Consider the following 144,179-nt stretch of genomic DNA (forward strand, 5'->3'; position numbering starts at 1 on the left):
ACAAAAATTTCAATTTTATGCCATTTATTACAGATTAAACAAGTTTACAATAAATCAATTTGATATTTAACGGAATTCTAATTCAATGTGCAGTATGGTTGTCACTCTTTAAATAGATTAGATATAGGTTGACGGGGCAAAGGAGTGTGCGTGCTGTTCGCTATTGCTCACACCAAACGGCAACCTAGTAAATGTTTTGTATGAACACCGGTCTCCATCACGACACAAAATTAGGATTGTAGAATTTATTGTATAACTATTAGTGCAGTGGAGGTAGCGGTGTGGTGCATTAATAGAGTGACAGCCTACTGATTTAGAGTTTTTTTTAAGTGAGCATAATGGGTGTATTTTTGGATCTAATGGCAATACTTGTCACATTGACATCTGGGAACAAGTTTCTTGCCTTCTCTTCGTGCTCAGGCTTGACTATCACCCATGTCTTGGAAGATTTAGGGTTGTAACCAAAAAGTGGTCCAGAGGTTATCCCACCATTTCCTCATTTCTTCCAGTTTTCCCCCAGCAGCAGAGTCATCAGCATACCAGATCTGAGTCACTTTTCTCTCAATGTTTCCTGCATCAATCAATGGTATTGTACCACATGCATAAAATCCCATAGCAGGTGGATCACCTTGTGTTGTCCCTTCTTCACTAAAAAGATGTTCATCTTCTCCTGCAATAAACAGTCTAGCAGGCATTCTGTAGGTGTTCATAATGTAGGTAGCAACTTCTGGACATACAATATACATGTTGTTAAGAGCTGCCTCTCGGTTCAGCAAGTTGAATGCATTCTCTGCATCCACTAAGATGATGGCTTCAGTTTCAGGATCTTCAAAGCAGTCCCTCGCAGCATGAACAGCTGCTTCCACTCCTCCCTGAAGACCAGCACACACTTGAATAGGAGCAGTGGCACCAACCAGATCCTTCTGTAGGAGGGTCATCACTGTCTTCCCTATTATCCTTCGTAAGACTTCACCAATGCCAACAGGCCTGACGCCAGGCTTTTTATCCAGAGGAACAAGTCGACATGCTGTCAATGAGGTCAACATCGTTGGATCCAGATTCCTGACACATAGTTTCCTTGCTATCCCTGCTATAGCATTGCATAGATCCTCACACTTCTTACCAAACTGTTTAGAACACAGTAGTCTCTTCCACGCATCCGCATCCATTCCTGAAGGCCCTGCAGCACCCTGTACTCTCTTTGCTGCTTGTCTTATCGATTCCCCGTCAATACTGTCAAAGATAACCGGCTCTACTCTCCTCACTGGTCCACTCAGACAGCTTCCCTTTGATGCAGGTGATGCCTTGGGATGCTTCTCTTTCAGTACTTTTATCACATCTGGAGTGGGTTCAAGAATCCCAGTGGCATTTTCGCCAATCCACCTCATTGCTGCACTGACTTTACCTTTCATCATAAGTCGAGTGAAGACTCTCTCAACATGGCCATGTTCATGTTTCCCCTTTCCCATTCTTCTCTGAATCTCCTGTCCTTCTCGCAGCAACTCTTCTAACTTACCTGCCTGCCACAAAACAAGCCTTCTCTTCAACACTTCAGTGTGTTCCTTTGCTTTGGATCTCTTTGAGGGTTTCTGCAACAGTAGTGATGGCATTATCATCAAAAGGGTCATGGTCACTGATTCCATAGTACTGCCTGCTGAAAAATTGTTGGCCACTTTAGTCATTTCCTAGATGAATGCTTTTCCTGCAGCCCGTGAGGGAAGCAGAAATATGTTTCTTCTCCATTTGACTACAACACCATATATTCCCTCACATTGTGTTAGAACTTCCCAACTATTCCATGATCCTAATTTCAATTGAGATGGATCCCTTACATTTTCATAACCTGGGAAACAGCACTCCTTTCCCTCTTCTTCCACAATATGAGGGTCCTTTGATATTGGAGTAGATGGTTGTACACTTTCTTCGACCTGTCTCCTCAACTTTCGGATAGCTTCAGTTATGGGGTTTTCGTCTTCGTTGCTCTTCTCCTCCTTGCCACATCTTTGACATGACCACTCAGAATCCTCATTTTCTGCTAGGTCTTTAAACTGCAACTCCGACAGTCCACTACATGCCGCATGGAACCATCGTCCACATTTTCCTTCACATTGAATACAATCACATATTACCTCCTTTGAACAAAATCCACAGATATCAGCTTTCTTTCCAGTTTGCTTTCCTACTTTGGACCTAGTGTCCATTTTTCTTGTGTCAGGCATTCCAACCCAAAAATGGGAACCACTACTGTTGCCGAGTCGGTTACCAGCAGACACTGAAGCTTACCGCTGTCAGCCCCTACTGGATACGAGTCTCCTTAACAGTAGTGGACCCAAATTTGGGATCTGATGGAGTAGTCTTAACACCAGAGGATTTTACAGCTCAAGCAAAAAAAAAACATGTATTATTTTACCAATGTTGTTTTTATTCACGGTTAATATTTGATAAATTATTACTTTTAAATTTGATTGTTGATAGAGAAAAAGTTAGTTTTCCATGTAGTGCGATGATCAATGGGTAAATTTCATGGGTAAATTTTGGAAACTACGAAAAAAAACACCCTAAGTCTTTTAACAGGGCCTCTCCTCATATCATGTAACCCTAAATCAAAGATTTTCCGATCATTCAGCTGAGTCAGCTGGGGGGGGGGGTTGTATGGAAGTCGTTAGCACATCCTCAGGTATTGATGGTACAAGTGGGTCTCGAATCAGTTAACTTCCGGTTACGAGTTCACTGCAATACCGAGGCCCCTCTGTCACCTAGTATATGGTAGGTGCATCTTATCTTGTACACATCTCAACACTCTCGAATCCTACTGCCTTGAGTGGGGCTTGTCAGTTAACATATCTAAAACAGCTATCATGGTTTTCAACCGTGCTGGGAGGATACTAAAAGAAAGCAAAAACTTCACTTACGGCCAAATATCCATCTCCTCTGTCCGAGAATATACCTACCTCAGCATAACATTTACTCTTACTGGAAGTCTGAAGCTAGCACAAGTGAAATTGAAGCAGAAAGCTATCAGAAGCTACTTCTCACTCAAAAGTATGATTGACCTACAGTCAATTGCAATGTTGAGAACAACTCTTATTGCTCTACGAGGGTACCGAGGAAAGAAGGTGGACACCAAACGTGAGATTCAGCTATCAGAAGTTTCATACAACCTCATCCCTGCCCCTATAATGGAGTAGATCAAGTGTTTTGTTAAAATGTTTTTTTAAAAAAATTATTGGTAGCAATGAATTGTGCTCTGCCAATTGCAACACTTAAAATTTGATTGTGCTCTGCCAATTGCATCACTTGATTTAATTGAATGTATATATACTGTTTGACACACTTTTACCTACAGTCAATTAAGAAAACTGTGATATTTAAGCTTTTCGACGCCTTAGTTCTCCCTATCGCCTCTTACGGTTGTCAGATATGGTTACCCCAGACCAAATTCACGACGGCATTCTCTTCCCGGAACAAGTTCCCTCAACTCAAGGAAATTGCCGAAGATCAGATCGAGAAAGTTCACCTCTCCTTCCTAAAGTGGACTATAAGCGTCGGCAAAAGAACCTCCAATGCAGGAGTGTGGGGCGATACGGGTCGATACCCTCTTGCTATTGAGGCCAGTCCCCAAGTATTTAACTATGTTCGAAGACTAGAAAGCATGGAAACTTCCGGATCGGACGCCCTTGTTCGACATGCTTTCACAGAACAAAAGAAAACTGGGCCTATCATGGTACTCCGGCATTACGTCGATGAATCAATTTCTGGCAGAAACGAACGAAAGGCAACTATCACCCATTCAGAAACGAGATGTTCTCCGTTCTTGCTTTAGAACGCAATGGGATGAAGAGAGACAGCTCAACAGAAAACTTGGATTTTACAATTCGATTAAATCAAGTTTTGGTTGTGAAAAATACCTCTCTCTCATCTTCCATAGGATACAAGGATACAAGGATACAAGGATACAAGGATACAAAAGTGATAATTATTTTATTGAATTCACAATAGTTATAATTCTGAAATAATTTAAGGTTACACAATTCTAGTTATTTACAAATGTGTAGGGACAAAATAGAAATGTTTTATAATACTATTTTTGAGGTCCTATAGCATTATGCATTGGCCAGTATTTGAGTGGAAATCTGGGCTCTTATAGTAGGCTGTAAAATTTTCGTTCACAGAGAGAATTGAATGTATTGCTCTTGCTGTGGCAGTAAATTTTGTAGGGTCTAGTGTTTTATCGGATAGCAAACCGGCTAGGTCAGTAATATTTTTGGGATGGAAGTTAAATTTTTCTCTAACTGAGGAGTAGAGTAAACAGTCAGTTAGAACATGAATTTCGTCCTCAATAGGCTTAAGCCCCTTGCTGAAAAAGCAAAAGGTGCACCATCGATGTTCTCTTGGTACTAGGGGGGTTTCGTAACGGCCCCTCTCAATGTAAGGATTGTGGCAGCTAATACGAAACCTTGTTAAGCTTTTCCGAGCATCGGGGATCTTAACCACTCCTAAGTATGTTTCTGGTTCAAAATCATGTTTAATTTGATTGTAGAATTCTAATTTAGGTGAGGATGCCTTGGCAGATTTCCAGGTATCCACAAATTCTTCCCTCATGTTGTGACTGATTTGGGTAGAGAGCTTGGATTTTGAAGAGGATGAGTGGGGGAAGTTATATTTGGTGAGAAGATTAGAGATGTTGGTGTACCAAGGAAGGCCCAGCATAATCTGCTCGTGAAATGCAGCGGAGAGAAGTTCATTTTCAGTGCTTTCAAGACGACTATAGAGATCTATTGCAAGTTTGCAGGCTTCAAAGAAGAGGGGGTGGCGCCCACTTTCACCCCAGCAGCCTATATTTGATGCTTTTGAATGGACAGACAAGGACCACTTGATAAACTTAAGGTGGAATCTTTCATAGTGGTCTTGTGAGATGTACCTGAGAGTATGCTGGGGGTTGGCTTTGCTATCTATAACCAGTCAAAAAGACTAGCCCAAATAAGGACTAGCTCTCACCGCCTAAATATTGAAACGGGACGCCATGGACAAGTCAGAAGAAACAACATCCTAAATCGTATCTGTCCTACATGTTCCACTAAGGACAAGAACACTCTGGAGTACATGGCAGAGTTACCCTTCTTTGATCCCATAATTGAAGATGAGGCTCATGTGCTTAGAACCTGCCCCCTCTACCAAGACAACAGGGACCGCCTTAGCCCTGAAGCTAAAACCAACCTCTTCGAGGGAATGGATCTCATATTCACTCAACCAAAGCTTTTAAAAGAGATTGCTAAATTCTTAGTTAACATTAACGGGTGATACTCGTAAAATATCTGTTCCATATATTGGAACAGGACCGTCGACGAGTCCAACTCGGCGCGCGTCCTGGTAGGTTGTAAACCTACAAAGTTAACATAGATGCACTTCGTTTCCCGAGAGACTTAGCTTAAATTATGATATTTGTTTCTTCACGGTTTTCGTATCTGATTTCTAGGTTATGATTTCATTCTTGTATTGTCAAGCCAGGAGTGTTAGGGCTTCTCTTGACCAATTAACGTTTAATCCGTTTAATCCGTTTAATCCATCTTGTACATTGAAGGTAAGACTTATAATCGTTGGAAATTGGATACAAGCGTATATGTATGTACGAAGATAAATCTAATAGCACCCCTTCGAACTAGTCTCCGCGTTAGCTGATCGAACAAATACAATATTAAGAAAAATAAAAATTACTCAAACAATATACACAAAGCGCCAAAAAAGCGCCATAAAGTGTCAGAAAAGCGTCAAAAAGCGCTAAAAAAGCGCCAAAAAGCGTCAAAAAAAGCTCAAAAAGCGCCCAAAAAGCGTCTTTAAAAGGTGAACGCTGAACGCGCGCGGCATCTTATCGGCAGCTGCCTAACTTCACATAGCCATGTGTATACGCGTACTGCGTGACGCACTTGTTTCACAAGTTGAATATATTTTTGCCGCCTACACTGCCGTTTTCTCAGAAAAGGCAGTAAGTCCAATTTTTCGAAATATGACAATATTGGTATCAAAATTTTCAGTAGAAAATTCTCTACAACATGAGCTATATATTAATGTATAGAAACATTGTTGTGTGCAATTTCTAAGGAAGTAAGTCCCAGTTGAGAAACATTATGTTCGGTTTTGGCCAATTATTTTCTGAGAGAAGGACGTAAGTCCGGACTTACTGCCTTTTCTGAGAAAATCTTGAAAATCTTCTGAGATAAGGAAGTAATTCCGTGGACTTACTGCCTTTTCTGAGATAAACTATCTGTGATAGGAAGAAGTAACTGGACTTACTTCCTATAAAAGCATGCTAAAAGCGGAATTTTAGAAAGCGATTTCCCAAAAAGAACATAACTTTACTGCCGATTGATATTTTCGCTTGAAATTTTCAGAATCGATGTATAATTACATTTCAACTTTACTTAAGTGATCAAAATTTTCATTTAGGCCTCAACAAAAATTTGGTGGCCGATTTTCAAAAACGCCAGATGTATTTTATTCGCAAAACATAAACATTGGAGCAGTTATTGAGCTGTTATAATCGCAGAGAATGTTTAGTTTAGGTATATCTTTTAGATCAAGTTCATTTTCATCAAAATATCGATAAGATATCATTGAATGCACTGAAATCTTTCAAAATTGGCGAGTTTGCCTAAATAAGGGCATACTATTATTCAAAAACATTTATTATATATGATATGGAGCAATTTAGATTTACCTAACTGTTTATATTTTAAAATATAATCCAAAATACATAGATCCAAACCTAAAAAATTTAGTAAAAAGCTTGGACTTACTTCCTTCTCAGAAAAATATTGAACAGAGATTTTTCTCAGAAAAGGAAGTAAGTCCAAGTTTTCTCAGAAAAGGCAGTAAGTCCATCCAGTATGAAAAATAAGCTCGATTATTTGGCATAAAAATGGTTATATCTAAGCTTATGGACGGCTCAAAGCTTTAATTTTTTTGACAAATTAAAATTTGACTAATTATTGATAACTCAACGTGTTTACTTTTGATCTTACGCAAAAAGTAAGCGGAGAAAAAACCATAAACGCAAAAGTCGCAATATCTCGAAATGGCAAATATGGACTTACTGCCTTTTCTGAGAAAACGGCAGTACGGTGGTCGCGCGCTACTGCAAGCGAGAGGGCTTTGGTTAGAGCAACTGCCTAACTTGTAGCCGCTATGCGCTGCGCTTACAACAAAGCTGCCGCGCGCGCCAAGTCCATTCTCATTGACAATTAAACGTGGTCAAAGATATTTATATATAATTCCTATATTAAATCAATGCAATAATTATGTAGATATGAGTATTCAACACTACTCGACAACGAATATTTGTAGAAGCTTGGGGTCCTATGTTACCTGGGGACCTCAGGCTATTATACCATGTTCATTAACGTGCCGAATAGAGATTAGGTTGTAGCGCGATGCACTACTGGATCGCGCCGCGCATCAAATAATTCTTCTCGCAAGATCGGCAAAATGCACCACTGTGCCTCACCGAGCTGCGAAGGATTGACATCGTGAATCAAAGATTAGGCGGAATGACAGGCTGAGCGCGGCCCAGTAAGGTCCCATGTAAATTTAAGCTCGGGGTCTTATGTAAATTTATGAATAGAGATAATATTTTAAAACAATATTAATCCGATGAGCGCCGCGCAATGACAATGACTTTTTATTGTACTTAAATAGAATCGAGCGCTATCAAATGTTTTCCTGCGATGCCGAAAGTATAAGTGTCTTACTATATGATGCCTTAAACCCTCTTGAGGTTGGACTAACCGTATACATTTGGGCTTTATTTTAAAGAATCTTTTTTATTTCGGTTAACAAAGTCTGATGAAATAAAAATGTAAAACCATTGTTTTACTACTAATTCATAATAACAGCCACATGTCCTTACATATTATAGTGGCAGTGAAACAAAACTAGTCGTGTATCATGTTTCGACCAATCTTTCAATTAATGAGCAAAAGGTAATGGATATAGTTTTGTCGTGTACTTACTATTTGTCTTATTTTTTTTTACTTTGACCATTTAAATTGAAAGATTCCGTAAAGTAATCGTTTAGGAAGCAAATTCTGCTGGTTGTTCTTACTGAAACCTTAGTAGATGCTTTGATGTGTCTATAATTACGTCCATTAGTTTGGTAAGCCTTCTCATTCGCAAATGATCACTGGTATCACTACTACATAATTATTCCTACTACATAATCAATAATACATAGTTGCTTTAATAGTGTGGGCAGAGTTTGATATTTTTCATGATTCATAATAAATTGAGTTTTTGCGATTCAGATCCATTACTACTTATGCTCTACTTATTTGGTGTTTGTTTGTGTTCTTCACACTACCCTATTGTATAGTTGAACTTAGAAAGATCATATTTATCCAATGGTCTCCTGCTTTCTAAACTAATTACAACACTACAAATCTATTACATTTATTGAGTTCAGGGATGAATGGTAATGACAGGCAAACGGGGCACATTGATAGTGTCCCAGCCAGTTCTGAAAATGATAAGACGAACGACATGAGCGCAGACAAGTGTCACGGATGTGGAGTTGAGGAGAGTGAGACGATGAGAGGAAAGGGAGTAGATGTGTGGATAGGCTGTTCATCATGTGAAATGTGGTGGCACGTGAGTTGCGCTGGGATGCAAGGACTAACAACAAAGACAGTCAAGGAACTGACCCAGTGGAATTGTCACTTTTGTTTCGAGGTGCCAGTGAGACTGAAGGAGACTCAAGTGTCTATGGAAGTTGGTCAAACAGTTGCACGAGAGATCCAGATGGGTCTAGCTTCTGTGACAGAGGCAGTGAGTAGTTGTGTCCAGAAGTCATTGCAGGACTCCCTTGTTGGTACGCTGGTTGGTGCAGCTAATGCAGAGATTACGAGGAGTTGGGCTAGAATAGCCAGTGGAGATCAAACCAAGTTGATAACTGAGGTAGTCCAGGTAGCATCAGGCCCTGCTTTGTCAACAATCACTCAACAGATTGATGCAAACATGCAGCAACGTTTGAAGAGAGTCAAACACATAGTTGTGTCTAATCTGCCGGATTCAGGAAAGGAAACAGAGAGCCAGGCTGAGCTGAAGGACATCATTTGCCAGCATGCAACTGACCTTACAACAAGTGATATTCAGTCGGCAAAAAGAGTTGGAGATTTTTCACGTATTAATCGTAACAAGTTCAGAGGCAGGATGGTTATAGCTGTTCTAAAGAGTGAAGAGAGAGCAAGCTATATGCACAATAATGGACGTGGCTTTGTATACAGAGGTAGCAAGCAAGGAGATGACGTGTGGATAAACCCTGACATGATCAAAGCAGACAGAGATGTTCAATGGAATACTCGAGAGAAGAGAAAGGCCGAGGCTGATCTCAAGAAGAAGGGAAAGCCAGTAGCTGCGCCTAAACCAGTGATAAAGAATGAACTCAAAACTGATGTGGCTCCTGTAACAAATGAAGAGCATGTGGATAATAAAGAAGATGTTGTCCAGAATGCTGTGAAGTCAAAAAAACGAGTAGCGAGTTGCGTGAAGGAATCACAGGGTATCAAGATGCTGTACACTAATGCTAATTCCCTGTACAATAAGATGACGGAACTCATGGTTTTGTCAGAGACTCACGATGTTCAGATCATTTGTGTGACAGAGTCCTGGCTAAATTCAGATATTGTTGACGCTGAAGTGTCTATTCCTAATTTCAACCTCTTTCGTGCAGACAGACCTAATGATACACGTTTTGGGGGATCTGCTATCTTTGTCCACAAAGCATTGAGGGTAGAACGATTGGATTGGTTTACTGGTCTTGAATCACTTGCAGTAAATATTGTTATCGACTCTGTTAGGTTCAATGTTGTTTGTCTGTATCGGTCTACTTCACTTGTTGATATGAAGGACAATGCTGGCCTGTTAGGTGCTCTTGAACGTTTACCAGTTAATGCGGATGAAGAGTTGGTGATAGTTGGTGATGTGAACCTACCTCATGTTAACTGGGACAAAAGTATAGTCGAGCGCCCACCAAACTCATGTGACAGAAGGTTGCTGATGGAATCAGAATTCTTGAATGTCTTTACCAGGAAAGGTTTGAAGTGGTATGTCACTGGGTCTTCAACACGCGTCAGGAAGGTTGGTGATACTACTCAATGCTCCTTGCTTGATCAGGTCTTCTGCAATAATGATTGTTTTGTAAACAATGTTGATATCCTTGCTCCTCTGGGTAAAAGCGATCATGTATCACTACTGGTTGAGCTGAAAGTTAAAAACAATGTCGAGTTCCTTACATCTAAGAAGAAAAGCTGGTATAAGGTGGATCAGGACTTCGTTAACACACAGTCATCAGACATCAGCTGGGGGTACTCAAGAGAAGATCTTCAGGTCGAAGAGATGTGGGAAGAATTACACCAAAAACTTAGTGTCATTTCAGATCGTGTCCCAACCACCCACCTTAAAACAACTAAAGGTGGGGAGATCTTACAGAGGTTACCCTGGGATTGCTCTAGTCTGGTTAGGAAAAGAAAGTGCAAGGACCTGGCATGGAAGGATTTTGACGAGAATCCTACGATGGTGATGTTTAACACAGCCGAGTACGAGCAGCGGATGTACCAGAACGCTGAGATTAAGGCAAAGATTAAATATGAGAATAAAGTGACTAAATTGTTTAAGTTAAATTGTAAACCTCTTTTTAATTACCTTAAATCTAAAAGTGTTTTAAGAAAATCTGTAGAAAGACTCAAAACAGATGATGGTTCTGAGACCAAGTCTCCCTCTGAGACTGCAGAAGTGTTAGCTGATTTTTTCCAGTCAGTTTTCAAACCTGAACCTTCTGGCCCTCTGCCTCAAGATTGTTACACAGAATGTAATAATGATTACTTCTGGAGTAAATTTATGGTGCACCCTGAAAGTGTTGCCAAGATTTTGGGATCACTAGATATTAGTAAAGCTATGGGTCCTGATGGTGTTCATCCTAGACTCCTGAGGTATTTAAGTGAGAACAGTTCCTTTGTGGATGCGGTTGTGTTGCTGTTTAGTGCCTGTGCTTCTGAGCAGTATATCCCTGAGGTATGGAAAACTGCCACTGTTGTGGCCTTGCACAAGAAGGGGTCAGTACATAGTCCTAATAATTACAGGCCTGTGTCACTGACTTGTATACTATGCAAAGCCTATGAGAAGCTTCTTAGGGAGTATATTCTCGACGGTGTTGAACAGGTGCTTAGTAGCACACAGCACGGCTTCATGAAGGGTCGGTCATGCTTATCTAACCTATTGGAGTCTATTGACGCTGTCAATGACTTGCTGGCTGAAGGTGGCTGTGCTGATATATTATACTTAAATGATTTCTCTAAGGCCTTTGATAGCGTACCACACCACCGTTTATTAGTTAAATTAAGAAATGTTGGTGTTCCTGAGGAGATTATTGGTATTTTAGAAAACTTTTTAGTAGGGAGGTCTATGAAAGTTAAAGTAGGAGATGCATTTTCTGAGATTAAATATATACTTTCAGGAGTGCCCCAAGGCAGTGTTTTGGGACCATTGCTCTTTCTTTTATTTGTAAATGATCTTCCAGAAGGGATCAAAGCTATCATCAAACTTTTTGCTGATGATGTTAAAATGATTGTTAATCCTTTTATTAATCTAACAGCTGATTTGAAGTTGCTAGAACTTTGGGAGTCTCGTTGGTGTTTAAATTTTAATGTAGATAAGTGTATGGTCATGCAAATTGGTTCTTGTAATCCTAAGAATCAGTACTTGTTTGGTGGTTTGCCTTTGAGATGTGTTGAAAGCGAGAAGGACCTTGGAGTGGTCTTTAACACCAGTTTCAACTTTGAGGATCATGTGAGAAAGTGCATTGCTAAAGCTAATGGTACCATTGCCTGGCTTACAAGAAATATTATATCGAGGGAAACAAGCGTTATGCTGGGCTTGTATAAGTCTTTAGTAAAGCCTCATATAGAGTATTGTTCACAGGCATGGGCTCCGATGGCTAGGCATGGAAACTGGTCACTGATTCTTGAATTGGAAGGTGTCCAGAGATCGTTCACCCGTATGATTGATGGATTGGGACTCATGACTTACAGAGAGAGACTGGATAAGCTGAACCTCACCACCCTGCTTGAACGCAGGGTTCGTGGAGATCTCATTGAGATGTTCAAGATCCAGGAAGGCTTTGTGGGTTATGGTTCCGATTTATTTGGTCGTTCTGGTAGGACTGTTGCTGCTAGATCAAAGACTCATAGATTCACCACAAATGAGACTGATTTCTTTGCCCAAAGGGTCTTGCGCTATTGGAACAGTCTACCACCACTTGTGAAAGCTAGTGAGTCGGTTACTGGTTTCAAGAGGGGATTAGATGCCTTTCGGCTTCATGGATATCGAGCTAATAAGCTTGGTCATCACTGGGAACTTTCATATGATATATTTGATAGAATTGATGTTACTGTAGCTCACAGGAGTAATTATGTAAATTATATGAAAGATAATCCAATAATAGCTAAGAGGAAGAAGGTCAATTTAAAAGGCCTTACTTAGGCACTTATCAGCCAAGTTTTCAGTTAACTTCTTTTAATTTTTATATTTTAATATAATAATTAAACGTAAATTGTACAGTTTTGAAGTAATTATATTTGTATATGAGATGCCCAGAGAGGCATAAATTTAAATCTTATCTTATCTTTCTTCAACAGATTAAAAACTATAGATGTGCTACTTAATCTAATCTTTATTATTTGAATGTCTCACTATCTATCATCTCTGCTTGGTACACAGGCCACTTATCCAATAACATGAAAACATCTGCAACACCCAAGTAAAATCGTCGTCAGTTTCTGTAATCGCCCCCACTTCCACTTTTCAGATATTTGTTCATTGTTCTTTCATTAAACATTTATTCGAATAGTTCTATAAAACATAATTATTTGATCTTTATTTATCTTAAGCTACAATTATGTAGGAGGGGTAATGCAATGACTAGATTTTGTGTTGTGAACTCATGTCTAATGCTTTAAAAGACTCTTTGTCAAGACAGAATGCAACTGACCGTAAAAACTTCCTCGCTGTTTGCAGGTAAAATTTCTCATTCCTTTTGCCATCTTAAAGATAATTCACACATTATGTAATCAATCTGACCATCTCATAACCCTTGAGCAGAATAAAAAGTTAGAGAGTAAGCATTTCCTAACCCCTCGGCCTCGGATATTATGAAATATGTGAACAATTCCTTGAAGTGATAAAATTTGAAATTGATAATCCTTCTATCAGAATCATTTCAAAATTATTGAACGCTTTCCTTTATAAATTGAGATCAAACAATTGTTTGATACACCAGTCCTATTGTTGTCAATAGCCCTTTTGTTCACTCTTACTCTGTTCCCAGACAACCACATTCCTCAGGTTGAGCATACAAACACTATGTGACGAGGCAGGCACAAGTGGGGTAATCGACGATAACAGCGATTATCTCCTTAATTTCTGTAACATAATAGAAAACTTGTTATGTCACCGTTATCATGGTAAGCAGTTTGTTTTGTTATTGAATTCAGCTGTTAAATCATGCTTGACTTGAAATTGCTAGATACAATAACTATAGTATAATTTAATTAGCTGTCTGATCGTAATTAAGCTATGCTTTCTTAATCAAATGCACTCCTTATCAGACAAAGCTATCGAAATTTTACTGTATGTAAAAAGCTTTTTTTTTTTTCAGTTCAAAACAAGAAACAGGTTGGAACTGCAGACGGCATTGTGTTTTGGGAGTTTCTCAAGCTTGCTTGCAAGTCGGTCCCTTACAACTGCATTCAGAAGATAAATCTGATGGATAATGTGAAAACCACACGAGGCAAGGTAATACACATTATATTATGTAGATATAATTGTTTACAGTAGAATTAATGTATCAATTATCACGTGAAATTGAAATACTCAAACCGTTGGTGGAGTAGTAAAACTAGTAAAATAAGATTACATACTACAAGCCTAATCTGTGATTATGATCTAAAACATCTTATCTAAAGTACACGTATAATCTCCAGGGAAGAGCCTGGATACGAATGGCACTGATGGAGAAGAGACTGTCAGAGTATTTCTCAGTTGCTCTTATGGAGGACACTGTTTTGAAGAGATTTTACGATCACGGGAGTTTTATGCTGAACGAGGAGGCCCACATAGTGGCTAACGTTATGACTGCTCTTAACTCTGTGGATTTCAGGTAAATCACATTTCTATTTGATCCTGTTTATATTTCAATGATGTTATTATGTTCCTTAATTTCATTTAGTAATTGCGTATTATCATTGCCTTGTTGTAACGATCAGATCTTATATCAGTCTGTTATGAAGCTATTATATCAGTCTGTAATGAAGCTATTAAATTTAAGCACTAGATATTAACCTTCTTACAGTTTGTGTTTGAGGAGCCACACCTTCGATCTTCCAGTTGTTTACTCAGTTGACTACACTCCCTTTCTCAAATACCCAATAAGGTATGTTATATATTTTGTGATACAGTGAAAATGTAAACCCATTTTATATTCTGTGTATATATCATGTTGATAAAGCTTTCGCTGACGTTAAGGAAAGTAGAGATTGTCCAGCAAGGGTGTTAATTAGCCGCAATCCTCCCAAGATAAAATACGTTAGGATCTTAAGATTTTTTAGATATCATTGAGCATAAGCAGTTTTAAGCATAGTTTTAAACTAATTACAACACTACAAATCTATTACATTTATTGAGATGAGTCATCGATCCTGTTGATGGCGGTAAGCCGAAACTAGTCGAGACTCTGCGGATCATCCCGAGATACGTTGTATCACTGCTTATGCTCAATGATATCTAAAAAATCGTATATATATCATATCACCCCTCAGTGCTTTTCATAAAAGATCGTTAGGGCCGATCATATCATGATAGAATGAAACAAATGTGCGACTAATCTATAATGTGTGTACTTGTATTTGGCTGTAATCGATTTGGCTGTCTTGGTTGTATCGGTGTTTTGGCTTGAACTCATGTGTGTAAACATGTCGTGTACAATTAATTTGATTAAAAAACATGCTGGACTGTGGACAATACATAAATACTTTATTGAGAACTGACAAGTAGATAACATGTTATATGGAGAGACAAATTTGGCTTAAAAGCCATCAGTATTAAAGTTCAAAGTTTTCGCAAATGAGGGAAAAGTTCACAATGTGTTCATAAAGAAATTCAGCACTTAGAAGATTGACCCTATTTCTAAGGAAAGATATATGGGGATATATGAAACGTTTATTCCAGAAATGGTGAGTATCGCTGAATCAATTAACAAGAATCTAGCTCAGATAATCTGGTTGCGTTATATTAAGTAACACAGCAGCACTGGTAGATACTATATATCACAGTCATCAAAGAAGTTGAGCAAGCACAAGTTGCATTTTTTTTTCAAGTAGAAAAATGTTGAAAGGTTTGAATTAACGAAACGAGAGTTGTATTTGCAATGAGGCAAGTTTCAGTTGAAATGACTGTATCTGCATGCTCCATAAATGCAGAATTTAGATTCAAAAATCGAATCCACATAGAAATACAATATACTAAATTATCATAATATAATGCAAATATAGTACAATCTTGACATGATGTCATTTCCTAATCTTCACTATACAACTGTACTTCTCTACCGCACTAAGTGCAATCTACTCTTAGGTTATCATTAAAACACTCAAACCATAAACTGAACAAGGAAGTGCTCTGCAGGTACATGACACAATACACAAGTACACATATTACACACGAATATTTGTAGCCGTATTAACTTACAAGTGCCACTGTACATTACACTCGACACGCCTGCCTAATGTGGCATTACAAAGCTGTCTAACAATGTGTTTAACTTTACTATTACTAACTTTCTGCTACTATTTATCTTCTCAGATGTTCCTAATCAAGACTTACAAGAACTTGGTAGTAACAAGAGTACGATTTGTAGCTCAGAGAAAATGTAACCAATTTAATTAATCAGTTCAGCAAATATTTCTGAACTCATACAAATGACAAATTCCAGAGTGTATTACACATGCATTCCAACATAGTTTGGACAGGTTAACTATCAATACGGCCAGCTCAATATCACGCACTAGCTTGTTAACAAAACGTCTGTACAAAACTAAAATATTCGCTACAATATAACACTGTAATAATCCTGTTAATTGTTAAAAGTTACCTACAGTTACTTAAATAAGTTACCTAAAGTTACATAAAGAAGTTACTTATGGTAACTTAAAATAAGTTACCTAAAGTTTATATTTCAGTGACAAGCAACTAGATTTGGAAGAAGCTCTAATAAGACTGGAGAGAAACAGAGTACAGAACGATGCTTCCTCCACCTGTAGTGGGCACACTAGGTAAGTTAACTAACTAACCAATTACTGATTGGTTTAAAGCCTGAGGTGGGCAATCTAATGTTGCTGTTTGTGGTCGAGAGTCCGACTATTATATATGAGGACTAATATCTAGACTAGATAAGGACTAATATCTAGACTAGATAAGGACTAATATCTAGACTAGATAAGGACTAATATCTAGACTAGATGAGGACTAATATCTAGACTAGATGAGGACTAATATCTTAATATCTAGACTAGATGAGGACTAATATCTAGACTAGATGAGGACTAATATCTAGACTAGATGAGGACTAATATCTTAATATCTAGACTAGATGAGGACTAATATCTAGACTAGATGAGGACTAATATCTAGACTAGATGAGGACTAATTATAATATCTAGACTAGATGAGGACTAATATCTAGACTAGATAAAGACTAATATCTAGACTAGATGAGGACTAATATCTAGACTAGATGAGGACTAATATCTAGACTAGATGAGGACTAATATCTAGACTAGATGAGGACTAATATCTAGACTAGATGAGGACTAATATCAAGACTAGATGAGGACTAATATGGACATCTTTAACAAGACGTTGTCTCACGTTTTGACTGCCACATGCTCGAATTTTGACTGCCAAACCATGTGATAGTTATTACTCGGCCAATTTTAAACCAATTACCACAAAAATTTGTAGTTTGGTCAACAAGGATACAATAATCACTCATTCATCAACATGAAACAGCTAAATTTGTTATTTGTACACTTTATGATAAGAATATCACAGGGAAACTTGTTTATGGCTGTGTAAAATCGAATTTACATGATTTCAGTGAGTTATCATGATAGATGTGACCATCAAACCTTTCTGAAGCATGTGGGTGTTATATGTACCGCGATTAATGATTAAATATACGAAATATGGTACGATTATCACACATCACTTAGGGTAGGCTATAATGACAACCAGTGAGGACTATTTTGATGTTTTGAATGCTATTCAAGGTGCTTTAGGCTGTAAAATTATGTTGTAATGATTGACAATCAATAAATGACCTGTAAAAGATACAAATATCACATTAAATTCAATATTTTTCACGAATCAATGTCAATAATGTGTGAATGTTGTTTTTGAAGATCAATTCATCCAATATTATTAAACATAGTCAATAAGTAATAGGCATTTCATTAAATAAGCACTTTTCAGATACAAATATCACTAGATTAAAAAAAATTTAAAAAAATTAAAAATTATTTAAATTGAAATTGTGATATTCGTATCCTATTTTGGTTCCTAGATGTGCTGTGTAAGATGTTCAGGGAGTAATAATGTTTATTGTACATGTATCAAAAAGAATCTCGTTCTATAGACCCATATTGATACATTTATCACGAATGTTACACTTGTAAAATTTGGTTCACAAAAAATGTGATATTTGTATCCTTCAAGTGGTTGGAACAATTTTTCATCCTTGTATCCATACGGAGTTACCATTTTTGTAGGTGTGAATGAAGTTTCATCTTTATTAATGAATTATGTACCCTTCAAACAGCCACCCAGAGAACTGGACCCGAAAAATAGCTATATTTCGTTGTTTTAAAATACAATGTGATAATTGTAGTACATCTAACGGGAGGTTGATTTTTGTATCATACTTTTCACTAATTCTGTTTGGAATTGCCTCTGGTACAGTTTGAGTTCAAAGAAACAGAAAAAAGAGGTCAAGGGGATTCAATAATCACATCATAAAACGGACAATTTTGAAACGAAAATGTGTGATATTTGTATCATAATGAGCCTAAATAACGATTTCCTTTTGTACACTGCTTCCTTAGGAGACAGGCATCATGTTACGAAATTTTCATAAAAAATTGATAACATTCAGTCTCTCCAGACCCATTTGTATCATTATCACATCTCAGAAAATGTGATATTTGTATCATTGGACTTTAACGTGGTCTAGCTCTGTCAATTTATGTGATAGCATGATTTTGATTTCATAGTCATAAAGCTATGAAGATTCTGCAACCAATCAATCGAGTCTATCATAGCCAATAGACTATATAAGACTCTAAAAATCAATTTAGAAAAAGTCAAAACGTGAGACAACGTCTTGTTGAAGGTGTCCATATCTAGACTAGATGAGGACTAATATCTAGACTAGATGAGGACTAATATCTAGACTAGATGAGGACTAATATCTAGACTAGATAAGGACTAATATCTAGACTAGATGAGGACTAATATCTAGTCTTCCAAACGGACAACTTATCTTGTGCCTCTATAATATTGGGACTACACTGTAGCTGATAACCAAACTGCCCTGATATCCAGATTACCCGTGCAGTGTGCACCTCCAGCTAAACCATATTGTTGGTACAGACAGCCAGACAGATCTATAAATAGATCTGATATATCAATTTCAGGAAAACAAATCCTGAGATTTGCAAAGTTAGGATTGAAGATATTTTACCGAGAAACTTACTTCGCGCTTACCTGAAAACGTAACACATAACGGCTGTTTAATGTTCAGGGTTTTAGGGAAATATTTCTTAACTCACATAAATTAGAAAAGTCACAGTCACAAGCAAATATTATTATTCTAAAGAATATATGTATTCTTTAGAATATATTTTCAGTCTAAAGAATACAATATGTTATATATTATAAAATACATACGCTGGCTGGGAAATCTATTGTTCATGGAATGATACTTACTGCTAAGTACATATACTTAATTAAGTATATTATATACTAAATAATACTAAGTAGATGTTTTAAATAAGTTGTTTGATGGTGATAATTTCTGCAGTCTCCGGGCGAGATCTGTGTGTACATTCTCGTAAGTTTGAGTTGGTTTTGAACTTGTACCTTTAAACCCCTCCTCTCGCGATAAAACACTTCTTGATTAGTTCTATATCCTATAAGACTTGTTCTAAAATTTGAGCAATTACCATTGACACTAAAATGCTAACCTTTTTAATTCTGATATCCTTTCTTCTAATTGAAATTAATAGCTATGAAGAAGGAAGAGAAATACAATTTTTCAGAACTCAACAGTCACCGTTCAATGATTTACAAATTGCATTATATCCATTCTTAAGAAGGTGCAAAGTTTTATTTATAGGTGTTCTTTCAGTACCATATCAGAACGAGAATTGTCAGCTGAAGAGGAACTGATAAAACTGAAGAGACAAATGAAAATAGTGGTCGACCAAAAGGTAGGATTTGTCAATTACTCAATTACTCAATTACTGTAATTGAGATCTTGTTAACTGTAGTCGTGATCATGTTGCTGAATATGTCAGCTTGGTATATGTTACGATATTTTAACCAATTACCCAATTAGTTCCAGGATGAAATCTAAAATATTAGATATTTAAGTTCTGTTTTTCCTTGCAAAATTATACGGCAATTTAACATGAAATAGGGACTCCTAACCCTACAGAAATTTAAAGTTGAACTTGACTAGATTCGTTACATGCGGCAATAAAACCATATAAGCTTATAACACCACGGTCGCTGAAATTCACTGTTTGTCAAAACTTTTACATAATTAACTGGAGCTTGATTGTGTAATAAAACTTTATTGACAGTCAACTGAACTGAGTAGCGAATCCCACACAATATATTTACATTAAAACTTAAGTTGCATCATGTGCTTGTTTCTCTTCAACCATTGAATAATGAATATTAATTGTGTTTCAAATTATATACTCCAGTACAGACTACAGCTCTTAATTCTTTTCAAATCACTTTTCTCTTCCTCCCTGTATATGTTTCGTCCTAAATGTCGAGGCCTTTAAAATTCTTTACATCACAAGTAAGATTTATTAAACAAAGTTTGTGTATTTTTCTGCCCACGGAGTTGCCATTACATAATGGTTTTGTCTGTAACTGAAGCATAACATTAAACTGTCTATAAGCTGTACCCTACACTGACTAATACTGGAATCTCCAGAGATAACAATTGTTTAAGTTTAAGTGAGATTAAGTTACCAGAATATACTGCCACAAAAAAGTGCAGTACAACATCTTCTATTTATTAGTGGTTAAACAGCTTTACAGTGAACAAGGTCTAGTACCTGTACAATGTACATTGTGCCTGCAATAGACACTAACTGTGTACAATGTCCACCTTGGACACTGTACACAGTACAGTGTACAATGTCGACACTGTAGAGAATATAGAGAGACAATAAGGTGTCTAGAGTTTAGTTTCAAGAGAACACTTTACGGTGTCTAAAGAGTCCAGAGTACAGTGTTGTGTGTTTCAGGCGTATCTGGAGGAGATCCTGCACCTAAGGGAAGTGAAATGCACAGAACTAACACAGCAGCTGTTACTAGGTGTTACTAGGTGTTACTAGGTGTTACTAGGTGTTACTAGGTGTGTGTTTCAGGCGTATCTGGAGGAGATCCTGCACCTAAGGGAAGTGAAATGCACAGAACTAACACAGCATCTGTTACTAAGTGTTACTAGGTGTTACTAGGTGTTACTAAGTGTTACTAGGTGTGTGTTTCAGGCGTATCTGGAGGAGATCCTGTACCTAAGGGAAGTGAAATGCACAGAACTAACACAGCAGCTGTTACTAGGTGTTACTAGGTGTTACTAGGTGTTACTAGGTGTTACTAGGTGTGTGTTTCAGGCGTATCTGGAGGAGATCCTGTACCTAAGGGAAGTGAAATGCACGGAACTAACACAGCATCTGTTACTAAGTGTTACTAGGTGTTACTAGGTGTTACTAAGTGTTACTAAGTGTTACTAGGTGTTACTAGGTGTGCGTTTCAGGCGTACCTGGAGGAGATCATGCACCTAAGGGAAGTGAAATGCACGGAACTAACACAGCAGCTGTTACTAAGTGTTACTAAGTGTTACTAGGTGTTACTAGGTGTGTGTTTCAGGCGTATCTGGAGGAGATCCTACACCTAAGGGAAGTGAAATGCACGGAACTAACACAGCAGCTGTTACAGTGGGACGAACAGGCGGAGAAGGAGAAAGCCCTGTCAGACAGCATCATAGTGGAGCTACAGGGCCAGCTAGCTGAGCAGCAGTTCAGAAACAGGATGTTACAGGAACAGATGGACAGGAGTACGAGTAATGGGTTCCAGGAGATGGAACCTGTTCTTGCTAGGTAGGGGCGTTTAGTGTTACTAGGTGTTACTAGGTGTTAGTAGGTGTTACTAGGTGTTACTAGGTGTTACTAGGTGTTACTAGGTGTTATTAGGAGATGGAACCTGTTCTTGCTAGGTAGGGGAGTTTAGTGTTACTAGGTGTTACTAGGTGTTACTAGGTGTTAGTAGGTGTAACTAGGTGTTACTAGGAGATGGAACCTGTTCTAGCTAGGTAGGGGAGTTTAGTGTTACTAGGTGTTAGTAGGTGTTACTAGGTGTTACTAGGAGATGGAACTTGTTCTTGCTAGGTAGGGGAGTTTAGTGTTACTAGGTGTTATCAGGTGTTACTAGGTGTTACTAGGAGATGGAACTTGTTCTTGCTAGGTAGGGGAGTTTAGTGTTACTAGGTGTTATTAGGTGTTACTAGGTGTTACTAGGAGATGGAACTTGTTCTTGCTAGGTAGGGGAGTTTAGTGTTACTAGGTGTTATCAGGTGTTACTAGGTGTTACTAGGAGATGGAACTTGTTCTTGCTAGGTAGGGGAGTTTAGTGTTACTAGGTGTTACTAGGTGCTATTAGGTGTTACTAGGTGTTACTAGGTGTTACTAGGTGTTACTAGGAGATGGAACTTGTTCTAGCTAGGTAGGGGAGTTTAGTGTTACTAGGTGTTACTAGGTGCTATTAGGTGTTACTAGGTGTTACTAGGTGTTACTAGGTGTTACTAGGTGTTACTAGGAGATGGAACCTGTTCTTGCTAGGTAGGGGAGTTTAGTGTTACTAAGTGTTACTAGGTGTTAGTAGGTGTTACTAGGTGTTACTAGGTGTTACTAGGTGTTACTAGGTGTTATTAGGAGATGGAACCTGTTCTTGCTAGGTAGGGGAGTTTAGTGTTACTAGGTGTTAGTAGGTGTTAGTAGGTGTTACTAGGTGTTAGTAGGTGTTACTAGGTGTCACTAGGTGTTACTAGGTGTTATTAGGTGTTAGTAGGTGGTACTAGGTGGTACTAGGTGTTACTAGGTGTTACTAGGTGTTACTAGGTGTTATTAGGAGATGGAACCTGGTCTTGCTAGGTAGGGGAGTTTAGTGTTACTATGTGTTACTAGGTGTTTAGGTGTTCAGGTGTCGCTGGGTTGCACAATTGAGTTTAGTGTTACCCTAGGTGTTACTAGGTGTTAGTAGGTATAACTAGGTGTCAGTAGGTGGTACTAGGTGTTATTAGGTGTTACTAGGTGTTACTAAATACTAGGTGTTACTAGTTGTTACTAGGTGGTACTAGGTGTTACTAGGAGATGGAACCTGGTCTTGCTAGGTAGGGGGAGTTTAGTGTTACTATGTGTTACTAGGTGTTACTAGGTCTTTAGGTGTTCAGGTGTCGCTGGGTTGCATAATTGTGATGAAAAATTAAGAATACATGCAATGATTGTCAGTTAGTCTTGCTTAAACTTGGATTTAAAGGATTCAATGATTATTGATTTATTCTATATATTTGATTCAATCTGGACTGATAACATTATCATGTAATCAATAAACTAATCAATTAACTAATTAATTAACTAATTAATTAACCAGGAACAGGAACAGTGTGTCCCTCCACAGATCAACAGAGGATCCCAATAAAGCTGTAGATGTTATAGCTCATATGGACCGTAACGGGTTCTGTTCCAGGAGGTTAGTGTATTACACTAATACACAGTGTATAATGTATAATGTATATTACACTGTGTATTACATGCTGTTACTTAGTCTGATTATTAACTATTGTAACTAAGTATTTTTAAGTCAAATTGTTACACTTATATGTATTATGTATTCGGATATTCGTGACCCCTATAATACTTACGGCTTGTCGTCACCTGTCATACACTGGTGAGTGCCGGTCAACTGCAAACTCTTGATACATTTTCGCAAATTGTTATATTCTAACCATGGTAACATTAGCCATACATGTAACCATGGTAACATTACATGTAACCATGGTAACATTACATGTAACCATGGTAACATTAGCATTCTTCTTCAGTTCCTCAGACCAGTCAGTGAAGCTGAGTGCGTCTGACCAGTCAGTGAGACGCAGCACAGAGACTGTCATTACCAGAACCAGCTCTACCTCCGGCTCTACCTCCAGACCTAGAGCTAAATCTGGGTACTCTAAACAGGTAGCTAGTCTCCTCCTTCTTTTCTAAACAGCTACTGAGTAGTGAGATTTAGGTTTTGTTACATTGGAAGTTATAGTAAAATCAACAAAATAGGAGAGTGAAATCAATACGGTGAGATACCCAACACCGTGGTGGGAGGTGAATTTCATTCTCCTTTTTATTTGACTTCACTATACCTACCGATATGTAAATTGTTCTATATTGGGTAAAATGGGGAGATGGATAAACTTGTAGAGTTTAGGTTTAAAGATTTGGTAATCTAAAGCTATACTATACTGAGGTCGTTGAGTAAATCAGCATTCACGGTGATAACAATACAATTTAATACATCAAAGAATACCCTGATCTTGATAAATGAATCATTGCTGTTTATTATTGCTTTAGAAAGGTCGACCACCCTCGATGAGAGAATGAAAGTTGGAATATTGCCAATGTTGGGTAAAATATACAATCTATTCAGTAGCTTGTAGTTTTAGTTTTCTTTCTTCTTCACTCATTCAAATGCATACCTTTTTTAAATTTTGCGATGTCTTTAGTTGCGTCCGCTTCCCGAATTCTGCTAAATCTTTGTGCCAATTTAGCAATTTTTCGTGCACTGCATGGGATTTATTGTGTGATTGTGAGAATGGCTGATAATTGGCCGTTTTAATTAATAAGTGAAGATTTATATCCTTTATGATAGGCTTCTTCGTTAATAATGCACTTAAAAATGAAATTTGATTCCTTGCACCAAGCTAATACTTAATCAGTTATCACATCACAGCATACACCGTTATCATAAAGTAACAAGCTTAATTAAATTAAATCACTTTTACAGAAAATAGCTGTAGCCGTGGAAGATATCCTGCCCTCTGAAAAAGAAAGGCTCATGTTCAACGTCCACAAGAAACTGCAAACTGAAACTTTTATCTCCTTCGGCGACCCAGACGGTTAATCTTCATTCTTTCTGCTTTCCAAATTGTTAAATGAAATTCTTGATTTTTGTATAAACTATGTTTTGTAAATTTTTGAACCATTTTATCGCTGCTGTTATTCAGATAAGCTGTGATTAACTTGAGAGAGATTTATTACGGTTTTATAACGAAAAATCAATGCAAGCGGACAGATTTTAAACTAGTATAGATTGTATCTCTAGGCTAGGGATAATATTTACGGGAATATTTTCTGATATGTGATCAGATGTATCAGAAATCTGTTTTGTAGGTATCCAGTAATATATAATATCATAAAGGGGAGTTTGAAATTGCCGAATATTTTCCGTTTTGGCATCAGATAACATAACTAGGCGGATAAGTCTAACATTTTATTGGTAGCTATCCTTATCGATAGTAATTAGATTTAATAAGTGTTACAGATTATATATTAGCTTGTCTCGTATTTGTTGTGTGTAATTAATACCTTCTTCTTCACACGACGCCGTTCCTATGTAATGATCTGATGTGTGTATGCCATGTGTGATCTGCCGTTTTCTGACAAAAGTGCTTAAGTAACATTTTGGAAATTTCGGGTTTTTTGGTCTAACTTTTGTTTTTGGGTCGAGAACTATCCCTGAGGACCATTGGATAGATTCGCCGACTTCCCGAAACCCCCTTTTTGGAACCCCCTAAAATGCAAAATATGGTCATTTTTCTGAGAAAAGTGCTTAAGTAACATTTTGGAAAACTGGTGCCGTTTATCTCAAAAACGGTGCCATTTCGGGAACTGAAAACGGTGGCATTGTTATTTACGCCCAAAACTGGCCTAGTGACGGTAATTTGGTGATCGTGGGTCTTTTGGCATGGGAGAAAACAATTTATGTCACTTAAGCACTTTTGTGAAAACGGGCTCGTTTTCTCACAAAAGTGCTTAAGTGCCATTATACGTTTAATTAAATGTTGATACTGCCAACTGAAACTATATAATCGGTACTAACAAATCTAAATTTTCACGGCGGATCGATTGGTGATGGTCATAAACTTCAGAAACGCTAGCTTCGCCGTCAAAATTGCCGATTTGTCAATGCAGAACGTTTCAAAATATACGTCATAATTTGCTCTAAAATTTTTTATTCTCTTATAAGTTGAGACTGGCGGGATTATCGACAGGCAAGGGAACATTACCAAAGAGATAGAAGCGATTTGCTTCACTGCTCCTTCTCTGTTGATATGGAGAAAGTTCTTTTACTACCACACATGCCGGAGTACAAGGAGGCGATTTTTACAAGACGCCTTGTCACATTTAACGAGACCTTCGCGAGGCTGGGGTCAGACGGAGCTCCTTTAGCGATTCTTTGGAATGAGTCAATCGCAGCCCGCAGGAAGGAAAGATGAGAATGTGTCCTCGACTTGGATAAGGGCAATAAAACATTTTGCCAGTTGGCAAGATTGGTGGTAGCAGGGAGATCATTTTTTGGGCAGACAATTGTTCTGCTCAAAACAAGTGTTGGACTTTATTTACTGCCCTATGTTCAATTATCAACAGCCCAGATGTTGACCTGGACAAGATAACGGTCAAGTATCTAGAGCCAGTGCACACCTTTATGAGTGCAGACTCATTCCACCATAAAGTGGAGTTGTCCATTAAACAATCCGGTCAACTTCATGATTATAAGGACTTTGTTCAGGCAGTTGAACAGGTGGGTACTGCATGAACTGCACAGACTTTGAAACGTGGCCAAGGTCCTACGGAACAAGCAACTAAAAAACTAAAGATGTTAAAGTTGTAAGTTTCCAGCGTGGGTCTGTAGGAATGGAATGGAAAACAAATCATGACGAGGTTTCCTTTCATTTCACTCCATTTCTCAGACAAAAAGACGAGAGACTCATTTCCATAGGTTGAAAAATAGCTTTCGCCCAGGAAGAGACCCGGGTGATAGCTACTCCCAAAAAACAAGACATTATTATATACGTAAACTGTGCAGGCTTATGGCCCCGAGTAGTAGGGTATTCTGGATGAACTTGCCTGATAGTACAGATATAACAGATCTTAATCGAGTGTTTGACTAAAAATCATCTATTTCTTGTATTATTCACCATTTATTTATGTACAACAATTATGTTACATTTGTATACGCTTGTTTTTCTTTGCCTCGCGTTACAATATCAATAATTCGCAAATCATTGGTCTTAATGAAGAAAGCCTCATCTGAGTGCTTAATTTAATTTCTAAAGAAAGAAAATTATTTATTATTATCCCGTACTTTCACCAATCAACTCTTCGTTGAAATGCTGGTAGAATTCCGACTATTTTTTAATCCGCTGGGGAGAAAGGAGTATTTTCGTGTTCTTAAACCACCACCAATCAATTTGTCGTAAAATTTTAGGTCAGAATGATCGCAGATAAAGTTCCCACTAATGTGGCTGTACTTAAGCACTTTTCTCAGAAAACGAAATTTTCAAATTTTCTATTTCAGCGTGTCCCCTATTTACAACCAATGTTTCATCACAACAGTTTTAGGCTAATTTTTCGTTTTACTTTCGATGACCAATGGTTTGAACGGGTCATTTTCATCAGAACATGTAGTATCTGCCGATGTGACTGTACTTACGCACTTTTCTCAGAAAACGAAATTTCAAATTTTCTATTTCAGTGTGTCCCCTATTTACAACCAATGTTTCATCACAACAGTTTTAGGCTAATTTTTCGTTTTACTTTCGATGACCAATGGTTTGAACGGGTCATTTTCATCAGAACATGTAGTATTTGCCGATGTGACTGTACTTAAGCACTTTTCTAAGAAATCCAAACTATAATTTGTGATTTTGAGGCACTTTCCGAGAAGTTAGGATGATGAAACCTTGTCAGAAGTCTCAAAAGTCGACAAAGTACCTTAGAAACATAGTGGGTGCAGTTTAAATTGTACAGTAGCTAGCCCAGAGCAATTACAGAATTGAAATCTTTAACCTCAATTTGCACAAAATGAACCTTGTGTTACTTAAGCACTTTTGTCAGAAAACGGCAGTGATCACTGTGCTAATTTATAAGCTACGGCTGAGTGTAAGATTGATGTAGATTGCTGCCATGTCGTTTGGAAATGTTATGTTTGTCTGGATTTCGTTTGTGATAAATTGAAATTTTATAGCAAAATGCACCTTTAAAGAGATTTTTGTTTTATTTGTCTCTTGTACAAGGGTGAGTCTAAAGGAATGGAAATTCTGCCACGCGGAAAATGATAACCCGATATGACCACAACCCGAGAAAAAGGCTACCGTTTGCATCGGAAACTCTACTTCGACAGAGACGCGCCCACCTCAACAACAACAAAGCTGGTAACAATTTCATACCCAAATTACGTGTTTGTAACGCGCTTAAACATTGAGCTATGAGAAATTTTCGCTAAAACTAATTTCTTAGATCACATGACGCGCGCGCGCATTCTGGTCTATGCGAATGAATAAAAAATTAATTCGTCGGATGAAAATACTTTACGATCCGTTTAGTTGATCGATTGTCTTCGACAGTACAATCGTCCCCGCACTAATCATGTCGAAAGAGTGAACGTATTCATCTGTGCGCGCTGTGTAGGCCACTACACAGATGAATACGTTCACTCTTTCGACACGTGCGCGCACTCCACGGATGAAAGGAGACATTGGACATACGTATTACGTTCCACTAAAAACGTTAAACTATAAACGCATTTTCCTCTTTATTTTGCCGGCTGGAATAAGAAAGGATATGCAAATTGCAACGTGTAGTATATCAACGACCATGTAGTCAACACTGTCTCACCGGGACCTAATTTTACTTTGAGCATGAGGCATGATCTGTCGCTGTACTTGATTTGGTTTGAATATTTTCCACTTTCACTGGTAACCGATTTTCTTTATATTTCGAATCTGATTTCAGGTCACTTACTGTATGTAGCAGGTAGAAAGAGGGCCTGGCATTGCTGCATAGCTGATATTTCCTGACACGCGAAAAGGGAATTATGCAAATTGCAACGTTTGACATGACCTAACCTGGCAGCATGGGGCGAACTTACAAACGCTCAGAGCCCCTCTCGTCTAGCCTGTACAAATTTAAAATTCTTGGAGAGTGTCGAGTGATTTAATTTAGTGGGACCGTACTATGAAATGTTAGGTCTCGTGATGCGAGACAAAATAAAAGCATATGCATCATTATATCAGCTGTGATCTATTTATCCGTCATTTTTAGTACTATTAGTATTTTACAATTGGGAATCTCATTTGCTAGGCACTGTCGATTTAGTTAACTGGAGAACAATGGAAAGGAATAAAACACGGTATATTTGACAAATTTACATTGCATTTTCCAAGTAACTCGAAGTACAGTGTATAATTGTAACCGAAAAACGTCAGAAAACAGCACTGCTAATAATATCACTATCAGTCGGAACTCTTATAATTTACAGTTTCACGCGCGACTTGGCACGTCACTTCTATTGTAACTTACATCTTGGAGTTTCATTTCATTAAAAATCTGAATCTTAAAACTTAAATGATAAATCATAATCATTAATCTTTAACTGGTCGTATCAAGCCACACTAATTCCTCCTCAAATTGTCAGCTGATCATCTTCAATCATGAGGATCAAACTTAAAATAAAGACGTCTTGTAAATAAGATAATTGATCACGTTGTAGTAAGCTGTATGTTTAACATGCATAATAACTTTAAATTGTTCTGAATAAACCCCATCACCAACCAACGTCCACCTTAAAACTAAAACCATTCAAAAAGAAAATTTTGATCTGATACATAAATTTGTAAGTAAGCAGGGGCTTTTTAAAATAGTCAAAATATTATAAAAATATTAAAACAGCTATTTGAAAGCAGTAATCTGAACCGAAAAAGGCTGTATAGCAATCTACATGACAAGAAATTCACATTCATTGCGCATAACAAAATGACTAGAACTAAATGTGGGAAAAAAGCGGTGCAACAAACGTAAACAGAGAATGATAACATATTATCCTGGAGATGTCCGAATGTCCGGAGTCCTATGCTGGGAGTCCTGGGTCCGGAGTCTAGTGTCCGGCAGCAGCTTGTTCTCTGAGACGTTTAGCATTAGCGCCGAATGACCGGGCGCCCTCCATAAGTGTGGTAGATTTGTTCTCCAGTGTTTCCAACTTCTCACCTCTCTCCTCAGTAGCCTAGCAGGGGGTTTGTTAGCAAATACTAGTGTGTTGTAACCCTGGATACTCAAGTAAAGGCACCAGTTTTTAATATGGGCCAGTGATTCAGCTAAATAAAAACTTAACGATATACATTTTATTTGAATTCAGTGTTTGAAGGTGTTATAACTAATAAACAAGGTTAAATAACAGGAGTGCATTTAAAAATTAAGTTAAGATGGAAGAGCACAATAACTGAGAGGATAGGTTGATACACAAAACATAATTAAAACTGGCTTGGTTGATGTTCCAAAGAGATGTTGGGGATCATCAATTGAGCATGCTCGAAAAGGTATATCGGAAAAGTACGATCCTTGCATAAACAAGACACACCAAGTGCACAAATTAGAGAGAAAAAACGCGAAATTGTTGTAAATTCGTGAAAATAATATTATATGAACCAGGGTAAATAAAGAAGAGCGAAAAAAGGATCAGAAATTTCATGAAACAAATTATATCATGCAGGATTTACAATCTAAATGATCACGATGGATATTTATTGGTATTGGTATTGGTAGAAGCAAAAGACATTACTACTATTATAATTTTGATGTAATGATTGGTTATTAAAAGAGTACATTTCCTTATCTCATAACCTAGATAAGACACCAAGTCTACAGATTTCTTGTTTCACATGCTTTATATATACAGATTACAGACACTGTTGATGCACTCTTTATTTACCCATATTGCAAGGTTTATACACCTTGGAAGGATAGGTTTTGGTGTCGGTTCTTGTTACCCCTATTGCTTGAATACGCAAATTGCTGGAAGATTTTCTGGTTTTAGGGATTTAATGATAATTATTAAATGGTATTATTGTTATTGCTCGATTTAACTCGAGGGCTCCTTAGACCAGCGAGTGTTCGAGTAATGAGATAAACTGCTTAAACAAACCCAATATCACTCAGAGTCAATACCTGTACAGCTAGAGTGAATCTTAACTCCGTAACTCAGCGCCAGTATACTTACTAGACACTATATTCAGAAACAATACCAACGCCCGGTAGAAAGGACACATTAAGTAACACACCAAGACTCAGAAAATACCGTTATTTAAAGTAAAACCAGCCCTAGTTATACTTAGAAGATACCAAACTAAAACCTGGTAAACTCCGGTTACATACAGACTAGATACTTGACAATGATATTGCGCACTACACCTATGTACAGTACATCTATTACTCGCGGCTTATACCCCGGCTTCTCCAACTTCTCCTACAAGTGGTTTAATAACCGTGTCGTTATAATCTCAGTTAGATTAGTTAAGTTTATAAGTTAACTAAATCTTATTTATCCTTAATCATTCATAATGAGCTTAATTTCGATCAGGATATTTTGAATGACCCCAAGGTCTCGTGGTCCCCAATGTTTCAGGTAGTAGAGATTAAATTACCTTGTTGGTGCGATCTAAACTGTTGACAGTAAGTTTAGGTTGGTTGTTGTGATTAGAGTTGCTGACTGGAGGTGGTTTGGGGGGCTGTTCAGCACTCTCCTCAGTCGCTGGTAGATCGTTTATACTGTTCTTACTTCCGGACTTAAAGAACCCTGTGGGAGGTAGGGACTGTGTTGGGGTACTCAGTTGGTTTGTTATTAGGGGTCGTTTATAAATTATGTAATCGCTGAGTGTTAGGGTATTCAGTTGGTTTGTTATTAGGGGTCGTTTATAAATTATGTAATCGCTGAGTGTTAGGGTATTCAGTTGGTTTGTTATTAGGGGTCGTTTATAAATTATGTTATCGCTGAGTGTTAGGGTATTCAGTTGGTTTGTTATTATGGGTCGTTTATAAATTATGTAATCGCTGAGTGTTGGGGTATTCAGTTGGTTTGTTATTAGGGGTCGTTTATAAATTATGTTATCGCTGAGTGTTAGGGTATTCAGTTGGTTTGTTATTAGGGGTCGTTTATAAATTATGTTATCGCTGAGTGTTAGGGTATTCAGTTGGTTTGTTATTATGGGTCGTTTATAAATTATGTTATCGCTGAGTGTTAGGGTATTCAGTTGGTTTGTTATTAGGGGTCGTTTATAAATTATGTTATCGCTGAGTGTTAGGGTATTCAGTTGGTTTGTTATTAGGGGTCGTTTATAAATTATGTTATCGCTGAGTGTTAGGGTATTCAGTTGGTTTGTTATTAGGGGTCATTTATAAATTATGTTATCGCTGAGTGTTAGGGTATTCAGTTGGTTTGTTATTAGGGGTCGTTTATAAATTATGTTATCGCTGAGTGTTAGGGTATTCAGTTGGTTTGTTATTAGGGGTCGTTTATAAATTATGTTATCGCTGAGTGTTGGGGTATTCAGTTGGTTTGTTATTAGGGGTCGTTTATAAATTATGTTATCGCTGAGTGTTAGGGTATTCAGTTGGTTTGTTATTATGGGTCGTTTATAAATTATGTTATCGCTGAGTGTTGGGGTATTCAGTTGGTTTGTTATTAGGGGTCGTTTATAAATTATGTTATCGCTGAGTGTTAGGGTATTCAGTTGGTTTGTTATTATGGGTCGTTTATAAATTATGTTATCGCTGAGTGTTGGGGTATTCAGTTGGTTTGTTATTAGGGGTCGTTCATAAATTATGTTATCGCTGAGTGTTAGGGTATTCAGTTGGTTTGTTATTATGGGTCGTTTATAAATTATGTTATCGCTGAGTGTTGGGGTATTCAGTTGGTTTGTTATTAGGGGTCGTTTATAAATTATGTTATCGCTGAGTGTTAGGGTATTCAGTTGGTTTGTTATTAGGGGTCGTTTATAAATTATGTAATCGCTGAGCGTTGGGGTATTCAGTTGGTTTGTTATTAGGGGTCGTTTATAAATCATGTAATCGCTGAGCGTTGGGGTATTCAGTTGGTTTGTTATTAGGGGTCGTTTATAAATTATGTTATCGCTGAGTGTTGGGGTATTCAGTTGGTTTGTTATTATGGGTCGTTTATAAATTATGTAATCGCTGAGTGTTGGGGTATTCAGTTGGTTTGTTATTAGGGGTCGTTTATAAATTATGTAATCGCTGAGTGTTGGGGTATTCAGTTGGTTTGTTATTAGGGGTCGTTTATAAATTATGTTATCGCTGAGTGTTAGGGTATTCAGTTGGTTTGTTATTATGGGTCGTTTATAAATTATGTTATCGCTGAGTGTTGGGGTATTCAGTTGGTTTGTTATTAGGGGTCGTTCATAAATTATGTTATCGCTGAGTGTTAGGGTATTCAGTTGGTTTGTTATTATGGGTCGTTTATAAATTATGTTATCGCTGAGTGTTGGGGTATTCAGTTGGTTTGTTATTAGGGGTCGTTTATAAATTATGTTATCGCTGAGTGTTAGGGTATTCAGTTGGTTTGTTATTATGGGTCGTTTATAAATTATGTTATCGCTGAGTGTTGGGGTATTCAGTTGGTTTGTTATTAGGGGTCGTTTATAAATTATGTTATCGCTGAGTGTTAGGGTATTCAGTTGGTTTGTTATTATGGGTCGTTTATAAATTATGTTATCGCTGAGTGTTGGGGTATTCAGTTGGTTTGTTATTAGGGGTCGTTCATAAATTATGTTATCGCTGAGTGTTAGGGTATTCAGTTGGTTTGTTATTATGGGTCGTTTATAAATTATGTTATCGCTGAGTGTTGGGGTATTCAGTTGGTTTGTTATTAGGGGTCGTTTATAAATTATGTTATCGCTGAGTGTTAGGGTATTCAGTTGGTTTGTTATTAGGGGTCGTTTATAAATTATGTAATCGCTGAGCGTTGGGGTATTCAGTTGGTTTGTTATTAGGGGTCGTTTATAAATCATGTAATCGCTGAGCGTTGGGGTATTCAGTTGGTTTGTTATTAGGGGTCGTTTATAAATTATGTTATCGCTGAGTGTTGAGGTATTCAGTTGGTTTGTTATTATGGGTCGTTTATAAATTATGTAATCGCTGAGTGTTGGGGTATTCAGTTGGTTTGTTATTAGGGGTCGTTTATAAATTATGTAATCGCTGAGTGTTGGGGTATTCAGTTGGTTTGTTATTAGGGGTCGTTTATAAATTATGTTATCGCTGAGTGTTGGGGTATTCAGTTGGTTTGTTATTATGGGTCGTTTATAAATTATGTAATCGCTGAGTGTTGGGGTATTCAGTTGGTTTGTTATTAGGGGTCGTTTATAAATTATGTAATCGCTGAGTGTTGGGGTATTCAGTTGGTTTGTTATTAGGGGTCGTTTATAAATCATGTAATCGCTGAGGGGGAGGAGGGGGTTTCTGAATATGATTACGCTAGTGTAATGTTTGCACAATATGTAAAACTGATTACGGAGGGGGGAGGATTGCAAATTGATCATCAACAAGTAATTGCGTAATATGTGAACGACCCTAATATAACAGCACAATAAAATTACTGAGTCAAGTAAAAATATGCTGTGATTAATTTTTGATTTATATGAAATTTAATCGTGATTTACAGAACCATTGAGAAATAACCAACCTAGGCCGGCGTTCTTGACACCCTCAAAAGCTTCAACTAGCGAACTGCGGCGTCGACCACTACGAGATCCTGACTCACTCTAAATATAATGTATCGTTAATATATTCAGTTATGCTACAAGTTAATAAAACCTGAGATTGAGTAGCATAAAAAGTTATATCTATATCGGAGTGACGTAGTTGAAAATTTTGAACAAACCAATATATGGATTTCTATTTTTAATCGCATAAAATTCTGATGAGAATAATTTCGAATCTACTGAAAGATTTTGCCGTTTGGTTAAAGCTCATGACATGGCAAGTCTGGCTCCAAAAGTTCAGGAAGCTGGTAAAACAAATTCCTGCCAGAACATACCAACATGCCAACATACCAACATGCCAACATACCAACATACCCACATACCAACATACTAACATACCAACATACCCACATACCAACATACCAACATACCAACATACCAACATGCCAACATACCAACATACCAACATACCAACATACCAACATACCAACATACCAACACACCAACATACCAACATACCAACATACCAACATACCAACATACCAACACACCAACATACCAACATACCAACATACCAACATACCAACATACCAATATACCAACATACCCACATACCAACATACCAACATACCAACACACCAACATACCAACATACCAACATACCAACATGCCAACATACCAACATACCAATTATCTAATAAACCTACCTGTTTGTCTAAGTCACTATCCATGCTGCCCTCAGGACTAAACAACTCTGGAGATGCGGGATAGTCTGCGTCTGATCTGTCAGCTAGAGCTGTAAAATTAGAGGTTACAAGGTTGCAGGTTTGTAAAATTATAGGTTACAAGGTTGCAGGTTTGTAAAATTAGAGGTTGCAAGGTTGCAGGTTTGTAAAATTACAGGTTACAAGGTTGCAGTTTTGTAAAGATATAGGTTACAAGGTTGCAGGTTTGTAAAATTACAGGTTACAAGGTTGCAGGTTTGTAAAATTACAGGTTACAAGGTTGCAGGTTTGTAAAATTATAGGTTACGAGGTTGCAGGTTTGTAATATTATAGGTTACAAGGTTGCAGGTTTGTAAAATTATAGGTTACAAAGTTGCAGGTTTGTTAAATTATAGGTTACAAGGTTGCAGGTTTGTAAAATTACAGGTTACAAGGTTGCAGGTTTGTAAAATTACAGGTTACAAGGTTGCAGGTTTGTAAAATTATAGGTTACGAGGTTGCAGGTTTGTAATATTATAGGTTACAAGGTTGCAGGTTTGTAAAATTATAGGTTACAAGGTTGCAGGTTTGTTAAATTATAGGTTACAAGGTTGCAGGTTTGTAAAATTACAGGTTACAAGGTTGCAGGTTTGTAAAATACAGGTCACAAGGTTGCAGGTTTGTAAAATTATAGGTTACGAGGTTGCAGGTTTGTAATATTATAGGTTACAAGGTTGCAGGTTTGTAAAATTATAGGTTACAAGGTTGCAGGTTTGTAAAATTACAGGTTATTAAGTTGCAGATTTGATTGTATCTTAGTTAGTTAGAAATAAGATATTCTTTGTAGAATAGCTCAAGGAAGTCTAAACGTGTGGTGAAACGTGATTGGAAAAAGAGGGGTTAAATATGGAATAAATAAATCTTTTCATAGACTCGACTACAACTGAGCCGAGGAAGCAAGCGACTTAGCTCGTATCAACGATAAGCCCCTGCTACGAACTAATTTAGGAACAGAACACAACCAGAATACAACCAGCTTGCAACTGAACTAAAGAATCCCATACGGTTTAAATAAGCTTGATATGTGGTAAAGTAGTATCAATTCCAAGTAGTTTCACTGCTCGGTATTTATTTCAGGCTGAGTAATGCAGTGAAATGTTAATCTAACTCAAAAATCAATTTAATGCCCTACCACTGTCGGTAGCTCAAATACTAGATCAGCTCCCAAAGAGAAATTTGACATTATTAAGAAAAATAAAACTTAATATTTCAGGAGCAGAACTCAATGTTGCAAATTGGGACAACTTTTAAAGTCCGAGGAGTGTTAAACGCGAGGGTATTAGACTAAACAAAAAAGAGTAATCAAAATACGCCGTTTAACAAACTCGTGAAAAATCAAATGTTACCCAGACCAGAAGTGACTGCAAATTGTAAAATAACAGACAATGCAAAAGATATATTTAGATATCATGTCCTGACTACACGGGAGTAGCACTGACTGGGAGCCGGTTCAAAACAATGTTTTGAGTAGAAGCTGTGACGTCACGATGCGCTTCCAATCATATTACGAGTATTAGCACGTGCTCCCAGCGCCGCTACCAAGAAACATGTTGAATTGGAGCACTTTAGCACGTGCTTCGTGTGGACAGAAAGGGAGGGAGCACGGATGACGGTCGAGACAACTCTCGTTACTACTTCAAACTTTATTAATGCTTATTATAAAACTAAGTATAGTTTTGAGCATTATATCTGACTGCCTCCATGACATCAGCTCTATAAACTTTAAAAGAACAAAACCAAAAAACATTTAGATGGTGCGTTCTGGCCATTTATCATCTAATAAAATATATAAACTAATGAAAGATATAACTCCGGCCAAGGGGTTCATGATTGGTTGACCATGATCACGTGACGATTTTCACTTCATTAAATGAATGGTGGAATGAAGCACCTCAGAGATTGCATCGAGACAGGTTCATTTCACATGAACGGTAGAGCTGGAGGGTTACTAATTGGAGGGAGGGGACACACCTGTTCTCATATTCAGAATATTACAGTTTGAGTTGTGCACAGGACAATAGGCTAATAGCTATGAGAAGACCTAAACTAAGGACTGACAAGACAAGGGACAATAGTGGGGTAACTGAGGGTACACTTCAAAATGAAACACAACTCGGTCCTCAATAATCAAGCTTACTGAGCTTGATTATTGAGGAGGAATAAAGCTCTGGCAGCTAAGTTTCCGGTAAGTTTGGTCGAGTGAAGGCACGCCCCAACCTGAAGTATCACACACACATGATAATGGTTTTAAGCTAATATGGGGCCTGAGCAGCAGCTGGCAGGGGTGCGACCTGTACAATTACTTGCTATATGTAGCACACTTTAGTAAAGCTTCACTACTCTTGGGGTATGATTAAAGAATCTTTTGTTAAAAATACAGTCGAAATATGCTGGATTCAGGTATAAGACTAAGGAGGTAAGTTCTTAAAATAGTGGTGTAACAAAACTACCCTGCCCCAAGGATCCGCCCGACACCGACATTTTCTCTCAAATGGTATACATAATGAGAGCAAAGACACTGTAATCTCAAGACAAACCAGCCGCCATCTGCACCTAATGATTCTGAAATTAAGTCACGTGGTCATGCCTCAACGAGATCATCACGTGACTTTTATTTTTGTGATAGGCAGCTAATGGTAATATGGTTCCCGTGATTGGCTGAAAATGCGCACGTGATTCTCTTAAAATTCGTTAATTGTTACAGGCAGGTAAACGTTCTTGAATCTCGAGTCGGTCAAACAAAATCGGTTTTTATCATGAAAGGGAATACCTTTTGGTGCCCATCCAGGGAAATGACCGAGCAACCTGTCACAATGGAAATACTTGGCACTCAGCCAGGAAATCATAATCAAGACTCACATAGTGGGGATCAAATAAGTTGTTATAACACACGCACAAAAAATGTTTTTACAGAAGTGGACCAGAGAAGAAGAAGAAGAAGAAGACGGCATATTTGCTACTTCTACCACCGCTACAGGCAAGCTGTCAAACAAGTACTGCGAGGTGAGCATGATCGGTGAAGTTTTGGCGCTGTCATTATAAAACTAATACGAACTCTAATAACAGTGTCTGGTGCATTAAATTTTAAATTGGACAGAAAAATAGGACAGGTAGTTTAATACTCCGAGGGATCATAATTGCGAATCATACAATATCGCACGAATAAAATCGTTAAAAATACCTGGATTTTATCATTGGTCTATTTTAATAGCTTTCAGTCGACGATCCTTTTAAGAAATTATCAAATCTGCTTTTAATGCACAACTGCTCAAAACGGCATGATATTATACAATTGATTCTAATATTGATATTCGATACCGAAAACAGATAAATATGATAATATTAGTATGCATTACATTTATCATATTATATATTTATCATATTATATTTATCTTAAACTGTTAAAGTCTTTAAGATTGTAACTTACCGAGGTTGGGCTCATTTGTATTCTGAAATAATAATTATCATTAGTATCCACAAAAATTTCAACAAAACCAGGAAACAATATAAAAACTATTTCTGTAAAGTAGCAAGTGTTTAGTGAGCTTAATGCCTGATGAAATGAGTAATTTCAAAAATTGTAGACTTTTCAATCATGAAGAGCTGTTGAAAGTATAAGGAATCCCAGAAGCAAAACATGGGAAACAGACAAGAAAATAAACACAAATTCCTATCTAGCGTATTTTAAGAAGTATGTAATTCTGTGGAAAGAACCCCGGCACCACAAATTGTAATTTGTATCGGTACTGACACTGGTAACCGTTGGTAACCGCTGGTAACAGACGCTGGTAACCGTTGGTAACCGCTGGTAACAGACGCTGGTAACAGACGCTGGTAACCGTTGGTAACCGCTGGTAACAGACGCTGGTAACAGACGCTGGTAACTGCTGGTAACAGACGCTGGTAACCGTTGGTAACCGTTGGTAACCGCTGGTAACAGACGCTGGTAACAGACGCTGGTAACTGCTGGTAACAGACGCTGGTAACCGTTGGTAACCGCTGGTAACAGACGCTGGTAACAGACGCTGGTAACAGACGCTGGTAACCGTTGGTAACCGCTGGTAACAGACGCTGGTAACAGACGCTGGCAACTGCTGGTAACCGTTGGTAACCGCTGGTAACAGACGCTGGTAACCGTTGGTAACAGACGCTGGTAACCGCTGGTAACAGACGCTGGTAACCGTTGGTAACAGACGCTGGTAACCGTTGGTAACCGCTGGTAACAGACGCTGGTAACCGCTGGTAACAGGCGCTGGTAACCGTTGGTAACCGACGCTGGTAACCGTTGGTAACAGCTGGTAACAGACGCTGGTAACCGTTGGTGACAGACGCTGGTGCCTGGTAACCGTTGGTAACAGACGCTGGTAACCGTTGGTAACAGCTGGTAACAGACGCTGGTAACCGTTGGTGACAGACGCTGGTGCCTGGTAACCGTTGGTAACAGACGCTGGTAACCGTTGGTAACAGCTGGTAACAGACGCTGGTAACCGCTGGTAACCGCTGGTAACCGCTGGTAACAGACGCTGGTAACCGTTGGCAACAGACGCTGGTAACCGTTTGTAACAGACGCTGGTAACCGCTGGTAACCGCTGGTAACATACGCTGGTAACCGTTGGTAACCGCTGGTAACAGATGCTGGTAACAGACGCTGGTAACTGCTGGTAACAGACGCTGGTAACCGTTGGTAACCGTTGGTAACCGCTGGTAACAGACGCTGGTAACAGACGCTGGTAACTGCTGGTAACAGACGCTGGTAACCGTTGGTAACCGCTGGTAACAGACGCTGGTAACAGACGCTGGTAACCGTTGGTAACCGCTGGTAACAGACGCTGGTAACAGACGCTGGCAACTGCTGGTAACCGTTGGTAACCGCTGGTAACAGACGCTGGTAACCGTTGGTAACAGACGCTGGTAACCGCTGGTAACAGACGCTGGTAACCGTTGGTAACAGACGCTGGTAACCGTTGGTAACCGCTGGTAACAGACGCTGGTAACCGCTGGTAACAGGCGCTGGTAACCGTTGGTAACCGACGCTGGTAACCGTTGGTAACAGCTGGTAACAGACGCTGGTAACCGTTGGTAACAGACGCTGGTAACCGTTGGTAACAGACGCTGGTAACCGTTGGTAACAGCTGGTAACAGACGCTGGTAACCGCTGGTAACCGCTGGTAACCGCTGGTAACAGACGCTGGTAACCGTTGGCAACAGACGCTGGTAACCGTTTGTAACAGACGCTGGTAACCGCTGGTAACCGCTGGTAACATACGCTGGTAACCGTTGGTAACAGGCGCTGGTAACCGCTGGTAACCGCTCAAAGTAAAATAAAACAAAGGAGGGGTGTGCCGTAATAGTAGAGAGTTTTGGAGGTTACAGTGCAATTAGATCTCATACTGTAGGAGCTGTATTTGTATATAATCAATATTAATCTAACATGTCGCCAATTAACTTGCAAGCAATATTACTTTGTTGACTGGAGCGGGGATTATTAGTTTATTAAAGCACCTCCAAGTAGTACAGCTGCACGTATTACTGTACGTGTTACTGTACTGTTACTGTACTGTTACTGTACGTGCCTTGGTGACACTACTTACTTACTTATGTTACTGACTACACAGTGCAAAAAAAATTGCGTTAGCATTGACACAGTTTTGCGGCTAAATTAAGATTTCATATACATGTGACTATATTTAAACGAGGCAGGCACCGCTGTCCAGTGTCCACTCCATTGCTAAATTCTGCATAAAATAATAATACCAAATTGGGCCACGCAAACTAAATTCTACAGAACCCAAACCCATTTCTCGATCTACTTACATTGTTGTTTGGATATTCGATGAGGGTTTCTGTAAAACCTTCCGACTTTTCGACCTCCTCTCTTTGTTCAAGTCCAGGTACGGTTCCTTTACCCTTTTCAACTGAAAATTGAAATTCAAGTTTTTGTTCTAAGCAATTGCTAGAAATCGTTACACAGGCTATGAATGTTTGGAAGTCAAACGTAGATTAATGGATATAATCCTTTTAAACTTAAAGCGTTATAAGTGTCTTAATTTTTAAGTTTCCGAGTAATATAAGAATACAAGACAATTTTTTAAATTATTAGAAAAACATTATAAGAAAATAAAAGAAAATACCAGTAATTTAAGAAAACTTACACAATTTGTTACGGTCGAATTTAATCTTTTTCCTGTGAACCGGATCAGCGAAAGGTATTGACCAGGAATCAGGAGGCCTGTAATAATTGATATTATTATTATAATATCATGTTATTAGTAGAGCCAGAGGAAATATATATTTTGGCGCGCATTTAATATATATCAGATTTAATGAGATTGCAATTTGTATCACTGTTGAAAGTGTGTGGCGGTTCCTCCGCCCTGCCGGATGCGCCAAGTGATAGCTTGTTATTATATGATTTACGTCCTTAGTTTTTGCTAGTTGGCCCCTTTTTATGATATTATTACCCCCTTTTGCACAGTTCTTCAGGAGTGTTTCCCTTCATGTTTTCTGTTCCTTAGACCAAACAGGGGCGTGAGCTGCCCGCCCTAGCTACGGTACGAGAAGCAGCGGCAGTGTGTGATCCGGTTATAAAGAGTGTTCTTGGAACAACAGCACTCTGCTTGGCTGCACTGTGACAGTGGGAGAACATTAGTTCATGTCACCTAACGCCCGCTTAACCTTGGCAGCCCCAAGGCATCTGGTTACTTACAGTTCAGTTACTTTATTTCACCAGGTCTACCTAAGGATCAATTATTCTTTGGTGGGGTTTCACTTCTGGTATTGGCTTCATTCCCGTTCCTTTTCCTTATTCTTTATACTTATTTTTTATATAGTTTAATGAGATAAATATATTTTTCACATTGAAAATTAGTGCGCCAAATATGAAGTAGTTGTGCGCGAACTTTTCATTGTAAAAAATCCATTGTGTGCGTGTTAGGTTGTGTTATAAGTTGTGTTATTAGGTTGTGAGTTGCCAAACTTACAAGAAGGCTTCAGCTACGGTTATCCACTGGATTTCTGAAGCGTTAAAGAGATACACAGCGTACCCATTCTTAGCCATCGTCAAACTCATAATTCCTCTGTAACGGAGAAACATGTGTGAGGGAATGTCTTTTAAGCTGTTAGGTATTCTTATCTTTATTGTAATATTAAAACTTCAAAACAGATAATTATAGTAACCACTCGTTAGTATTTTCGCGGAAAAATAGAAGCCTAAAGTTGATTAACATAAATCGTACTTAGCGTCATCGACCGTCATACATCTAGCGTTCTTAGCCATAACTTTGAGATGAGGTAAGCTGTATATGTTCAAATCTCCGGAAGTTTTCAAGCATACCAGAGCAGCTGCATTCCTGAAGGTCATCACGAAGGCCTTCCTGAACACTTCACCATCCTGTAGACGATCTTTTCTCACAGTTAAACTTGAGGGCAGCTCAATCACTTTTACCTGGAGTATACAATTATTATTTTACATTAGCCAGGCTTTAGAAATGTTTCGTCGTTGCTAAAGTTTAAACGGCAAACGAATAATGATGCGAATCGGCTGTTTCCGTAATTTAGACAAATCCAAAGAACTGCAACTCAATGGTCTCCAAATGACAACGTTACCTGGCAAGTTGAAACCACGACAAAGAAATGCGGTTGTTCTCTTGCTGCTTCTAGTGGTATCTGATTGTGTTCAGGCAGCATCTTACCCTCCTTGTCCACAAATCCCATGAAAATGATCGCATCCGTGTGATGAATCGACATCTGACCAACTGAGGAATCCTAATTATCTATCTTATTAGTTATTGGTTGTTTTTGAGAATATTTAATCATGTAAAGAATAAATGTTTAATGCAGCAAGAATGGATAATTCGCTTAGATTTGTTCCATTTGCAAAAAGAGATGTCTAAATGATAGTTTTCACAAAGCAGTGGCGAAATTGCGAAAAGCGTAGTCCAGTGATAAGCTGCTAATAGCATGAGGACTCCAGCCACGGAGAAAGTCTGGCGGTCTCATCATTTGTATACACGAAATCAAGAGTTTTTAACAGTTTGGATCAAATAGAACACTGTACGTGGTGTATCACAAGATAAGGGCACTAATTCAACAGTCGACCACGTGACCAGCCAGCCACGTGACACTTAATAATCAGGGTGTGAAATTATCATAACTATTTCAAAAGTACTGTAGATGGGGATAATCGAGTGGCTGAAGGATTGTTGATCGACTGTTAAAGTAGCGATGGCAAGATGTGTAGAACAACCCAATGGCCTGGGAAATTAACCTTGAAATTATATTTTTTCTTCCAAAACAATCATAACAAGCACAATTCTCTGGTTTAATTTGAAAAGACCAGCAAATTTCTCAACTGAAGGGCACAAAACCGAGCTTTACCAGAATCGATGTTTTTTGAGAAATGCAACCGCTTAGATACTGAAAGTGAAAGTGAAAGTGTTACCGAAAGTGATAGCGAAACGTTATCACTTTCGGTAACCTGGGGTTTAGATTTACAAACCACATGGTTCATATTGATTTTATGAATATATGGAGGAAGGACAATAATTGGGAAGTTCTACTGAGTAGCAGTGGGAAAGGAAGCAAGATCAGCCGCTTGTCATGGCAACTTACTTGGTGTCAAGGTAACGCCGTCGTGTCTGTTCCTCCCGACATCAAGTTTGTAACATTGCATCCTGCCACTTCCCAAGCCAGCCCACAGCGTTTTGATAGGTTGTTTAACTGGTATAATTTATCGGTTTAATTATTCAAATTTATTAGATTAATACAAAAATGTGTTCTATATGCGATTGGTAAATTTATTAACTACAAAGATATGATAATTTATGTCTTACAGCTAGGATCAGGCGGGAAAGTTTCAGCAAACACAAGTGATATGACTCTGGATTTCTTGTAGATTCCAGACTTGGTGTCATCAGCGTTTTCAACTGCCTGTACGTTGTCGTTCTGACCAAGATTCCGTCTTGATTGTCCTGTTTTGGAATTATTTTAAGTGATGTGATAAAAGTTACAGACAATAATTTCTACGCTTTTTGTAAAAGGAACTCTAACAAAGAGCTTCAAACCTAAGGGGATCTCAAAATATTCACTTAAAGGGTCAGGTAGCATACCGCATAAGATAGATTTTTACCTAATCTTGATTTTCTAGTACTATTGCCACCAAAGTTGCTCTTTGCAGACCCTCTCTGCGGTTGAACTGGAGGTGATTTTAAGGATTTCATGGATTGTCTGGAAGAAGCGTTGGTGCCCTTTTCCGACTTTGTCCGTCTCACACTACTTGAGGACCCTGCAGCAGATTATGTTAAAGATTTAAAAACAAAAACTGAGGTTGGGCACCATGTAAATCAAGCAGGTGAATGCACTGTAGATATGTAAAAAAACCAGTTGATTTGAAACATACCACCGCGTTTGGAAGATCGGCTCTGACGAACACTGAATGTTCTCCGGAGTTTTTCGCCTCTGGTCATGTTAGAGAAGGGCTGACTTTGTAGGGGATCTGATTTGTCTAGCGTACACGTGGCGAATATTATTTTGTGGGTAGTGATATCTACTATAGCTAGCCCGTATAGAGTACCTGAAGAGAACAACAAATAAATAGCAATTAAATAGCAATTAAATAAGTATGTCTAAATATTACGTAAACATGCATACAGACTTGTCAGTGGTTGTTTCACCAATTATAATGCCGTTTTCCTCAAAATACCATACAATTCATAGTATACGTTAACAAGATTATAGTCAAGGAACTTAAGAACATAAGTAGAGACATGTTCCATATATTAAACATTTTATTATACTTTTAAAATATTTACCGAGAGCTAATAAGCCAGCACTAGGATTGAGTGCCATGGTTAGGATGGGGGTGGGTGGGTAAACTTTTATACACAAGTCTGGTTGTAATCCTGCTTCGAAATGTATCACAGCTGAAATTATAGGTGTTGGTTTAGATGATACTATCATACCTTGGTCCTTGAGAATAAAATTGTAAATTGTCCGATGAAATGAATCAAAACCAAAACTTTTTTATAAATTATGAATATAAATGAACCTGAGTGAGTTTTGTCTTCAGTTGGTTTATTAGGTTCAGTAGACGGAGAAAGGTCGATATTACAGATGGGAGTTTCTAGCTTCCTTATGCCAGGGTTAAACTTAAACTTGTATATTTCTCCTTTCTTATTGGCCGCACATAAGATCCTGAACAAGATGGTTAGTTGAAATGCCAGACATGAATAAAAAACAAAATAATTCAGTTCCTCAGCTAATCCACGGTTCCATAAGCACTAGAGGTATTCGTTTGGTTCCAAAATGAGTTTAAAATTATTTTTCTGAACGAACCTATCGAATGGACAAAGTTCCATCTGACAGATGCTCAGATTAGGGTCGTTCAGATAAGGGTTATATCTCCCTACAGGTTTCATCTCTATTTCGTCCTCATAACCACCCATCATATCCTCAAGATTACTGATTTTGGGCTCCAATATTCTTTCTGTTTCTTGGCTGTACACCAACTTCATCATCGCTGTAAGAAGTTTGGTGTCAATAATGGTCGATGCATGATGAAGATAAACAATAAGTGATCGACTCTACGTTATATCGATCGATCATATCGAAATTAATTGCGCGCGTAAAACGCGCCATGATACTGAGCAATTGACTAACTTAGTTTCATCACTAAAATGTCACCGCGCGTTGCGTAAAAGTTTCTGTCTGATCGTGTATTTTAAGTTGCTAAATTTATGCAGCGGAAATAGTCCAAGTTTTTATGCCTAAAAGCTTAAATCTTGCATAGTTGGTTAGCATAGATAATGGGAAATGTGGTTGTTGTCATTCGTCATTAAAATACCCATTAACCTGCACAATATTCAATCCTAAACAATATAAAGGTTGAATAAATAACTCACAGGTAGAAACCGTCCAAATATTGATTACTCCATCTTCGTGACCACTGATAACTAAATCCGTCATTCTGGGCTCTCCATCGATGTCTAGCTGTCCTCCTTGTATTGGCCACGGCTGCGGTTAATGTAACTCTTGATTTCATTAATCAAATTGAAAAGCATATGTACTACAAAATATTTTGTCTCAAAGTTGTCCCATTTTACATTGTAAGTAACAAGTTTGGGGAAATCTAATCAGGGAAATAAGCCTAATTAATCACTTAATTAATTAGTCGGCCCTGAACAGTGTGGGAGTCTGAAGACTATGTATGACTCACACACTGCTTATTACGGTTAAATATACTCATATCTTTACATATTATAGCATACAGTATGGTTTGAGGTATCAAGTTACCGTTCAAATACAATCTAATGTTTGCAGCTTGATTCAGACAATACATGTAACATTACCCTGTTGCAACATTTCTTACTTCTTTAAATGATGTAATTAGGGTGAGGAAACCTTGTTATCTTAACTAGGTTACTTTTCTTACATATACAATTATTCCTCTCGTCGTCTTGAGCTCTCTCTAGCTCAACAAGTAGAGATTCCATATAATATTATAATTTTTTACATTTCCATAACTAACCATTGATTAATTATCATTATAACAATGGCCTGCTACAAAGCTTGGGAATACTCAGGCTTCTTTTTGAAATTATAGCAAGGTTTTGTAAGATGGAAACTCACACTTTTAGAATATTTGTCGAGGACAACTTTATCGTTATGCTGGGTCAGCAATTCCAGGAATGTGTTAGGACAGTTTGGGAGGTATTTGATGAATTGAACCGGAGAACTGTGTATGGGAGAGAGGTACGGCAATCTGAACTCCGGCAAGCTGAAATGTTTTTAAATTAGACACTAGACACATTTGGGTGAGAATCATTTTTAAAAATGGATTCATCGGTATTTCAAGCGAAAATTTAGTTCGGTCGCGCAATAATTTTTGCATTGTCTATACTACTGTTCATCTACGTCTATGCAATTATTTCAAACAATCAAAATTTTTCAAGTTCCAATTGGTTCCCATACCAAATATTTTCCGTTTGATTGTTCCAATAATTGCACCACAATAACCTCAAATATTTGTGTCATCTGTACAAGTGGCCAGATTTCTCTTTGAAAAGAGAAGACGCAACAATAATACTGTGCAACCGTACGATCATACAGTAGAGAATTATCAACAAGCACAGAAAATGTGGCAGTTTACACACGGATATTCATTTAGAAGAAATATTGTACGTTGTATTATGAGACGAATAGTTTGTATTGCAGAAAGCAGATCAATATAAGTGGTTACTGATTTAGTATTAGTGTGCGCTATTTTCATGTAGGCTCGTGTATCGTATGTAAGATGCATCGATAATCGGTTAGAGCAATCTTTAGAGTTATAGCTTACTCGGTAAGCTACAACTCTAAGCTGCCTTCTGCTTTACTGCAAATCAAAATAGTTTGTCAGTGGCAACACTAAAACTCAAGAATTTTAAACAGAGACAACAATTTCTGTTTTATTTTAAAACATATATCAACGACCACAGTTACACAATTAATTAATTAATTAACTGAATGTAAGTTGACTGACCTGGGATCCAGAAGGTCAATAGCGATGAGCTCCTCCTCTGTAAGTATTAACAAGGAAGTGGCGTGAGTTTCGTTCTTCTTCGAAGGCGGAGTCTCTATAACTTGGAAATCAATCACCTGACACAAGAGATGGTTATGCAAGAGAAACTTTAGTTGGGACAAATACATTTTAGGATCCGTGTATATGATTTGATGCCCATTGCCCACATACATGTATATGTAAAGAATGTTATTTTCTTATGAGTTTAGCGCGTGATGCTATTACAGTATGAAAATTAGCCTACAATGTGGGTGCTTCAAGCCTCAAGGAAGTTGCGATTGAACCAGAAACTTTGAAATACGCCCCTTATCACCAAGAAGTTTTAACCGTTAGTTTAAGTAATGACTGTTTGATACCTAAAATATGGAGTATTCCTTACAGAATTACATACAGGAAGTAGCAGTGTGTTGCAAAGAAGGTTTATAAGCAAGTATACTGCTTACTCTTACTCTTACTATTGTACCATTGGTAGACTCCTACCACAATAGACAGCCGTTTTACCAACGCCTAGTAACGTAACCTACATTGTAACAGCTACATTATAAAGGTAGTACAATGACTTACTACACCCTACATAGAAGTGGTGCACTAAGAACATTTCTTGTTGAGCATATAAGACAATGTAATGTGTGTTGTGTAAGGATGTAGCATGATGTTTTGGAATGTGTAAAATTTAAATTTTGAATTTCTAGCTAATAGTTTGTAATGTGGCTCATATGAAATGTAAGATAGCAAAATTTTAAATGTTCATAATTAAAGGTTTAACCAGTTAAATTTAGGTATGCTACTGATGATAACTTGTTTGAAGTAAACCACAACTCCGTGTTTACAAGCTCCAACCTATTCGGTCTGTTCTTGGGCCAAGAAAACTCAATTGTACAGAGAGATTAAATGAATTGTGAGGGTCAGGGGGCTCCAGAAGAGCACCACGTGATGCCCATATAAGGGAAGAGAAGAGCACATCTGGTGCACTATATATCGTGAAGGTGGCTAGCTCTGAGGGAACACGGCCAGTATTGTACAGACAATTAACATGGTACACTCGCGTGTCTTGGTTCACTGATCGTTAAATGAAATGATAGAGGATAATGGATATCTTATAACTTTATAACGACAGAAATATAGACCAGCCTAAAGTATATTTCCCCATATTTCTAACTGTCAAACCAACACAACATCCAAAATATAAGAAAACCCTTTCGCACACTATTCATTATATAATCTACATAATTAATTACCTTGTATATAATAATCTACATAATTAATTACCTTGGAATATATAATCTACATAATTAATTACCTTGGAAGGACACTCGAGAGTAGTAAGATCGTTCTCCCAGCGGTGTTGAGAAATAGTAACTGTGTTTTTGTCCAGGTAGTCTGTGGCAGGTAATCCACCACTGAATATAATTATAGGATGTGTCTCATTCACTCTCTTTACTTTCAAAACTTTACCAATGAAGTCACACCTGCCCAGATCTGAAATGGGGAGGATGTTTGTTTTATTTTGTACACTTGTTTGCTTTGATCTCTCGTAGATCTCTGATGTGTTTGTCAGTCAAGCTGATCGTAAATATTATCATTATTTTATTATCACAGCGTCCCTTCAAGGTGCATGTAACACAGTATACAGTACAATAGCTACACACATTAAACACTATCTACGCTAGATCCCTAGCACTAACACTTAACAGTTACATTCTGTGTATAAAACAATACAGCCTTCACACAAACCCTATGTAATGAAGGTGCGCAGCTTTCTAAAACATTATTCTGTAATATCATAAAGGTTTCAGTGAATGTTTATACTGAAGATTAGGTCCCAAGCAAGCCTAAACGCTCATTAGCGAGAGGACGCTGATGACATGGTCTAATAGCAGCATGTCATTAACTGCCGTTTACATCATGACTCATTAAAAACAATAACGCTATGTGATATAATGTCACGATACACAACACCATATACGGTATGATTGGACGAAGTAAGCTTCAATTTTCTTTGTATAATCGGAATGTGGGCGAAAGTGACTAGTGTCTGGGAGGGAGTTAACATGGTACACAGGACGAGTGTGTACAGGACGAGTGTGCTACAGGACGAGTGTGTACACTGTACACTCTGCAGATGGTATTACAAGAGCTGTGTGTTTGGATACATTGCATGGGGCAATACATTGAGCAATATCACGTGTATACCACGTGTATACCACGTGTATACCACGTGTACATGATATCGGCGTGGATAGGTAGAAGTTAAGTAGATTCGTCCGTCATTTGACCTTTTTGAGGCATGATCTGAAAAATGTAGCCAATTTCTTTGTCAGGGAAAAGTTCTCGGCTTTCGATGAATCTAGAAGTCTCTATGGTCAGCTTCAAAATTATGCGAATGTTTGAATTTCTGACTGAAGGATCAGCGAGATGTGACAAGTAAATCCAAAACACAAACAGTGGCAGGAACTAGAATACAGAACTAGAATACATGTGGTACTGTAAACGTCTAAGAAACAGGCGAAACTTCCTGTTTCGAGATTTTGATTTAGAATGGAAATACGGTACAGACCCGGTCTGCAAGCACATGTATACAAGATAAAAACAAACTACACAATATTATGTTGAAATCTGAAGGTAAATACCTTCGAAAGGAGTGCAGGACTTGAGGGGAGCATTTCCCTTTTTCTTCTTCTCGTGTTCCCATTCCGTCAAGCTGCCGTCAATGTGGGAAACTATGAACCTCTTAGTCGTCTCCTTGGTCTCTGTGTGCCAGTATACTGACTTTATAGCCTGTCGGACATTTCATTCAGAGGTACAAATTTAGAAAGTTTCTGAGTTGAGCAATATGTTTTCTTAATTTATCCTCAATATAACTTTGATGTTATTCTTTTAAAACAACTCATACATTTGGGTATCTATAATCTAACTAATACATTTGGGCATATAGAACAACTAATGCTTTTAAAATGTCACAGGGTACATTTTCTAACAACAACATCAACAAAAATGGACATACCAAATATTATCATCATAACCATGCAGTTATAAGTGCTGTGTAATTCTATATAATACAGGTGCAGTGTGCATTTGTAATATTAGTGTGTGTAGCTGACTTTGTCACACGTTCAAACTCAGCGGGTAACATGATCCACGAGAAACAGAGAGACACATTTCCAATCGTGCAGTATTTAAATCAGCACACTTAAACTGCACATCAGTGCAGTGTAGATATGTGTGTGGTTAACATGATGGATATCTGGCACACCGCCAAGTTTAAGTGTACTTGATCAGTGCAGGGACCGGGGGAGCCCAGGGGGGCTTGTACGATGACTTGACAACATTCAAACAGTCACTTTCAGTTTCAATCCCCCTCGCCCCCAACCCTTCACCTCCCTCAATTCCCTGGGACAAATTCCCAGAATCACAGGCGGGCGGCACTACAGTGGGTTACATTGAAGATAAGGTGACTGGCGAGGAACAGCTGGGCACTGCACACCAGAGCAAACACTTGTGAGGTATTTGTGAGATACCACCAAGGTCCCACCAGCATACCACCAGGGTTCATGTGGTGTTGAGATAAAGAACCGGCTGGTGGTAGTGCAACTAGGTTGATAATGTGGAAATACCACACTTACATTTAACACGTATTATTATCATGGGGTGTGTTATAGTTGGAGGATTAGCGTGGGTAAGCTAGGTTGGAGTGCCGTTACATTTCTACACATTATTCAGAATACAAATTAACTTTATCCCAGGGGATACTAAGGGGACTCTTGGGCTAGGGATTTGGTTTTTAAACCTTTCATATTGTCAAATGAAAAGGTTGTACAGATAAGTCTAAAAAATAACAAAATAATATAATATTACTAAATTACAACTAACAAGTGCAGGAATTACTTACAGTTCGGCTCTGGAACACTTTCTCTGTCTCTTTTTTATTCAGATTCCATATTATCATTAACCCTTTACTGAAAAATGACAATTACAGTCACACTGAAAATTTGTAACTTGAGACCTAGTCGAGATTTAATCATAATGTGAACTTTAATCTTCACCAGAACTGAAACTTCTGCAGATAGTAATCACATTATTTCCATCATTTTCCTAAGAATTCGATCAAAGCACAGCGCGCCAGTAAATCTTGGAGAGCTTCCAAAAATGTAAAATGTCTCCTCACAGACTACAACGTCTACCTCGAGGACGGAGGACCTGACCCACTACCAGGCAAATACCAGGCAAATACCAGGCAAATACCAGGCAAATACCAGGCAAATACCAGGCAAATACCAGGCAACTGGAATGTAGACCTGCTAAGTGTTGACACATCTCCACCGAGAAGATTTGAGGAGAAGGAGGAATGAGTCTAATGTAACGCCATTAAATAGGAGAGATACGTACTCACTATTCCCTAGAGACTCTAGCTACTCAACACCAACAATCAGTATATATATAGAGCTGGATACTGGTGGAGAGGTGAAGCTCATTTTGATGACACGTGATTGTGATATTAACCAGTCAGCATCCAGTGTTCACCGATAAAAACACAAGATCGCTGTCACGTGACAAAACAAATGTGGATCACCTCCTCACCACCATAGGAATTATTGTCATTAAAATCAGATAAATTGTGAGATATATCGTTCACGTAGTTAACACCTGTAGTAAACTAGCTTGTTTGACGTATAATGATCTACTAAATTCCTGTCCAATACTTGTTTCAAACTAATGGACGATTTGAAGCTATTGAATAGAGTATACTCGAATAGAATAGCTTAGAATTAATAGAATAAAGAATTAACACTGAATAAATAGTTGAACTATATAATTTAGTTAAACTATTTATTCAGTGTTAATTCTATATATAGTCAAAAGTAACGTTTTTTACAAATTAATTTTAATTTTGAATTATAATAAACCTGTAAGCGATGAGAAGTCTTGATGGTTCAGCAGGAGGTTCCACAATTCCTACAACCTCGCCAGGATGCGCTGTGTTGTTATCATTGTGAGCAGATTTCTTAGTGTTGAGCGGTTTAGCTGCGTTGGACCTGGGCAGGGTAAAGGTTGTTAATGTTTAGCTGCGTTGGACCTGGGTGGGGTAAAGGTTGTTAATGTTTAGCTGCGTTGGACCTGGGCGGGGTAAAGGTTGTTAATTTTTAGCTGCGTTGGACCTGGGCGGGGTAAAGGTTGTTAATGTTTAGTAGCGTTGGACCTGGGTGGGGTAAAGGTTGTTAATGGTTAGCTGCGTTGGACCTGGGCGGGGTAAAGGTTGTTAATGGTTAGCTGCGTTGGACCTGGGCGGGGTAAAGGTTGTTAATGTTTAGCTGCGTTGGACCTGGACGGGGTAAAGGTTGTTAATGTTCAGCTGCGTTGGACCTGGGCGGGGTAAAGGTTGTTAATGTTTAGCTGCGTTGGACCTGGGCGGGGTAAAGGTTGTTAATGTTTAGCTGCGTTGGACCTGGGCGGGGTAAAGGTTGTTAATGTTTAGCTGCGTTAGACCTGGACGGGGAAAAGGTTGTTAATGTTTAGCTGCGTTGGACCTGGGCGGGGTAAAGGTTGTTAATGTTTAGCTGCGTTGGACCTGGGCGGGGTAAAGGTTGTTAATGTTTAGCTGCGTTGGACCTGGACGGGGAAAAGGTTGTTAATGTTTAGCTGCGTTGGACCTGGGAGGGGTAATGGTTGTTAATGTTTAGCTGCGTTGGACCTGGGCGGGGTATAGGTTGTTAATGTTTAGCTGCGTTGGACCTGGGCGGGGTAAAGGTTGTTAATGGTTAGCTGCGTTGGACCTGGGCGGGGTAAAGGTTGTTAATGTTTAGCTGCGTTGGACCTAGGCGGAGTTAAGTTTGTTAATGTTTAGCTGCGTTGGACCTGGGAGGGGTAAAGGTTGTTCACTGTTAAGGTTGCGTAATCCAGTAATATATGATCAAAGTGAATAATTACTTAACATTTCTAGCGCGTAATCTTATTAAGTATTACGTCCCTCAGCATACTTTCAAATTGCACACCTTACACGATCTAATAACTAAATTTACAATACAGATCGAAATAGCGAATGCCAGCAAACTTTAAGGATCTGTTGTAAAACGTTAATGACTAATGTATAAACTGTGTGTAATGTTTGTGTGTAATGTTTGTGTGTAATGTTTGTGTGTAATGTTTGTGTGTAATGTTTGTGTGTAATGTTTGTGCGTAATGTTTGTGTGTAATGTTTGTGTGTAATGTTTGTGTGTAATGTTTGTGTGTAATGTTTGTGTGTAATGTTTGTGTGTAATGTTTGTGTGTAATGTTTGTGTGTAATGTTTGTGTGTAATGTTTGTGTGTAATGTTTATGTGTAATGTTTATGTGTAATGTTTATGTGTAATGTTTGTGTGTAATGTTTGTGTGTAATGTGTATGTGTAATGTTTATGTGTAATGTTTGTGTGTAATGTTTGTGTGTAATGTGTATGTGTAATGTTTATGTGTAATGTTTGTGTGTAATGTTTGTGTGTAATGTTTGTGTGTAATGTTTGTTTGTAACGTTTGTGTGTAATGTTTGTGTGTAATGTTTTTGTGTAATGTGTATGTTTGTTTTATCACGATTCAGAAGATTTTAGATGCGGGTAACATTCCATTGTGCTCAGTGTGCATTACATCACATCATGACATATCAATTCAAACTGTACACCCTCTCAAGATCTGAAGATCTAACTTGACAAAGAATGTCAAACTTGTGTAAAGAATGTCAAACTTGTGTAACAACATCACACTTTCCACTGCCTACACTCACAACGCCCCCACTTAACAGGGAGAATGATCTAGAATAATTAGATTTAGTGCAAGAAGGAAGCTGCCCCGCGTAGCTAGGTAGTAAAAACAGTGTTGGGGTGTGGAATGTGTGTTATGTAAACTGTGTGTACTATGTAACGGGTGCTTCTCGGCTATAGTGGTATTGAGTGTTTTTCATGCTTTTGTCTCTGTATGATAAAAACCGGATTATTTATTTAAAATTGGAGTCTAAATGATTCACATTCCATCTAATTATAAAGTTCTTAGTCTAACATTCCAGACACGATATTCTAGCAATGCACCTTTGACTGTGCACACATCAACGTTTAGTTAGCTGATTAGCTTTCTATTAAAATGTGATATGAAAACTCTTTTGAAAGAAAACTGTGTTTAGTATTAGAAAACAATTTAGCATCGTCTTCCTAGTGGCAAAACAGAAACCCGGTAATATACATACTTATTTAGCTCCTACTGTAATCAAATCAAGGACTTCTGAGCTTTTGGCTCCACTGTTGCTTACAATGTTCAATTGGAAGGCCGATTACTGTGAGACCTTTGAAGTCTATTATAAATTATTGAAAGACCCTTCCTTAAAACATAGTGATGATTTTTTATCTGATGATAGTGACACTTACAGTTTAGCAGCTCACCTAATAGACTCACATAACCTTTCCAATAGACCTGATTTTGATGCTTCTTATAATGTTTTTATCCTAAAGAATTCTAGTCCTAGTAATTTAGAAGTTAACGAACATCTACTTATACAAAAACTCAGAACTTTGAAACCATATGGTATTAATTCATGTGATCCTTTTGGTATGCCACTTTTATTTGAAAATAAAACTTTTGATAATGGTCCTTAAATTATTTCACCCTTAATGCAGGGACTAGTATATTTTTTCCGACTAGTTGGGGCCTCACAACCCCCCATACCCGAGTGCTTCCCATTCCATTTTTGAGAGTTTGGCTTAGTTCAAATTAAAATTTTCTGATATAATTGGAGTATTAACCCTTATCTTTATTAGGTACTGAAGATGTCCGAAAATGTTTTACCAATGATGTTATAAAGATTTTGTTGGAATTTTTAAACTCATTCGTTGTCTGACTGTGGGAACTATTGATTCTTGACCTTTGAAGTGTTCTCAAACCATAATTTAAAGAAGTATGAATATTAATAATGTGGACGATAGTGATACCCTTGATCCACAGTAAAGCATGTTGTATCTGTTACCAACATGAAAATTGAGAATTGGAAGCAGGTCACGAAACGTACTTCCTTAAATCGTCAGTGTAGGGTCATACATCCGGATCCCGACGGCACTGTCGCGGCACTATGGCGGCACTATGGCGGCATAGTGCCAACTTTCGATCATGTTCTTTCATGATTCAAGCTCGCAACCCCATCAAAAGCTCAACTAACAAACTAACAATTACATCTAGGAACTAAGCCTCAAATAAGTATGGTATGAAATTCTACAACACTATCAGACTACTCTATAGGCTCTTACCAATAGATGGTGTAGTTTGAAGATTTGCAGGTCTTAACGTTGACTGTGTAAATGTTTCCAAACGTAGTTCCCAAATAGATCCAGTCGGAATGTATTGGCATATGTCCAAAACAGATCTTCTCTTTTCTGGAATTTTATTGTTGTTAGGTCATACAATTATTTAGTTATATTATAAAATTATTTAGTTATATTATATAACATCACGCGATATTATAATTATTATAATATCGCGTGATGTTATGAAGTGTAAGGATATAATGCAATGTTTCATGCTGTGAACCTTACGTTACCTTTTGTGCTAATCTAATGCATGTGGAGAATGTGCTATCATTATGTTATTAATATTTAAATATTATGTAACCCATCACACGGTGAATAATGTATATTTTGAAAATGGGGATGAGTTTTTATCGTTTGGTATAATCATAAATCCCCCTGCCTGGGAAAGTAAACTCGCTGTAAGATCGAGTGTGTGTTCGCTAATTTACAGGATCAATTACCATAGCTCAGACATAGTTAGGACAATACATTATATAGATGTATATTTTACAAAGATGTGAACACGGAGCGAGGTTTTTATTGTAAAATATTTGCAGGTAAGTGATGTGAGGGTATCATCATATCATGTCGAGCAGTGCAGTGTGTAACAACCCTTAATTCAATAACACAGAACAAACTAGAATAAAGGCATTTTCAGTATCATGTTTCCAAAGTAATATATCGTTAGCCTGAGAGATTTAGCGCATTTCACTGAATTTACACAGAGTGGCATGCTAGGTCACTTATCTGGCAGGGTATTACACAGGACTTACCCGGCGTGGCAGGGTATTTTACAAGACTTCAACAAGAAGGGAAACACGTGACCGGTCTCGTCTACAAGGTTCCATAAGAATACCGTACTTATTGTTCCACAGACGGTCAACAACTGCTTCTAAAAGATGGAACATGAGTTAGTGTCAGCTGTGTTGTTCAGATAAATGCAGAACACTTGAGGAAGATTGATTAAAAACATTCCACAACATCAGTAACAGTGAAAGAATTTCTTCAGAATTTTCTTCACAAACCGTGTTGGGAAGGAATATAATCTGGGTGACAGCAACTTGTTGTTCGTGTGCGAACCTCTGCTCCACCCCAGGTCGCCCGTATAGTGTGATGAAACCATCTTTGGTTCCGATAGCAAGAAGTCTGGAAACTGGATCGAATGCAAAACAACTTGGCTGATTGGGGTATCCGTGTCGATACGCCTGAGGGGAGAGATTTGTTAGATAATTTACAATTTCTTGTGGAGTTTGAAAGATTTTCAATCACACAGTTATTATTTCTGTAACAAAAATCTGTCATTCTGATTTAGTTTATACTATAGTACTTACAGATGTTACTCCAAAATCATCTTCCACAAAACGCTCAACAACATCCGGCAAATTCCTTTTTCTGATAAACTTTGATGACAACCGCCGAATAAGTTGCGCCATTGTTCATATTCACATAAGTTCTCGACTATATCATCATGCTACAATAGATAGAATTGTAGATATTTAAAATTTGCGATATAGGAAACTTTGAATTAATACTTTAAAATCATTTGGTGTTCTTTTGGCTGTTCGGTCTGATCTCGATGCCACTACAACCCGACTACCAGTTAGCCTAGGTGCAGAAATGCTTGCCGTTAAAATTGCTTTTCCTAACAAAGAGAGTATTGTAATCTGTACTTGTTATAGAGTAGGAACTCTTGGGTTACCTAATCATGATGTCATAGTTAGCTATATTCGCAAGCTAGTTTCCAAAAAGAATCCCCCTAAAATCTATGTTATTGGTGATTTTAATCTCCCCCATACAGACTGGCTATCTTCATCCAGTACCGTACATATTGAGCAATCCTTCATAGATTCTTTCAGTGATCTTTCTCTCTCCCAGTTGATCACATCACCCACCCATAAAAGTGGTAATACATTAGACATTCTTCTCAGTAATTATGATAACACAATCGATAACTTGAATGTCTGTGATCCTCATTCCGTGTGCAAATCTGATCATTTTCCTGTCACTTTTTCAATTAAAAGCTCCTTTTCCCGCAAGAAAACTCCTAAACGTAAAATCTATAATTATAAGAAAGCAAACTGGGACATGATTAATCGTGAATTATGCTCAATTAATTGGCAAGTCCTAGAATGCCTAGATCCTGATTCGTCTTGGAAGTTAGTTAAAGACTGCATTATGAATTTAGTTGATATACATATTCCTAAAGTAACTATTAAATCAGAGTTTCAACCCCCGTGGTTCGATAGTGAACTTTTTTCTTCATGCCGTAAAAAAGATAGACTCAGAGCTAAATTTAAAATTTCTGGTTCTATTTCTGATGAGTTAAAGTTTGTTACTAGCCGTAAAGATTTTAAGAGGCTTTCATCAGCCAAAATAAGAGACAATCTTTTCAATAGTGATGATCCAGCGCTTATAACTAAGAAGTTTTGGTCACATGTTAAGTATAAATCTAACTCCTGCCGTATTCCTAATTGTGTTAGTTATTCTGGACAGCTTCGGTTCAAACCCAAAGCTCAAGCTGAACTTTTTAATTCTTTCTTTTATAACCAGTTTTCGGATCCTTCACTTTATGACACTGATATCTCCTATGTCAATAATGTTGATTTTGATATTGACTTCGATCATCGGGATGTTCGTAAGCTTCTTTCAAATATCCCTTACTTGGTCCCTTACTTTTTGTATTGTTTATCAATGACATTCCTCTTGGCCTTTCGGATAATACTGATATTGTTTTGTATGCCGATGCAATGATACAAAAATCTGGCGTAAAATACATTCATCTTCTGATAATACTAATTTACAAATGGATATAGACTATCTCTCTGACTGGGCACTAAGAAACAAAATGCGATTCCATCCAGCAAAATGTAAAGTGCTTATTGTTTCAGGAAAACCATCTTTATCTCCTCCATTCGCATATAATCTTGATGGCTCTCCTCTTGTGTATGTAGAGTTAGAAAAAGATCTTGGAGTTGATGTTACTCCTAAGCTAAGTTGGAATAGTCAGTGCGACAGAATTTATACTAAGGCCTGCCAACAACTTGGTATGGTCAGAAGAGATGGCCATATTGTCATTGATCAGAAACGTCGCCGGGCGCTTTACCTCTCCCTGGTTCGTAGCCAATTCGAAAATTGTTCCATAATCTGGCGCCCTTGTAATAAATCACTTAGTGATAAATTAGAAAGTCTCCAAAAGAGAGCTATTAAATGGATTCTGTCTGAAGAGGGCCGCAGTTATCCACCTGAGCAATATGTCAAAAAGTGCAAGCTTGTCGACATTCTCCCTTTGTCTCAAAAGTTTGACTTGAATGATCTTATTTTTTTCCACAAAGTTCTTAACAATTTAATTCCTGTATCGCTGCCTCACTATCTCTCTTTATATCAGGGCACTTCTCGACTAAGACGTTGCCACCTCGACAGTCTGTCTATTGTGTCATCAATTTTACCTAAGTTAAGTCAGAATTCACACACCACATGTACCTCAAATAGCCCACTGGCAAAATCATTTTTCTACAGAACCCATATACTGTGGAATGGATTCCCTTTACAGGTAAGACAGATTGTGTCTACTAGTCTTTTCAAAGCTGAGGTCACTAAGCATCTATGGAAATGTTTATCGGATAGTGAAACAACAGTCTAGCCTAGTCTCTTTGCTCCCCATATTATTATTATTTTTGTTTTATTAATTTTTGTATCTACCTTCCTATACTTTCAACATCATATCACACTTCACCCGCACACCTTCTCACACATTAATGACCATTTCAGACCTGTATCTAATGTATCTGGAATTTGACGTATTGAATCCAATTTTGACTCTATATCCACAGTTATTCACCATGGATTTGTTTGTTATTAAATAGTTTTTCATAAATTTTTGGATTTAGATTAATTCGATGTAATGGGTCCAAGTTACTGCGGACATAGTTCACTGTGTGTTTACCGTGTTTGGGTGCCCATCATATTTTACAGATGGGGGCGATATTTTGAACGATTCTATTTTATATTCATCTATTGCTGTACTCTGTAAAATTTGAAAAGTATTTAATAAAAAAATTTATTGTTTTTCTATAATAAGAGAATAAAAAGTTTGTAAATTAAAGAAGGAGTAAACCTAGTTGAAGCTGTTTGACTACACTCACCAGCCGCCACGTGATTTGGATAGTCACATCTAGCAATCGTTTAGACCACACACAACGCTAAAGAGTAAAGACGTATTGTCACCTATACTCTTCAAAAGAAGTCTAAACATGGCAATTAGTTTATCAAGATAATGGAGTCGACTAGACTAAGGAAATCTCGTTTTGTTAGTTAAGGAGTTAAGGGATTAAGGCAGCATAGTAATGACGTGCTTCACTAATAAATTTGTAGCGGTATTTTCTGTGATCTTAATCCTTCAAGGATTGGATGGAGCACCTCAGACAGGGCGTGTGAAATAGCAGGAAAACTTCTTTCTGGGGCTTTTGAACCGGTGAGTTACACCTGGTAAATTTTCACACAGAGCTAAAGGGGCATTGTGTTCCACAAAAGGTTGAAAAGATGCCGAAAGTTGACAATTAGTTTACCAAGATAATGGACAGGATTAGACAAAGCAACAAAAACGTATTTATTTGTTTGCTGAAGGATTGAAGTGAAATTTTACTGAAGAGCTGAACCGACTTGCACAAACATGTTTCTTGCAATTTGTTGTTTGATCTTATTCTGTCCAGGAGTGCTTCAAGCATCTCTCGAGAAAAGAAGTATCCACAAACGTGGTAGGTGAATTTCACTTCATTTTCTTAATCTAAACCAACAATTTAAGGGGGCAGGGGGGGTCTTTATGAAATTTCTCTCGAAATTGATTTTATAGTTGTTTCTGATAGAGGAGAGTGATATCTATCTGCTGCTTTTGGTCCCATGGAAAAATATTGTTCCTAGCCGAATTTATTGCCGGTCAAAGGTCAGCGTTCATGTGTAATTGTATTGCGCGAGCGATTTTCAATCGCGCGCCCTGAAAATTGAGTCTAAAATTCTATCTTCTCCTACATTTTTTGAGCAATCACCTTGAAACTTTCAGGATATGTTCTAAGGACCGTTTAGAAGATTCCATTCGATTAGAATTTTAAGATAGGCCTTAGAAAATTTTTTATTCGATTTTGAAAATCTTGGACCTGGAAAAATTGTCCAAAAACGAGGTCCAAGATTTTCAAAATCGAATAAAAATTTTTCTAAGGCCTATCTTAAAATTCTGATCGAATGGAATCTTCTAAATGGTCCTTAGAACATATCCTGAAAGTTTCAAGGTGATTGCTCAATAAATGTAGGAGAAGATAGAATTTTAGACTCAATTTTCAGGGCGCGCGATTGAAAATCGCTCGCGCAATACAATTACACATGAACGCTGACCTTTGACCGGCAATAAATTCGGCTAGGAACAATATTTTTCCATGGGACCAAAAGCAGCAGATAGGTATCACTCCCCTCTATCAGAAACAACTATAAAATCAATTTCGAGAGAAATTTCATAAAGACCCCCCCCCCCCCCCCTGCCCCCTTAAAGGAATACAGATCAAGTATGTGATATTTTAGAGATCAATTTAAAAATCTTATAAATTGCCAAGTAAACCAACAAGTGCAAGTGCCAATCAAAGCTATGGTCAAATTCATCTCACATTCACTCTTCAGATGCTGGATATTGCTCCGGCAATTTGTGCTACAAGATGGACACCGGCACTGTTCTTCCAATAGGAAGCTCCTTGTGGTCTGCTAATGGGAAATATGAACTGCAAATGCAACCTGATAAGAATTTGGTCCTGTACTGCTACGCTGGTAATGCTATTTGGCATGCCGATACATATGGTAAGTTGACAAGATAACTATCACGTTATCCTACTGTAATAGGGAAACCACTGATCCACAATTTTTTGGTCAAACTGGAAATACAGATCTTTACATTAACAACTCATAAATCATGCATTATTTGACCTGTACATACTAAGCATGATCTCCTTGAGAGCAATTTCAATTCCATGCCATTTGTTACTGTCAAAGCTAGAGTAAAAACAATTCATTAGGATTTTATTGTAAGGAAGCGTACTAAACACAAAAAATTTTGTTTTCCTAAGTAGAAAATTCAGGGCCTGTAGCTCAGAAATACAGTTATTCTAGGCTGGTAAATCAACATTTAATCAAGGTCTATGATTTAAATGAGTTATCATCACAGGAAATGATGTTGATGGAGGATTAAAATTTACCGAAGATGGCAGTTTGGAGATAACTGAAGTAGGCACTGGCAATTCACTCTGGAAAAATGGTGTCAGTGGGGGAGAGATGCTATTTTTGCAAAATGATGGGAATCTAGTAATGTACGACATTCAAGAGAGAAACATCTGGGAAACAGGAACAGGTCTTGCCTATTGTGAGAAAGGTAACTGCATACAATATTGGTTTCAGAATTCTAAGAGACATAGATTATTTGCAATGTCTTTATACGGTTTTACCAAGAGCTCAGGTTACTTATATTAGCTTTGTTAATAAAAATTCATTAAAATCGGGTGAAACACAAACGCAAAATGATATTTCAGGTTACTGCATTGGTGACAGGTGTGTTAAGCCAAGTTTACGTGATGGCTATGCACTTCTGAAATTGGGCGAAGAATTGATATCTAAGAATGGAAAGTATGATCTGCGGATGCAGACTGATGGAAACTTAGTAGTATACTGTAATGGAAATGCTCTTTGGCATTCAGAGACCTATGGAAGATCAGTGACAGGAGGTCTTAGATTTCAGGGAGACTCTAACCTTGTTATTTATGACCCAAATCCAATTTGGCACTCAAGTACGTACGACAATGGAGCAACGACACTTATCATGCAAGATGATGGCAACGTAGTTTTGTACACTAGAGATGGCAGATCAGTTTGGCACACCGGAACATTCGGCATGTGTTGATCCATACAAAATTTATTAAAAACATGGTTTAGTGAGTTTGGCCATCAGAGTCTATCAACTTGAAAGAGTGTTTCATTTGTAATGTTTTGATTCAAATTCGGCGACAACATGCTCAAATAATTGTCCAGAAAATGACATGTTCAGAAAATGACATATTGTAGTATAGAGTGAAATTTCAAAATATGAGCGACATATTCATAGTAAAGAGTGGCAGTATTGTAAATTACATATAGTCAGTGTGTAAAACGTATAAGAAGAAGTGCTTTCTCAGGGTCCTGACACATAAAAAAAAAGGAAAAGCACACTAAACCAATATCCAAGCATAACGGTATCCTAGCTACCCAAAATATCTATACATGTGCTCCAGTATCCCTACACAACGGCTACACATGTTCAACAAGGAAGCCCTTCATACTTATCGTTCAGCCTGACCCACCTGACAAGTCAATACAAGACCAACCAAAAATTTCAAAATGATAACACCAATCAAAGTTCACGAAGTTTAGAATGGGTGACTTTACCATGAGTGCGATGTGTTTGCTAGCCATTCCCTCCTAAAAAGGGGGGGGGGACGCTCAACCCATTGTTGTGACAGCAAGTAGACCAAAGTCGCTCTTGCTTGTAGAAGGTGCATAAACTAACCGCCAAAGTGGTGGGTGGGGGGTCCCCCGGGATCATTTCGTCCATGCCCTGCTTGATGCCCTGCTTAATTGGACCACAGAAGATTTTGACAGCAAAAATATTATCTTTCAAAGTCGTAACCTGCTGGTCCAACACATTTCAACTAAATTCCCCTCTTTGCTCTTATCTTTCAGTGTTTTCCAAACATTTTGCGGTGCAGTGAAAAAGTAAAACAAAATTTAAGTAAAACATTTTAATTTAATGTATGAAAGTAAAGCATACGTATGTGTATGCCCAATGTATAAATCACTCTACACTTGATCTTCGAGATTGTTTTAAAAGGGCCCCAACAGTTCACAGTTGAAATCAATTTAAATCGATTTAGTTTTGGTACCTCTGTAACCCCTGATAGAGATTATACAGGTTCTGAGTAAATTAAAACGCAGTCTGCGTCTGACAAATTGCAAATGATATCACATCACAATACCGTTGGCCTTTTTTAAGGCTGATCTTTTCAGCGAGATGTTTTAGGAACTGTAAAGCCTCAGTTGCCATTCCTCCTGTGATACTGAACACCAGTGGCGTGAAGGTAGGTCATTGTACTCACGTTAAAATATTAAAGTTAAAATATTCCCCCGGCGAGATATTGGCGAAAAAACTGTTTCGATCATATAATATTACCATATTTTGAGAGGTTGATTAAATCTTTCGTTAGGCCTAGGGTTAGGGCTAATTCACGGTGCCGATCATTCGCAGCTCGGCAAAGTGCATTTAGCCAAACTACCGAAAAGAATCTGCGAAATGAATTATTTGATGCGCGGCGCAGCCCAGTTGTGCACCGGATCGCGCTACAAGGGTTAATATATATAAGGTTTTAGTATATTAAATTATACTTAAATTAGCGCATGTGATGCGCTTGCATTGATACTAACTGAGCTCAGAGTTGTCATACGTTGTATGACCCGCCGCGCACGAAGTGCGCGGCTCCCCCTGTATCGTCAGGACGACCGTTAGGGGTCGCAACGTGATACAAGCTCAGAGCTAGTACACTGCACGCGCGCCGCCGCGAGAGGGATTTGGTTTGCAGTTGCAACCAATTTACAAACATGAATTAGCTCAGCTTGGTAAAATTTGAATTTGTTTATTTGGAGCAGCATCCAATTATAATTAATATGAATAACGTTTTTTCCTCGCTAAATCAGAAATGCACTAACTTTAGTTTTTTTCGTAACTTTAGCGGCGGTTTTTACAAAATCCAATGCGTCTACTGTCTAGTCTACCTTCATGCACCCGATTTAAACCAGTGGCAGTAGTCATGCTAGTCCTAGGAGCTGAGGAAGATCAGATCACAGTTTACATTTTAGTCCTATAATTGATTGACGGTATCAACCCATTGAGATCGTCGCTTTGCAAATAAAAGCAAAGCAACGATCAACGATGCGAAGCAAAAATGCTAGTTTGCCCGGCGCGGCGCGTAATCTGATAAAAGCAGCGAAGTCCTCCAAGTCCTATAAAGGACTAAAAAGTAAAATTGATTGACGTCCACCGTCCACCGTCCACCGTCCACCGTCCACCGTCCACCGTCCACCGTCCACCGTCCACCGTCCACCGTCCACCGTCCACCGTCCACCGTCCACCGTCCACCGTCCACCGTCCACCGTCCACCGTCCACCGTCCACCGTCCACCGTCCACCGTCCACCGTCCACCGTCCACCGTCCACCGTCCACCGTCCACCGTCCACCGTCCACCGTCCACCGTCCACCGTCCACCGTCCACCGTCCACCGTCCACCGTCCACACCGTCCACCGTCCACCGTCCACCGTCCACCGTCCACCGTCCACCGTCCACCGTCCACCGGACACTGTCCACCGTCCACCGTTTTTAAAATTTACTCACATTTTACAAGATTTTAAAAAATTGTTTTTTACCGTTTGCCGTTTCCTTGATCAAAATTTCAGAAAAACACCAAAAAATTGTTTAACTTTAAATTACACTGGTAATATACTAAAATATTATAATACATTTAGTATTGAATTTATGGAATCTGGAGTTGACTTAAGTTAGGGGTCGTTCACATATTATGTATTACGTAAAAATTTGGTGAACAATTTTTAATCCCCCGGCCCCTTCCGTAATATATATAAATATAATCGGTTTTAGTGTTTTACACATAGCTATTGTGTCAAAATTACACTAGCGTAATAATTTGGAAACACTCCTCCCCTCGGCTGATTACGTAATATGTGAAAGACTCCTTACCTTACCCGAAAAATCGGTTATTAACATTGTCCCTGAACTAGTTTAAACTAGGCGATAAATAAACGAAACTGAGAACTTTTGGACAATTTGTAATTTTAAACACTGACGAAGTACTGATAAGAAAATGATCAAATTTCACTTAGTCGTTTTCTTGGGAAGTAATGAACACGAATACTAAAAAAGAAGAGGGTAGGGCTAATTATATTTTACCAAATTACATGATAACCAAATTAATATGGGAGAATTATAAATTCGCTGTTACTGTAGCATTGTTTCCAAACTCCAACTCGTTCATCTCCACGGCTCGTTTTAAACCACCGGTTTCTAAAGTTAAACCAGCAGGAAATTATTCACACATATCATGAGTCCTAGAGTTTTATAGATTCCTAATTGCTGACTATGTAATCCTTAATTTATTCAGTCCCCGTTCTAGCCTGGTGTGCAGTGGAAAATTTGTAATTTTAAACACTGTAACGAAGTACTGATAAGAAAATGATCAAATTTAACTTAGTCGTTTTCTTGGGAAGTAATGAACACGAATACTGTCCACTGTCCACTGTCCACTGTCCACTGTCCACTGTCCACTGTCCACTGTCCACTGTCCACTGTCCACTGTCCACTGTCCACTGTCCACTGTCCACTGTCCACTGTCCACTGTCCACTGTCCACTGTCCACTGTCCACTGTCCACTGTCCACTGTCCACTGTCCACTGTCCACTGTCCACTGTCCACTGTCCACTGTCCACTGTCCACTGTCCACTGTCCACTGTCCACTGTCCACTGTCCACTGTCCACTGTCCACTGTCCACTGTCCACTGTCCACTGTCCACTGTCCACTGTCCACTGTCCACTGTCCACTGTCCACTGTCCACTGTCCACTGTCCACTGTCCACTGTCCACTGTCCACTGTCCACTGTCCACTGTCCACTGTCCACTGTCCACTGTCCACTGTCCACTTTAAAAAATGTATTTCCATTTCATCGACAGTAATCAATTTCTTTTAATTTGGTTTGTTCGGTTATTTTAAGTTTGTCTATTCAGTTTGTCTATGCTATTGTATTTGTATATGTTGCATTTTTCAAGTGTCGTGAGATAATTTCCATTTTTCATAGACCTTGCACATTGCATGCTCTTGTTTTAAAGTTATGTTTACCGAAGTTATAACAAGATCAATTTAAAATACGTCCAATTTTTAATTGCTGAACGTATTATGAAGTAATGGACTTGTGAAATAAGAATTTGGTTTTCATAGTTAATTAGATAATTAGATAATATTCGCTTTAGATTGAGTATATTAGCTTTCATCTAAGCTAACCCTATTCACCATCTAACAGGATAACTTGGAGTTCCAACAATGACTGAAAGAGACCTACCACTCGAAACTGTTGCCCCCCCTCAATCTAGAGGAATATGCTAGAACATTCGCCAGGTTGGTAACTCACACCACCGAATACGAAGTAATGGCTAGCATCTCCAGGAAGTTCATTTTGGAGAACAGCTTCGACAAGGAGGCGGTGCACATGTTGAGCATTGGTGCCGGCAGAGGGAATTTTGAGACAATGTTGGTCCGGGAACTGGGGCTGAAGTTGGGGTATATTTATGCTATCGAGCCGAATGCTGTCCATGTTCCGCTGTTGGAGACTGAACTGAAAAGTCTTGGTGCCAAGTACGATATCAACACATCATTCTTTAACAAGGAGTTTGAGTTCGATGAGAAAAATGAGACTCCTCTATTTGATATCATAATGCTAGCACACTGCTTGTACACATTCGAAGACCCATTTGGAGCAGTTTCTCACGCGGTAAAGTTTCTGAAACCTCATGGTAAAATTATCATATTCCATGAAGGAGAATCTGTATGCTCTGAGCTATACACATACATGATAAACCGAAGTGATCCGAACATATTTAACTCCAGTCTGACCCACGGAGACCACACTCTCACCGCAACGAAGATAGAGTCTTACATCCGAGATAAACATCCAGAATTGTTAGCGACTGTCACGTATGGTAGTTGTTATTATGACGTGGACGAGTTCGTTCGAGAGGAGGATGAGTCGAAGAGAAACGATGACCTCATCACCTTCCTCTTACAAGCCCAGTACCAGAAACTAAGCAAGGAGGCTAGAAGAGATGTTTACGAGATTGTGATGAGAAATAGTGATATTGTTGATGGGAAATATTTTGCGAGACACATGTGCGCAGGAATTATTGTTTCTCTGCCCAGTAAGGAATAGAGACACAAAACTTATCCGCAATATTTTGTTTTGGTTGTCAGTTTTATGTTTCACTATTCAACCAATAAATACTAAAATGATGATTGATGATCATTCCATAGTCATATTATTATTTCGTTTGTCCCAAAAATTGATTTGTAAAAAATTAAACGTACCCATGATACCGTAATATCAATATATTTTATTGAATATGTGATATGAATTGGATGTTTTGTCATTACCCTCGCTCTTTTTACTTATTTAGTATATTTAGTATGAATCGAGTGAAACGATTCTCTAAATAAAAGAACAAAATCATTGTACAAGTATTAGTAATATACGGATACCGTAATATACCACACAAGTTATAATAAAACCGTAAGGTGCATCTGCACTCTGCAGTTGCCGAATATATATTATTAGGACTTCCACGAAAATTTGAACAGACATTTAACATTTAAAAACGCTTGAGCCTCTAGTATCCAAGTGTAAAGGTCGCGAGCTTGCATGTGTATTTTAAAATGTCTACAGCTACACGTGATTAGAATTCACGTGAAACTTGTTAAGTAGAATATGGAGATTGGAGCTGTGCCAACTAATTTCTTTAAAGTAACCGATTCCATCTCCTAATTTTTGGGCCAAGAATTTGAATATCGGATACGGAGACAATAAAATTACTAATCTCCCTTTAGTTTTAGATCGTGAAATTCGAATAGTGTTAAATTCTTTGAGAGAACCTGTGTGATTCGAATGATTGATGAATGATTACGGCCAAAGTCCGATTCTAATAATAAAGATAAATCCTGATAACGGTAAATCTTATTAATGATAACGGAAGTTTAGCCTTAGGAGCTAGTTGTGCAATATTTGAAAGTTGATTGAAGATATTTTGACAATGATTTAAAAATTGATTGATAGCCGCATTCGCGAAGACAATGATATTGTATGAAAATCGAATTATTGCGGAGAACGGAATGCCCGAGGTAATTACCGGATAAACGATTAGTGACTACTAGTACTGAGGAAAGCGCGATAATTGAACGTGACTTTTAAAGCTGAATCCAGACAGTACTGCCTCGTATATTTTTGAAAGAGTTTTGTAATTTCCTAAAGTATAATAGCACGCAGCTAGCTCCCCAGTATTACTGTTAATAATCAACTTAATAACACCAGAATGTGTGTGTGTCTGTGTGTCTGTGTGTCTGTGTGTAATTTCCGAACGGTTATACAAAAAAAACGGTAATAGTTACGGGACTGGTTTTTTCGGTATAGTGCTGACAAAACTCTGACGAAGCCCATAAGCAAATTTTATAAAAATCGGCCGGTGGTAAGTGGTTTAATTGATGATTTTGTTCCAGAAATGTGACATAAATGGATGGGAGAGAGAACGAGGAGGATAACATGTACCGTAATTAGTTTATCCCCACGTAATACTATAAGCTTAGAGCTCACTCTTGCGGCCGTTTTGTTTCAACTGTAGGGAGATTTCATACTTTCATAAGACAGCGTTATGCGTGATATCAAATATATAATGCGGTTGTATACTTTTACATTGCAACTGTGACAGTAAAGTCCCGGCCGAAGGCACGGGTTACACTAGTACTATAATAATCTGATTTGGTTTCATAACGTAATTCGTGTTTCTTAGTCCTACATATTAGTCCTTGCCCAAAAAAACCCTCAAGCGCACAATTGGTGGAGAACCCGGGCAAGGGCCGTTAAAGAAAGTGATCCAGTGGAGAGAAACAGGGCCGACCCGTGGCTCGGGTTGAGCCTCAGGGACCTCCAGTGGTGAGTAGTAGGTTTACTGCAATGTTATTTTGTTGTGCTTTATAGATTGTTGATCGATTAGATTGTAGCAGTTTGAGGAGTTTCCATTGCATTATGTTGCAGGTATGGAGGGTAAATGAGGTCGAAAGGCTTCGCAGATTGGTCAGGGAGCTGGGGCAAAAAGTGAATTACCTGCGAATGCATCTAGTTTCCCAGAAATTGAAGTTCGCACAACGTGTTTCGGAGGGCGTGGTGCACCACGCAAAACTGATGTACGACAGTTTAGTAAGTGTCTTATTTTATGTTCAAAGTGATCCATAAGCATCTGTTATTGTGCAATGTGCGAACTTCGTTGCGGCTCTTTCATAGAGGCAGGTGTTTTGTGTTCATCTCCAGTTTGTGATGAAGTTGTATTTGAATACTCTTGTACACGTTTTATCTCAGGTGTTCTCCAGTGACTAACATGTCCGGATCATCCGACAAGGGGAAAGATAGAGTTTTTGTGTTTTGATACAGTGTTCCAAATCACGACATGCCGGGACCACCCGACAAGGGGAAGAGCAGGAAAAGGAGAAGAAGTTCCAACAGTGATATCGAGGTGATTGATGAGCGTGGCCGACCTGTGGCTCGTGTCGAGCCTCTGGAAACTTCCGAAGTGAGTAGTGTATCTACTGCAATGTATTTTTGTTAGTTTGAAGGGTTGCTGTTTGTTACCATGTAGTAGTTTGAGGACTATCTTTTGCATTTTTTTGCAGGTTGCCAGGGTAACTGAGGTCGCGAGACTTCAGAAGTTAGTGCAGAAACTGGAACAGGAGGTAAAATTCCTCAGAACGAATCTAGTCTCCCAGAAACTACAGTTTGCACGACGTATCTCGGAGTGCACCACACAAAACAGTTGTTCAGCAGCTTGGTAAGTGTCTCTTTCATCTTCATGCTCAAAGTGATCCATAAGCATCTGTTATTGTGCGAACTTCGTTGAATTGCGGCTCTTTCATAGACGCATCTGCTGGTGTTATGTGTTCATCTTCAGTTTGTGATGAAGTTGTCTTTGAATGTTGTTGTGCACGTCTCATCTTAGGTGTTCTCGGCCAGTGACTGTCCTCCGGGGGCTCAAGCAGCGCTGTAGTGTCGTTGTATCTAATAGCGGGACGGTCTCTTTCTCCTGTTTTAGTGTTTGCATAACAATGCGTACGAGCCTGTAATTAAGATAACTTACATCTTTTCAGGTCGAAGAAACCACGGGAGAGATCCAAATAGATAGTTCTAGTGAGTCAGACGCGACTCAGCTTCAGAGGGAGAACCAGGGCCGTCCGGTCAAAAAGATAGAGAGACAATTGTTATGAGACATTGACTGAGCATGTGTTTTTTTCGTGATTTTTTTATTTCTTTATTTTTTTTGTATTTCTTTTTCTTTTTAGTCCATTCCCCTTGTAGATCTATTTAGAATAAGCAATGTTTTTTCTTGTACGGATAGAATAGCCAGTAGTTGATGGTTCTGCATTCTTGGTGCTAACATTAGTGGTATCTTCTTCGTTGTAGCTGTTGTACTCAAGTTGTATAAGTGTTGCAGTACTGGAGAATGGAGATGGTAGTGCTAATGAGATTCTCTCCTCAGCTTTGATCCGCTTTATATACTGTTTGCCTCGATCATTATCTACGTTTCACTGAGCAACCTCTCTTCTTGGCTACGGTTGATCAGATTCCTGGATGCGATCCCTCGTGACGTGTTCTCATGCCCTTGTTATTACCCATTGCATCTCGGCGCAGTGTTATGAGATCTCACCGTAACAAGCTCATCATGCACTCGCTTAACCACCGTTGTGCAGACCGGATGCGATCTGATACGAACCAGAAAGTGGAACAAGAACTGTTCTTAGCAATCACAATGTATATGTTAAACTTTATCCAATTTAATTTTAATTAAAATCAATTTTGAAGTAACAAAGAGGAAAATAGAACTTTTTAAAGCTAATCGATTTTGTTATATTAGCAGTGTTAGGTCTATCTTATAGGTACAGTTTCTAGTGCTGCCGTACTGTCCAAAGTATTAAAGTGGGTGTCATGTGATCCGCCGTTCCGTCCAACCTTTTTGGAAAGTACCGCCGTACCGGCCTCCGCTGTACCGTCCTCCGCCGGACTGTACACCGCCGCAGTGACTTCCGCCACAGTAACCGGTTCCCGACAGGGGGATTATGATACAACTTGAAATAATATTTTTATCCAATTTTTATCCATTCGTGGCTAATTATCCAATTCTGGACTAGCGTTTCGGTGTGTGCAAAATTGCTTTCAGGCCTAATTTGGACCAAATATGGGCGTGGCCGCCCCGCGGTTGGGGTCCGAGACCCTCTCAAAAGTTGGGTCAACTGCTATGTCGAAACCAAGTTTGACAAAAAATTATTAATGTATTAAGAGGAAGTAAAAATATGACGGCGTGTTATAATCTCATAACTGTTAACTATAGATTATAATATGTGTAGTAGTAGTACTACCAACTGGTATCTCTACAAGTACATGCCAACCTGACAAAAAATGTTGGGTAAAATCTCCGGATCCCCCCGGCCAAGTGCACGATTTATTATCATTAGTTATCCAGTATCAATATCATAAGTTCTTAGTTTACAATTGTACGAGGGTAGTATAAATTATAATGTGCGTGATACTGATAGAAGTGTACGATCGAGGGTTGTATGTGCGTGATAGAGGTGTTTAGTCGTCTGCGCCACTATTGTCCGGTCGGTTCCATGATTCGTCAAAGGGTGTCTGCTAAACGAATGGATACAATGACCAACCTCACGACACAGTTCCATGTTGTCACAAAGGGTTAATTCAGTATCATTAATTGTTTATAGAACTGTTATACGCTGGGAAACTATCGTGATGTACTCAATCTTACACAGAGTTACAGAGCCGCTTATTTCAATTTTCAGGACATGCTTCCATGTTTTCCCTTATCGAGTTATGAAAGGTTGCAGAATGCAGAGTTGCTCTTCAAACGCTAAAAATAAGTTACACTGATCATGATGTATAGCACCAACATGGAGAGGAGACTTTTTATGACCTGTTGAAGAAAGAATTATTAGCCTACGATAACCATGAGCCGAGATGCACCTGAAATAAGATAGAAGTTACACAGAAAGGCATGTAAATTATGTATATTTAATTTTATAGCTCCCAACGTAATATCTAGCAACTCCCTATATTGTACCACAGTTGATATATCAACATGTCATATCAACACAACATGACACGGTCCTAAAAAATGGATCGGGTAGGTATGAAAATTGAAATGCATATCATGCATATTCCAGTTGGACAAGCACCAAGCAGCAAGCTTTTTACCTGTATTTTTATATGCGCGGATCAGAGCAGGAGACTAAATTAAAGTGACGTCACAGCCCAAAATTGATATCAACCAATAGGAGCGCGGCGTGGTATAGTATTGTGGTATAGTATTGTGGTTACACAGTGATCCGGTGTATTTTTTGATTCTACACACTTTCGCAGGACTTAAACACTAATATTAAGAAGTAAATTCTAAGCTCCCCTCATCCTTTAATTCTGAAATTTTGCTTCCTTTTTGAAAGATTCGTCAGTCCAGCAACCCAAATGGCACCTTTTGGAACCCATTTCCAGACCTTCCATCAATAGGATAAAGGATTACAAAAAAAAACATATTTATTGTAATCCACTCTCAAGACGTACTGAAAACGTGAAAAACAAAAGTAAGTTTAGCACTAAATTTTAAATGAAATGGTTTTGTGTGGAGCTAAATGATGATTTCCACGACTTATTTATAATGGGAGATGTCATAAAATGCTTCAACATTCGTTAAGAGTGGCAAACTGGAGTGTACAAATAGATATTGCAATTTTTTTCTATTTGAGTTTGAATACCGCATCGGTGTTAGTTTGATCTAATCTTTATCCGATATTTAATATATTTTTTTAAATCTGAATTTTGAATGGCATAATGAAAACTTGAAAAGTCAAACGATTTGATTAGTCACATAATAGTAAATTCAAATTTATTACAAGCAAAATTATAGAACTTCTTGTCAGCCACACATTATGTTCCAGCAATTTTATTGTTAACCTCGAATTCCGATCAGATACATAGTATATTTAACTTTTGATACTTCTCCGTAAATTTAAAAGGTCTCATGCTGCATGCATATCTTAAGGGGTCGTTCAAATATTACGTAATATCTATATCTGAACAGCAAGTTTCTCTGGAGCAGGTTTCTTTGCAGTTTTTTTAGAAGCTTTCTTTGCAGCGGCTTTTTTAGCTGGTTTCTTTGCAGCAGCTACCTTTGCAACAACTTTAGCTCGTTTCTCTACCTCAATTTCGTTTGCAGCAGGTACAGGTTGCATTGCTTCTTCTGTAAGACCAAGAGACTTCGACTGGACTGCTATCAGAAGGCAGACAAGAACTGCGATGAAACACTTCATGTTAATTCGCTGTGTGAAATAATTTGGGTAAATTTAGGGTAACGGTTAACAAGTTTCATAACAACTGTTAGAGTAATGCCTAACTGAATTATGTAAATTAATGAAATTAGTAGTTAGTCCAGCAACCCGGACTCTTAGGACGGCACCTTCTTGAACCCATCGCCAGACCTTCCATCAATAGGATTACAACAAAAACATACTCATTGTAAATGTAATCCACTCTCAAGAGTCAAGACGTACTGAAAACGTGAAAAAACGAAAATAAGTTTAGCACTAAATTTTAAATGAAATGGTTTAAGTATAACTGTGGTCAGTTTACTACCTCCCTCATCAGATAAACATTTCACGTGTGGTAGTGCCATTGTTTCATATTCTAGCTCAAACTTGGCTCTCCTTCAAAGTTTTATCGGTGTTGGACGTTGGTTTTGTACCGGTAAACTCTTAATTGTTCATGAGCTTTACGTCTTTCTGTTTTCGGAGTTACTCGAGACTTCTCCTCATCGCATCATCAACAATCTAATAACCACTAACAAACTTACTGCTATACATATTTGCTGCTTACTACTAAGGCGAGGTTTGTTGACTACCACCACTATTGTGTGCTAACTAATTATATCCATTCCATCGGTGTCGATTTGATGAGGAACAGTTTACACCAGGTTCAATAGTTTTATGTACAGCGATTCACTATTTAACCAGACCGCGCTTAAAATAATGCTTATCGCTACTAAAAAGAAAGTAAATTTACGAACAGAGATATATTATATAGTTTCTATAGTTTTGCACAAGCCTTTAACATTGCATATGTAGTTACCTATTTGTTCATTTAATGCAAATTCTTAAACTTATGTCATGCAATAGTGTTTGCACAGTTTGGTAAGTGTCTATTTCATGCTCAAAGTGATCCATAAGCATCTGTTATTGTGCGAACTTCGTTGAATTGCGGCTCTTTCATAGTATAGAGGCATCTGCTGGTGTTATGTGTTCATCTTCAGTTTGTGATGAAGTTGCCTTTTTTTTTTTCTTTTTTTTTTGATACGGCACCCACTGACTACCGTCACAAGGTATGAGGTAGCGACCCTCCATACGGAGTATCCTACTGGGGTCCACCTGGTTAGCATTTGTGCCCCATTCCCCTGGGCTTCCAGATGATAATGTCTTGATAGACAACAGCCGAGTCGGGGTTGCCGCTCCTTTGATCACTATCAGAAGATAGCAATCAGGCGAGCGACTAACATAGTCCCTAAGGATGATTGGATTAAAATTGTCCGGTCTCTCACCACCATTTAGGAGGATGCTGACGCCCCAGGTGAGAAAATGCTGACTCTAGGTGTGTGTTACGTTGGGTGATGTGCAGGCGGTTTGTGGTTGGGCTGTGATGTTCCATTTTATACATCAAGATTGAGGTTACTCGGCTAGGGATCTCAGCAGAGCGATTTCTGTTCTGAGAGAACTTGATGGAGTGGTATTTTACCATACAAAGTGGACGACGGAAGATCGTGTCATGCTGTGCGCGCCACAACCTAATTGTGCTCACAGTATTGGGTTTGTGTATTCATAAGACTTTGGCGCGCCCTCGTGAGCTTATCGTTCCCGGGGCGGGTGGACTGTTGATGTGATTTTATGATAGCCCTGGCTCCCTGGCAGCAGGCTGTGATGTGCGAAGGTTGTGCTCAGTTTAATTGACTGCCGTTGGTGTTTTAGCATTGTAGGAAGTTAGCTATCTCTAGGGAAGTAGTCAGTCTTAGTTCTACCTGTTTTGTAGATGTATTTTATCAGTTTTTCAGGGCCGAAATTAGTTATAATATCTGCTAGAGAGATGTATGGTACGCCAAAAAGTTCCAGTCTTACGGTTGCATATGCTGGGCATTCGCTGATGAAGTGGTGGGCTGTTTCCCTGCTCTCCCGGCACTTTGTGCAGAGTGGATCTGTGTTTTTGTCGCGTTTGCTGAAGTTGTCCTTTAACCAATTTTGACCCGTATACATATGAGTCAGTAGTCTGAGCGGTTCCTTCTTCTGGTATGCTAGTCTGTTATTGCCAAATCTTCTGATGTAGCTCTCTATTGGCGTTTTCGATTCGTCTTTCATCGTGTGCTGTTCTAGTTTATGAAGAGTTTCATTCCGGGCTTTATTTAGTAGGCCTGCGATTACGTTGCTCCAGCTTATGCAGAGGAAGGGTTCAGGGCCGACTGGTGGGGAGCTCGCTCCTGCTTTTGCCAGTTTGTCCGCTCTTTCGTTGCCCGCTATACCTGTATGTGGGTTATGAAGAGAGAGGTGGTTGATCGTCTAGGTTTGAGATAGGTTGATTAGGTTCAGGACTTTAGTTCCAACAGACTATCTGTCTGTTCCCACAATGGAACTTGTAGGTTGCGTTGTGTTTTAGTTAGAGTGAGTTGACCAAATAATACGACTTGAAATCGGGTTGGTTGTATCAATGTATCAATGTATCAATGTATAAATGTATCAATGTATCAATGTATCAATGTATTAATGTATCAATGTATTAACAATTAGGAACGATGATAGGTTTTACTATGTCTTTGGGATGCAGTCAGGAAGTCAAGAAGTGGGGAATTAAGGGTGTGCCCAGGGTTTAAAAAGGGTATCACTCGTGTTGGTCATTGGGCCGACACGTGTGATCCACGAGATGAGTTTCGAGTTCCTGATTGGGGGGTCGAACGGGCTGGGCTCCAGGAAACGATTATCTTAAATGAGCATGAGCTGGACAAACGAGATCAACCAATCAGGGTTTTCCGTTTATCCATTACTCCATTATTGCACCGTTTCCGGTACTTTAATTATCGCATCATAGACCGTTATTTCATTACTTCACAATCTATTACAGATACCCGCAATGTTATTCAGCCAAAGCTTGTTCACTTCTGGTGTCACAAATCATATAAGTGGGATGCTTTAATTATCGTCATGACCTCTAAGTGGGTTCACGCCATTGCTTTTGGCTGGCAAGTGCCGTTTGTGACCACTTGAGCTGGCAACTTGCCAATACAGGTAGACAGCTGGAAAATAGCCAACAAGGTATGGAATTATTGTAAGGCTTATAGCAAGGAGAGAAGTGGACCCACAATCTTCCCCCCTCAGGAAAAAAAATTCAAATTTTGTCAGGAACCTACCATCGTTTTACAATCAATATCGGAAATGAAATTAAATTAAATTTACACATGTTGAAAGAAATAATTAAATGTTATGAGTAAATATCTTGAATGAAGTCCATTACCCTTTTAATTTTGTTATAAAATGGACGAATAGTTAAATCACACAAAGAATTAGTTTTGAAAATAACAATATATTTTTTGACTTTATCTTTTTATCTTAAGACACAAGAATAAATATTTGTATATAGTTTGTCACAATCAATATGTAACTAGAAACATCGGTAACTGAAGATTCTTTCTGCATTGTAATCATAATTAATTTTAACAAAGTTTGTTTCTCGTTACAATTGTGTGTGACCACTTATAAATTCACACATAAATCAATTTAATATATATTTTCCAATACTTTACATACGTTTTTCAATTTTGAACGACACCTTGAAGGTTTAAAATAGTGCGTTGGTTGGTGATTCAAATTTGTGGTTAATCTTGGTTAAACCATTTTAGTGCTTTGTTCCTATTGAAGATAAATTTGTAATCAATGTAAGTCATTAGTTCACTTGGCAAATGTTCGTAACTCTTAGTATTATATAGGCACGATAGTTCAATATAAATTTCCAGGATTATTGTTAGTTCTTTTAGCAAATGAAATTTTTCTTTAGGAGCCTTTTTTGCATATTACACTGTTTTGTAACAGTCGTTTGAAGAATCTTTTATTATGTTGTTCTAGGTAAGCTGATATTACACACATTAATGGTTTTTTGACAAGGTATTTCTGATATAACTGCTGGAAAATGAACTTTGATGTTTGGATGATACTTTGTGGAGATTTTGTTTTGGCTGCAAGGGTCAGTTCATTTTTTAGTTTTATGAGGCGAGGAAGGGATGGGGCACTGTACGATTTTCGGGTAACATCGAATTGTGAGTTGCGATGCTAGATTCGCTTATTTGCACCCATTTGTTGAGGAAATACGGGTCCAGCAGATGTCGTAATTTACGGCTCACAGCTCTTAATTGGAGGATGTCGTCAAAGTGTAACAATAGCGCTATATTGAATTTGATTTCCTGGGGGAGAAACGAAAACATGGCGAATTGAAGCAACGAATGCAATAAGTGGTGTGAGAGTAGGCCGGCCTCCAGGAAAACTGATTCTTGTGCCCGGAGTTGATGGCATTGTTGTATGGTAGTGAGCTAATTTGGATGCTGGTGTTGTGTGTAAAGAAGTGTCATGGTTCAAAAGATTTAAAACCTGTCGTGATGCCGTGTTGTTTTAGAACTTGTGACACTCCCATTGTGGAGGAACTGCCCCCGATGGATTGTGGATCCCGAGGGGGTTAGTTCATGGAACGAGAGACGGGGGTCTGGCGTACTGCATGTACCATTGCATGAGTGCAGTGCGTCAGTACAGCAGGTTCAAGGGACACGAGAGCCTGGTATGTTGGTTTCGTTCTTTTTCTGATAGTCTCGATTTCATTTTTGGATAATTTAAGATGTTAATGACGTGGATATTTAAGTTATGTGTGTTACAGTTTTGATAGATGAATTTTTCTTTGTTGAAGGTCATGTTTTATTATTGTTGTGATTATGTGCAATTTCCAATTTTCATTCCCTATGTGGCAAGGCAGAAACGCCATAGATCAATATATGATCATGAGCAAGCGTAAAAGATGTTTCCTGATAGGATAAAATGAGGTAATTATCTAGCTGTTTTTATGCTGAAGTTATAGGTACGAAATTGTAAAATAGTACAACTGATTCCGTTAAAAGTCTCAACAAAACAGATATGGGCGTATTTTGTTTTTGTTGATGTCAACCAAAGAATTCAATTTGTTTTTTGTAATGGTGTCGCTCAAAATTCGCAATTTCACGGTTTTAAAATACTTAGTTGATGCAGCTCCAAGTCTGATATCGAGAGGCTCGGACACTGGGTACTTTTTAAGAGCTCTTTGAAATTGGTGCCTTAACTTATCCAAAAATCTGTTTTTTTGATATTGATAAATAATTTAAAATTCAACCGTTTTCGTAATTTTAATGAATACTTTAACACACAGCGCATCATTTAAAAGTTGCAAAAGTAGCGGTACCGTTGCTAGAGGTACAAAAGTTCTGTATCTGTTTTTGTAAGAACTGAAATAATATCCAAAGCTTTTATTGATATTTTGGATTCTGAGCTTTGTAATGATTCAGAGAGTTTTACGTAGTCTGTATTGTTTTTTAAAGCTTCTAGCGCAGCGTGTAACCTGTTTGATGTGCGTCACTCGAAAATAAATTGTAGAGCGTGTCTTTTCGGTATCAGATTTAGAACGGTTAGGTAGATGATTATTAGATGCACTGTTTGTGTTTTGATGTCCAGTTGAGAAAAGTGTCCATTTGTTGAGTCTCTGGTGGCCATTGTAGCCATTATAATAGGGACGTTAAAAACGTCGACATTGAAGTCATTTGAGGGACGTTGTGAAACGTCGACATTGAAGTCATTTTTGGGGGACGTTATGAAACGTCGACATTAAAGCCATTTTTGCCAACTGCCAATTTATACAGCCAATGTTATAATGCTCGTTTTTGTGAAGTTTGAGTGAATGATTTATTCAATATTGGATTGAGCTTGTACTGATCGTGTTGAACGTTTTGGTGTTGATGAAGTATCTGATTGGAATGATTTTGATACTGAATTTGATGTTTTGTTTTGATGAATTATGATTGACGTCTCTTCTGGTTTCTCGTCGTTATTGTCAACTATATTCTGTCGTGGAGGTGGAACTGATCGGCTTGTTCCTCTCTAACACACTCCAGATCGTTTATTAGTCGTGTGTAACAGAAATTGGTCCTGCTTTCCGATAAGCTGATGGATCCGTGTAAAGTTTAACTGCTGATGTTTTCTTGCATTAGTCGCGAGTTCTTGAAACCACATGTTACTGTCCAGTGACGTCGTCCAGTGAATAATTTGGTAATGTCTTCCGGTCGGATAGAATACAAAACTCTACTTTGTAATTGGATTTGAGAGTACTCGTCACATGAGTAAAGTTTAGTTTCGTTGTCAGGATTGTCTATCCAATTGATCTTCTAGGAGCTTCCAATATTAATTCCAATGACTGGATTTCCGTTTCCGAAAGTCAAGGCTCCTACTGAAACTTGTGCGACATAATGTTTACAGTGTACTTCTCCCGTTTTACATTGAGAAGCTTTGCTAAGACAAGTAATCTCAGGTGCGTCTTTGTCTTTTTGGAGATATCGAGACAGACCAGCAGTTTTAGTGGTCGAGTTTCGTTCTGACCGTTCTGCGGAGTAAAACTGATCGTCTTTAAGGTATATCCGTTTAGGAAGTTTTACTCGAAGACAAGAGTTTCTTTGCTTTTTACAGGAACTGTAGCTGGCTCAAAGTGAGAAAGACGGCGTTAGGTTCCACGTACATTGTTGACAAGACAAAGAAGGAACTTGCGAATATCGGATTGTTGTTGACAGTTGACGAAGTACTCAAGGTCTTCTGCTAATAGTATAGCTGGAGAAGTCGGTTGTATTAACAACCCTCTATTCACTCCATGAAATTCGTAGTTGAAGTTCACCTTCTCCCTGTACTCGTCAAATACCAAGTTTTCGATAGCATACGTATACAGTGATGTAATTGCACATTGGAGTTCGTTTAGTCTCTCGTCCACGTTTTCTTGGTAATTCTTGATTAAGTAGAGAACATCTTTGTTGAATTGACGTTGTTGCACGACTTCATCATGAACTTGTTGGGTTAACTTGGAGAACTGATGATCGAGGTGAGCAATATGAGATTTAAGGTGTTTAATCTCATGTCGATTGAAGAAATTGAAGGCCATGCTTGCGAGCAATCCAGCACCAGGGATAGCAGCAATTGCTACAGGCACTCCCCGTTTTACCTTTTTGAAAGGGGTGCTGTTAGTGATTGTTATGTCGTTTGCAGATCGTAGGTCTTCAAATCGTCTTATATTGCGTTTCCAAATGTGATCAACAGCTTGGTCTCGAGCTTTATTGAGCGTGGTATACAGTGCAGCATCCTCATGTCCGCAAAACTCGGCTCTAGTTGCAAATCTTTCTGCACATACAATGTTTGCAATGTACGTGTGGTGTGTTACTTCGCTAATCTGTAAATTATCGAGATCGGGCTCGTCTTTTTGCGACAGTTTGAAGTCCGAAGCATTCTGGGTCACAGAAACAAAGAGCGGTGCAAGAATTGAAATGAGTGTTGTCTTATGATCTTAAGGGCTAAACGTTGGTGTTTTGTCCTCTGCTAGAGTTTTAACACAATAAAGATATTTTTCAAATTCATGCAAAGTGTTGACCGTGCAGTTGAATTGATGATTGGTTTGTTTACTCGAACGAAGATACTGGCAAAGATTTTGCCACAATCCATGTGGTTGCTAAATCAACCCAATGTTTAGGTTTCAGAGATGTAAGACCAATAAATGATAGTCCTCTTGAAGTGTCATGACTTTCTTCTGTGGAGTGATTCATTTTTGTTCTATTTCGGCCGGCTGACTTGCGAGAAAATCGACTGATGCTTCACTTTGTGAGGGTGAGACGTCTCGATTAGTTGTTGCCCAAGTGGTCGGAAATGTAATGAGTTCCGATGTATAATTTGACACCATCAGGGGCAACGGAACTGCAAGATGTTGTTGAAGCCTTGTGGGAATATCTCCAGGTTGGTATCTATATAGCACCTGATTATGCATGAAAATATGCACCGTCGTGACTTCGCAAGATATTCGAGCGGCGTACTATTGATGTAGTACTTTCGTCTGGAGACATATACCCTTCCCTCCAGGAAGTTGTGTTTCCTCTGTAACTTACAGGTAACATGTTTGTGCAAAATCCTGGTTTAGGTCGGCGAAACTTTATCTCCACTGGCTTGCAATGACTGACAAGAATGTATTCCGAGTTCGAAGCAACTTCTATTATTGTTGAATCATTGAAATGATGACGGAAGATATCAGTAGGAATGATAACTTCCAAGAATTGCGTTTTATGTGTTAGCTCTTGCAACAATAGTTTGATATCATCAACAGCCATCATTGGTCCTAAAAGTTGGTGTGCAGTGACTTGGAATCCGTCAATTTCCGTTTTGTCGGGTAGTTTACTTGGGTTTTCCAAGGCAAACGATTAGGAATTATGAGATGAGACGAGGTTATTGTACTATTAAATGTTCCAATTTGTACGAACTTGGACTGTACCATTGGGTCTGGCACAATATATGTTACTGCAATCCCTTCAATAACTTGTATCGTAACGGCAGTCTGATATATCGGCAAGGTTGGAAATAGGCTGGTGAGTGTGTGTTTTTGTGATGTACCCTTCGCTGTAATTACATGATATTACGTCCGTCTGAACCTTTGTCATCCATTTCATAGGACAATCAAAATCTTTAATGACGGTGTCAGTTGTCCAGTTTCGTCAATGCATGATTTGGTCCTAATCAAGTCTTGGTATTGGCTTTTCGGTAGAATCTTATTGTTTATTGTTTTTTCTGTTTCTTTGCTGCTATGTTGTGCATCTCAGCAGCTTCACTTGGAGAGACAATGCGTTCGTTTTGAATCGTAACTTTTTTATGGTCCGTAGTATCACAGCTTTGAATTGTTCAGGCCATCTCATTAATGTAAGGTGATTTTGTGCATCACAAATCATGGCACTTTGGCAATAAGTTATCAGCAATGTAAGAAGTAGTATTCTTTCTGTGTCGTATCGTGTCATCTGAAATATTGTTTCCGAGTCGAAGGTACCTATCCATCCTTTGGGAATCAGGGATAAGGTGATCAATCTTATATAATTCTCCGGATCATTTTTTATGTTTCACGTGTAGCTACACATTGCACAACTCATGACTCTGAACTGTAGGAAGACTCCACCCTACGGCTGTGTACTATTATCTTATTATTTCGGGCGTGAATTGACTTTGAATCGAATGTTGGGACGGTTTAGGAGATGGTAGCTCTCTACCGCTAGCTGTAGAGTTTGACCGGGGTACGGCTTGATGGCCGCCCTGGATTTGTTGCGGTGATATAGAGCTTGCTCTATCATTTTGCCGACGGGACAAAGTGTCAGAACTTCTGGAGAAAGTCTGGTGGCGCGGTGTTGACATCCTCTGTGACGAAAGTCTTCCCTCAGAATGGCCATTTCCGAGAGACAAGGATGAGATATACTCGCCATCAGCTTCTGCATCGGTGTTCTGGACAAGTGTTGACCGTTGGCATGGTAAAATTAGGAGCATTTCATCATCATCCTCGTATCTTTTCAAGGTAGTAGATGGTTGCGGACCTGTCTCAATTGAGTCTCCAATGACTTGTTGTTCTTCTGATTTTTCTGATTCGAGGTTATGTTGTTCTTCTAATTCTTCTGACTTGAGTTTATGTTCTACCATAATCTTCTTGAGTTCTTGATAGTATCGTGCATATAGTGTTTTTGTAACTGAGATGGGACTTTTCGTGTCCTGTCGTGATATACCATAATAATCTTTCCAGTTTTAATGTTGCATACTTGCAAGGTAAATTCGGAGGACTTTGAGTCATGTTGTCAGTTATAGTCAATCAGTTGTCATGTAGTCAATCAGTTGTCATGTAGTCAATCAGTTGTTATTCTGACAATCGCCTCCGAGAAAAGCGACATGAAGAAGTTTCTCCGTAATAAAAAAAGCAACTATATTTCATCCGTCAAATTACAATAGGTAGTATTATTTTCCCTTATGCTGACAATTATGATCCATTATAGCAGCCATTAGTAGCTTCAAGTACATACTTGCTGTCGTTGATGGTATATACACTTCCTGTCCAAGAGATGCGGGCCACTGCTATGGAATGCAGTGTGCTATTTCAAGAGGGCGGTTGCGTTGGGAAATCCATCGCCTCTGATTGATCTGCTTTTCAGTTTCCCGATGATTTTCTCCAGATGTTGGCTATGCTCAACAAGTTTTGTGTAGTGGTCTAGTCCAGGTGTTGTGAGAAGCGAGTAAGCTACTTGCTCAGATCTTATTCCATTGATGAATGCATCCTGGAGTAACTCTTCTTTGGTGCTATCAGGCATCTTCTTGCATGTAGGAATTACATTGATCTTTTTCTCGAGTCGTTCCGCAAAGTCGAGGATGGTTTCTTCTGAGCTCTGTTTGATGTTGAATAGTTCGTCGACAGACATTTTGCTATTGTAGTTAGGGTCGAGCTTCTTGACTATCATGTCCTTGGCTGCATGCCAATTTGTTGTTTGTCTATCTGTTAGGTTCAGTGACATAACTCTTGACAAGCTTTTGTTATCCAGAAATGTGCAGAAAACTTTGAATGAAGCAGACGGAGGAAGACCGATGACTGTGCAGTAGTTGTCGAATGCCAGTAGAAAATCGTGGATGTCATCCCCATGATAATTGTACTCATGGGGTTTCTTCCCCCCAAAAAGCTTGAAAGACTCTTGAGTCGGAGGTGCTTTATGTCCTAGTCCAGGCATATCTTTGTGGTCAAACTTGTCGTTGTCAAAATGTTTATTGTTGTGGTGAAGCATTGTCATTGGTGGTTTGTAAGTAAGTGATCCAGGCGGTTGGTATGGTGTGTGTTGTGGAAAAGGTGTTGTGACATTGGTCTAAATCTGCTGAGTGCATTGGCTCATGTTGGCAGATGAAACTGACAGCGAAAATTGGCAGGAAAGGCAACAAAAGTGGTCACCAGTATAGCTCTATTCTCTAACCTGTAGTTCCCAATTTGGTTCGCAGTCGCAGCGCCACTTGTGGGTTATGAAGAGAGAGGTGGTTGATCGTCTAGGTTTGAGATAGGTTGATTAGGTTCAGGACTTTAGTTCCAACAGACTATCTGTCTGTTCCCACAATGGAACTTGTAGGTTGCGTTGTGTTTTAGTTAGAGTGAGTTGACCAAATAATACGACTTGAAATCGGGTTGGTTGTATCAATGTATCAATGTATCAATGTATAAATGTATCAATGTATCAATGTATCAATGTATTAATGTATCAATGTATTAACAATTAGGAACGATGATAGGTTTTACTATGTCTTTGGGATGCAGTCAGGAAGTCAAGAAGTGGGGAATTAAGGGTGTGCCCAGGGTTTAAAAAGGGTATCACTCGTGTTGGTCATTGGGCCGACACGTGTGATCCACGAGATGAGTTTCGAGTTCCTGATTGGGGGGTCGAACGGGCTGGGCTCCAGGAAACGATTATCTTAAATGAGCATGAGCTGGACAAACGAGATCAACCAATCAGGGTTTTCCGTTTATCCATTACTCCATTATTGCACCGTTTCCGGTACTTTAATTATCGCATCATAGACCGTTATTTCATTACTTCACAATCTATTACAAATACCCGCAATGTTATTCAGCCAAAGCTTGTTCACTTCTGGTGTCACAAATCATATAAGTGGGATTCTTTAATTATCGTCATGACCTCTAAGTGGGTTCACGCCATTGCTTTTGGCTGGCAAGTGCCGTTTGTGACCACTTGAGCTGGCAACTTGCCAATACAGGTAGACAGCTGGAAAATAGCCAACAAGGTATGGAATTATTGTAAGGCTTATAGCAAGGAGAGAAGTGGACCCACATGTATGGGCAGCGACTTTGTAGAGTGTTACTTGGTTTAGTTCAGAAAGTTTGTTAAGAGTTACGGAAGTATCCATGGTCAATTTTGAAGTGGAGTGCCCCATCTTTAGTTGATGGAGTGAACTTAGAGAATCTGAGTAGAAGTTTATTACCTGGTTCTTGGTGTTTGCGTCATACAGTAAGGCTGCTGCTCTCTGGATAGCAAACATCTCACTCTGATTTATGGTCGCATTTATCCCAAGGTTTATCGATTGATCAATTATTGTTCTGTTGTTTCTATTGATTGTGAAGCCAGCTCCAGCCAACTGTGTGTTCGTCTGTAGAGACCCATCAGTGTACACTTTTAGGGTCGAGTCAGGGGGTGTTACCTGTGGATATTCTAGTGAGACAGTGTAGTCTGTGTTAAAATTGGTACGAGTTGTGCGGTCTAGGAGGGATAATTTGCTAGATAGTCCTAGTTTATCGATCTCTTTGTCTAGGTATTTAGCATGGGAGATAACTTTACTAGTCAGTGAGTATTGGCTGATCCAATTATTTTCAATTTTAAGTCTGATTTGATTTGATTTGAAACTTTTACAAAATAGCAAATATACAAATGTACAGCAAGTCGAACAAACATATAAAATGGGCCGAAATGTATAAATGCTATAAAGCGTGGGTCAGTGAAACAAGTACAGAGGACAACTTTCAAAACAGGAGTTTTATGGCCGCCCAAAGTCTCAATAACATCACCTCCACCTAGTAATAAAATTATGAAATATGATAAGTGTGAAACAATCAAATAATAAAATATTCAAAATATATAGTTGTCTCTTAAATACAGATAACGTCTGAAAATTCTTAAAATAATCATCACTCCTTCATATACTGATCAGTGTCCGAGAGTGTAACTCATGATGACTTCTTATCACGGCTACATACCTTCCCGTACCGGATGTAGTGGTCGAGATGAGTCTGTTCCGCCCTCTTCTTCTTCAGGTCAGTGACCAGATGCTTCCTTGTTGCTCGTTCTTCACTGGATCTGTCTGGACATATCCATACATCTTTGTGCGTCTCCCTCAGTCTCCCTGTTTTCATCAGAATCTGATGAACCGCTGTTGAGCTTGGGACGGTGATCTTGACTGGTCGGATAGCCGTACTACCTGGCCTCTTCCAACCGACTCTAGTCGCTTCGAAGTGAGGTTTCTCCCCGATCTCCTCCAAAACTGCGGTAACTAGCGCTGGAAGCTGTTCTTCCTCCTCTTCTTTCAGCCCAAACACGATCAGGTTCTTGCTCCTGTCCTCCTCTGCTACACTCTTCATCACCTTCTTCAGGATTTTACTGTTGCAGACCGTACCACTTGCACTGTTCTGTTGAACAGCTGCACTATAGTTCTGAATCCCTGACTCCACCGTTGTTTGGACTGTCTCCTCAACAGACGTCTTAAGCAACTGTAGTTGTTCGTCCTTCTGCATCAGCAGCTGGCCCTGCAGTCTGATCACCTTTTCTTTGTCTGCTAGTGCTTCCGTCTTGAAGCACTCGATGATCTCCTTCAAGAGATACATCTGACTACTCTGCCGACGAACAAGGTCCACTGCATCCACAATCCAGCGAGACAGAGTCGTTTTATCCTTAGTCTTGATCTTTTCACGACTTTCGTAGTCAATTTCACGGTAGTCCATATGCAGGTCTTTTTCTAACTGATCGGACCAGCGTGCAACACAGCCTTCCACATCTTCCTGTTGATCATAGTTGAACTCCTTAATCAACTCCTCTGATAGAAGTTTTTGAGGCTTTGAATTTTAGAAACACGTCTATAGGCATTAAGCCGGATAGGATGTCTAGGGTGATGTTAGGTGATTTCTGGAGACCGCCAGTGATGTACAGTGTTGCTATTTTCTGTACGGAGTTTAGTAAGTTCCGTAGGTTTGCATTTTCACTGAGTCTGTGGATCCAGACGAAACAAGAGTAGCTGACGGTTGGGAGAACAACCTGCCTGTAGATCCATCTGGTTTTGCTTGGTGATAAGCCCCGAGTCTTGGATATATGGTTTTTGCACATGTGGAGAAGTTTGGTTGCCAGCTGGCATTTTGATTTGATGTGTGAGTCCCATCTAAGATGCTTGTCGAAAGTGACACCTAGGTATTTTACCTCGTCTGAGAATTCCAGCTTCTCTCCATCCAGAAGGACGGGTTTCATTGTATGTTTCTTTTTGAGAGCTGAGAAGATAATGACTTTTGTTTTGATTGTGCTGAGTTTCACTCCATTATCAATGCACCATTTGTTGATAATTTTGAGGTATCTGGTAGCTATGTCCCTCATGGTTACAGATAGATCGAAACCTTGGATTAGGATAGCCAAGTCGTCTGCAAAGGCTTGGATGAAGTCGTCGTCAAGTTGGTCCTTTGTTAGAAGGGTATTGAGAGTTAGGTTCCATAAAAGTGGAGATAGGATTCCGCCTTGTGGACATCCTTTATAGATTTTCTTGGTAATGGTTATGCCGTGTAGGGTGAGAATGATCGAGCGGTCCGTCAACATCTCTCTGATCCAACACGCGATCATGGGGGGTATTTTAGCCTTTATCAGAGCGTTGTAGATAGAGCTGAATTTGATATTATCGAAGGCTCCTTCAACGTCAAGGAATACGCCTAGGCCGTAGTGGCCATTCTGGATTGCGTCTTCTATCTTTCTTGTTAGTCTGTGGATAGCTGCCTCTGTGCTTTTCTTTTTCCTAAAGCCAAATTGGTTTTTGGTTAGTTTATTGTCCACTCTCGTTTTTCGTTCCAAGTAGTCGAGAATAATTCTCTCCATGAGTTTCTGGATATTTGAGGTCAGGCTGATGATTCTGAACGCTCTCGGGTTAGAGTAGTCGTCTTTCCCATCTTTAGGAATAATTATGCCACAGCAGGTTTTCCAGCACGTTGGGCAGTGGGAATATATCATACAGCTTTTGAAGATGTGTTGAAGTGGTTCTTGGATCAGTTCCCAGGCTGATTTGATCATTGTGTTAGCAATGCTGTCCATTCCCGGGGCTTTGTTTAGTGGTATAGTTCTGATAACCCTGTCCATTCTTGATTTGTGGAATATATCATTGATTGTTGCTCTGTCGTTTTCTGAGTCAAATGGTTCAGACTTTGGATTTATTCGCTCTGAGTTGGAGTCAGATTGAAAGTGTACGGCTGCTAGTACATTTAGCGTTTCTTCGGAGTCCTCTGTGAAGCTTCCATCTGCCTTCTGCAGTACATTCAGTTGCTCCCAGGGCTGTGTCTTCTTTTTGGTGGTTTTGGCAAGGTTTTTAGAGTGAGAAATGTTGGAGCAGTACTCACGGTACGCTTCTCTGTCCTTGTCCTTAATCGCCTTATTATAAGCTTTCTCGGCCGCAGTCCATTCGGCTGACTTGGCATTCTTCTCCTCAGGGGTAGAGATCGATTTTTTAGAGTGGGCAGAGATGGACTTGTTTTTCGCTTTTTTTGTTGTGTGCTTAAGTACATTTAGTTCTTTTGACCACGGGATTTTAGACTTGTGGACTATTTTGACCATAGGGCAAGATTCTTCCAGGGCCTCCATGAGAATCTGATTTATGTAGTTGACTGCCTTGTCGGTTTTATTCTTTCTCCATATGTAGGGTTTCGCTTTCATGCGTTTTTCTACTGCTTTCTTGTACTGTTCGGGGTCGAGTTCTTTCATGTTCCGGGTGAAGGATTCCCATCTATTGCCGAGGTCCACATTGAACGATATCATTTTGTGGTCGGAGAGGGAGCACTTCGTGGAGACGTTCCAGTTTGATATGAGGTTGCTCCCCTTTTTATTTGTCAATGAAATGTCAATGATGCTTTTATGACCCCTGCTATTCAGGAAGGTCGGGTTCTTTCCTTGATTGGCTACAGTAAGATTCAGACTGTCAATCAATTGTGCTAGCAGAGTGCCTCTTCGGTCGTTTCTTTGAATGCATTGTTGTGCACGTCTCATCTCAGGTGTTCTCCAGTGACTGTCCTCCGGGGACTCAAGCAGCGCTGTAGTGTCGTTGTATCTAATAGCGCGACGGTCTCTTTCTCCTGTTTTAGTGTTTGCATAACAATGCGTACGAGCCTGTAATTAAGATAACTTACATCTTTTCAGGTCGAAGAAACCACGGGAGAGATTCTGGACACTATCCAAATAGATAGTTCTAGCGAGTCAGACGCGACTCAGCTCCAAAGGAAGAACCAGGGCCGTCCGGTCAATCAGATAGAGAGACAATTAGTCGTGAGACAGTGATTCAGCATGTGTTTTTTCAGTGATTTCTTTATTTATTTCTTTATTTATTTATCTTTTTAGTCCATTGCTTGAGGTCCCCTTCTAGATCTATTTAGAATAAGTAATTTTTTTCTTGTACGGAGGGCCAGTAGTTGATAGTTCTGCATTCTTGGTGCTAACCTCAGTGGTATCTTCTTCGGTAATGACAGGGGGATTATGATACAACTTGAAAAAATATTTTTATCCATCCGTGGCTAATTATCCAATTCTGGACTAGCGTTTCGGTGTGTTCAAAAGCTTTCAGGCCCGCACATAAGTTGCCTGTCCTTTCACAACCCAATTACTATGAGCCTACTTTTACTTTGGACGATCCTCGATCGAAATACTATTCGCAGTCAAGGACTTAAAGTCATACACCAAATAAGCATTATATTTTCATTGTCATATTCTGTAAAATGTGCTAAAATTAAATATCTTGTTTTATTTTTGAAGGATAGTTTGAATGAAATATTACGGATATTTAATTTTATGCAAGAAACGAATAAAAAAGTGTATTTTGACAGGAAGATCATGACTTTTAAATATGATCATAAATCACATGGTACAATAACATGTTCAGTCTTAACTCTTAAGATAAATTTACAATTAATGGTTAAATGATTTCAACAAAGAGTGAATCCTTGATTTACCATCCTCCATTAACATCCTTATAAAATTGTTATACTTATTAATATTTCAGGGATTACATTTTCAATAAATTGATTTATCGATGGAATTCGGGATTCTATACAAATTAGCCTTAATCGTTAATCGTTAAATTGAAAGTTTACTATATATATATATAGTATATTGATATATCAATCTAAATCATACGATCATGCTTCATAAAATTTACAAAGTCACCAGGGATATGTAATATTAATATTATGCTAAACAATTTAATATATTGTTATGCCTAAAAAATTAAACTGTATGAAAGCATTTCACTACAAATCTGAAAAATAACTTTTGATTTTAATTATCATTAAAAAATTAGCACGTTGGAATAGTCTTTCACGATATTTTAGTCAATGCGCTATGTAAACCATGTGATTGAAAATTGTTAATAATACCAATGGTTAAATCATACCAGATTTAGAATGATATTCTGTGCTAATCTAATATAAATTTTAGAATACCAAATATTTATTCTTACAATATGACATGTATTCTTACAACATGACATGAAAAAAAGAGTATTGTAAAGTTTTTTGTGTCCACTCAAAGTCAAATCACAGGAAAATAATCAGTTACCAAATTATGATGTTTTAATATTCGTTGATCCCTCTGATTAAATTCTAATGGCGATGTTTAAGAGTGATCATAATCTCTGTTGAGGGATGAGTCACCAGTCCATGTACAGCCTCTATCTTTTGCCCATCAACCAGACCGATCTCAAACTTCCTCACCATCGCTGCAATGCAAACTGCTGCCTCCATATTTGCAAATCTATTAGCGGGGCAGATCCTCTTGCCAACACCAAACGGCTGAAAAGCTGTTTTTGGCCTGTTTTTAATGTTTTCCGGACTAAATCTGTCTGGATCAAATTTGCTAGGCTCGGGAAAGTATTCAGGATTATGAAGGCTAACACCCAGAGCATGGACGATTGGAGTTCTGCCAGGAATAGGGTAACCTCCAAGTAGTATATCCTCATCAAGATATCGAGCTGCAAATGGAGCCAGCACAGAGCACCGGAGCGTCTCATCAGACACCTGCTTCAAATACACACATTTGGAGATGGTGGACATGCTTATAGATTCATCCTTTTCACAATGTTCCAGTATTTCCACGTGAAGTCTATCTTGTACAGCACTATTACCAGCTAAGAAATAGATGCCCCAAATCAAATAATTAGCGGTGGTATGGAATCCCCCGACAACATATGTTACTGCATCATCCAGAAGAGTTTCTTCATCTGCAGAGTGTCTGATCAAGATATCAATAAACCTCTCGTTTTCCTCTCTTATCTCCAGCTTCTGCCTGATTTCAACAACTCCTTTTACAAAATCTTTTGCCCCCTTCAATGCTGTCTGGAGGTCCTCCTCTTCCTTGCTGCCTGGTTCTGGACATTTTCCTCCCAAGCTAGCCTCCATTGCCGACCAGTAAATGTTGTAATTATTTTGAAATTCAGTGATCTTTGAATCATCTGATACATAGCCAAATAATGTCATCAGATCAGCCTTCAGTGCGAATGTAGCCATATGGGTACAGAGTGCATGCTCTGTAACACCTCTTTCCATATCTTTACAAAGCATATCCATAATTTCATTGATAACTGCATTGAACTCCCCCAAGTAACGAGTGATGGCTTTATGTGACATTGAACGATCATACTCCCTCCTTTTGGCCTTCCCAGCATCCTTGTTTGTATACTGCAACGAATTTGGGCCAATGAGTGGTTCAAAGAATTTAAAAAGTATTGGTGGGCGGTCAAATACACTTTGCTGTTCTTTGAACATCTCTGGAGATGAAATGGATACAACTTTCTGGGTCCCAAACCAGAAAGATGTAATTTTTCCATACTTTCCATGCAATCGAACTAAAAATTGATGTAAACTCCCTGCTTGACCCAAGTCCTCTAAATTTCCCATGTCTTTTGAACTAGGTTCCATTCCAGGAATTTCTTTTTCTTTTTTAGTCAAGAAGATCTTCTTCATGATGTAAGCCAGAAACAATCCAACGATGAATTGCAAATACAAATGCATTGTGTTTCTCAATTAGCTATGGTATGGGGAGAATCAAAGGTTAGGGTTGGTTTAATTATGATTCAGAAACGAACAGGAGCAAAAACAGGAACAAATCTCCTAACTTCTATAACAAAAAATAACCATTCTTCTTCGGTGTCCTGATTGATAACAACTTTTTTATAAATTGCGTTACTCTGACTGTGAGGGATAATAAAGGCGAAAGCAAAACTGTTAATTCTAGGGATATGTACCTCTGAACGAGCGTGCTAAATCACTCTACACTCAATCTCGATCTAGTTGAAACCAACTAGAATCGATGTATTTTCGGACGCTGATTCCGAATCACCCCCATAACATAAGGTTGAAAACTTTGAAAATTTGGTCAAAATTCAGGATTTTCTTGCTGACATCAGCACTGCCCAAATTAAATCCCACTTGGCATTTCTAAACCCCCTCCACCTCGGTTGCTGACGTAATACGGTAATATAATTATGTGCACGTTCCTTAAATAAGGGATCACGTGTCATAAATTCAATCTAAACATCATGAATAGAGGCAATAGGATTTCAGTACATTTACTGGATAATAATCTTCATCTAAACGAAAAAAAATTCGTACGAAAGTGAGAAGTGGTGGTCCAGAATCCCAGTACTATACAGTACAGATGCCCAAACAATCGGAGAAGCGATTACTGCAACTGTTCGAAAAATTTATCGAACTTAATATCTTTACTTACCCAGGTTGTATTAAATTTCAAGATAATGCCAATGGTAACTTTAAAATGAGAGTAATACAAATTTCAGTCAAACACCGTTGTGTCCAAAAAGAAATTACCTCAACAGAAATAATTTTGTCGGCATGCAATGGCTTGAGAATTACTGTAACGCATTCCTTATTTTGTTGAATGAGGTTACGACATGATAAGTTTTAGAAATATGATCCTTTAGGCTCCATCTACTTAGGAAGTCCGGCAAATAGTGAGGGGGCTGGTTTCGGAATTTCGGAAAAATCCTGACAGGGGGAGGTTTCTGAAAATCCGGAAATTTTGGCAGAATTAACGAAAAAGTTCCATTAATTTCAGCTCTTTAAATTTTATTAACAATGAATTTGAGTTGGTTTTATTTGTACTAAAATTTGGGAGAGTACGATTTACTAAGTAAATTTTAGTGAGAGCTGTTCCAGGGTGATACCCGTTCTATTCCTTGATCGCCGATTTATAGTGATCGTTGCTCCGTTTCATCTCCCCAAATATTCATGTCACGAAAGTTGTTTTTAAAATTTAGACAGATTCAAGTTATCCAACTGAAACAACAATTCGAGAAAAGTATAACCAATAACTTAATGATTTTGAAATGGTGCAAACAAGGTGGTATTAGAAATTGTAAAAACGATAATTATTAAAAATATACAACATAATTCAATCATAGGTACATCGTACACTTCCAATCATTAATTACTAAAACAGACAAGACGTATTACCAAGTCCTAATCTCAGCCAGCAACTCAGGGAACAAAGAATGTTCCAGAACATAATCAGTCTCTCAAACTTAGAAGCATTTCCTGTGAACAATGCTGGGGCCGGATTCGTCGTATTCCTGCTTGGAGATCCACATCTGTTGGAAGGTAGACAGAGAAGCAAGGATGGATCCTCCGATCCAGACAGAGTATTTCCTCTCTGGAGGAGCAATGATCTTGATCTTCATGGTGGGTGGAGCCAAGGCGGTGATCTCCTTCTGCATCCTGTCAGCGATACCAGGGAACATGGTGGTACCTCCGGAGAGGACAGTGTTGGCGTACAGATCCTTCCTGATGTCAACATCGCATTTCATGATAGAATTGTAGCAAGTCTCGTGGATTCCAGCAGATTCCATACCTGAGAAGAAGGGGAATTTAGTCAATTAATTAAATTAAAAGTAAGATACCCACAATGAACTATAAGTCCCATTAACATCACGGAATTACAGCTAATCAAAAAGAGCGATGAGATTCATTTTACTGTGAATTGAACAGCTTTTTCCTTAACAAGAATGTAGAATATGGTCTAACCGATGAATGAAGGCTGGAAGAGGGTCTCAGGGCACCTGAACCTCTCGTTTCCGATGGTGATGACCTGTCCGTCAGGGAGCTCGTAGGACTTCTCGAGTGAGCTGGAGCCTGCAGCGGTCTGCATTTCCTGTTCAAAATCAAGAGCAACGTAGCACAGTTTCTCCTGAAAATATGAGATGGTTTTAGTAGTGATGGTTGCTTTAAAGTATAGGAATTAAGAATAAGTTCAGCTTTATATAGACAAGATTATTTTACATGCTGTAATCTAATTGTGTAAAGTATGATAAAAACAAACGGCAAGAACTCAGGATAAAAACGTACCTTGACATCTCGGACGATTTCCCTCTCGGCAGTGGTGGTGAAAGCATACCCTCTCTCTGTCAGGATCTTCATGAGGTAGTCAGTCAGATCACGTCCAGCCAGATCCAGACGGAGGATGGCGTGGGGGAGGGCATAACCTGAGGGTTTAGTTTTTAGACGATAGATCAATGGACATATTTTGTAAGAAGTGGGGGAGGGCATAACCTGAGGGTTTAGTTTTTAGACGATAGATCAATGGACATATTTTGTAAGAAGTGGGGGAGGGCATAACCTGAGGGTTTAGTTTTTAGACGATAGATCAATGGACATATTTTGTAAGAAGTGGGGGAGGGCATAACCTGAGGGTTTAGTTTTTAGACGATAGATCAATGGACATATTTTGTAAGAATTGACAAAGACGAAAGGGGATCATGTATCAGATTGGAGTAGAGTCAAACTAGAAAAATATCACCATAAAAATCACATCAGCAAATTATTATGAACAACTTTGGACTCACCTTCATAGATTGGGACTGTGTGAGAGACACCATCTCCTGAATCCATGACGATACCAGTTGTTCGGCCAGAAGCGTACAGAGACAGGACAGCCTGGATAGCAACGTACATGGCAGGGGTATTGAAAGTCTCGAACATGATCTGGGTCATCTTCTCTCTGTTGGCCTTAGGGTTGAGGGGAGCCTCGGTCAGAAGGACGGGGTGTTCCTCGGGAGCAACTCTCAGCTCGTTGTAGAAGGTGTGATGCCAGATCTGAGAGAGTGACAGATGTTAAAGTATTATGTTGAAACGGTGTTGAACAGTGTTGACTGTTGAAACAGTGATAATGAAAGCTGACTTGAGGGTTGACAGGTGTTGAAAACAGCTGATAAAATTAATAATTATTATAACATGGAGATTCGAAATGTTAGTCTCCTGATATTCCTGCCTGCTTAACGCGTCAGTTGAGTTTCAAAAGTAGGAACCATGACACATTGAAGTAACTGACAAACCTTCTCCATATCATCCCAGTTGGTGACGATTCCATGCTCGATGGGGTATTTCAGGGTGAGGATACCTCTCTTGCTCTGGGCTTCGTCTCCTACGTAGGAGTCCTTCTGTCCCATGCCGACCATGACACCCTGATGACGGGGACGTCCAACGATGGAAGGGAAGACAGCTCGGGGAGCGTCATCTCCGGCAAAGCCGGCCTTTACCATTCCGGACCCATTGTCCACAACCAGGGCAGCTACATCATCATCCATGTTGATTGTTTGGAAAAGTAACAGATAAGCGAAATACTTGAGATCAAGGTAAATAGTCGAGTGGTGGCTCTTTTTAACGCTGTACGCGTTGTAGACTCCTCCCGGCTAACTACTGGCCACGACCCACCCACGTGACCACTACTTTAAGTCACGTGACCACTCCTTCAAGTCACGTGGTGCGCGCCACGCAGAATTCTCGGGAAAGACGGTCTTCAGATCGATATAATGCCATATAAGGCGAAAAAAGATCGCCTCGATTTGCTGGCTCGCATTAAAGAAACATGTGACAACCGCGTGAGAATCACCTGATAACAATTAACTGTAGCCATTCGATGAGACCAGAGCAGGTGGTCACACCACGTGACTAGTAGATCGCAGTATCAAGGATATAGAGGAAATTGCTTTATCAGCTCTCATTAACTGCCACAGCAGATTTGACCATAAAAGGAGATGATCCGCCCCCGTCATTTGAATATTCCCCACAATCTTGTCGAGAATAATTGAGCGATGTTATCGCACTGACAGTTTCATGGTGCAGTTCTGTCATGAAAATTGATTCTGAAACATGATTACTGACTTGAGTTATATTTAGCACCTTGTAACCATGGCAACACATCATCATGGCTTCCAGCCCCACTATTAACCTGGACTAATACTATACAATATAATAGGGCATACTCCTACACAGTTGACAATACATGTGTATTACAGGCTCTCCCAAATTAATCACATTCAACTAAACGGTGAGCAAGCTGGTTTCCTCCCAGGACATGAGACAATAATGATAATTATAGAGCGACGAGAGTGGAGTTGTGGGCAGGATCGTTTAGCGATTATAGTGTTACTATTAATAGATTACGCTATACACTCTTATCTTAAGAGGTTACCTGCATCTAATGGGTGCAGTACAACTTGTAGTCTGTCTAAATCGGTAATTAAATTGAACTATGCAGTTACTCAAGTGTTATTTAATTGGTGGTTAGTATCAAGGAAATGTAGTGAACCTAAAACTTTAAGAAAGAGGCGCTCATTATAACGCATTTCTTCAGCGAATCACTTTCACCGTCAGACGCTTTTTCACATTACAATTATAGTATGTTTCAATATAGGCTTATTCAAAAGTTTGGGTAATAGTTGATACAACCTCTCCGTGCTCATAGATTTTTCATTTAGATAAATATTAAGGTTATTCAACTAAAACAACAAATTGAGAGATGAACAACTCGATGATTTTGAAATGGTGGAAACAATGTAGAATTAGAAATTGTAAAAACGATAATTACTAAAAATATACAATAAAATTCAATCTTAGGTGCATCGTACACTTCAATCATTAATTACTAAAACAAACAAGACGTAATACCAAGTCCTAATCTCAGCCAGCAACTCAGGGAACAAAAAATGTTCCAGAACATAATTAGTCTTCTTAAACTTAGAAGCATTTCCTGTGAACAATGCTGGGGCCGGATTCGTCGTATTCCTGCTTCGAGATCCACATCTGTTGGAAGGTAGACAGAGAAGCAAGGATGGATCCTCCGATCCAGACAGAGTATTTCCTCTCTGGAGGAGCAATGATCTTGATCTTCATGGTGGGTGGAGCCAAGGCGGTGATCTCCTTCTGCATCCTGTCAGCGATACCAGGGAACATGGTGGTACCTCCGGAGAGGACAGTGTTGGCGTACAGATCCTTCCTGATGTCAACATCGCACTTCATGATAGAGTTGTAGCAAGTCTCGTGGATTCCGGCAGATTCCATACCTGAGAAGAAAGGGGAATTTAGTCAATTAATTAAATTAAAAGTAAGATACCTACAATGAACTATAAGTCCCATTAACATCACGGAATTACAGCTAACCAAGAAGAGCGAGGAGATTCATTTTACTGTGAATTGAACAGCTTTTTCCTTAACAAGAATGTAGAATATGTTCTTACCGACGAATGAAGGCTGGAAGAGGGTCTCAGGGCACCTGAACCTCTCGTTTCCGATGGTGATGACCTGTCCGTCAGGGAGCTCGTAGGACTTCTCGAGTGAGCTGGAGCCTGCAGCAGGTCTGCATTTCCTGCTCAAAATCAAGAGCAACGTAGCACAGTTTCTCCTGAAAATATGAGATGTTAAGTGAGGAGTGTTTGAAACTGAGTATTAGTGAACTCCTACAGTCCTACGCAGACCAATTTAAGAGGAGGCCATTTCCCCACGCAAAGTTTTTGTTATATTGTTGCTATATTTAGGAAATAAGTTCAACTTTATTAGACAAATTATTTTACATGCTGTAATCTAATTGTGTAAAGTATGATAAAAACAAACGGCAAGAACTCAGGATATAAAACGTACCTTGACATCTCGGACGATTTCCCTCTCAGCAGTGGTGGTGAAAGCATAACCTCTCTCTGTCAGGATCTTCATGAGGTAGTCAGTCAGATCACGTCCAGCTAGATCCAGACGGAGGATGGCGTGGGGGAGGGCATAACCTGAGAGTTTAGTTTTTAGACTCAATGGACATATTTTGTAAGAATTGACAATGACGAAAGGGGATCATGTATCAGATTGGAGTAGAGTTAAACTAGAAAAATATCACCATAACAATCACATCAGCAAGTTATTATGAACAACTTTGGACTCACCTTCATAGATTGGGACTGTGTGAGAGACACCATCTCCTGAATCCATGACGATACCAGTTGTTCGGCCAGAAGCGTACAGAGACAGGACAGCCTGGATAGCAACGTACATGGCAGGGGTGTTGAAAGTCTCGAACATGATCTGGGTCATCTTCTCTCTGTTGGCCTTAGGGTTGAGGGGAGCCTCGGTCAGAAGGACGGGGTGTTCCTCGGGAGCAACTCTCAGCTCGTTGTAGAAGGTGTGATGCCAGATCTGAGAGAGTGACAGATGTTAAGTATTATGTTGAAACAGTGTTGAACAGTGTTGAAACAGTGATAATGAAAGCTGACTTGAGGGTTGACAGGTGTTGCATGAAAACAGTTGAATGGATGCGGAACGGATTAGAATATCAGAAAAATAGGAACTAAAAAGAAAGTGATGACAAGTGAATGACAAACCTTCTCCATATCATCCCAGTTGGTGACGATTCCATGCTCGATGGGGTATTTCAGGGTGAGGATACCTCTCTTGCTCTGGGCTTCGTCTCCTACGTAGGAGTCCTTCTGTCCCATGCCGACCATGACACCCTGATGACGTGGACGTCCAACGATGGAAGGGAAGACAGCTCGGGGAGCGTCGTCTCCGGCAAAGCCGGCTTTTACCATACCGGACCCATTGTCCACAACCAGGGCAGCTACATCATCATCCATGTTGATTGTTTGAAAGATTTACCGGTAAGCAAAATCTGCGAGATCTAGGTAGAATTGTGGAGCAAGAATGATGGCTCTTTCTTTTATCACTGTACGCGTTGTAGTAGTGTAGACTCCTCCCGGCTAACCACTGGCCACGACCTGCCCACGTGACCACTCCTTCAAGTCACGTGACCACTGCTTTTAGTCACGTGACTACTGCTTTCAGTCACGTGGTGCGCGCCACGCAAAATTCCCGGGAAAGATGGTCCTCAGATCGGTAGATTGCCTTGTAAGGCGTTAAAAGATCACTTCGATATGCCAGCTCGCATTATCGAAACACCTGACCACCGCGTGCGTATCACGTGACAACAATTACCAGTTACCATTCGAAGAGAGCACCATGACACGTGGGGTCTACCTCGTGACATGTTATTCTTTGTTCTTCTGTCAGCCCGGCCATATGCTAGCGATTTTTTCCCGATAAAGAAAAAGGCATGAATCAGTGCAATTTAGAAATTATGGACCCTTATTGTAGACCCGGATATACATTTGATTTAATATAGTTCTACATTAAAAATAATATATAATAGTTCATCCTGCAAGCTATTAAAAGGCTATAATGTATGAAATGTGTCAGCTATCCTTGTCTGATTATACCGTAAAAACCATGTAGGTAGTATATAAGTGAGCGATTGTAAGTCATGGTAGTGTGTAGGGCCAAGTCATTCAGGGGAGTAGGTCCCTAGTAGGGAGTCCCTACTAGGGACCATAGTCATTATAGTTACAGAGGACTGATAGGAGACGAACAGTCGACTCTCTTGAGAACATTGCAGACTATGAAACTGATCGTTTATTGGTTTTTTAAAACGCTCTCCATGATGGAGTGGAATAATAATATCATCATCCATGGCCATAATCTATATCACATATAGTACTCTACTGTCTACTATACTACTAGTACTAGACGAACTATACTACTAGTACTAGACGAACTATACTACTAGTACTAGACGAACTATACTATACTAGTACTAGACGAAATCCACGGCCTCCCCAGTATTATATAGAGAGTGGTCGAGACTTCTTAATCCAGTGAAAAAACTTCTAAAAAACTCCATGCCCTGTCCCTGAATGGAGGAGACAAATTGAGGTGGAGAAAAGATAGAATGTTCTCAGGCGTTGCATAAGCGGTCGCACACTCACAGGTCGCACTCACAGGTCGCACTCACAGGTCGCACTCACAGGTCGCACTCACAGGTCGCACTCACAGGTCGCACTCACAGGTCGCACTCACAGGTCGCACAGTCAGGTCGGACTCACAGCTGTCGCACTCACAGCTGTCGCACTCACAGGTCGCACTCACAGGTCGCACTCACAGGTCGCACTCACTGGTCGCACTCACTGGGTCGTATGTGGAACAGGATATATACCAGCATGTTAGTTGTAATGCTACTGCTAGTTGTAACTAAGTGCTTATTATTAGTATCGGAGGAAATGGTGCTGTGTTTGTCTTTACTTTATCAGGGGACAGGGTATCCTAAGCGATAATTCATTCATCCCAGAGCTGTCTTAAATTGCTCCAATGATATATTTTATTGACAGAATAGAACATGATAATCTGACAATTTCAATTTTAGTATAGCAGTGAATTATGTGCAATACTTTCATGATATTATATTTGTATTTCATATTTGACCAAAACCCATAATCATGGGTAGAGTGAACCGCTGCCAGTGTCTCTCTTTTCCAAACAAAAGGAAATGATATTAATTTGAGGAACCGTCCGCAAATGCAAATTGATACCGAGAATGAAATCGGTCGCTCGCTTTTCCCATTCATTCACGGCTTACGAATTGTAATAAAGCTTATTAAATGGGAAAAGCGAGCGACCGATTTCATTCTCGGTATCAATTTGCATTTGCGGACGGTTCCTCAAATTAATATCATTTCCTTTTGTTTGGAAAAGAGAGACACTGGCAGCGGTTCACTCTACCCATGATTATGGGTTTTGGTCAAATATCATCTCTTTTTGATTATAATGTCAGGATAATTTACACAGTAGAAACTTCATTAATAAAGAGGTAATTTCAACGATTTCGAAATTCTGCCTTTGAAAACGTTTCCTTGTGTTTAGGTAGGTATATCTGTCGATAACCGACTGAATATGGCACTTTTAACTCATTCAAGTTGGCATTAAATTCATATATAATGCCATTTAAATATCGTGGAAAGCAGAATATATTCGAAATCACGAATGAGCAAAATTCTCACCTTTCGCACGTGCAAACTTTGAGCGGACGTTGCGTGCGCATACAATATTGAATCACCGTAAATTTTTGCATAGTGGTATTTAATATATAGTTTGATAAGCATGCAAAGTTTCAGAAGATTTCATAAAGAACTTGGATCACAACGGGACTCCAAAGTTGATAAAAATCGTGAAAATCAAAATTTTTAGTGATTTTAGCTATTTTAAATGAATTTGGGCGTGTCCCCACGTGTGCAACTTTTCGATTTTTAACTTTAAAACTAGCTTATAACACAATTTAGACCTTTAAAAAGCAAAATTGAGCTCCACAACCCAAGGGATGGCCCAACACCAGAGAATACTAATTCACAACTTTTGTGTTTTTATAAAATTATTCTTCAAAAAAGCACTAACTTCAATAGCAAATATCTTTATGAAGGAGCAAGGTAGGAAAATTTTCCGGTAGATTTTCGGAATGCTTGAACAATTATCTAAGGTGAAAATGTCCTCAACTTTTGAATAAAATTACTCCTTAATGGTGTAAAATCGATTTGAAAAGTTGTTACTTTGTCAAAAATCAAGTTTTAAAAACACTTAATTTGATGACGTCATCAAGTGATGATGATGACGTTAAATTATTTTTCAATACAATGTAAACTAAAGTTTAAACGATTATCTTTAAAACCTGTGGTTCGAGATGACTGTATCTTTTATACTTTTGAATCTACGGACACTTAAATGTAGGCTACAATTTACTGCCAAAGCGTCTATACATATTATATGTTATATACTTCACGACAATCTGTTGTAAAACAGGGGTTCCAGAAAACCCACTTCCCGATACTGCTGAAACATGAAAATTTTTTTACAGTCGATTTGGACGAGGTCTAGACGCCCTGCAAAGTTTCAGATCTCTAACTTAATTTTAACATGGTTTTTAAGGCACCTGAATATGGCGATTTTGGGTTTTTTACCTAATTTCGTATAACATGCTGGCGCGTATTTTGCGCAAATTTCTTAAGAACCTCCACATAACTATTTCTTATTCCTGTCATCTTTAACATTGAATTAGAATGTTTTGAACTTAAATATACCTGCTGAACTACTTTCGATGAGTCTTAATGCCTGGAAAACAATAAAGGGGATATAATAGTATAGGGGGTAAATAGTGTTGTGAATATAAGGGCAACGGTTATGCTTGCCAGCATTGTGATATTACATTAATTGGACACGCATATTTCATGCCGTTTTATGCTGGGTTGATTTTAGAGCGATAAGGATGCTTATCTTTTATCAAATCCCACGATTTTCTTGGTTACATAGTTGATATTTTATTAATCTGAAAATTACAGGGAAAAAGCAGTTTTTATCATTACACAATACTTTTAACTTTTACGGAGATAGTATTTCTGTTAAAATCCATTTTAGATCTTCATCATCGTCATCATAAAATGTGATTCAGAACCGACCATGGAACATAAGCGCTGGTCTGTGGTCGGTAGGTGATACTTGGATCATTACCAAAACACCAAGAGTTCCAGGTCCTGATCTATGTGTCTACCCTAGGGAGTAAAATAGAATAGGAGCTGTATTATCGGCTGTCCCGAATTCATGTTATTCAGGGAACAAGCTCATTTCCAAGCGGTGGAACAATGGACCAATGATCAGATCAGCTGTGCATTGGATCAGTTGTAGGCACGCACGTGCGTCTTGAAGACAACCAATCAGAGACTATAGCGATTGCACAACGAGCCAATCAAATCTCAGGAAATAAATCACGTGAGGAGGAGCTCCTTCTGCTCGTTACCTAGCTGAGGAGTTATTGTCCACGGTTACCAAGGTTACCATGCAGTCTGCACTTGTACCGGATTGTCTTTAGTGGCAGGTTCATGTTGATAAGATACATTATAGAGGGAGCGGAAACCTCGCAAAAACTGCCGATAAAATGGTATGTCCCAGCCCCTTATCTCGCTAATTAATAAAGTGTAGGGCAAGTTCACAGGTTGAAGCGTGGGTGTGTACTGTTGACAAGTACATGACACTGAAGCCTGGACAGACTGTTCATGGTCATTACAGTTAACTGCATATAATAGTGTTAACTTCTCCTACGAGCTGGTTTTAGATATACAATTATGTGACAGAAATATCTGTAGCTTACATTTGAAACACTAGTATAGCTTACATTTGAAACATTAGTATGGGGCGACAACCTGGTCAAAATTCTACGTGATAATAAATCCAATCGGTCAAATTTGTGTTTAGAAAATTTCATATTTAAAAATGGGACAGACTTTTAAAAATATACAGGGTGGGCCAAAAGTCAATGGACATACGTTGGTCATAATAGCTCTGCCGTGTTTTATATTTGAGAGCTGTTGCTTTGCAGAATATGGCATACTGTACTTCCTGGTTCGAACTCGAAGATTCCGTCGTTTTAGACCACCCCCATTCATTATCAAAACACCTCTATTGTTTTCTCTGAACATGCTGAACGCCTAATTTTTTCAGAGACGGTAGATTATTAAATGTTGCATATGATCTGAAAACATGAGGCAAAACGAATTAGAAATAATGAAGTTATCGAGCATTTTGTTTATCTCGTTAACAAAACACCTTAATTGGGCACCCTAAACAATTTCCATGATGTTTAACGGGTGGTTAACGGGGTCACCTAACCAATAAGGCAGGGTCAGGGTCAGGGTCAGGGTCAGGGTCAGGGTCAGGGTCAGGGTCAGGGTCAGGGTCAGGGTCAGGGTCAGGGTCAGGGTCAGGGTCAGGGTCAGGGTCAGGGTCAGGGTCAGGGTCAGGGTCAGGGTCAGGGTCAGGGTCAGGGTCAGGGTCAGGGTCAGGGTCAGGGTCAGGGTCAGGGTCAGGGTCAGGGTCAGGGTCAGGGTCAGGGTCAGGGTCAGGGTCAGGGTCAGGGTCAGGGTCAGGGTCAGGGTCAGGGTCAGGGTCAGGGTCAGGGTCAGGGTCAGGGTCAGGGTCAGGGTCAGGGTCAGGGTCAGGGTCAGGGTCAGGGTCAGGGTCAGGGTCAGGGTCAGGGTCAGGGTCAGGGTCAGGGTCAGGGTCAGGGTCAGGGTCAGGGTCAGGGTCAGGGTCAGGGTCAGGGTCAGGGTCAGGGTCAGGGTCAGGGTCAGGGTCAGGGTCAGGGTCAGGGTCAGGGTCAGGGTCAGGGTCAGGGTCAGGGCTGGTGACTTCAGTGAAAGGGCTGATGACTTCAGTGAAAGGGCTGGTGACTTCAGTGAAAGGGCTGGTGACTTCAGTGAAAGGGCTGGTGACTTCAGTGAAAGGGCTGATGACTCTAGCGAAAGGGCTGATGACTCTAGTGAAAGGGCTGATGACTTCAGCGAAAGGGCTGGTGACTTCAGTGAAAGGGCTGATGACTTCAGTGAAAGGGCTGATGACTTCAGTGAAAGGGCTGATGACTTCAGTGAAAGGGCTGATGACTTCAGTGAAAGGGCTGATGACTTCAGTGAAAGGGCTGATGACTTCAGTGAAAGTGTTGATTCACGATGTCAATCCTTCGCAGCTCGGTGAGGCACAGTGGTGCATCTCGCCGATCTACCGAAGTGGTTGCGAGAAGCATTATTGGATGCGCGCGCGCGACCCAGTAGTGCATCGCGCTACAAGTGAAAGTGCTGGTGACGATGAGAACACAAGCTAGTGCCTTACATTTAGAGTTAACATTACCTTATGCCTTACCTACATCTATATATTTAACATTGCAACTATACGGAGACCTTTTTTAAAAATTTCCTCGAACAAATCTTTCAAGATAATAATTAAGAAATAATGATAAAAAACCAAAGTGGAAATTATTAAAAGTGTATAAAAACTTTATGATTCGAGTGGTCAATTGCATTCATAGGTCTGCTTTATAAATTAAAATAGCCTTTCATTTAAAATAATTGTTCTATTAATTAACGGGTGATACTCGTAAAATATTTGTTTCACGGACCGTCGACGAGTCCAACTCGACTTGTAGCGCGATGCGTTACTGTGCCGCGCCGCGCACTCAATGAGGCTTCTCACAGCGACCTGGCTAGATCGGCGACCTGGCTAGATCGGCGAAATGCGCTACTGTGCCGCGCCGAGCTGCCATGAATTGACATCGTCAATTAAAACTCGACGCGCGTCCTGGTTATACTGTTATAGCTTTATATGTTATAAACCTACCATTTTATTAATTGTCTGGGACGAAGGTATGGCACGTGGTCAGTGGTCACATCTAGCAAATGTTGAATAATGGTCACAAGCCGCATCAACCAAGACGTTGTTATGTACGAGTACTGCAGCTTGAAGCGTAACGGTACTATTTGTCACCCACAAACAGCTGGACTTGTACAGTAATGTCTTTCAGTAATTTTCATAATACTATAATTGTGGCTTCTTCATATAACTTACGATCATGATGATCTATTTTTCAAAAAATCTGAAAATAATCATTAGTCGAAAATTGGGAGCAATTTTCATCTGCATGAACGCTTCTTGGAAAATTATCCCCAGCTTTATAGTTCGGCAATGGTACTTTTGAGGCTAAAGACGTGATTTTCAGACAATAATTACGGCAAAAAGGAGAGCAAATTGTCGATTACGATTTTTTGAGACTCTTAACTCTCTTTCTCACCTCATTCCTAAAATTGTGCTCTGCAGGAGATTATGTTCTCGGCAGTCAGCACCTGTTGTTCAACTTTTCAACTCTTGAACTAACAAATATTTGTAATTGTATTCGAATTGGTTTCAAAGAGTATAGTCTTGAAACAATCATCATAAGCATTTGCATTTTTCAGTGGACACATGACTCGTTGTATCACGTGGTGACCCCCACGGTCGCTTCACTATATCGTCACTATATCGTCACTATATCGTCCCCCTGTATCGTCTTCGACGATACAGGGGGAGCCGCGCACTTCGTGCGCGGCGGGTCATACAACGTATGACAAATGACTCGGATGTTCGTTTACCATTCTTAAACTTTAATTTATTTGGTAAATCTGTGGAAGTTTGCTCTACAGAAGTTCAAATATTTGCTTTTCGTTCAAGTGCACGTGTTGTTTAATCAATTCGCAGTTATAATCCGTTACCGATTTAATATGTATTTGAGATCTATATTAATCCCCCTGATAATGATATAGGCAAGTTTGGGCCCAAGCTCACCAATATTAATATTTATCTAAAATTGTTATATTATATCTCCGAAGTAAAATAAGTGTCTTGATTAAAAAAATCAATTGGGGTTTATTATGGCTTCTAAACACAGTGTAGAAATTATATTATTACGCTCCCCCTCCCTATCTAGTTGTTACAAGTACTACTGCCCTGTAAGTCACTTTAAATTTAAACACAGTGTAGAAATTACATTATTACGCTCTCCTCCCCATTTAGTTGTTACTCCTGCCCTGTAAGTCACTTTAAATTTAAACACAGTGTAGAAATTACATTATTACGCTCCCCTCCCCATCTAGTTGTTACTCCTGTCCTGTAAGTCACTGTAAATTTAAACACAGTGTAGAAATTACATTATTACGCTCCCCCTCCCCATCTAGTTGTTACTCCTGTCCTGTAAGTCACTTTAAATTTAAACACAGTGTAGAAATTACATTATTACGCTCCCCCTCCCCATCTAGTTGTTACTCCTGCCCCAGTTTTCGTTTTTAAATATCTATGTTTTGTTTTGTTTGTATACCATTGTTATTGGAGATCTTGATAAAATGTTTGCGTTAACACAATACAAATTTTTAATTAGCTAAATCAGCCAAAGACAACGACTCTAGAAATCAGGTGAAGTAAGAATGAATGTTAAACTTTTGATCGTACTGCCTCTACTGATCTTCCTAGTTCAGGGTTACTACAGTCAACTCCAAGGTATGATGTTTGAAAATAAATAAACTGATTCTATCTTATCGTTGCCATTATTCAGTACTCATGGTTATAGTCTACTCGACAGTTCTATTTGTGCAAAGTTCCAACGTTTAATCTACGATGAGAAGTACGTACGGTACCCGGCTTAAAGTACGTACGGTACAACCTTTGCTAAAGGTACGCACCGTACCTTTCCTCTTGCGGTACAAAAATAGGAAACTTTTAATTTTTAATTTTATCTATTCAACTTCAAGTTACTGAATTTGGCAAACTATTGTGAAAGTCGACACAGCATCAAAGCAATATGGGTGACGAACGTATAATACTGCATAAAACTAATAGCTTATTTCGTAATCTCGTGATTAGGCAAATGCTGTAGACTGCCAGCGTCATGTGGCAGTTAAGGGGGGGGGGGGGGGGGGGGGGGGGGGGGGGTTCACCCTGAATTTTTTGTGAAACTTGGTTTCGAGATAGTAGTTGACCAACAAACTAGGACCGGTGACCGAACTTTTGAGGGGGTCCCGGACCCCAACCGTCGAACGGTGCTCAAGATTGGACAACAAATGACTGAGTTATGAGCTAAAAACTATATGCCCATATTTGGGCATACGCACTAAATTTGATCGATTTTGGCCAAATTTTTTTAAAGGCCTTACTCAAAATTCTAATAGAAAACTTAAGGTCATGAGGCGATTCTACGTTGATTCTGAAAAATTCATGAAAAAATATTGAAACCCTATTGAGTTCTATTGTTTTGAGCGAAGTCAGTTTTGCAAATATCGCGAAATGAGATATGGGCGATTTTGTTCATTTTTTGCGATTATTTGAACACAGAATCCACAGTTAGGTAGATATTGAGCTGATAATCATAGAGAATGTGTAGTTTAGGCCTACCTTTCATATTAAGTTGGTTTCATTCAAAAATATTGATATTTGACCAATTTATGGGCCAAAATCGATCAAATTTGGTGCGTATGCCCAAATATGGTCATATGGTTTTTAGCTCATAACTCAGTCATTTTTTGTCCAATCTTGATTAAAATTCATATACGAGTTCAAGGGACCACTAGCTACAAGTAGAGCACCTTAAATCTGGGTTTTGGGCATGTTCAGGGTATTTGGCTAAATTGGGCCTAATTTGGACCAAATATGGGCGTGGCTGCCCCGCGGGCACCGTTTGGCGGTTGGGGTCCGGGACCCCTCAAAAGTTCGGTCACCGGTCCTAGTTTGTTGGTCAACTACTATCTCGAAACTAAGTTTCACAAAAAAATCAGGGTGAACCCCCCCCCCCCCCCCCCCTTAAATAATCTTGGATCCGAGTAAAAATTTCAGAACAGCAGACAATTTTTAACTCGCCGTGAATTTCAAAATTTTGCTGAATTTCAAAATTTTGCTAAATTGTGGCTTTTGTACCTTCTGGTTCAGTTTGGAGGTACGTACCGTACAGCCATTTTTAAAGGTACGTACCGTACGTACTTCTCTTCTTAGCGTTTAATGAAATGCCGGACCAGTTAACAAGTCCTTATGTATGATGTTGCGCTAAGTGATATCATTATTTTCCAGGAAAATCAGGAAAAGAAGAAGTATATGACATTGACAGCGAACAACGAACAGGTTAGAAATTCCGTCCATCTCAATCTTATACTACAATATAATCAAAGGTACGATGTTGGATACCTGAGTTCTAAATCTTTCGATAGCAACTCCATCTATGTATCTGCTTAGCTTCCATCTCTGATCCTGGTTCTTGAGATTCCAGGTGTGGCTTTAAATAATGTTTAAATTTAAGGGCCCAACACTCAGCTCACTCAGTTGATCATGATGGTAGAACAGTGGGTCTTTGTGCGATGTTGTAGCAAGGACTCCACTTCTTGTCATGTTTTCTCTTGCTAACCAGATTGCATAGGAACATCTGAAGGCAACCAAAGCCGTCTCTAGGAACACTGCATTCTTTACTCTCTTTGTAACACCAAAGTAGTTTAGTAGGGCTGGTAAGGTATGATGCCAGAAGCATCTACACCCAACCTCTACCGTAAAAAGTTGAGCTTTCCAACCACTGCCATGCAGCCCAGGAATAAGCTCTCTGTTCTAACGTGCTTGTTTACGTTCTACTTGGTCACTAAAGTTACTCTCATCACTAACCGTCAACTCTAATAAAATGACCACCTTTCATTTATCAGACCAGACTACAATATCAGGACGTTCTGCAGTTCCGTAGATGTCATCTTCGTCCCAGATAATCTGCCAATCTTGGTCTTTCTCAAAAGGGCTCTCTCTTTTCATCTTCGTCTTTGGTTTTTTGGTAACAGCTGCTAAATGACTTGAAGCCTTCCAGTCCTGAACTGGAAACTTAAAATCTTTGTTGTTGAACTTCTCGATTTGATCCAGTAGAGATTTTGCAATGACCCGCAGCACGTTGTCATGCCTCCAATTGTATCGTTTGTTGTTTAGCGAGAAGTTGCAAGCTACCAAAATGTGCTTAATGTTGCAGTGTCTCCATCCGCAAAATGGTCAGTGTCCTGTGTCAGCATAGTTCCAGATGCTCATGTTTGCTGGAGTATTTGCAACGTCATGGGTTGCATTGAGGTGGTACTTAAGAAGAGCAGGGCTCATCTTGTAGTTGTAAATAAGGTTGTTCCAACCTAAGTCTAGCTGCATGGTGTTTTCCCATGTTAAGAATTGTCCTTGAACTCCCTTGTCTACCAGTTCTTTTAGTTTTTCCTTTTTACTGGCTACACTCCAATTGGATCCCAAGCCTATCCTGCCTTACACTGTTACCCCTACTAACTCTCTGAAGTAAAGATATCTTTCTCTAGCACTCGGCTCATTGGTGTAACCCCACCGACTGCTCCTTTCTTGTTTCTTGGCCCTGTGCTCATAGACCTCCTTAACTTTAGGATCCTTGCTGTTCTTTAGAGAGTAACCTTTAGACACCTGAAGGAACTTGTATAAGTCCGATAGTCTTTTAAGGTTTAATCCAAAGCAATCCTTATTTCTATAAAGCACACTGACAGTAATTGTCTTTGTTACACCTAGCCATTTCTTCAGATACTTCGTACATCTTGCTTCAAGATCTTTGACAAAACTAACCGGGAGATTGTAGATCATCAGGTCCCAGGAGAGCTTGCTGGTTAGGAGGTTGTTGTAAATCCAGCATTTCATCACTCCATTGAGGCCTGATCCGTCCACTGCCTGAAGCAGTGTAATCAGTTTGTCTTCTATCAGCTTCTTGGTATCTTTGAGGCCCAGATCCACATATATCCAGTGGCCAAGAAACTTCATCGGTGTATTTTCAATAAACTGGATTTGAGCTCCATCTATTTAAATTTCAGGGTCATAGGACACATACCTTCCATCTATAACCGTCATCCCAGGGATACACATTTACTCGGCTTGGCTTTCATTTTCCTTGACCAAGTAAGAAATCTTTCCATCACATCTATCAGCTTCTTTATCTTATCCAGCCTGGGAGACATCAGTGTTAGGTCGTCCGCAAAAGCACGACTTGACGTGCTGCTAGAACTTAAAGACGGCTTGTAACCCAAGTCACTTAGATTTTTCAGGAGATCTAATAGCAGGTTGAAAACTATTAAGAACAGTACAACCGATAGAGGGTCGCCCTGAAAAACACCTAACATATAAATTATAAAAGAACCAGTTTATTTTCCAGCCCTTTTATTTGTCACCACTCTTACGATCAGCTCATCATAGTACTTAAACATATATTATATGAGCCAGTTTGGGAACTTATAATGTCTTAGAGCATATATTATCATGTTGTGGGGAACCCGGCCGTAGGCGTTCATCAGGTCCACCCAAACTGCAAAGTTCTGTCGTCTATTAGTATTAGATTTGGCATCCTTCAACTCTTCCATCGGAGCCTGAGTATGCTCGAGGCAACCTGGTGTCTTCCCAGGAATCCTTTCTGAATGGACGTGTCTATGTAGCTATTACTGACCGTATACTCTAGCATTCTGTCCGCTAGTAATCCCATCTGCAACCTCCCACTAGTATAATGTTTACTATAACTATAAATAGTGCAAGACGATAAATTCTACGTAAATCTTATTGTTATTTCTACTCAGTTCATTATACTTACATCAGCTATTGAGTTATGTTCAATTGAAGAGTAAGACTGGATCTCGAGGAGTAATTTTAGGGCCTACGACAGTGGTTGTAGGCCCTAAAAATGGTCGTAGGTACTAGCAAAACTGCGCGTTTTGCTCTGGAAACACACTTTCTTAGAGACTTTACCGGCGTATCCTCAAAAATAACCTAGTTTGTTTAATTTAAGGGAGGGGCACCAAAAGGGGAGGGGCGCCAATAGGGGTCACACAAACAGACAACGTTACACCACTGGCCTACGAAATAATTTCTACCGGTAATTTGTCGAGCTAAACATCTTGCACCCTTTAAACATCCTCAATTTGCTTGAATCTCAAAAATTGCGAACTGGAGGCCAGTCTTACAGGTTCTAATCGGACGTATCAGAGCTACTTCAGCTATTGAATTATGTCCAATTGAAGGGATCAAGACTGGATCCGGAGGAGCTTAATTTAATGACCTACGAAATAATTTGTATCGGTATGTTGTCGAGCTGAACATCCTTCACACTTTGAAAATCTTCGATTTGTTTGAATCTCAAAAATGGCCAGTTGGAGGCCAGTCTTACAGGTTCTAATCGGGTAATATTATGTTCTTTCACTTCCATGCGCGATCAAGTGTTATCCACGTTTGTGCTGAAGTACTGATATCAATTGTTAGATTACAATCATGCCATAATTTGATTTGATTATTTTTATTGGAAGTATTTCAAAGCAGGTTAACAAGATCGTATGCCAAAATTATAAAAAAAAGAAATTGGTGACAGTGGTGTAACCATGATAACTAGCACGTTAGCGATCTTTATTCAAACTCCGATTACAGATATATTATAATATTATGTTCGACATTACAAAAAAGAACCAAGACAAATACGCTTAGTCAAGATATTGATAAGAACACTGACTGAGTGAAATTTGACGAGATTCTTTGTAACATGAACGATCTCCACAGCACCTGCGTTAATACATCACACGAAATTGATCACAAAGTTAACACTATTAAAGTATTAACAGTGCTCTAGCCGAGAGGCCCTCGATGAGGCATGTCCCATTGCTTACATCTCTAGTGCTGTCCGTAAACCACCCTGGCTTACTCAAGAAGTTGAGGAAGCTCAGAGGGGTATTATATAAGACGCAAAGTGCAAACTCATTACAGCCCGTCAAAAAGAAAACTGATGCTTCGTGGCTCGCTCCAGGATTCTTCCCAAAACCTGGAAAAACTACATCAAAGCTAAGTCATTTTGAACGATCACACTTTTACCTGTGATGATAAAGTTGCAGCAGAAAGAGATTTTATGGCATATGCAACATGACCTCAACATAGCTAATGATATCAACAAACGTCAATTCGGCTTTAAGAAGGGCTGCTCCACAGAAGTGGCACTTTATAAATTTACTCAAACCATTGAGCACAGAATAGCTAAGAAAGGATATTTCCTAGGCGTCTTTCTAGATATAGAGGGCACCTTCGACAATTTCTCGTTCTAGGCTATCTCTGACGAAAGTGGACTTGGCTACAGCACAACGGATCATCAACATGGTAACCAATCGATTCATCACCCTAAATCACAAGGATAAGTCGAGAAACCATGGTAACTAGTAGCAGTGGTGTAATGAAGGACTTGCTGACCCCGCTGTGTGGGAGGCGCCACCTTAGGGGTCGCCAAATTTCGTTTGAATGTACGACTATTTTGAAAAACTTAGCCAAAGTACTAAAAAAATTGCGAGTTTTGCTCTAGAAATACACATTTTTAAATATTTCCCGTCGTATCTTCTAAAACTACTTATATCGTCAATTTTACCTTTCTACTGTAAAAGGGGGAGGGGGCGCAAACATGCAACGTTATCGAAGAATTTCCCCCTCCTCCGACATTCAAGCGTTTCATGAGATGCATTAATATGAGATAAAATTAATTACAATGATTAAATACATATTATGTTGACAATATAATATGAACGAAAAAATAGTACTAAGTGTACAATACTTCACTCTATCAGGAGGCAAGATAAAGTGGAGATCTGACGGTAAATGTGGTATTGATTATCCCCTCCCTGATGGCAGTCTTGCTGTGTGTGACCCTGATGGGGAGTACCCGTGTTGTAGTGACTGGTATGCTGGTAGGTGTGGTAACACGGCTAGACACTGCTCTTGTTTGTACTGTGTAGACTATAACCGTATAGTGAGCGAACTGAGAAAATCAGGAGAAAATTGTACAGTAGCAACAGTAGGCGGGTTTCTGAAAAATGTGTGTTTCAATGAACAAAAGAAACGATACAACTTCAAGTGTACCCACTCTGATGTGTACTTTAAACATGGTGTAAAAGATTATCAGTTTGACAGTGTTACTTCAGTGTGTGAAAACGATCCCCACGTGTATCAGGCATGTGGGTTCATCACAGAAATAACAAACACAGATGTGCTGTGTGGAGGCTTGTTTTGCAATAACACATATATCAGATGTGTTAAGAACTGTAGTGTAGATAATGATTGTTCTGAAAAGCATGACCCACAACAGTACACTGGAACAAGTCATGCTATTACTTCTACTTCTTCTCCTTCTGCTAGAGCGTACCCAACAACAGATCTCTGTAATGATAAATGTGACTCTTGGGATTGTATAGATGAAAGTGATTGTAACGGGTATAAATACGGAGTTAACTGCACATATGAGGGGAGGAAGGAGTATGTTCATTTTAGCTGGATATGTAACGGGGTCAATGACTGTGATGAAGGAGAGGATGAACAGGACTGTAAAGTAACTGAAACTACCCCACACACGTGTACACACTATTTCAGTAAAGTGTGGAATAACAAGACTACAGTTACAGTACCTATATTGGACTATACTAGGTGCTCTGTAGTTGATATAAAGAGTGGCATCTATCCATACTGTCTGAACTATCTAGATCAGACTAACTGTTCTGATAGTGAGCGAGTAGGGGGGTATTGTCCTATTAATGGGTATTTGTCGAGTGTTTCTAAGTACATGTGTTATGAATATGATGAGAAGACTAGTTTACCAGTAAAGTTATGTGACGATGACATTCAAAACAGATATATATCACCGTCTACTTCCACTGATTGTAGAGTACACAAACACAGGATGTGTGACGGAGTGTGGGATTGTACTGATGGAAATGATGAATATCATGACATGTGTGAATACATGACGAAGGAATTTCAATGTGTCCGTAGGTTTAACTTTAAAATAGGTTTAAAATTCGGAATACCAGTTTCTTGGATAATGGATAATGAGACGGATTGTATGGACAGGTTAGATGAACAGGCTGAGGACTTGAATTTCTGCGGCAACCAAACTGACAAAACCTATCGTTTTAAACAAAGTGATGAAACTTGCAATAACGTGTATTTGTGTCTGAAAGGCGACAAACCATACGTTAAATTCGAACAACTCTGTGATGGAGTGGAGACGTGTGGTGACGGTGCAGAGAATGGGGTTTGTAGGATCGCTAGAGATTTCCCAACGATCAATAAGACTGCTCTTTATCACGGAGGATTGCGAGATGTATGCAGTGACTCCAACTGTGAAGTAAAAGAATTCATACGACCCTGGATTGATGTATTCGGAATTACTAAGTCAAAGTTAAACGTTCCGACCTCTAAGGTTAATTGCAGCTATTTGTTTGGTGAATATTACCTGTTTCTCAGTTGCATGGATCTATGTTCAGATGCCCCATGCCCTCTAAATAAAAACAGAACATTGTTGTACAATTCATGTCCTGGACAATATCTTGACCGAGTATATACGCTTGCTAACAACTCTTTTCTAACGTTTGTTACAAAATCAAAACAAGACCAATTTTACCAGGACTATTTCCAATGCGATAATAGTAGATGTATTGAATACAAGCAAGTGTGTGATCTTGTAAATGATTGCGGGGACATGAGTGACGAAGCAAATTGTTCAAATAACATGATGTGTGAAAACACGTTAAACTCGCCTAATCATCAGTTCATTTCCTTATCACAGAGATGTGATGGTATGTATGATTGCTTTGACCTTTCAGACGAATGCAATGACACTTGTGGGAAAGGAATACTTAAAAACTGGATACTGCAAGTATTGTGCTGGGTCATGGGTGTACTAGCATTGATCTTCAACTCGTACACGGTATTCTGTGGGCTGAAAACTCTACAGGATAGTGGGACTAGAAGTATGTTAACTAATAAGGCAATGGTCAGTCTTATCGGATCAGGGGATCTATTTATCGGATTATACTTAATTATGTTGTCTTTCTATGATAGTTTTGTATATGGGAACGGATTTTGCAGACATCAAGCCGAATGGTACACTGGAACAGCATGCTCTATATTAGGGGTCATTAGCACAGTTGGATCACAACTGTCCCTTTTTGCAATGGCATCTTTGAGTATCATAAGAATGTACAAGCTCACTTTCAAGAAAATGAGTATTCCAGGCCCTGTAAACAGAAATTCCGTCATCAAGGTTGCTTTCTTGGTAACGGGTATTATCACTGCTTCACTAGCTATAGCTGTTACACCATTGATGCCTTTATTAGAGGAATATTTTGTACAAGGAATGTACTATGACCCCGCCTACAAAGTGTTCATTGGCTTCCCCAACAAAGAGAAACATGTTAAAGTTCTTCAAGCACATTACAATACCACTAACATCACTATGGATTTAACCTGGAAACAAATCAGTGATATGGTGGACGGTATGTTCACTCAGCAACATGGACTTTTGAGTAAACGTCCAGTTCATTTTTATGGAAACGACGGTGTCTGTTTATTCAAGTATTTTGTTCGGAGTGACGATGCAAGAAGAATCAGACAAACAATACAAAATATAGCAGACATAACTGATCAAAAAGGAGATCCAGTAGTTTGGCTTATGCTTGGTGTGAACTTAGTCTGCTTCATCATCATTTCTATTTGCTACATAGTTATTTATATCAAGACTATGATTTCTTCACAGAGATCAGGACAGCTTCATAACCCAGAAAGAGTTAGGGTCAATAGGTCTACACAGAATAAGATTACTCTTATTGTTGCGACTGATTTCCTTTGCTGGGTACCATTTATTGTTATAAGCGGTATGCATAATCTTGACTTTTTCGATGCTACTGAATGGTATGTGACGTATGCGATGATAGCTCTTCCACTTAACTCTGTTATCAACCCGCTGATATACGAAAAAACATTAGCAGAGTTCCTAAGCAGAAAGTTGGGCCAGGTAAAAAGACTTATCAGGCTAAGTATCTCCGCAGTTATGTCTTCCATTGCAAGATTTATTCAGTCAAGGAGTGAAGACATACAGAGCGGGAACAATGATCTAGATGTCATACCAATGGAACATATAAGAGTACAAGAGGATCGGGAACTTTCAAATCAAGTATTAGCTGAGACAGAAAATCTGTGAAGTGTTTACTCTATGATACTGTTACTCGTATATTAGAAGATAGAAGATGTCTACCGAGGACAATGATAACTATACAAGGAGACAGCTGCTGTCGCGAGTGATAAGAAGGAGGGGACAGTTGACAACTTCAAGGAGACAGTTGTTGAGAACGTTGATGACTCGAAGGAGCTGCAACTGCTGAGGACAATGACAACTTCAAGGAGAAAGCCATGCTGAGGACAATTACATTTCAAAGGAGACAGATGCAGAGGAAGATGTTAACACCAAGGAGAAGCTGCTGGGGAAAATGACAACTCTAAGGAGACAGCTGCTGATGACCAAGATAACTCTAAGGAGACAGATGCTAAGGACAATGACAACTCTAAGGAGACAGATGCTGAGGACGATGTTAACACCAAGGAGACAGCTGCTGAGGACAATGGTAACTCCAAGGAGACATCTGATGAGGACGATGATAACTCGTGGAATACCGCTGACGAGGATGATGATAACTCGAAGGAGAAAGCTGCTGTAGTGAGAAATGACAAGGAAGGAACAGCCAAGGAGGGTCCTGATGAAAAAATAGTTGATCCTGCAGTGGAATGCGGCGAATGCATCTTCTCATAACACCTTGTTTCATAAAAATGGACGACCCCTTCGCTGAGATATTGCACCTAACAGTGCTAATTCCTCCATTACTAAACCAGTGATACTTGTGATGGAAGCAGGCACCAACTACGATGGTGCAGAACTGATTCTATCTTACCCCAAAGAACGCGATCATATTGAAATTACCCAAAGTGCTAATGACCCTGACAAACAGGACACTACGATTGATCACCCAGAGGAAGTAGCATCTGATGATACAACTGATGGCATTCAAGTTTCTGTATTTCCCAATAAGGTTACAGCTGCTGATCCTGATAAAAAGGATTCAACCTCAACCAACAGCGAGCCCCCCTGATAAAGAGGACACTACGATCGACCACCCGAAGGAAGAAGCCTCTGAGGATACAATCGATGGCCTTAAAATGACTATACTGTTCCTGAAGGAAGAAACATTGGTCCAACTTGCGGACCGTAACTCAAAAAGCAAAATTATCCATTTGGTGAAGTTATGCCCCATGCAGAGGGTGGCGCACACCGCTGAGCTAAACAGTAAGATAGTTCTTGAGCACCTTATAGATGCTTCGCATGGAAGAGTGAAGCCTCAACCGAGCCTGATCGAGAAACTTGTCAAGAAAGGCAAAAATGACGCAGTTACTGCCGAACTGATGAACATAGGTATAAAAGTGCCGAAAAGTGCCAAAATGTGCAAGGGTGCCCTCGAGACTTATCTCAATAATGGGTTTAGTGTTCTTAACACAGGTGATTACAATGAAACCTGTCATTTGGAAGAAAGTCGAATTGGAAGCCCCAATACTAGAAAACAAAAATCAAATGGGAAAGAAACTAAGACCAGTAAAAAGAATCCAAAGAGATCAAGAAACACGATGAAAGCAAAGTAATAGTTGACCCCGATAAAAAACACGAGCCTGTGTGACTAGAAGAAATTATATGCTGATAGAAACTGACACAACTAATGCAGCTGCATTTCTCATTGACAGTGACCCTCTCTGCCAGACTTAATGAAAGAAGAACATAAGAAGGACAGTGAAAATTCCAATAACTCCTTCGAACAAGATCTAGTGACTAACAGCACATCAAACACACCAGAGAACTCTACTGAACCGCGAGTCATGAAACGGAGTGACGAAGTTGAGACAGAAAAGAAGGGTAAGAAGAAATCAGAAAAGAAAAATACCACGAATGAAGATTTATACTGTCCTAAAAAACAGAGACTGGAAAAGCCCCACGCTCTCAAAATACCCCAGTACTTCCTGGCACTGAGCTCATGAAACAACACAGCAAAATCCTGACACAAAGCAGTGTCTTTTGCCTGCAAGAAACCAAACAGGACTTTTTCCCCAACTATGAGTGCTTCACAAGAAAAGGCTGTCGATCGGGTGGAATTTGCATTGGGGTACATCGCTCAATTTCAAAACAAGTAAAGCAAGTTAAAATAATTCCCTGACTTCCCAGCTATTACTTTCTATCTAGCTATCCCAATGATAAGGAAAACAAGTTCACCATCATCAATGTCTACGACTCACCAGAGCAGTCGTCGTACAAATCAAAACTCAAGGCTAGAAATGGCTCCCCTTACATAACACCTTCAGAGCACCTCCTTGACTTCAAAGCTCAAAACCCCGATCTTAGCAAGATCTTGCAGGTGGGCGACTTAAATGCTCATACTGGAAACATTAACTTCGACTTTGAAGAAGATGACTCTAACACTGAACCAGATGAAATCCCGTACAGCCATCCAAAAGCCAGCAGGAGAGTAAGAAAGGATCAAGTACTTGATCAGTGCTGTTATTCCAAGTGCAGAATCTTAACAAATTCTCTGACTACAAGCCGTGCATCTGCAAAATAAAGCACAAACACAGATTGGTTGAATTCGCCAGAATTTGTTCTGAAAATAACCCGAATCGCGGAAATATAGAACTCGTATCTATCTTCCAAGATATTGCCGATGTAATAATTGTAATTCTTCCGACAACGGTTCTGTCATTAATGCAACTAATGTCAGTTGTATTAATGACAAGCGGGAGATGAACAGTCAACAGATATAGATTGTCAAAAAGTTACGACAAAAACTTAGAGACTCTTACTATGAAAGTCGCCGATCATACCGGAAACTCATAAAACTTTAAAAATCTGCATTCATAGAGGACCTTTGTAGTAAGGTCGAACTAGGCAGGAATATAAACTGGGCCCGTTTCAAGAGGCTTAAAGAAATGAAGACAAATGGAAGCAAACTGGACGTCCTTTGATATGCTTAACTTCAGTAAATTCTTCGAAGGGCTGTATAGTGAACCATCCATCGGCCCAAAGAAAGAAAACAGCTTCAAGACGATCATTAAAACTTACTCAGATAAAACTTAGACAAAAAGGACTCTACTTCTCAAGAGTATGCTAGACCTTCGGTATCTCCGGTAGACAACCATATTTAACCTTTTCGACACCCTGATTGTTCCTGTTCTTTCTTACGGGTGCCATATATGGCTTCTCATGACAAACTTCATGTCTATCTTTGCATCAAGGAGTCATCCGGCTACACAGGACATAGCAAAAGACCCCCTGGAGAAAGTTATCATCATCTATCATTGATGAAATGGACCATGAATGTCAACATATCGACTTCGAACACCGCTGTTTGGGGTTGATACTGGAAGATATCCGCTTGCTATCGAGCTTTCGTCCCAAGTCTATAGCTACCTCAGGAGGTTGGAGGGATTGGACAAAGAGGGATACTCTTCCTTAGTGAGGCACGCTTACGCCGAGCAGAGAGATCTGAAACTGTTATGGTTCTCTAGGCTGGAATCCACCAGGAATACAGTAATATATAATATTGCGCCCTTGCCCTCTTTGACATACGTTGCATGCCACTTTTCGCGCGCCGCCTCTCTATTAAGATTTCCGTCACTGTTTGTCACTGTTTGTAAAACATTACTATTCTCTGATATTGGACAGATATTCGCACACCCTACAACCATCGGAGACCTAGGAAGGTTCCTTACCAAAGCACACGAACAAAGATTCCCTAAAGCATCCCCTAATCAAATTCCTAACAATAACGATATTGCCTAATGTGAAACTCGGAACACTTTTAGAAGAGTTCATTTAAGTTAAAAAATGAAATCTCATTCTGAAGATTTGCGGGGATTATTTCTTTGTTTGTCATAGTGGTTTCAATGTTATTCTCATTCTCTTGTATAAATACTTTTTGACTTTTGGACAAATTTTATTTTTATATTGGGTCAGACATTACCATTATAATTTGACTTTTGAATCGTTTAATCCGTTTAATCCGTTTAATCCGTTAAATCCGTTAAATCCGTTAAATCCGTTAAATCCGTTTGATCCGTTTGTCCCGTATTATATGACATCTATGACTTAATAGTCCATGTTTAATGTCACATTTGTTTTAATAATTGACTTAATTTTTAAATCGATTAATGTGTATCCTATGATATATCTTAAAACATGATTATATTTATAGTTTATGCCTCAGCAAGATTTATTATTTACAGAATCACCTTTTGGTTCGCTCAATCTTTAGCATAATGAATCGTTAATTATAATATTATCATCTGCTATGATCAATTATATACTGGGGCTCTGAATTATGATTTCTTTATTTTGGAAGAGTTCATTGTACCTTTTATCATGACAGAATGCTAATTAAACTGGTATCAAGGCTGCTTTATAATCCTATAGGCAACTAGACTTTTACTGTGCCCAGCTATGTATTGTTGAATAAGCTCCAGCTAGGGGGGGGGGGGGGGGGGGGGGGGGGCAAAAGTCAGTACCCATACGTTGGCCATAATAGCACTGAGTGCCAAATTGATATAACTCTTTCTAGTATGACTTACTACCACCACTGGTTCGAGGAATTTGTCAAATCGAAAAATATTCGTGTTCATTTTTTTCAAATAGAGGTTTATTTTCGTATTTATTTGATAGTTCGAGCCAAATTTTATTGAATGGTGTTTGGCCATTTAAATTACGTTTGTCCTGAAAAAATGAAAGTTCTAGCTTTCAGATGACCGAGATATGTGTTGATAACTTCGTAATTTTAAATCCGTTTCGCACCATCTTTTCAGATTATATTCCGGATTAAATGGCTATTGCAATATCAATATGCAGTTACAACGGAGTCTCTAACATGTTCACAAACACGAAATCCTCGAACAAGTAGGTACAGTATGCCATCTGCAAAGCAACAACTCTCAAATATAAAACACGGCGGTGGTATAAGACCCAACGTATGGGTACTGACTTTTACCCCCCCCCCCCCCCCCCCCATGTAGTTTCAACAATATCTAATGTTTGGCGAGTTTTTGACTTTAAAGTTTTAATAGATAATGATTATTAATAAGTTATTATATTATAACTTAACTGATATCAAGACTGAATACTAATGCTCTAATGATGAGTTAAACTATGTCAATTGAATGTCTTACTAATAGTAATAGTAATAAAGTTAAGTACATTCTTTATTCCTCGATATACTAAATACTTAAGAGTGCACGACAGAAAGTCTAACACTAACAAGAACACTATTTAGATGGAGCTGTTTAGTTTATTTGCTTACTTTTCAACGGCTTTATATATTCAAACTACGTATTTATCGATGATCATTTTCTTTTTCGAAATTCTTTGTTTTATTTTTGTAAAATTACAAAATAACATTGTTCACCGAGAACAAATTAAAAAATATTTTCAGATAAGAGTTGGACCCTTGTTTGAGCTAAACCACATGCAATCCAATTTGATATGCTGAATACAAGAAAGTTTTATATCCGTTGCTCCTTAGGTTCAATTAAAAAGAAGATAATTTTAAGTTCCATCCTGTCTATCCTACGGCCACGCCCATATTTAAAATCGGCTATTTTAGTAAGAAGGAGTAATGTTAGCGGTTTGAGATTCGTTTTTCGAATATACTGATACATTTCATAAAGGCATTTCGTTTAATTTGGTGTAATGAAAATTTGGAGGATAGACCAGTCATAAACTGTGCTTGAATGATTTTATGTTTAAGATATATCTCCTTAAGTTTAGCAGATCATTTAATTTTATATAAGAATTAGTGTATCCGAATTAGAAAAGAGGCTTACGATTGATTAACAAACGAAGCTTTTTGTGTTCAACCAAGGGACAGTTCAACACGGTTGATGAAATTCCATGGAGGTGTCCAATCAGAACACCACAGAAGAACACCTGATAGCAGATGGACCAATCACAGTCTCAAACGGCGGTCTATGGATCGTAAGAATGGATAGTGAGCGGCAGAGTTTAACGATAATTAGCAGCAGACTCAGGACTCTTTGAGATTCGGAGACGATATATGAGGATGACGATCGGAGGATAGACCAGTCTTAGGTCAGCACAGTAGATGGGGTTGTTCCAGTAATCAGGGGCCAGTTGACCAGTTTCGATCAGCTACGCTATGTTTTGATAAGCTTGCTAGTCGTAGTAAACCAGTAAGTTATTTTTCTTAATTTGATGTGATCGTTTAATTTAGCTGTCTTGGCGTCTTGCTTCTAAATTAAAAGTTCAGACGTGATTTTATAATAATATTGTTTTCAATCGTCTATTCCAGTTTCCTCCATTCATCTAAATCAAATTCAATGCAGCTAGTAATATTAGTAATATGTAATTTCTATCTGCAGGTTCAAACAGACACGATACATGTTGCAGTTTTGTTGATAAGATTCCTCCTAAACTAGATTACCATTCCTAAGACCATCATGCGTGTTAGGTTCGTTCTAGAGGTAGATTACTTTTATATTAATCTTGGCATATTACTGTTAGATCTAAAATTATAAGAAGGTAGTTGAACATCGTAGTTCCTTATTCTCAATTAATATTTTTGTGTTCTGCCAAGGGACAGTTCGACACGGTTGATGACATTCCATGGTCTATGGATCGTAAGAATGGATAATGAGCGGCAGAGTTTAACGATAATGAGCAGCAGACTCAGGACTCTGTGAGATTCGGAGACGATATATCAATATGGGGATGACGATCGGAGGATAGAGCAGTCTTAAGCCAGCACAGTTGATAGGGATGTTCCAGCACCTCAATCGTGTCATATGCCACCTATTATAGTTGACTTATTAATTGGTTGCAGGTGAGAAATTCAGTCAAGACTGTAAGATCTCGGTCTTGGAAATTTCATCTTCAAAAACTGAAAATGGGACTGAGATTGGGATTTGGGACAATATGATTTTACAATTTTATTCGGGATTTTGACTTCCAGTACCCCAGTGGCCAGTTTGGTTTCATACCATCATCAATTAACTGACTATTTGGTTTGTGGGCAAATATTTTATCCAATATGTCAAATTTGTGTTCAGAAAGTTTCATATTTGAAAATGAGACAGACTTTTGAAAATACAACTTTTCGTTTTGTTAAGGGGGGGGGGGGGGGGGGTTTACCCTGATTTTTTTGTGAAACTTGTTTTCGAGATAGCAGTTGACCAACAAACTATTACAGTATTACCGGTGACCGAACTTTTGAGGGGGTCTCGGACCCCAACCGCCAAACGGTGCCCGCGGGGCAGCCACGCCCATATTTTGTCCAAATTAGGCCCAATTTAGCCAAATACCCTGGACATGCCCAAAACCCAGATTTTAGGTGCTCTACTTGTAGCTAGTGGTGCCCTGAACCCGTATATGAATTTTAATCAAGATTGGACAAAAATGGCTGAGTAATGAGCAAAAAACCATATGACCATATTTGGGCATACGCACCAATTTTGATCGATTTTGGCCCATAAATTGATCAAATATCAATATATTTCAATATAACTAACTTTATATGGAAGGTATGCCTACATTACACCTTCTCTATGATTATCAGCTCAATATCTACCTAACTGTGGATTTTGTGTTCAAATAATTGCAAACAATGAACAAAATTGCCCATATCTCAGTTCGCGATATTTGCAAAACTGACTTCGCTCAAAACAATAGAACTCAATAGGGTTTCAATATTTTTACATGAAATTTTCAGAATCAACGTAGAATCGCATTTCGACCTTAAGTTTTGGGACAGAATTTTGAGTTAGGCATTTAAAAAAATTTAGTGGCCAAATTCCAAAATTTGCCGGGCATTTTTCAGAATTTGTCCAATCTTGATGGAAATTCACATACGGGTTCAAGGGACCACTGGCTACAAGTAGAGCACCTAAAATCTGGGTTTTGGGCATGTTCAGGGTATTTGGCTAAATTGGGCCTAATTTGGACAAAATATGGGCGTGGCTGCCCCGCGGGCACCGTTTGGCGGTTGGGGTCCGGGACCCCTCAAAAGTTCGGTCACCGGTCCTAGTTTGTTGGTCAACTGCTATCTCGAAAACAAGTTTCACAAAAAAATCAGGGTGAACCCCCCCCCCCCCCCCCCCCCTTCAGCTTTCTGCTGTGGGCTTCATCCGACCGAAATCAAACTTCCAGCACCTCAATCGTGACATATGCCACCTATAGTTGACTTATTAATTGGTTGCAGGTGAGAAATTCAGTCAAGACTGTAAGAGCTCGGTCTTGGAAATTTCATCTTCAAAAACTGAAAATAGGACTGAGATTGGGACAATATGATTTTACAATTTTATTCGGGATTTTGACTTCCAGTACCCCAGTTTGGTATCATACCATCATCAATTAACTGACTATTTGGTTTGTGGGCAAATATTTTATCCAGTATGTCAAATTTGTGTTCAGAAAGTTTCATATTTGAAAATGGGACAGACTTTTGAAAATACAACTTTTCGTTTTGTTAAGCTTTCTGCTGTGGGCTTCATCCGACCGAAATCAAACTTCCAGCACCTCAATCGTGTCATATGCCACCTATAGTTGACTTTAACTAATTAGTTGCAGGCATGAGAAATTCAGTCAAAACTTTAAGATCTCGGTCCTGGAAATTTCATCTTCAAAAACTGAAAATGGAACAGAGATTGGGACAATATGATTATTCGGGATTTTGACTTCGATTGTCTGTCTCACAAGAAGACTGTATTCAAATACCACCTTCAGTTTCTGTTATGTTTAATAACACATCAGCAATAACTTTTTCTCATACAAGAGATGTAAGATCGAAAAAACACCTCATTAAAAAGAAACACAGCCTCGAGGCCAAGCACTTATCATGCTGTTTTTAAATGGCCGTAGTTATGGCCGTAAATCTAAAAATGTTATTTATGTGGCCCAATGTAAGCTTTGTATCTAATCTAGGAAGTATCTAATAAAGGAAGAAGGTTATGAGATAGTTGTAGAAGACACTTATTTCGGGCAAACAATGCAAAACTTTCATAAACGTGGCAATGGACACAGAGCTTGTTTTAAACTGAAAGTAGAGGATCGTAATAAATCATCTCTTTCGATTCATGCCTATGAACATCACAGTGACAGTTTTACTATTGACAACTATAAATTTGCCATTTTGAAATAATGTAACCCCAGGGGATTAAATAGGGAGGCCTTTAGGTATATTGAGAAGTATAGAACTAATTGCTTTGGTTTAAATAGGTGCAAAGTTGAAAGATAAGGTCCTTAGTTTTTAATTCAATTTTTGAAGCTTTTTTCTATTTGTAGTTCATTTCCATTTACCACGTGTATTTTATTTAGGTAATTTGATTCTCGATTTTTTGAGGCATTTTAGATCTTCGTTTGTTAAGTACTAATTAAACTAACCAACTTAATTCCATTGTAGCTAATGATGTAATCTTACGAAGTATACACTACATTTGCGTGTTTCACTGTCTAGCCCACCAACCATAATCTAAGAAGAAAAGAACGCGGTATTAAGAAGCTTTTTGTTAGATCAGTAGATTTATTATTTTGAATGTGTTGACAAATCTTAATACGAATTTTCAAAAATCGGATAAATATAACATTTTAACCTGAATTAAGGCTGGGGGTTCACCCTGAATTTTTTGTGAAACTTGGTTTCGAGATAGCAGTTGACCAACAAACTAGGACCGGTGACCGAACTTTTGAGGGGGTCCCGGACCCCAACCGCCAAACGGTGCCCGCGGGGCAGCCACGCCCATATTTGGTCCAAATTAGGCCCAATTTAGCCAAATACCCTGAACATGCCCAAAACCCAGATTTTAGGTGCTCTACTTGTAGCTAGTGGTCCCCTGAACTCGTATATGAATTTTCATCAAGATTGGACAAAAAATGACTGAGTTATGAGCCAAAAACCATATGACCATATTTGGGCATACGCACCAAATTTGATCGATTTTGGCCCATAAATTGGTCAAATATCAATATTTTTGAATGAAACCAACTTTATATGGAAGATAAGCCTATACTACAGATTCTCTATGATTATCAGCTCAATATCTACCTAACTGTGGATTCTGTGTTCAATTAATTGCAAAAAATGAACAAAATCGCCCATATCTCAGTTCGCGATATTTGCGAAACTGATTTCGTTCAAAACAATAGAACTCAATAGGGTTTCAATATTTTTACATGAAATTTTCAGAATCAACGTAGAATCGCATTTCGACCTTAAGTTTTAATATGGAATTTTGAGTTAGGCCTTTAAAAAAATTTGGCGGCCAAATTCTGAAAAATGCCCGGCAAATTTCAGAATTTGGCCGCCAAATTTTTTTAAAGGCCTAACTCAAAATTCCATATTAAAACTTAAGGTCGAAATGCGATTCTACGTTGATTCTGAAAATTTCATGAAAAAATATTGAAACCCTATTGAGTTCTATTGTTTTGAGCGAAGTCAGTTTTGCAAATATCGCGAACTGAGATATGGGCGATTTTGTTCATTTTTTGCAATTAATTGAACACAGAATCCACAGTTAGGTAGATATTGAGCTGATAATCATAGAGAATCTGTAGTATAGGCTTATCTTCCATATAAAGTTGGTTTCATTCAAAAATATTGATATTTGACCAATTTATGGGCCAAAATCGATCAAATTTGGTGCGTATGCCCAAATATGGTCATATGGTTTTTGGCTCATAACTCAATCATTTTTTGTCCAATCTTGATGAAAATTCATATACGAGTTCAGGGGACCACTAGCTACAAGTAGAGCACCTAAAATCTGGGTTTTGGGCGTGTTCAGGGTATTTGGCTAAATTGGGCCTAATTTGGACCAAATATGGGCGTGGCTGCCCCGCAGGCACCGTTTGGCGGTTGGGGTCCGGGACCCCCTCAAAAGTTCGGTCACCGGTCCTAGTTTGTTGGTCAACTGCTATCTCGAAACTAAGTTTCACAAAAAAATCAGGGTGAACCCCCCCCCCCCCCCCCCTTAAACCATGCGTTTGAGGAACTGTGCAAAACGCTAGACTCGGAAGACACACAGAGAAATAGTCTATCATCTTTTTATGTTCGACATTCATGACCACATTAAATATACAGCGAATACCAGAATGTTGGACCTTTCACCCAACATTAGTAATAACATCAGTTGGCGGCAATGCACCCGGCATCTAGTGGAGTCTTATGTAGTATTTATCAAAAAGAGGATATGAATAGATAAACTAAATTGTGGTAAATAAGATCATGCCATAGATCAGTGATAAATGATGGAAAATGAAGTTAATGACTGCCACATCATCTGAACTGTAATTAGAGGAACAACAAAGGGCAAGTTTAAATTTAAGTTTGAGGATTAAATTTCATTAACTGAACAGCGCTTGCGCGCTTTCCTCTCGTGTAGAAATTGTTGTAGCTTTCTTTATTTCTCTGATTAACTGACATTCGGCGCCGCGCGCTCCACACAGTGAAATTACGTAAGACCTATCATTTATATAATCGTCATTTCCCCATGACTTTTAAATACGGAAACCATGCCCGTCTCAACATGAACAGTGGGCATTTTCCAAAGAAAATGACCCACACAAGGAAAATAACAACACGGAATTTTATTTTGAGAATTATAAAATCAAATTAAGCAATGTTCTTCACTTCGAGTCTTTTTCTCCTGACTGAAGTCGGCCTGATACCCATGGCGATCAGCAATGGCGCGTTGTCTGTATCTGTGGATGGGCAAATTAGCAAATAATAATTATTGCAATCAAGCATCATTACCAAGAAAAAAGTGACTCAACCTAAAACTTGAGAGGAAAACAGCTTCCTGTTTGTAATTTTCGTCGTGATTTCTTTAAAAAGTTAAGGTACTCTGAAGTTTCAGACATCAAAGTTACCAAATGGCGAGAAATCGATAAGCTTACGAACAGAACAAGGCTGTCGGCTGATGTGAAAAATGTATCCCTTGACTGATGGAAACAAAACAATTTCATAAATGTCACCTGTATCATGGTTATTAGGCCCGGTTTAAGGCCGTCCACATGTCAGAAGTCAAAATCGTCCAAATCATCCTTGTCGTAGTGGCTATCAAACACTTCAAAGGACTGGAAGTCGACCTTGTACCGGAGAATACCCCCAACTCCACCAAATCCCTTACAGAACTGGGAGCCTTCTTGTGATTTGTCTGTGATGATCTCCAGCGTTGCACCTGGATGATGCAAGTATCTGTTATTATCACAATAGTCAGATGTTTATTTCGCTTAGTTTATTTAGTTAGTTACTTAGGGCAATTAAAAATACTCTCATTATTTAATAAAGAAGCGAAGTACCGAAGGTTTTGTAGTTGTTTGCAAACCACTCTATCAATGCCATCTTCTCCAACACCTCTAGCTCTACGCCAGCCTGAAAAACAATATTTTGCTAGAACATATCATTTAGTAGTACCTGTAACAATTCTGCCGTTTTCTGACAAATGTGGACAATTTTTTAAATTTTCGATTCTTTTATCCAGATTTCGTTTTTAGGTCAAGATCTATCCCTAAAAACCATCAGAAATCATCAGAACCAATCACCAGCCGGCCCCTGATATATATGCCTTTTTACAAAAGTGCTTACTTGTATATATAAACACTTTTGTAAAAAGGCATGATTAACGTTACATGCAGATTGCAGAGCATTATGCATAAGCGGTAATATCATTGATCAGAATCTAATGAACGAATTTGATTGGCTGTGTCTTTGTAAGCTAAGAAAACAAACACGCCAAACCTACCTACGATATTATAATGACTCTACAACTGTAGATAATCGCTACTTTTACATAGCTCATTAGAAAATTCCGATATTTATAATTTTATTCTTAGATATCACTTAACAAACACATGTAATTAAGTAAAGTACGTGTAAAAGTACGTGTAAAAGTACGTGTAAAAGTACGTGTAAAAGTACGCATCAAAGTACTGACGTCCATAAAGAGTGTTTTGTCCTGTTCATCGTCAGGTCGAATGTGTATAACACGTTCTTCTTCCGTTTGGTGGTTCTTCAAAGTTATCCTGAGTTTTAAAATTGTTTAGGATTACGACCATATAATCTATAAGTTTTAAATAGCTCAACAATTTTTTCTCTAAATTCAGCATTAATTTTACATTGTATTAATTTAACATTATATTGATATAAACCAAATTTCCCATCTCACCGCATAACATCCAGATTTTCCCACACTATCAGAGTTTCTACAGCTCCCATATCGAGGGCCTTCATGGTGTCTTCTACTCCGAAGCAGTACTTTCCCGTATCTTGTGAGATCTCGTCAAAATATCTGCCTGAAATAAAAAACATGATGAAAACCTAACATGAAATGTGATGCTTATTATAACTGCCCAACAAGCTGAGAATGTTGCAACCCGAGAAGGAATTAAAAACTACGTCATCAAAAGTTGTTATCAGTAGCCACCGGCTGAATTCAATATGAAATACAACGAAAAATATCCAACTTCTATTAAAACTTCATCACTAGAGTTACTCGAATCTTACCGATAAGTTTTTTCTCCTGAATGAACTTTACATTAGCTAGACACTCCTGCGATAGTTCTATAGCCTGATTGAAGCCATTCTCTCCACCGTACGAGACGTCCACTAGTTTCAATACCTTGGTTTGTAACCGAGGGTCGAACATGTCCGAACCGCTCAGCTCGCTCTTAAAATCTGCTGATCCCGCCAAAATTAGTCCAGTTACGTTGGGCTAAGAAAAAGAGGGGATTAGTAAGAACAACTAGCTCACAGAAGGAAACCAAATAATCACATTTTTTAAAAGTAATGCTAAACAATGACCAACAATTTCAGCAGACAATACCTTGTCGTTTGCTATGAACAGACCCACGGCAGTTTCGGCCACTTTTCTGACGTAGTTGTGCCTTTTTTCCATACGGAGTCGAGCGAAACGGAGAGCGGACTGACCACCTCTTCCTGAGGAAATATAATATTAAATATTATAAATAATCTGAGAAAGCGGTACATTACAGTGTGGGGAGACTTTTAATGTACAGCTCACAAACGTAACTAAACAATTAAACTATTAACTAATAATACTGAAACAATTAAAATATTCACAAAATCATCAACTAACTAATTAACAAACTGCAATACACTTACCGTGTTTCTTAGGCAAGTCAACTGTGAACTTCTGGAGAACATTCCTGGTATTACCACAGAGTGTACCAAACAAACAACCGTTACCGTCCATAACTATGAACCCAAATCTGAAATAGTATTATATTTTATAACACCGGCTTAATTGAATATCTAATTGATTTAAGAACTGAAGTGGGGGCCAGGGGGGGGGGGGGGGGGGTGGTTTTGGCCGGGGTAACTGAAAGACAACAGAATAATCAACAACCTGTTAGATTGATTATACCGATTCTAAAAGGGATTTTTATTTATCAAACGCATTCAATACTCCGCACAATTTCATGACATACACTTGTTATAAAATTAACAAAGAAAGAGATAAGAAATACCTGTTATCATCGGCTAGGAGAGCGTCCAGGGCCTCCGTGTGGAACTTGTTATCACACAAGTACAGAGATGTATTGATCGGTTTAAAGGGCTCGAAGTCAATGTTAACCTTTTTTTCTTTTCCTTCGTCTGTGATGATGGTACCACAGTACACTACCAATCCCTTTGGAGGCACTGAAACATGAGAATTTAGTCAGATGTTCTTAAATCTGATATTGTTTTCGATTAAAGAGCGGTCCATGACCACTGGAAGGTTCTGCACACTTTCCATTATAACTTAGAATGATCAAGATTCTTTAAAGATGTAAAAGCATCCGATAGATTACCTCATGTAACTCTCAAATAAACAAATCTAAATAACAATGAGTTTTAGTGATAAACTGAATACAATAGTCACCTCTGTTGTAGAGCTTTATTCTGTGTTGTACAGAAGTTATAGCTCCCAAAACGGAAAGCCTGCGGAGTAAATCATTATAATTACAGTCTGTTATCTGTTAGTGTTACAAACCGGAACTGTTACATACTGTTACAGTGTTACAGTCTATAACAATCTGTTACAGTCTTTAACAGTCTGCTACAGACTGTGACAGACTGTAGTTCTCGTTAGAAAAATTATAGTACACTTTTTGCAACAATCCAAACACTTATACAAAATCAAAGTTACAACTTCTAGCATATGTTGTAAGATGGTAACGAGCACCTCTACATATTCCTTCTCAAAAAATAAATTCTAATTGCTTGTTAGTTAATGGAAACTAAAGAAGGGGAAATGTATTAATTCAGATTTCCGAGATTCTATGATATAAATTATAAACTAATATAGCAGCTAGCTCTAAGATATTGATAGTAACCTAGTAACCAGATAGTAACCTAGTAACCAGATTCAGATTTATAAGCTTTACCTGTTTACACGTGACTTAATGTTAGCCGCCGTTCCGTACTCTTCTGCTAGCAGTTTGCTAACTCTAGCTATTTGATCTTTAGGTGGGATAATGAGAGAGATCATACTGGTTCCGTTACTGAAATTAAAAGTCTTATTTTTCAGCAGATTCAGTTGCTTGCATTCTTTAACATTAGACCTGAGCAGTCCTCGAGTAGATTATTACAAAGAGGTAACCAGAAAATAATTGGTGCAGCAAACATGTGCTTATATAATGTATTGTATATATTTATTATTTATTCATCATGATATTAAAACATTAAAATTGACATTTGATAGTAATGATTGCAAAAAGTTGTTAAAGCCATAATTTACAATTATACGATCTATTACATATTGAAAACTAGTTTAAATTATTTGAACATTTAACGTAATGCATGAGTTCAGGAAATACAAAAAAGCACATTTAAAACTTTATTATATAGTGATTTAACAAGCAAGAGTTAAGCTCATAATAGAATTACCCTCTAGCGGCCTCCAGACTTTTGATTAGTTTCTTGATCTTCCATATTTCAACATTTCGGTCAGTTGAATCGTCACCAGACATCCTTGCCTAAATGTGGTTTAGAATAAGATAAAATGCAAATTTTGATAAGAGACTTTATATTTCTATATTTTAGGTGGTTGTTCGGTTGAAAAGGGTATTTATAGATGAGTATGAACATTGACCAGGTGTTCGTATTGAAAGGTTTTATCATTATTTCATTCTAAAAAGGCTGATTTTTAAATTTCAAATGCTCTGAGCAATTAGATTGCAGGAGTAGTTGAAACACAGATAGAGCTTTGAAATTGAATGAAATGACGAGCTAATTACAATAAATCCGGGTTTATTACATTATACTGCACTGCTTGGCTCAACATGAAAAATCACCTAGATTTACAATAAAACCAATACCACATATTTAAAGTGATGACTTGATTGCTTGGAACAGTTCCAGCAGTCTTTTATTAACTGAACAATGGATAAAGAAATTTCCTATAATTTACAATAAGTCTTGCAATTCTACTGTCTAGCCTATTCTCCATAAGGTATAATCTAACCAATCTTTTCCTAAATTAGTGGTAGCAAAGATCTATTTCTAGAGTTCTAAAGATTTTTTTCCAAACCACAAACAGATAAAATAAATAAATAAATTTTAACATTTATTACACGCTTCGACATTAAAATATACCCAACAAAGAAATACATTTAAGTAATTAAAGCGAGACTTAGTGTTGAAATACCAAGATTATGGACTTTTTATCAGTTCAGATTTTATGGACAAATATTTGTATGAAGTTCCCAAAATTATGCACTTTCATATCAGTTCAGACTTTATGGACAAATATTAGAAATATTATCAAAAGCTAGGTGGAAATAAAACGTCTTTAGCGTATTTTTAAAACATTCTACAGATGATAATGATCTCACTGAGTAGGGTAGTTCATTCCAAATTTTTGGTCCACAAAACATAAATGCAGCATCCGTTCGTCTGAAATGAGGAGCAGGAGGAACTTTCAACAAATAAAAGTCATCATCTAGTCTGGAACTTTGTCTTCGTACTTCCCTTAGATTGATGTGTCCTTGTAAGTACTGAGGGGCTATGTTATTAAGACACTTGAAGACCAGAAGTGATATTTTGAACTTGATTCTGAACCAAACAGGTAAAAAGTGGAGCTTTTTGAGGTAAGGCATGATAGGTTCACGTATCTTTTTTCCGTAAAGACCAAAGACAGATGGTACCATTTTGACGGAACCCAAAATGACCGCTGAGTTATTCGAGTTCTGCACGCCTACAATAAAAACACACCACTTTTCAATCTTGGATGCAAGCTGGAATAACCGTCATGGGGAAATATCGTGAGGAAAATGTATTGTATGCAGTGTGATTACGGGAAAATTCTTTTTAATATAAAAAATTATATTTTTTGAAAAATATGGGTCTTATAACAGGGGCCATAGCAAACATTCTTTATGACTTATGATTTGACTAAATTATGATTTGACTACATTTTTTCAGTAAGGAAAATTCTGGGGTACTTTCTTGCTATGCATCGTTTTAGATGCCTGTTGCATTTTTGCTCTACTAAGATAAAAACATCATAGGGAATAAGTAATTAGGTTTAAATATGAGATGGCAAAACGTTGCACCAGTGTCTGCAGAAGTCTGCTCCTTTGCTATATATACACCACACCCTTTCTGTAAGGCAACTATTTTGCTGCGTGTGATGGCAGTCATGTGATATATACGTCATGTGATATAACACGCACGTATAAACCTGCATTTTGAGGGTTGAGGATGATACAACATTAAGTGCTTCATTTATTTAACGTGGATCTGGGCCCCCTATAGCTGAAGTTTTAAATGTGCAGCGTATATCTTTGATTGGCACATTAATTTTTTTAAGATGCTGGATTTCTATAATAAGGATTTTAAATTATAACGTTATTTACAATTATCTAAATTTTAATGTCGAAAGTTTCTCTCTGTCTAACCAGCCACATGCAAATTGGATAAGAAATAGGAAGTTGCATGTGCTACACCTGCAAATCTGTTTTTGTTTTGCGTCAAATTTCTCTCTCTTCGTTTTAACACTAACAGTACTGCACCCCTTGTACTTGTAACTTGATGCCCGACCATATAGCCAAGGCTCAGACGGCCTACACTGAAATTTCCGATATATTGGATAGTTTCCCGACTATAAATAAAAGCAACAGATCGAAGGAAGACAGTCAAAAGGCGTTTGATAATTCAAAGCTGAAGATTTTCAACCTCATGAAGTCAAGCATTCTGCCTGTTATCACTGATAAGGGTGCTACATCATACACTTACATTGTAAAGGAGAATGTGCGAGCATCGGCTGAGATCAAAGATTTGCAGCTCATAATCAGAGAGTTGCAAACGGAAAACAAGAGCTTGAATGCCCGAGCAGATACGCTAATTGGGACCTATAGTGACGTTGTTGGTGAAGTCAAGACTGTTTTGGAAAACTGGAAGCAAGATCTTGATGTATCAGGTATAGATATGAAGAAAGAAGTGAAGCAGGTCGTTAAAGAACACCTGAAAGAGATTATGACTGAAACTGTCTCCACGATAGTCAAAACAGACAAAATGACAAAAACATTTGCTGACGTTGTGAAGAATACAGAAAGTATCATTGGCCGCGAGACGAAGAAATGTTTCGAGAACAGTTTAGCATCTGCGCTTAAGGAAAGCCAGTCTGAGATTGTATCTCAGACCACAGCTCGACAGGAAGCTGATGTGTTCGACAAAGAGAAGCGTATCAGGAACGTCGTGATCACTACTGTTCCCGAGAGCTCACTAACAGAGATAAAGGACAGGATCGCAGCCGATAAGCTGATAGCTGCCACGGTTCTAGATGTCACAACCGACCAGATAGAACGCTGCTACAGAGCTGGTCCCCCTCTCGGGTCTGGCTCTAATAAGGAAAGAACAAAGCCACGACCCCTTGTTGTTGTGCTTGCGCACCGGATCTTGCCCGTAGCAAGCACAAGTACGGAAATGGCTGCAAGGTTCTCAAGGATGGTGAGGACTACTGGATAAATCCAGACTTATCCCAGGCTGAAAGAAGGGCGAACTACGAGGCGCGGCAAAAAAGACGGGAGCGGACGAAGGACAGTGGTTCCAAGGGACTATTGACAGGTGGTACGGAATCGGAAAACTCCGGCAACGTTGCGACCTATTAGCTGTCTCTAGTTATAACTCTAAACTAAGAAACAATGCTAGTCATTTTCTGAAAGTTTTTTATTCAAATGCAAATGACTTGAAGAATAAAATCAGTGAACTGCAAATTGTAGCCGAATCCAGCGACTGCAAGGTTTTGGGAATTACAGAAACAATGTTCAGTGCAGATGTGTATGATGCAGAGGTAGCATTAGCGAACTTTAGGCTGTATAGAGTAGATCGATTAACGGGGAAAGGTGGTGGTTCTTGTATATATGTGCATGATTCTATCCAATCTCACAATGTAACAATAAATGTACCTGATTGCATATGTGTCATGCTAAATTCTGATTGTATTGATATTGCATTATTTGTTATATACCGATCCCCTTCATTAACAATCGATAAGTGTCAATCAATGTTATCTAATCTGTCCGTAGCGATTGAAAATCTAGCCCCTAATACCGAACTAATCATGATGGGAGATTTCAATCTTCCTGATGTTGTGTGGGATTTAGGTGTAGTTAAATGTCCGAATAATTCAATTAATCAAAAATTCCTGATTCAACAGTGCTATCTTGATTTTTTCGCAAAACATGATCTCAGTTGGGTTATCGGAGACGATGTTAAAACTCGCAGAAGGAAGGTTTTAACAACAGTGCAATCGTCAACTCTTGACAATGTTATGACTTCAGACCCCGCCATATTTCAGGAAGTTCAAATAACCGCACCGCTGGGAAAATCAGACCATGTGGGAATTATCAGTAAGTGGTCAATTGCTAACCATGATGAGTATGTGACTCAACAGAAGAAAAATTGGTCAAAAGCAAACAAAGATCTAATCATTGATACAGCAGGGCCGCTGCAATGGAGTGCCAATCATGACTTGACTATTGAAGAGCACTGGAATCTGATCCAGGCCAATGCCAACACCATTGCTGAAGCTGTTCCAGTCGTCAAATTGAGGATAAATCGTGCAGGTGCAATAAAATCACGATCGGTCTGGGACAAACCATGTCTAATCAAGGCACGGAAGCTAAAAGAAAAACTGTGGTCTATTTTTGAAAACGACCCGACATCAAAAAACCTGAATCATGCACTACATCAGCAGAGTGCTTACGAGAAGAAGCAACAGCAGCTCATGATATGCTATGAGAATAAAGCAGCAGCCCAGCTAAAAATAAATCCAAAAGCTTTCTACAGCTATATGAACTCCAAGCGCAAGATTAGGGCTGCAATATCTGGAATCAGAGATGCTAGTGGGGATGAACTCCACTCAGCACATGATATGGCTAACCAACTTGGGATTTTCTTTGAGAGCACGTTTGTAAAGGAGGATCAGGCCTCAATACCTGACCCACTACCCGGAGACAGCGCAAAGGAGACGATTCCTGACCTGAAATTCAATACAAGTGAAGTTCAAGATCAACTTCGTAAAGTTAAGATCTGGAAGTCCGTTGGACCTGATGATATACACCCCAAGCTTTTGAAAACACTAGCCGAAAACAAACAGTTTGCTGATTCAGTCACAGCACTGTTCCAAAAATGCTACAACGAGGGAAAGATTCCCGAAATCTGGAAGCAGGCAAATGTCACTGCATTGCATAAAAAGGGGGATAAATCCCAAGCCAGCAATTATCGCCCTATTAGCCTAACGTGCGTTCTTTCCAAGATCTTTGAGAGGTTTTTAAGGAACCATATTCTAGCTCACGTATCCCCCATGATTGTGAATGAACAACACGGTTTCCTACCAAAAAGATCCTGCGTCTCGAACCTACTGGAATGTATGGACATTGTCAGTGAGATACTAGAGAAGGACGGGTCAGCTGATATACTGTATCTCGATTTTCAGAAGGCTTTCGATTCTGTACCACACAAACGATTGCTGAGAAAATTACAATCCTTTGGAATATCTGGCAACACCCTTGCAGTCGTGGAAGACTTTCTAACAGGAAGAACATTTCGCGTCAGGGTTGGATCATCATTTTCTAGAGTGTTTGCTGTAACATCTGGGGTCCCTCAAGGAACCGTGCTGGGCCCCCTGCTCTTCCTGCTCTTCATAAATGATCTCCCTGATGGAATTGAGAGCTTCGTATCACTCTTTGCGGACGATCTTAAGCTAGTAACGAGCACAGCTAAGCACAGTGTTGCACAAGATGATATACTGAAACTCAATGCGTGGGAGAAGGAATGGCTCCTAAGATTCAATGTGAAGGATGGCAAGTGTAAGGTACTACATATTGGGCGTAACAATCCAATGCACGAGTACTTCATGAATGGGGAACGCCTCCCACAAGTGAAGACAGAAAAGGATCTTGGAGTTCTAACTACCAGAAACCTGGACTGGAGTGATCATATAGATAAGTCCGTGAAAAAAGCAAAGTCTGTTATAGGCTGGATCAAACGAAGTTTGATCTGCCGTAACAAATTTGTTATGCTAAATGTCTACAGAACTCTAGTTCGACCTCACATCGAATACGCTGTGCAAGTGTGGAATCTACCAGCAGAGCACGGAAACTGGAGGACTATTAAGAAGATAGAAGACGTTCAGAGAGAATTTACACGAATAATCGACGGGATTGGTATCCTACCATACGATGAGAGACTGAGAATCCTCCAGTTAACAACACTACTGGAGCGCCGTATGAGGGGTGATCTTATTGAAACCTTTAAAATAACGACGGGTAAAGTGGACTATGGACAAGATCTTTTCAGGATATCACGTAGCGGTACCAAGATCCTAAAAGATAAAAGAGGAAATCAGGTCCTCAGTAACCGTGTTGCCAATTACTGGAACAAAGTACCAAGTTCGGTTAAAGAAGCCAGTTCAGTAGACGCATTCAAAGCTCGACTTCAATGTTATAAAAATGAACTGATAGCGAGTGGAGCATCGTCAAAGGGTCACTTCTGGGATCTCAGCGAAACCTTGATGTCAAAAATAAATACATGTGAGCATGATTCATATGCACATTTCATGTCTAATAACCCATTGATTGCTAAATACCGAGGAATCAATGTTTCTTGATTGTTAAATTCAGAACTACATGTTAACGTCCTAAAAATAATTAATCATTAAATGTTCCGGATAGGAACATTTTTCTTTTTGATAATATTGTGCGAACTGCAATAGCGTAGAGTGCAGTTGGGTTTCAAGTTTTGTCGAGATGGCCATGTGGCCATAATCCTATTATTATTATTATTATAAGGATTTGCGAGTGACATTTTGATCGGTTTTGTGGTTATTAAGTTGTGTTCAGTGCAAGCAACAGGGTGGCCCAGAAGTAACTGCCCCCAACTCCCAAAATTTCAAGTTGGTTGTTCAAAATTTAACCGAGTTATGACCCTTTTAAGATATTGCAGATACGTGATCTTCGCAATTAATCAGTGATATTTTCACTCAATCAATGTATCAGTGTACATATTGGAAAGTTTATGTGTATTTATTATGTATTTTGTATTGAAAATAGTCTCAGATTTGTGTAATGATTGTTTACTGATGAAATTTAAATTTTGTTTTACTTAAAAATGTTGTTTTACTTTTACTTACTGGACTATGTGATATACAATTTTTGCAGTTGTTTCTGTTGTATTTCTTCCCTTGCTCTGCAAGCCCTGTTTCTTGTATAAACACTGTGTTTAGTATATTGTATGTTCTTGTATTGATTGTAGTATAATTTGTGGGTCAGATTTCGGTAATAAGTGTTTGCTGAATTACTGTATTATACATTCTGTGGCCAGTTCTAGTGAGTCCCATCTCTTGCCCTGCAAGCCCCGTTTCTTGTTTATACAACATATTATGTTTACGTAATAAACATTTATTGTAGTGTAGGATTGTTAGAATCTCTATTTGCTAAGTCATATAATATACACTTTGTGATTGTTCCTCCCGTTTTTCTTCCCTTGCGTTGCAACCCCTGTCTCTTGTAAAAACAACCTCTTTTGTAGATACACAGTCTCTACGCCTTTATCCTCTGGTCCCTACACCCTAGGGTCAGCTGACTCCGGGCCAGAGAAAAATGACCGATTGCCAGGGTTTAATGACTAGGCAGTTGAGACCTCTTATTGAGACCAAATATAATAATAATATCCTAAGAAGATTTTAGATTTTTTTAGAACGTTTCGAACAGTATACAGATAATTTCAGCAATGGTAATTATCTAACTGTAAAGATATAGACACTCTCGAAAAATTAATAAACCTATACAATAAATTAAATGTGATGAAAATGGAACAAATTTTTAAAAATAATGAAAATTTTGCTCTATCCAGATCCTTTGCAGTGGCGCGCCTTCGCCCGCAGTGGCCGCACGAAAAGACATGGGTAGGTGAAGATTTAACCCATAATCACAGTTTTGCATTTCAAATATATTATACAATGCTGTACGATTGCAAGGCAAGTGGACGGTGAGCAACGATAATACTCAACCTTGAAAGTGGGTGTTGAGAATTCTCAACTAAACTTTTTTAAACGATCGTGAAGATTGATGAGGAGGATTAAATCCCATACTTCAAATGATCAGGCAGTATATGCGAGTAAAAATGATGAAAGAAACTAAATTTTTATAGCGCGACGCAATGCGTTATATACTGGGCCGCGCCGCGCATTTAATAATACTTTTCGCTTCGTTAGTTCACATAGCCATGTTTATACGCGTACTGCGTGACGCGCTTGTTTCACAAGTAGAATATATATCCTTTGCCGCCTTCGGCGGTCGCGCGCTACTGCAAGCGAGAGGGCTCTGGTTAGAGCAACTTCGTTAGATTGGCGAAATGCATTTGCTATTTCGAGAAAAAAGCGGCGCGCTATACTTCAAAGAAATTTAGACGAGTAACATCCGTCAACCACGGGGTCTGCTACATTTTTACGCTATTTTACCTGGGGACCTTAGGCTATCATTTTCATAAACATATAGAGATTCGGCGGAAAGACAGGCTGAGCGCAGCCCAGTGAGCACTACAATATACACTTTTGCTTTTTTGGTGTGTAGCATGTATACACTATACTAAAAAGTGTAGTAATTTAACGGGTGATACTAATGCAATATTTGTTCCAAATAGGGCCGTCGACGAGTCCAACTCGGCGCGCGTCCTGGTAGGTTATAAACCTACAACATACAAGTAGTAATTAGTTGACGGATGTTACTAATTGTTTAAATTTCTTCGAAGTACTAGCCTGTAGCGAGCGCCGCTTCCTTCTTGACGGTCCAACTCGGCGTGCGTTTTACTGGGCCGCGCTCAGCCTGCATCATTTCGCAGAATCTCTATTCGAATCTAGCTATGTTTATGAACATGACAGCCTGAGGTCCCCGCCCCAGGTTGAGGTAACGAGCGTCTTGCAAGACGCACGCCGAGTGGTAGGTTATATAAGCCTAGATAGTTATACGTTTTACAAGTAAAATGGTGTGTCGCTGCTTGGCTTGCTCTATCCAGAGCCCTTGCGCTTGCAGTAGCGCGCGCCCGCCTCACGGCGGTAAAAGGACTTTTCTTGACTTGTGAAACAAGCGCGCCCGCAGTGGCGCGAAAGCACATGGTTATTGTATCACGTGGTGACCCCCACGGTCGCTTCACTATAGTACTGTAGAGTTTCGACGATACAAGGGGGAGCCGCGCACTTGTGCGCGGCGGGTCATACAACGTATGACAACATGGTTAAGTTAGGTGAACTGCTTGGCGGGCGCACCTACTGCAAGCACGAGGGCTCTGGTTAGAGCAAACACACGGTGTATACCTCTTTTCACGCGCAAAGACCGCCAAAAGAAATGAGGTATACAACGTGTTATCGCTCCTACTAAATCGCTCGCCCAAATTTTAAGAAACTTCTTGTGAAAACAGAAAAGGCCCTTTGGGTATGAAATTGATCTCGTTCGGTGTATTTTTTGGACGCTGATTCCGAATCACCCCCCATGACGTAGGGTAAAAATGCTTCCCTGGAGAGTTATGGGCAAAAAACCGTTTTGGTCACGTGACAGGCTAGTAAAAGATGAATTCGATTGTTTAGGGCTCGGGTTAGGGTTAGGGTTGTGGTAAGGGTTATGGATAGCTTCGGGGTTATGGTTAGGTTTAGGGTTGGGATTAGGGTTTATGTAAAACCGTTTTGTACGGCTGCAAAACCATAAAAACCAAAGTCACGTGAAATTTTTGGGCGAGCGAATTAGTAAGAGCCACGTGTTATTATAGCACTAGCAGTACATTTCCAAAGGTAAAACATACCTTTATATTAGTGAGAAATAATGTTACTTGTTTTACACTTTTTAAGGCTTTTTTTGGCTACAATTTTTTACACAGATTAACTGGTAGTTTTGTAGTCCTATATGGAATCGTAGTGCTTGCCTTCCCCATGACTATCATTATCTTTATGGGATTAAGATTCCTAGCAAGAGTTGCAATGGTCCCTGTCTACAGCTGATCTCTGTATTGAGTTTCCAGTTTGTTGAATTATACGCAAAAAGATAACAAGTTGGTAAAGTTCAATAATGAATAAGATATCAAACATAACAAAAATTCATCATATTTCGCCCTTTAATAAGACTTAGCTTTAATTCTATGATAAAAATAACTTATCTGTTATCGATACTAAAAACCTCTGACTGAAACTCAAACTTATAACATCAACACTAACATGTAAGTGTAACAGAATAATCATTAATAAAATAAATCTATAATCAGCTCCCATTCTTAATCATTTAAAAACTAAACACTGGGTCGTATCAGGGCGCTGTTCTCTTCTTCGATACAAAGACTAACATCATTACTTCTTGAAGATGTTGTGGCAGGGGTCTCCCCCTCCTCCCCCTCTTCTTCAGGCACGGGGGACGCGGTGCGGCTGTTGCAGCAGCTACCCGAACTGTTACTACTACCACTACTACTTCCACTGCTCCAGTAGCTTGAAACTGCAGAAAAGGTTTGTTTGAAAGTTTTTGGGATTTCGAGAAGCGAGCTAAGTGCATATCGTCACGTTTTATCAAATAATTAAATTAAAAGTATGAAATTTACATCGTTATTAATTAAGAACTAAATGACTCATAGTAATTCTGCGAAGAAAACATAATAAAATTATCAAGTTTCTTTATATCAATATCAATCAAATCAACTTAATGAGATTCATTGAATTCCCGATCTCTACTCACTGGAACTGTAGTCTATGTATTGTTTTAGCAGTTTCATCATGTTCTTGTTTTTGTTGTCAAACGCTACAGCAAGACATGTTCTACCATCGTAATCTCCCGAGTGTATGTTGATCCCTACAACAGATCATACAATCTTTACATTCAACAAATTATAACATATGTAATAAATGATAAACAACCATCTTTCTTAGAATTTTCTGTGACCAAACTTAAGAATGTATTACTATTGATTATTCGTTTAATCGTTCATCGCCTGACAAGGATTGAAACTTATGTCCTACTAACAGAAAACAAGAATGATCTCAACCAACAGTTACCCTACTACTTAAGTGAGCATGTACCTGCGTTCACAAGACGTTGAATCATCTCAAAGTCGTTACTAAAAACAGCCCAGCACAACTCTGAAACCTGAATGGAGTTGGGTTAAGAACATATAAGTGATACGATAGTTAAACTTGTAGCTGTAGAAGCTTTCAATAAACATGTGTTAGTCAAAATTACAGTACAATGTCAATAAACCTGCATCTCCAGCGGTAAACACAGCTGGGCTCCCTGGTCCAGCAGGAACTCACACACGTCATCGTGCTCACTTTTACATGCCTCCAGTAGGGGCGAGTAACCGAACCTGGTCACAAGATTGTAAGTCAGATCACGTGATCAGATTAAATAGATTTAAAACGTTCATGCTTTAACAATTTGATCGGTTATATTGTTGATGTATGCCCAAATAGGTTTAACTTTGCGATGATGATGTGTCGAAAATAGGGTTTATCGTGTTGAAGTCATTTGAGCGCGTAATTGTAATTTATACCTGTCGATTATAATTATAATTATAATTACCTGTCGATAGCATTAATGTTAGCGTTATTCCAGC

The 144,179-nt window shown here is 38.9% G+C and overlaps 8 protein-coding genes and 1 pseudogene across 11 annotated transcripts in view; 3 read left to right on the plus strand and 6 right to left on the minus strand.

Annotated features, from left to right (window-relative positions):
- Positions 1-8,417: 8,417 nt before the first annotated feature.
- On the plus strand, positions 8,418-24,988 carry LOC134821075 (RUN domain-containing protein 3A-like). Its single transcript, XM_063831743.1, has 14 exons — positions 8,418-8,448; positions 12,934-13,062; positions 13,390-13,508; positions 13,703-13,839; positions 14,028-14,203; positions 14,396-14,476; positions 16,281-16,373; positions 19,178-19,207; positions 19,505-19,586; positions 21,012-21,083; positions 21,268-21,497; positions 23,047-23,145; positions 23,498-23,633; positions 24,451-24,988. Exons 2-14 carry the CDS (start codon positions 12,989-12,991, stop codon positions 24,565-24,567), a joined length of 1,446 nt encoding a protein of 481 aa, XP_063687813.1. The 5' UTR covers positions 8,418-8,448; positions 12,934-12,988; the 3' UTR covers positions 24,568-24,988.
- Positions 24,989-28,862: 3,874 nt separating this feature from the next.
- On the minus strand, positions 28,863-98,552 carry LOC134821243 (LLGL scribble cell polarity complex component 2-like). 2 transcript variants are annotated; one of them, XM_063831947.1, is made up of 30 exons: positions 98,543-98,552; positions 57,164-57,305; positions 56,858-57,037; positions 56,606-56,724; positions 55,794-55,919; positions 52,438-52,566; positions 51,423-51,489; positions 50,164-50,311; positions 48,834-49,012; positions 47,495-47,610; positions 46,603-46,750; positions 45,876-45,987; positions 45,310-45,493; positions 45,023-45,168; positions 44,787-44,897; positions 44,375-44,548; positions 44,105-44,260; positions 43,809-43,946; positions 43,588-43,695; positions 42,583-42,731; positions 42,213-42,421; positions 41,958-42,053; positions 41,130-41,206; positions 40,792-40,892; positions 38,405-38,426; positions 34,921-35,009; positions 34,195-34,273; positions 31,145-31,296; positions 30,433-30,515; positions 28,863-29,727 (listed from the first exon to the last, which is right to left on the minus strand). In XM_063831947.1, exons 2-29 carry the CDS (start codon positions 57,263-57,265, stop codon positions 30,447-30,449), a joined length of 3,486 nt encoding a protein of 1,161 aa, XP_063688017.1. In that variant the 5' UTR covers positions 57,266-57,305; positions 98,543-98,552; the 3' UTR covers positions 28,863-29,727; positions 30,433-30,446. The 2 variants fall into 2 exon arrangements, with proteins under 2 accessions (XP_063688017.1, XP_063688016.1); XM_063831946.1 differs by lacking the exon at positions 30,433-30,515.
- LOC134821259 (uncharacterized) lies at positions 60,466-62,764 on the plus strand. Its single transcript, XM_063831972.1, has 4 exons — positions 60,466-60,586; positions 61,497-61,670; positions 62,035-62,238; positions 62,396-62,764. The coding sequence occupies exons 1-4, from the start codon at positions 60,502-60,504 to the stop codon at positions 62,761-62,763; spliced, it is 831 nt and encodes a 276-aa protein (XP_063688042.1). The 5' UTR covers positions 60,466-60,501; the 3' UTR covers position 62,764.
- On the plus strand, positions 69,529-90,397 carry LOC134821114 (uncharacterized). Its single transcript, XM_063831778.1, has 5 exons — positions 69,529-69,651; positions 69,754-69,915; positions 70,075-70,285; positions 70,386-70,540; positions 89,843-90,397. The coding sequence occupies exons 3-5, from the start codon at positions 70,163-70,165 to the stop codon at positions 89,883-89,885; spliced, it is 321 nt and encodes a 106-aa protein (XP_063687848.1). The 5' UTR covers positions 69,529-69,651; positions 69,754-69,915; positions 70,075-70,162; the 3' UTR covers positions 89,886-90,397.
- Positions 90,556-92,715, minus strand: LOC134820640 (cytochrome P450 20A1-like). The gene has a single exon (XM_063831143.1). The coding sequence runs from the start codon at positions 92,701-92,703 to the stop codon at positions 91,297-91,299; it is 1,407 nt and encodes a 468-aa protein (XP_063687213.1). The 5' UTR covers positions 92,704-92,715; the 3' UTR covers positions 90,556-91,296.
- Positions 94,000-96,342, minus strand: LOC134821251 (actin, cytoskeletal 1A-like). The gene is made up of 5 exons (XM_063831955.1): positions 96,039-96,342; positions 95,550-95,799; positions 95,053-95,189; positions 94,732-94,894; positions 94,000-94,558 (listed from the first exon to the last, which is right to left on the minus strand). The coding sequence occupies exons 1-5, from the start codon at positions 96,288-96,290 to the stop codon at positions 94,233-94,235; spliced, it is 1,128 nt and encodes a 375-aa protein (XP_063688025.1). The 5' UTR covers positions 96,291-96,342; the 3' UTR covers positions 94,000-94,232.
- LOC134821247 (actin, cytoskeletal 1A-like) lies at positions 97,498-99,662 on the minus strand (annotated as a pseudogene).
- A 29,010-nt stretch (positions 99,663-128,672) lies between these two features.
- On the minus strand, positions 128,673-133,066 carry LOC134820346 (eukaryotic peptide chain release factor subunit 1-like). Its single transcript, XM_063830653.1, has 12 exons — positions 132,978-133,066; positions 132,476-132,592; positions 131,971-132,029; positions 131,576-131,747; positions 131,211-131,317; positions 130,912-131,024; positions 130,593-130,800; positions 130,255-130,381; positions 130,024-130,111; positions 129,389-129,461; positions 129,062-129,267; positions 128,673-128,788 (listed from the first exon to the last, which is right to left on the minus strand). Exons 1-11 carry the CDS (start codon positions 133,058-133,060, stop codon positions 129,104-129,106), a joined length of 1,311 nt encoding a protein of 436 aa, XP_063686723.1. The 5' UTR covers positions 133,061-133,066; the 3' UTR covers positions 128,673-128,788; positions 129,062-129,103.
- Positions 133,067-142,639: 9,573 nt separating this feature from the next.
- The window catches only part of LOC134820734 (uncharacterized), a 25,607-nt gene continuing 24,067 nt past the window's right edge, over positions 142,640-144,179 (minus strand). For all 3 annotated transcript variants that reach the window (XM_063831313.1, XM_063831314.1, XM_063831315.1), the window contains exons 18-22: positions 144,146-144,179; positions 143,825-143,930; positions 143,647-143,713; positions 143,306-143,419; positions 142,640-143,068 (exon numbers count right to left, since the gene is read on the minus strand). The exon at positions 144,146-144,179 is cut by the window's right edge and continues 76 nt beyond it. In XM_063831313.1, coding sequence (XP_063687383.1) covers positions 142,869-143,068; positions 143,306-143,419; positions 143,647-143,713; positions 143,825-143,930; positions 144,146-144,179 — 521 coding nt within the window. In that variant the 3' untranslated portion in view covers positions 142,640-142,868. The remainder of the gene's footprint in view (positions 143,069-143,305; positions 143,420-143,646; positions 143,714-143,824; positions 143,931-144,145) is intronic.

Source organism: Bolinopsis microptera, chromosome 9, assembly GCF_026151205.1.
Source record: "Bolinopsis microptera isolate Bmic1 chromosome 9, MBARI_Bmic_1.0, whole genome shotgun sequence".
NCBI classification, from domain to species: Eukaryota; Metazoa; Ctenophora; class Tentaculata; order Lobata; family Bolinopsidae; genus Bolinopsis; species Bolinopsis microptera.

What these genes read in the sequence shown, in the direction of transcription:
- LOC134821243 (XM_063831946.1), bottom strand. Translation starts at nt 57,265, where the DNA reads ATGGCGCAACTTATTCGGCGGTTGTCATCAAAGTTTATCAGAAAAAGG. An exon ending in ATGATTTTGGAGTAACATCT is followed by an intron (nt 57,038 to 57,163) that starts GTAAGTACTATA and finishes CTCTCCCCTCAG; the next exon opens with GCGTATCGACACGGATACCC. An exon ending in TCGAATATCCAAACAACAAT is followed by an intron (nt 38,427 to 40,791) that starts GTAAGTAGATCG and finishes TTATTATTTCAG; the next exon opens with AATACAAATGAGCCCAACCT.
- LOC134820346 (XM_063830653.1), bottom strand. Translation starts at nt 133,060, where the DNA reads ATGTCTGGTGACGATTCAACTGACCGAAATGTTGAAATATGGAAGATC. An exon ending in CTCCTAGCCGATGATAACAG is followed by an intron (nt 131,318 to 131,575) that starts GTATTTCTTATC and finishes ATACTATTTCAG; the next exon opens with ATTTGGGTTCATAGTTATGG. An exon ending in AAACAACTACAAAACCTTCG is followed by an intron (nt 129,268 to 129,388) that starts GTACTTCGCTTC and finishes TGCATCATCCAG; the next exon opens with GTGCAACGCTGGAGATCATC.
- LOC134821114 (XM_063831778.1), top strand. Translation starts at nt 70,163, where the DNA reads ATGCCGGGACCACCCGACAAGGGGAAGAGCAGGAAAAGGAGAAGAAGT. An exon ending in AGCCTCTGGAAACTTCCGAA is followed by an intron (nt 70,286 to 70,385) that starts GTGAGTAGTGTA and finishes ATTTTTTTGCAG; the next exon opens with GTTGCCAGGGTAACTGAGGT. An exon ending in AACAGTTGTTCAGCAGCTTG is followed by an intron (nt 70,541 to 89,842) that starts GTAAGTGTCTCT and finishes ACATCTTTTCAG; the next exon opens with GTCGAAGAAACCACGGGAGA.
- LOC134821075 (XM_063831743.1), top strand. Translation starts at nt 12,989, where the DNA reads ATGTCTAATGCTTTAAAAGACTCTTTGTCAAGACAGAATGCAACTGAC. An exon ending in TGAAAACCACACGAGGCAAG is followed by an intron (nt 13,840 to 14,027) that starts GTAATACACATT and finishes TATAATCTCCAG; the next exon opens with GGAAGAGCCTGGATACGAAT. An exon ending in ATGGAACCTGTTCTTGCTAG is followed by an intron (nt 21,498 to 23,046) that starts GTAGGGGCGTTT and finishes TTAATTAACCAG; the next exon opens with GAACAGGAACAGTGTGTCCC.
- LOC134821251 (XM_063831955.1), bottom strand. Translation starts at nt 96,290, where the DNA reads ATGGATGATGATGTAGCTGCCCTGGTTGTGGACAATGGGTCCGGAATG. An exon ending in CACAGTCCCAATCTATGAAG is followed by an intron (nt 95,190 to 95,549) that starts GTGAGTCCAAAG and finishes CTAAACCCTCAG; the next exon opens with GTTATGCCCTCCCCCACGCC. An exon ending in CTTCCAGCCTTCATTCATCG is followed by an intron (nt 94,559 to 94,731) that starts GTTAGACCATAT and finishes CCTTCTTCTCAG; the next exon opens with GTATGGAATCTGCTGGAATC.
- LOC134821259 (XM_063831972.1), top strand. Translation starts at nt 60,502, where the DNA reads ATGTTTCTTGCAATTTGTTGTTTGATCTTATTCTGTCCAGGAGTGCTT. An exon ending in AAGAAGTATCCACAAACGTG is followed by an intron (nt 60,587 to 61,496) that starts GTAGGTGAATTT and finishes TTCACTCTTCAG; the next exon opens with ATGCTGGATATTGCTCCGGC. An exon ending in TTGGCATGCCGATACATATG is followed by an intron (nt 61,671 to 62,034) that starts GTAAGTTGACAA and finishes TTATCATCACAG; the next exon opens with GAAATGATGTTGATGGAGGA.
- LOC134820640 (XM_063831143.1), bottom strand. Translation starts at nt 92,703, where the DNA reads ATGCATTTGTATTTGCAATTCATCGTTGGATTGTTTCTGGCTTACATC.